General features: G+C 32.8%; 3 protein-coding genes and 1 long non-coding RNA gene across 4 annotated transcripts; 2 read left to right on the forward strand and 2 right to left on the reverse strand.

Annotated features, from left to right (window-relative positions):
* Positions 1–393: 393 nt before the first annotated feature.
* LOC134684800 (uncharacterized) lies at positions 394–43559 on the forward strand. The gene is made up of 5 exons (XM_063544110.1): positions 394–552; positions 5297–5357; positions 10031–15533; positions 15717–18373; positions 42543–43559. Exons 2-5 carry the CDS (start codon positions 5304–5306, stop codon positions 43557–43559), a joined length of 9231 nt encoding a protein of 3076 aa, XP_063400180.1. The 5' UTR covers positions 394–552; positions 5297–5303.
* Positions 43560–47441: 3882 nt separating this feature from the next.
* LOC134684801 (protein SpAN-like) lies at positions 47442–85362 on the reverse strand. Its single transcript, XM_063544112.1, has 13 exons — positions 85273–85362; positions 78992–79091; positions 76626–76764; positions 75752–75821; positions 74602–74811; positions 71880–72006; positions 71008–71133; positions 68563–68714; positions 67798–67946; positions 65886–66007; positions 65327–65436; positions 48176–48297; positions 47442–47840 (listed from the first exon to the last, which is right to left on the reverse strand). The coding sequence occupies exons 1-13, from the start codon at positions 85360–85362 to the stop codon at positions 47561–47563; spliced, it is 1797 nt and encodes a 598-aa protein (XP_063400182.1). The 3' UTR covers positions 47442–47560.
* On the reverse strand, positions 49938–54176 carry LOC134683173 (uncharacterized). Its single transcript, XR_010100971.1, has 3 exons — positions 53992–54176; positions 50865–50952; positions 49938–50178 (listed from the first exon to the last, which is right to left on the reverse strand). It is a non-coding gene; the product is annotated as an uncharacterized LOC134683173 (long non-coding RNA).
* Positions 85363–86967: 1605 nt separating the features above from the next.
* Positions 86968–96116, forward strand: LOC134684060 (uncharacterized). The gene is made up of 6 exons (XM_063543354.1): positions 86968–87180; positions 87937–88071; positions 91119–91198; positions 92614–92711; positions 94322–94371; positions 95599–96116. Exons 1-6 carry the CDS (start codon positions 87061–87063, stop codon positions 95725–95727), a joined length of 612 nt encoding a protein of 203 aa, XP_063399424.1. The 5' UTR covers positions 86968–87060; the 3' UTR covers positions 95728–96116.
* The last annotated feature ends 20858 nt before the right edge of the window (positions 96117–116974 follow it).

Raw genomic sequence — 116974 nt, forward strand, 5'->3', positions numbered from 1 at the left:
AAAACGTCGTATTGTGTCAAATATCGTGTCCTCATGAAGAAACAATATAATTGTGTTTTTTTTTTGGTTCAAAGAAACAAATGTATTTCAATTACATTTAGTGTGCATTTTCTGTTTGTTAATTCAAAACTTTATTCCACAACTCCATGTCAACACTTAACTCTATAAAATAAATTTGCCGTTAAACATACAAACGTGTACCAGATTATCTTTGAACGTTTCATAAGTTTTATTTATAGATATGATAGTACATCAAATTTCGTTATCCCTGTGGTTTTCATCATATTTTATGTTTCATCAAATTGTTATAGGATATATTTATTGTTTCTTTTTTATAACTGTCGATTAAAATCTTCCCGAATAGTGTTTAAATCCATTTTAGTTCGGGATTAATTTGTTACATCTTTGTTTAGGTATTGTTACTATTGTGGATTTCTAATGGATTTTTTTAACCGGAAATTGTTAATAATAATATTTCAATTTGAATATATTTTGTGTCAATAGTTAAGCTGACAGTGACGTCTAATGAACATTAAAAGACAGCTTGACGAGGTGAGTTGTTTTTGTTTTTAAACAAAGTTATTTGTTCATTCTTTGAACTGTCTCAATAGAAATTTGTCAAAGTTTTTTGATGATGTTTATTCTTGTAAATACTGTTGATCAGTGTAAATGATCGGAATGTATACATTTACAGCTATAGAATGCAGGATTAACATTTATATGACCAATTTTTAACTGAAACTATGTAAATTTACTACAGACCATCAATTTCCGCATGTCCGTACTAGATGATTTTATGATTTTTTTTAAATTGTACATAGCCGCATTGAAGTAGGTTCATTATTCATTTTTCATTATTCAAAATTCAATAATGAATAATGAAATAGTTCATTATTCACTATTCAACGTTAATTGATGAACAATGAATAATGAAACAGATTCTATTTCAGTATTCAAGTTGAAAAGTGAATAATGAAATAAAAAAAAAAATGTGACAATATATCCCGTATTTCTGAATTCCTCATGTTGATGTTATCTAACAATTTTTCAAATTAGTATAAGAAAATAAATCAAAACAATCTTTGAAATTTTTTAATTTATTTATTTAATTAGTTTTGGAGGATAAACCAGTGGTTTTCCCGAACTATTTTTAACAGAAATTCCTTTTTTCAAAGTATGGACGACCTCAATACCAAAACATATATATAAAAATTAAATAAACTCTACGTTCTTTTTTTTAATTTTCACTGGAGATTTGCTATTCTTCATTTCTGATTATGGATAAAACTTGCTGATTGTGCCATCCATTCCATTATTCAAAATAAGGTATTTCTTAATGCTCACTCGTATTTCGATATTTATGTCCGTCTTTACTCCTCTAATATGCGTTGCGGACTGTATTGACTATATACCTTTTGTTCCTCTATTTATAAGCTTTCGAATGAGATATAAGATATATCTGTAATTAGGGGCTGAAGGGATTCAAAATATCCATTCAATTATTCAAAATTGGCTATTTCTTAATTTTCACGCGTATTTTGGCATTCACGCCCTCCGTTATTCCTGTAATGGTCATTGCGGCACATATTGTTTATATCCATTTTGTTCCTCTATCAATAAGTTTTCGAATGGTGTAAAAGGTTTTCCTTAATTAGGGGCTGACGAGTCGCAGCAGTTCATTCCATTATTCAAATAAGCTATTTCTAAATGTTCAAGCGTATTTCGATATATAGGTCCTTCTTTACTCAGAATCAGAATCAGAATAATTTATTATAGTGTCATCCTCTAATATGCGTTCAAGTTGTGGAACATATTGACTATATATATATACCTTTTGTTCCTCTATTAATGAGCTTTCAAATGAGATATAAGATATATCTGTAATAAGGGGCTGAAGGGTCGCAGCAGTCCATTCCATTATTCAATAATTCGCATCTAATAGACCGTCTCACACTAAATGAACTTTTTATATAATACATGTATTATAAATTTACAATTGTCTTTTATATTGATAAACTAAAACACGGGAATACATGAAAAATTAGATGACTCATTGTTGTGTAATTGAAAGATTTATTCAAAATTTTAAGTGTATACAGATATTAGGAATACAAACAGTAGCAGAATCTCGTGTAATCAGATTATAGTGACAGATTTATTGTTTTAATTATAAAAACAAAGCAGTTTGTCGCTGGAGTAAATTATAAATATAGAAAGTGAACTCCAACACCACTTACAAAACACAGTATTATCAAATCAAAATGTCAAACTAATTATATTGTATTAGTCGATAGATAGCACTTGTTCCGTTTCTTCATTTACAGGAGCGATAGGTAGTGAGGTTATTTAATACACAATACCTATCAAAGAATTTGTCTTTATCATTCATTATATGATAGATATAGGAAGATGTGGTGTGAGTGCCAATGAGACAACTCTCCATCAAAATAACAATTTAAAAAAAGTAAACCATTATAGGTCCATGTACGGCCTTCAACACGGAGCCTTGGCTCACACCGAACTTGACAACAAGCTATAAAGGGCCCAAAAATTGGTTTAATAAAATTTAAATTTCATTTTTTCAATTAATTGCAAAATTTGAACAGTTTATATACCTTATGTAAATATAATTGGACATTTGAATATATCTTGTCAAGATAATGCAATCAACAATGCATGCAGTATTCTGATCTCAAACTTGCACTTTGGTGTCCTCAAAAACCAGGTGTCCGTCTGTCCGTTCGTCCACCCGTCCGTTCAGTCTCGTACGCGCTCTCGTGTGTACAGCTCTTGCCATATTTTGCTGAAACTTATATCATAGGTTGAAATCAGCCATTTATTTTATGAGTTTGTAAATCAGTACAGATAAATTACTTTTAAAAGGGTCATATCCTTTTGAAACATTAAACATATTGAAAATTGCATTGTTATCGCTCTCTTGTATATAATGCTTGTCAGATTTTTAGGAAATTTATATTATAGGTTTATATCAGCAATATCTTTGACAAGTTTGAAAATCAGTTCAGATCAATTATTAGTCAACTTCAGGTTGGCACATCTTCCGTCTGTCCGTCTGTCCATCCGTCAGTTCGGCAAATCAGTTTTCCACACTTTTTATGCACCCGCCGTATTGGAGGGGCATTAAGTTTTATCCTTTTCCGTCTGTATGGTCCGTCCGTCCGTACGTACTCTCAAAAGATGGTTTCTGTTCTCTAACTTTTAAATTAGTTTGTCTCAACCAAATGTTATGAAACTTATTCACAATGCTATTACCACAAAACACAGATCAAGTTTGAATTTTGGTGGCGTCACTTTTCTGTTCTTGAGTTATGCCCCTTTACAAATGGAAAAAATCATGATTTTTTTTTCGTTTCTGTTCTCTTAGTTTAGTTTGCCTCAACCAAATGCTTTGAAACTTATACATAGTGCATATTACAACACAATTCAGATCAATTGTGAATGTTTGTGGTGTCAACTTATCCATTCAAGAGTAATGCTTCTTTACAACTGAAAAAAATACTATTTTTTTTTTGTTTCCGTTCTCTATCTTAAGTAACCTTCAACAAAATGTTATGAAACTTATACATAATGCCTATTTCCTCAAAATACAGATCAAGTTTTTAATGTTCGGGGTGTCACTTTAATTGTTCTAGAGTTATGCTTCTTTACAAATGTAAAAGTTGATGAATTTTTCGTTTCCGTTTTCGAACTTATTATAACTTTGCCTCAACCAAATGTTATGAAACTTATACACAATTCCTATAACCACAACACTTTAGAAGTTGGAATTTTGGTATCGTCACTTTTATTGTTCTTCAGTTATGTCCCTTTACAAGTTTATATGATATGCAAGCGGGGGCATCATCTGTGCTCTATGGACACTTTCCCCATTTATTTTTCTTCGTGCTTAAAAATGTTGTTCTGATATTTGGTGTATTGTTTTATCATGACAAGTTACAGATTAATTTCGAATTTTGTTTCAGTCTGATGATTTATTGCCGAGTTATGGTCCTTGAACTTTTAAAATTAACTCAATTAATCAGTCTCCTCACTTTTTTTTTCGTTATGCTTGAAGGTATTGACTTGATATTTGCTATGCTTAAACCATGAAAAGTTTTAGATCAAGTATAGCATTTTGTACCAGTAGAATGAAATGACCATGTTTTGCCTGCAATAGAATGCATGTTTGTAATACATTAGGAATCTTTAAAAAAAAGTATAAAACGTTAAAAAATGTATTTGTTTTCCCTTTACATACTTCATTATACTATACACAGGCAAAACCTATATTTACTTCCCAATATAAAGATCAATTTAGTATGGAAATAAGACTTTAACCATTGAACGTTTTAATTATTTTATTGCAAACACTGAATTAAGTGTCATCCGGTGAGACGTTTTAAAAGTGTAACCGTATTTGATACTCAACTTGGCTCGAACTTTATAAACTATTCTAGTGTTCATTAACCTCTATAGATTCTCTATAGTTGAAGCTTCGTGTGAGATACATTCCTACCATAGTGTCATAGCTACGTATACTTGCGCAAAAAGCTGTAAATATGTAGCGCAAATGGATAGTAAGACTTGCCATCATTCGCTCTCATTATTATGTACTATACTAGTATTGTAAAATAAATTGATGTACAGAGATTTGCATTCGAGTCTGTAACCATATTTTGGTTACATTAGTATAAAATGCAATATAATAAATACACTATGTGTCTATTGGTCTCCAACTGACGAAGTCGAAGGAGACTTTATGTGTGCACTCCGCCCGTCTGTCTGTCTGTCTGTCCATAACGTCATTCCGGTAAATCGGTTTCCCACACCTTTTATGCCTAGGCTTAAATATATTATTTTGATCATGACAAGTTTCAGATCAAGTTCGAATTTTGTATCGGTCTGATAATTTTGTGCAGAGCTATGGTCCTTTAACTTAGAAAATTCACTTTAATAATAAGTTTTCAGCACCTTTTTCCGTCATGCTTCAAGAAATTGACATGATGTTTGTTATATATTTTACACCATGACAAGTTATAATAGATCAAGTTAAAATTTTGTTCTAATATAACCGGTTAGGAACTATGTATTGTCATGCAATATTCACATAATGCTTGTTCCAATAAAGTTCCGTCAGGGCTCATTGACACAGCTACAATTATAATTCAGTTATAACACAATACTGTACAAGAGTACAATATATAATATCGTAGTTGTTCATATGTTTATTGGAGACATGTTCTATTACTATTAAGAGAGTTTACTCATGGGAAAGGGATGTTTTTTTTTTTTTTAGATTCATTATGGAACCACCAGGCAGTTTAGATGAGAATACTGGAAAATATGAAAAAATATTGGTAAGGACATCGGAATTATTTTATGAAAAACGAAACCATATTTTTTTTTTATTTCTGTTTATCTGTCATTTTAATTTATGACCAACTAATGATAACATTGTTGAAATGATAAAACTGTATGGAACGCCTTATGTTGATGATCAGCATTATGTATAGTGGTTGCAGCATAATATGCAGTGCTTACAACATTAATTATATGCAGTTGTCACACCATTATATGCAGTGCTCACAACATTATGTAAAGTGCTCACAACATTATACGCAGTGGTCCAAACATTATATGCAGTTGTCGGGACATTATGTGCAGTGGTCACAACAGTATACGTTTTTTGTTGATGAAGGTGATGATCAGTAATGGTAATGATGATGATTGATGTATGTGATGGTCGTGGTTCATTCTGTAAACTTCGGATTTTTTTATCGGAAATTACCGAATACAGTCATAATTGATAGTGCCCCGCACACAAATTGAAAAAGTTGTTGAAGTCATGTTAGTCAAGGCAATTTGTTTGCAACTATATCAGAAAAAAGAACGCATGCGTTTGTCTGCCAATGGGCATTCTAAGGAAAAGACAGTGGCGGATCCAGAACTTTTCATAAGGGGGCCCGCTGTATGACCTTAAAGGGGGCGGGGCACTCCAGTGATTCCTTATATAATCAACCAATTTTTTCCCACGAAAGGGGGGGGGCTTTAGCAAGGTGCCACTTTATAGTCAGTACCCAGTTTTAAAAAGCTTAATAACATTTTAAATAAAGTAGTCGGCTTTCTATAAGACTTAAGTCCCATATTACGCTAGCTTATATATGTCATGATATAATCATTATTTGGCATCGATTTTCAGAATTAGGCATTTTTACATGATTAAGTATCTAACAGATATGGAAAATGCAGTTTAAAGCATTTCATTGTAGGTGTTTAACATAACTTTACATCCATCATTCCAGTTTTTTACAAGCTTTTTAGCACGTCAAGCAGTTTGTCTTCTAAATATGAGCAACAGCCTTATATATTAGAGATATAAACTTTCATAAGAAAAAATTATCCTTTAAAGAACCAGTTTTACATTTTCATTTATAGTTATCATCTCTTAGGAAAACTGAGTTTGTGTGGGTGAATAGAACGTTTACTACGTTTGTTCGTCAGTCTCTCATGCACAGTTAATATATGAAAAAAGTGGTATTCATGCCAATGAAACAACTCTCCACAAAAGACCAAAAGACACAGAAATTAACAGCTATAGGTCACAGTACGGCCTTCAACAATGAGCATAGTCCATACCGCATAGGCAGCTATAGAATGCCCCGAAATGATTAACGTTAAAGATTTCAAACGAGAAAACTAACGGCCTAATTTATGTACAAACAAATGAACGAAAAACAGACATGTAACACATCAACATACGACAACCACTGAAATACAGGCTCCTGACTTGGGACAGATACAAACCTACAAAATGTGTCGGGTTTTAACACGTTAGCGGGATCCCAACCCTCCCTCTTACCTGGGACAGTGAACATAAAAACGAACTATGAAAATCAGTTGAAAAAGGCTTAACTCATCAGATGGATGAAAATATAAATACATCTAACCAACAAACAAAATAAAACAGAGTGGACGTGGACGGGTACTTGTATAGCCCAACAACAAAAAGACACGAAGTACTGATCTGATAGTACTCGCAATTACTGACAGCTAGTACAAAGCCACTAACAACTAATAAAAAAAAAATCATGCATCTAAGTTTTGCATCAAGGTAATGATTGAAACAAACAGTGAGTAAAAAAAGAATGATTTACTATTATTGTATAGTAACGATTTTCCATGAAAAAAGAGTCATCTTGACCTAAATTAATTCTGGTTACGATACATTAAGATAAAAAATCAAATCAACTACAAGTCATAGTAGAATGATATCTTTTAGATCGCACTTCTTTGATAACAATGGACCTTGAAAAAAGTTGGTCGCCTCTACCTATATTTTACACACGATTGGTTCTGATTAAAATTTGTGTTAAGGTCCAGATGATAGCAACATCACATGAAAGAGGAATGCTATTTGTTACTGAGCACTTTAAATTTATTGATTTTATTAAAGGTCTGCACAAAATTTTTGTCACCATAACAGAAACACAAACAAAACGACACTCGTTATTATGTCAATATATAATTGTAATATAATTATATTAATGGAGAACTACTATTATTGTTTTACAGTACTGAGAATTCTTCTCGTTGTTGTTGTTATTGTTATGTTAGGATCTATGTAAAATGTTGAAAAATTCATATCTGAATAGTTTTCGTTATCTGTAAAGTTACTTTTGACGATGCATCTTGATTGTTTTTGTAGAGCTTGCTTTCTCCTGTATATAAATCACTCACGGGGAAAAAATTGGAAAATTGTCGAAACTTATTTGACTTTTATGTATACATGTAGCATAGTCCGAATTATATACTTAAAAGGATTAAATTCACAAAATAGTTATTTTTCACAAAAAAATGATGTGCCATGCCTTTTGAAAATAAGATTGAAAATCGTATATGTTTAAGTAAAATTCTATTTCGAATAACATCGCTGACCAACATAAATTAAAAAAAAAATGCATTGAACAGTATACTTCTGTATATTTGGTTCTCCTTGAAAAATACTGGTTCATAATATATCTAAATTGCAGTCCCGGAAAATTCTGAAGACATTTATTTAGAGTTTAATGATCAACAATGCACAATTATATATGTGTATAATTAAATATATATGTTTTAATACAACCACAAAATAAATAAATAAAATTGATCGTATATTGCAATCACGTTGTCGTCACCGTCGTCCGAAGACAGATTGTTTCCGGATAATAACTTAAGTAAAAGTTAATAGAAATCAATAAAATTTTAACACAATGTTTTTAACCACTAAAGAAAGGTTTGGATTGATTTTGGGGGTTATTGTCTAAACTGTTTAGGAATAAGGGGACAAAAAGGGGGCCCAAATAAACATTTTTGTAGTTTCCAGACATTAACTTGTGTTTAAGTGTATGGATCTCTCCATTATACCACAAGTTTCCATATCACAAAGGGATAGTTAGGATTGGCTTTTTTTTTGGGGGGGGAGGGGGGGGGGGTATGGATCAAACCGTTTAGGAATTAGAGGCAAAAAAAGGAAAAACAAGGGTTTCTTGGTTAATTGCCAATTAAAACAATGTGAAACAAGTGTAAGGAAGATAATCCAAATATATGGAGGTAATCCAAACATAATGTTCGATTACCTTCCTTACACTGCTTTAAAATTATGTGTAAAGAAACTATTTTCTCATTTCAGATTTAAGAAATTAAAAAGAAAATTTCTTCATTTATTTTTTTTGCAAAAAAGTGGGGGATACATTGTCTTTTCTTTTTTCGGGATGGGGTCAATATGCAACAGCATAGAGTATTGCACAAAATGAAAACAACAAAGGGGGCGGGGTGAAAAAAAATATTGAGAGGGGGTCGAGCAATTCGCAACAGCGTAGTGCAAATGCAAAAAAAAAGTATAAATTCAAATTATAACCAATTCTAATTTCTTTGACTACATTTATTCTGTATCAGAAACCTATTATGTGTCAAATATTTAATTACAATCCAAATTCAGACCTGTAACAAGCGTGAATATTGTGTCCTTTTTTGTCCCAACGGTTCAGGGTTGATTCTCTGTGGTCGTATCCAGCTGCGCTTTGTGAAGCAATTTGTTAAATACTTAAAAAATATACTGTAACATATTAAGTTGTGAATATGATGAAAATGATCATCAAAATAAGTTCAAAATGCCCTGGTGTGGAATAAATTTGTGGAAAATTGATCACACTTCTTAATTTCCTTATTTCAATCAGTTTTAAATATTGTATACTGCCTTAATGATAACATAACTTTATTAACTTTCTCAATTTGTTTGCTGAGCATAACCAATTATGGATTCGGTAATTTCCGCAAAAAAAAAATCCAAATGTTAACGAATCTGAACCACCAGCATCACATACATCAATCATAATCATCATCATCACTGACCATCACCTTCATCAACAAAAAAAGTACAATGTTTTGCCCACTGCATATAATGTTGTTACCACTGCATATAATGTCCTGACAACTGCATATAATGTTGTGAGCACTGCATATAATGTTGTGAGCACTGCATATAATAATGTGAGCACTGCATATAATGTTGTGAGCACTGCATATAATTTTGTGTGCACTGTATATTATAATAATGTTGTGAGCACTGCATACAATACTGATCATCAACATAAGGCAGTCATGATGTTCCATAATATTGGGTGTCTATTTTTAGTTGGGCTTTAATTGAGTGAGTCATTAATTGTATTATGTTGCTGATAAGCTGTATAAATGTATACCATTTTCTATTCCTAAGTCATTTAAAAGTGAAATTGTGATTAAAATAACTTTGATCCTATCATATAAATCATTTTGTCTTTTTGCACTTAAAAGATTAACTTGACAAAAAATCTTAATTTTAGGAATGAACTTGAGGCACTATCGTCATTTTTAATTTCAAAATATTTTTTAGCAAAAACCTATAGTTTAAACTTCTTGTTGAATGCGTTTATATAGTTTTACGATTGTCCGTCAGTGTTAATAATCGCCCATACGGTCTCCGTTACATCTAGTTCTCAATATATTTCAGAGAGTGTTAAAGAAAAGAAGGCTTATTGATAAGTCGGGTGAAAAGACGTGTAGCAATGACCACGCATTACCTCACCAAAGCATGCATGAAACACAGTCTAATGCCCTTAGCCTAGATAATGAGAGAAGTCTGTCTATCCAAAGTCGTTTGCATATGCCTAATTGCACTGACTCTCCACCGCCGGAGTTTACTCGACAGAGGGTATCTTGCTATGATAACATAAGTCAAACAGGGCAGTCGAACGATGCTCTGCCTATCCAAGTGATTTCAGATATGTCACCGAACTCTGATTGCAAGCAATCGGTTTGTACTCCACCGAGAGAACCCTCGTCAGATGACATTACAAGGCAGACACCAAAAACACATTATGAAAAGAAATATGAAAAATCAAAATATGATTGGAAAAAAAATGAATATGCAATAGATAAAGAAACAAAATACGAGGAATATGATACAAACCATGATGTTGATAAATTTGTGGTTCCAAAGTTTAGACTGAAAGGGAGTTTTCATCAAGGAGATAATCGATTTGGTATGAATGCAGGAAAACAATGTGTTCCAAATTGTGTTACTGCTGTTATATATAGCAAATTAAAGAATGTAAGAGCTTGGAAAACTTCACATATTAATGATATTCTTAGTGAAGGGAACGATTTATATAATTCTATTCATGGTTCTAAAGACTTTTTGCTAGTATCAGAAATGCCAACTAGCACTAAATTATTTAATTCTTCGTTTTATGTCAATTTTAGAGATTCAATCAATGCAATTGACAGTGAAATTGATGCTGATTTCCCTTTTGCTCTTCCTTTGAAAATTGGGATTGAAAATGCTCTTATTGATTCAGATGGATGTTTTGTAAGTGTAAATGGATATACAAATCTTGTTATTAAACAAGGAATTCGATTGTTTTTGTTTGATTCACATTCCAGAGACTTGCAAGGTAAACCATGTGAGAATGGTTCCAGTATAGTTATTGAGTTAACAGACATTAGCCATCTGTATTATATTTTGAAAGAGTTTGTTAAAGATGACCCACAGTCGTTATTTGAAATAACAAGTGTAAATGTAACTATTTGTTCAAAGGATACAGATAAGAGTTATACAAAGAAGACGTACAATGATGGCAAAACAAAAGTTATTAAAGACCAGGATTTAGAAATATTAAGTTCATATTCATATTCAAACTTTAATTATTTCCCACTTGAATATGAAACTAGAAAAAAAGTTTGTTCTAAATTCAAAATTTCTCATATAAATGTTAAAGAAACAGCAAATAATGGTAAAACTTTCAATATTGGTAAACCTGAAAAATTGAAATCAATAGTATCAGATGGAAATTGTTTATTTAGAGCATTATCATTTGCTATTTCACAGAGACAAGAATATCATATACAAATAAGAAAAAAGATAGTCGATCACATATTGCATATTTCAAAATCTCTCTCATCCTTTGTTCGTGATCCGTACGAAAATGTAGAGGAATATGTCAGAATTCGGAAAATGAACGAATCAAATACTTGGGGAACAGAGCTAGAAATTCTTGCGGCAGCACATTTTATGCAAATTGATATTTACACGTTTACCAACAACAAATGGATAAAATATTCTGCTCATCAAATAGATACCAATATTAATGTTGAAAGTGACGCTATCTATTTGAAACACAATAATGAATCATCTCATTATGAAGTTGTCATGAGCGTTGAAGGGAAAAGGGAATGTGATAAATTAGAAAAGACGAAAAACGTTAAAAGTATAAGCTGTGAATTTGACAAATTACAAAGAAATATTTGCACTGATCATGATATCAAGAAAAGTAATATATTACCGCATGAAATTTTAGAAATGGATGAGCATACTGACATTACAGATCTGTCAAGGGAAAGGAGACTGGAGGTTGAAGTAAATGTTTCAATTGACAATGTTAAATGTCAAAGAAGGAATAACATTGATGGCAACCAAGTTGTTGAAGATGGAGACGTGGAAATGTTTGATACAGCGGTATACTCAGGTTTAAATTATATTCCACTTGGATATAAAACTAAGCGAAAACTTTGTATGAAATTCAAAATTGCACATAAAAATATCAAAGAAACATCAGGTGTAAATGAAAAGTTCGATATGGGTAAACCTGTAAGTTCAAAATCAATAGTATCTGATGGAAATGGTTTATTTAGAGCACTATCATTTGCTATTTCACAGAGACAAGAATATCATATACAAATAAGAAAAAAGATAGTCGATCACATATTGCATATTTCAAAAGACATCGCATCCTTTGTTCCTGATCCATTCGAAAATGCAGCGGAATATGTCAGAATGCGGAAAATGAAAGAACCAAAAACTTTGGGAACAGAAATGGAAATTCTTGCGGCTTCACATTACATGCACGCTGATATTTACACGTTTACCAATAACAAATGGATAAAATATAGTCCTCATCAAATAGATAAAGATATAAACGTTGAACATGAAGCTATCTACTTACAACACGTTGAAAAATCATCTCATTATGAAGTTGTAATGGACGTTGCAGATAATAGTATACGCAATATACTAATGAAGAGTGAGATGATTGAAGACTGTACAAGAGTTAAATATGAATTAGACCAAAAATCAAGAAATAATTGTACTGATACAAAGAATAACAATACATTGTTGAATGAAAAACAAGTGGATTTAACAGATCTTCGAAGAAAAAGAAAACGAGAATTGGAAAAGATGAGATATTGTCAAAATGATACAGTGAGAGACAAGAAAAAGAGACGCTGTAAAGAAACGTACTGGCATAATGAAACATACAGAGCAAACATTATTGAAAAGAGCAAAAAGAAATATATGGACAACGAAACCTACAGGACCAACATGATTGAAAAGGGAAAACAGAAGTATGAAGATGATGAAACATATAGGGCCAACATGATTGAAAAGGGAAAACAAGAGTACCAAGAGGATGAAACATATAGGAACAATAAAATTGAAAAGGGAAAGAAGAAGTATAAAGAGAATGCAACATATAGGGACAACATGATTGTAAATGGAAAAAAGAAGTATGAAAGCAATGAAATATATAGGAACAATATAATTGAAAAAGTTCATGAAAAAAGATCATTATTCAAAGTCGCAAAGTCTCATATTGATGTTGTGGTTCAAACATTTAAAGATGCCATTAAGAAGGGACCAGAGTATGTTTGTGCTTGCTGTTTGAGACTTTTATTTCAAAACCAAGTCTTAGAATGCAAACGTGAAAACTATGATAAACAGCTAATACAGAAATGCGTTACAGAGAAGTATGTTCATGAGTGTTCCAGTGAATGTGAATCAAATTGTTTATTGGCTGTTTCTTGTAGGAACAAACTTTGGATTTGTTATACATGCCACAGAAAATTACATAAAGGTTTAACACCACCTGAATCGTTTTGTAATAACTTACAATTAGAAACTGTTCCTGATGAGTTATGCAATTTGAATAAACTTGAAAGCCATTTGATAGCACTTAATATACCCTTCCAGAAAATAATGAACTTGCCAAAAGGTAATCAAGCAGGGATAATTGGACCAGTTGTTTTGGTCCCGTCAGATGTCAAAGTCGTTACGAATACATTGCCAAGACCAGTGGATGATAATTTGTTAGTAAAAGTAAAGTTAAAGAGGAAATTAGAGTACAAAGGTTATGTTCAGTATGAATTTGTGGATATCAAACATGTGGAGAAAGCCTTCAACTATTTACGGAAGCACAATAAATGGTATGCGAATATAGAATTAAACAGTCAGTGGATGGATACCAATAATGAACAGAATGAATCATTTGATGTAATCAATGATAGTGCAAATAATTTAAAAAATGAATCAAACAAAAAGAACGATACAGATGCTGAGGAAAGTTATCTGAATGAAAGTTTAAGAGGCATTCAGTTAGATACATGTTTACAACCAGCAGATATTGGCCAAGAGGTTTTAGATTGTTACTTTGATGAAGAATTTGACGTTGCACCAGCGGAAGGAAACAACCCCATACGTGTATTAAAAGAGGAAGGCATTGAATCAAAGACTTTCCCCTGTCATTATCCATCCGGTAAAAATACATTGACTGATCAAAGAGATATTAAGTTATCTTCTTCGAGATATTTCAATTTGAGATTGTTGAGTGTTGAAAATCGTTTTGCAAGAGATACGTCGTATATATTTTTTTGTCAGTATCTATCAGAATTGGAGAAGGTTATGTCTAATGTACAGATATCTTTACGGAAAGACTTTTCTAAATCAGGAACAGGAAAACAGGTAACATCTGATATGATTTGTAGAGGTGACGGTTTGAAACAGCTATTTAAAAGTGACGAAGGTATAAAATTTCTAAAGCCGGTAAGAGGGACCCCTCCTTTCTGGCAGAAGACGCAGAAAGATGTTTTAGCGATGATAAGACAAATAGGAATACCTGCTTTTTTCTGTTCATTTTCTTCGGCTGATTTAAGATGGTCAGAAATAGTTGAATCGATAATGATGCAGCAAGGAATTGCTGTCAATGCAAAAGAATTAAGTTGGGATGAAAAATGTAAGATACTCCGAAGTAATCCTGTAACAGCGGCCAGAATGTTCGATCATAGATTTCATCTCTTTTTAAAAACAGTTATTATGTCAGATGCCCATCCTATTGGAAAAGTGAAAGACTATTTCTATCGGGTTGAGTTTCAGCAAAGGGGTTCTCCTCATACACATTGTTTATTTTGGATCGAAGATGCACCTAAATTTGAAGTGGATGAAGATCAACAAGTTATCGATTTTGTAGATAAATATATTACTTGTTCAATGCCGTCTCCTGATGAGGATCCAGAACTTCATAAAATTGTGAATGCTGTACAACAGCATAGTAAAAATCATTCAAAAAGTTGCAAGAAGAAAGGTACGAATTGTAGATTCAATTTTCCAAGACCTCCTTCAGTGCATTCGTTCATATCTCGACCTGTCACTGAAAAAGACTTGACCGAGTCCGACATTAAAATTAGCAAAGACAAATTGGAAACTGTATGGAAAGAAATAAAGGATTCAGAATTAGATGATATTTCTACAGACAAACTATTTGAAAAAGCAGGGATATCACAAGAGGAATTTGTAAAATGCTTTCAATATGTAACTTCCAGAAACACTATTGTATTAAAAAGAAAGAAGACGGAATGTTTTACAAATCAATATAATGCACATTTACTTAGAGCGTGGGATGCCAATATGGATATTCAGTTTGTTTTAGATGTGTTTTCATGCGTTGTGTACATTATCAGTTATATAAGCAAATCTGAAAGGGAATTAGGAATGTTACTTCAACAAACAAAATGTGAAGCAGCTGACGGAAATTTAAGTGCACAACAAACCATGAAAAAAGTTGGATCTGCCTATCTTCACCATAGAGAGATCAGTGCACAAGAAGCAGTGTTTCGTGTAACTGGGTTGAGAATGAAGGAATGTTCTCGAAAAGTTGAATTTATCCCCGTGGGTGAAAATCCTTGTAGGTTATCGATTCCTCTCAAACAACTGAAAAAAAAAGTCGAATCAAAAAACAGACAACCAAAGAATGACGGGGATGAGACTGAAAATCATTCGGATGAAAAAAATGTATGGATGAGAAATAAAAATGACATTTATAAAGCCAAACCTGACATTAATTTGTTTAATGAAATGTGTTTGGCAGATTTCTGTTCAAAGTTTAATGTTTTAACTGAATCGCAAGTTCCTAAAAAGATAAATAAAGACACAACTTTTAAATTGAAAAAAGAATTGGGTTATATTAGGAAATTAACAAGAACATCTCCAGGTATTATCAGATATCCTCGCTTTTCAGTCGACAAGGTGCCAGAAAAATACTATCAAAGTATTTTACAATTGTTTTTACCCTTTAGAAGTGACGACCAATTGAAACCGTCAATGTTTGAACATTATGAAGAATTTTACAAGCGTGGGCATGTAAAATTCTCTAATAGTAAAAGTTTGTCAGCTGTGAAAGTTATTGTAGATCATAATATGTCTTCATATGTGAAAACATCAAGTTCTATAGACAAAGCCATTGAAAAGTTAGAGGAAAATGGATCACATGAAGATGCATGGTCTCAATTATGTTCCGAATCAGAAAGTGAAAGGGTTATGTGTGGTATTGAAGGATCTGCAAACGGAAATGACAGTCCTGATGATGAAATAATTGAAAACAATCTTCCAGATTTAAACCGTGAAGTTGAGAAAGAGTTCAGCTTACCGATTAGGTCTACGGTGTTTACTAATAAGGAGATTATACCGATGTTAAGAAGTATGAATGAAAATCAAAAACACATCTTCTTTGACATTAGACATTGGTGTCTTCAAAAGGCAAATGGAAAACATGTTGATCCATTTTACGTTTTCATTACTGGTGGCGCGGGAACAGGCAAGAGTCAGTTAATCAAGTGTCTGTATTTTGAGATATCCAGAATTCTTGCTCCAATCTTGTGCAACCCAGATGACGTTAGTGTACTTCTGACAGCACCTACAGGTACCGCCGCATTTAATATTAATGGAATGACTATTCATAGTTGTCTGTCAATATTCAAGTCATTATCAAAGGATCATGCTACACTAAGTGAGGACAAATTAAACACATTACGAACTAAATTGGACAACCTACAAGTACTTATCATCGATGAGATATCTATGGTTAATAAACGTCTTTTGTATTTTGTTCATGAAAGATTAAGACAAATCAAGAAAAAACCTGAAAGTTGTTTGTTTGGAGGTGTTTCTATTATAGCAGTTGGTGATTTCTACCAGTTACCCCCTGTAAAATCCAAAAAAAGTGATAAACTCTATGTAAACGATCCTTCTAATCCTTTGAATTACCTGTGGAATGAATTGTTTAAGGTAGCTGTACTGGATGAAATAATGCGACAAAAAGACGATAAAACATTTGCAGAAATGTTGAATAGACTGAGAATAAAGAAGAAACATGAGATGATTGAACCTGATGATATCTTATTGTTAAAACATTGCATGACAGAAGCACCAGATCGCATTTTACACATTTTTGCAACAAATGCTGAAGTTCAACAGTTTAATAATAGTATGATCATGAAATATTTTTCTGACCCTATATTGGTTGAGGCCGAAGATTACGAAAAGGATAAGACTACTGGAACATTGAAAAGAAAGTCTTCATTTTACAGTAGCAGTGATATTCAACTACCATCATCCATTCTTTTAGCGGTCGGTGCCCGTATAATGTTAATCAGAAATCAAGATACTAAAGATGGTTTAGTGAATGGAGTGATGGGAACAGTACATAAAATTATTACTGCTGTCAATCTTCCAGAAATAATATATATTCAGTTTGATGATGACAATGTAGGTAAAAGTGCGAAAGAACAAAAATTTATCAATGGAAATAGATGTGTAGGTTTAGGTCGGTGTTCAGAAGATTTGTCATTTCAGAGTGGTGTAAGAAAACAATATCCGTTAAAGTTAGCATTTGCATGTACAGCTCATAAAGTCCAAGGACTTACTGTGTCTGAAGTAGCAGTTGATTTGAGTAAATGTTTTACATATGGACAAAGCTATGTAGCCCTTAGTAGAGTAACATCAAATAAAGGTTTATTTATATCTGAAATGAACAATGAATCTTTAAGTGCGAAAATATATGCAGACCCTGATATTGAAGCTGGTTTAGCATCAATGCAATTATTTTCAATGAGAACTGCATCTGCGTCTGTTGCTAATATTTTGAAAGATCATCAAATGAGAATTGTTTATCATAATATCCAAGGGTTGTTGTCTCATATTGGTGATTTGAAAGTAAACAATGATATGGTAAGAGCTGACTTTATATGTTTGACTGAAACATGGTTGACATCAAATGATCAGTATGTTAATCTGAATAATTATGACTTTCGTCATGTATGCAGAAGTGAAGCTTTCAATGACGACAATGAAATGTTTCGAACAATAAAACATATGAAAAATGGAGGAGTAGGATATTTTTGTAAAAATCGTATTAATTATCAGCATATTGATTTGCACATAAAAAATATTGAGTGTATTGGTTTTAGAATAATAGAAATAAACACGCTTATTGTAACAGTTTATAGAACACAAAAGTATGATGTTGAGACTTTTATAAAACAGTTTAGATTAGTTTTAAATGAAATTAGTCGTATTTCACACAAATCAGTAATTGTTGGTGATTTCAACCAGAATATCATGAAAGACGAAAGGTCTATTGAAAATTTTATGAAATCTCAAGGGTATGTACAGGTTATTACGGAACCAACAACAGAAAAAGGAACATTAATTGATCATGTATATTTGAAAGGAATTAATCCATGCTGTGTAAGGGTTATACCAACATTTTACAGTTATCATGAAGCAATTGAAATTATAACTGGAAATGTGTAACTAATGGTGTCTATCGTAAATTTCAAACTGACTCAAGGGCAATTGTTGTAAAAGTTTCTTACGTGATTGCTAAAAATTAACATGTGTAAAATAGCAGTTATGTCAAACAGGTATAGCAATGTACAATTTAATGATTTATTTTTTAATCCATTTTTATTTTATGTATATTATTTTTTTAACTTCTCTGTAACCTTTGTACTGGCATGGTTTTATGAAAATAAACTGTCTATCTATTGACTATTAGCTAATTGTTTTTTATATTACGTATTTTTATCTTTTTATTTTTGATTAATTGTCAACTTTTTACATTCAAATTCATGAAAGGTAACCTGTCAGTATATTACTCACTATAATTATCAAACATACTGTTACAATATTTATATATCAATGTTGCATTTCATGAATATATCCATCGTTGTCAGAATCAAAAACAGAACATTTTTCGGCGTTTCATGGAGAGTGAAATTGTTTAACATTGAATAATCACTTTACAAAATCAATTAAATTTATCAAAAAAATAATTTTCAGTTTTATAGTTTCTTTTATTTCAAAACCACAGCAAAAAGAAATAGTGTTTATATTTTGACAACAATTCAGTTGATGGTGTTACTTTTATTTAAAAACCAGAGAAATAAAAGAGTATTTATATTCTGATCTATCAGATAGTCGAGAATGATCATGAATTTTTTTTAATAAACATGCATCTTCTGATCTCGTAAATGTCAAAGAATGGGGTCATTGAGTGTAAAACAAGAAAAGTTTTAGAAGGTATGCTTGATGTATATCAAACGAAAGTTCGTACAAAGTACATTACAAAAACATCAATTTTATAGGAAAGACCTTTCAATTGTTTTACAAACAATTGAGATACTAGTGTTTTTTTTTCTTTTTCTTTTTTTTCTTTTTTTTCTTCCAACATTTGTTTCACAAGGCCTCATCCCCTTTCTGTTGAAGTTATCAAGACCAAATATGGATCATTGATAGACCTCATCATGAACTTTTACCAGATGAACTTTTGTAGGATTTCATCATCCCCTTTAGAAGTTATCTCCCTTTTATTGGTTTTTTTCAACATGGCTCCCCTTAAATGTTTTAAAAGATATCATGACCTTATTTGGACAAAAGTTAGATCTCATCATGATGTGTTACCATATGAGGCTGCTAAGGATTTCATCATTCCCTATGAGAGTTACGTCCCCTTGAAGCAATTTCTTTCTTTTACATTTTTCTCAAAAAGTATTCAAGATAGAATCGATTTGAAAACGGCAACATGTACAAGACCAAATGGCAATGATAATAAACATATACAATCATTTTGTTGTTAACCCTTATAAGGAGTTATTTCCCTTGAAAAAATATACACAATTTTTGAAAAATTGTATCTCGAGAACCGGAAGTCGTAAAGACTTGGGACCTACACCAATAATCTTAAGTTCATGTGACCTTTAATTTGCACCCAAGGTCAAAGGTCACCAAGTGCAAAAAAAAATTACGCTGCAATTTCAAGCTTGCATATTAAGAAAACGATAAGAGTTTGCTGCATACTTACAGTGTATAAAATGTTCCTCTCGACGAGCTCTACATTTTCTACACTGAGCTCAAGAGATTCCGACTGTCTGTTCAAAAGTTACGACGGGATGATTCTTAAAAGTATAGTATTGTGTGTATATCTTTTTAAAGGTAACAGATATCAACCTACTATAAACTGAAAAGATGATCAGTAGTTCAAGACCTTCAATTTGAGGTCAATGTCAGGTCATGATGAAATTTCACCTTGACCTTCACATTATACTATGACCTTGACCTTGTGACATTTGAAAGGTCAAGTGGTCCTGAGTTGAATGGTGATAGTCCCATGTCTCTACGACTTCCGGTTCTCAAGTTTTGTATTGCATCATATATTTGATGATTAATTGTGACCTTGGTGAACTTTGAAATTGTCTACATTCTTTTTCTATAATGTTGTCCTTCAACTGTAGATCATTTATCATTTAACAGATTTGAGATATCTATTGTCGTTTTAGAGATAATGCAGTTTGAAATTTTGCGAGCGGAGGCATGTATTTCTGAATCATCAAGAGCTTACCACGAAAAATGTTTTAGAAATTGAAGAGGTTGACATAGTTATGTGTTTGACCAAATACCAAAAACATTCCATGGAAAAAAACACCAAAAAATCAATTTGAAATTTTCATGTTTTGCATTGACTTTGTAAGTTTCATAACTTCTATTTATATAGTTGATATTGCATCATTATTTGCACTTTGTCAAATGGGGTCATCTGATATATCAAATTGAAGGTCTTAATAAACTCTACTTAAAAAATGAAAATTTTAAACCCCCTTTTCATCCCAGGGGGAAGGGTGGGGTCATTTAGTGCAAACATTCAAATTTCTCAGATGGTAAGGTTGTCGCATATCAAATGAAAGAACATAAAGCGTACATTTCAAATTTCAAATTGACGTCCCCCAAAATTGGTTGGATGGGGTCATTGAGTGCAAAAAATAATTTTTCTTTTACGATAAGGTTGTTGTATATCAAATGAAAGGTCATGATGTATACATTTGAAATATCAAATTCCCAACCTCCAAAAATTGGTTGGATGAGGTTATTAAGTGCAACAATCAAACTTTTTAAAACATGGCGTTGTCGCATATCAAATGAAAGCTCATCTACCCTGTGTTACATATATCATACTTCCGATCTAAAAAATGTAGGCGGATGAGGTCATTAAGTGTAAAAAGCGAAAAGTTACAGAAGGTATTCTTGTCGTATATCGAACGAAAGGTCGTACAAAGAACATTACGAAAACATCACTTTTACAGGAAAGACCTTTCAATTGTTTTACAAACAATTGAGATACTAGTTAAGGTCTTTCCCCTACGTGAGGAAAGACCTTATTGTTTTTCTAATGTTTTTTTTTTAAGGTCTTTCCCCTACATGGGAAAGACCTTATTGTTTTTCTAATGTTTTTTTTTCTTTTTTTTCTTCCAGCATTTTTTTGGCACGCCCTCCTACCGCTTCTATTGGAGTTATCAATCCCAAAATTGAACCATCGATAGACCTCAACATGAACTTTTACCAGATGAACTTTTGTAGGATTTCACCTGCCCCTTAAGAAGTTATCTCCCTTTTATTAATTTTTTTCAACATGGTCCCCCCAAAATGTGTTTAAAGATATCATGACTTTATTTGGACAATAGGTAGATCTCACAATGATGTATTACCATATGAGGCTGCATAGGATTTCATCATCTACTTTGAGAGTTATATCCCCTTGAAGCAATTTCTTTTATTTGCATTTTTTTCAAAAAGTATCAGAGATAGAATTTAATTGAAAATGACAGCATGTATTAGAACAGAAGGCAATGTTTATAAACATAAACAATTAATTTGTTACTAACCCTTATAAGGAGTTATTTCCCTTTAAAAATTAAAAAAAATAATTCAAAAATTTTATTTCGAGAACCGGAAGTTATAGAGACTTTGAACCTTCACCAATAATCTCAAATTCATATGACCTTTAATATGCACTCAAGGTCAAAGTTCACCGAGTGCAAAAAAAAAATACGCTGCAATTTGAAGCTTACATATTAGGAAAACGATAAGACTTTGCTGCATACATACAGCGTATAAAATGTTCTTCTCGACGAGCTCTACATTTTATACATAAACTCAAAAATGTCCGACCGTCTGTTCAAAAGTTACAACGGGATGATTCTTAAAAGTAAAGTATTGTGTGTATATCTTTTTAAATGTAACAGATATCAACCTACTATAAACTGCAAAGATGATCAGTAATTCAAGACCTTCAATTTGAGGTCAATGTCAGGTCATGATGAAATTTCACCTTGACCTTCACATTATACTATGACCTTGACCTTGTGACATTTGAAAGGTCAAGTGGTCTTGAGTTGAATGGTGATAGTCCCATGTCTCTACGACTTCCGGTTCTCAAGTTTTGTATTGCATCATATATTTGATGATTAATTGTGACCTTGGTGAACTTTGAAATTGTCCACATTCTTTTTCTATAATGTTGTCCTTCAACTGTAGATCATTTATCATTTAACAGATTTGAGATATCTATTGTCGTTTTAGAGATAATGCAGTTTGAAGTTTTGCGAGCGGAGGCATGTATTTCTGAATCATCAAGAGCTTACCACGAAAAATGTTTTAGAAATTGAAGAGGTGGACATAGTTATGTGTTTGACCAAATACCAAAAACATTCCATGGAAAAAAACACCAAAAAATCAATTTGAAATTTTCATGTTTTGCATTGACTTTGCAAGTTTCATAACTTCTATTTATATAGTTGATATTGCATCATTATTTGCACTTTGTCAAATGGGGTCATCTGATATATCAAATTGAAGGTCTTAATAAACTCTACTTAAAAAATGAAAATTTTAACCCCCCTTTTCATCCCAGGGGGAAGGGTGGGGTCATTTAGTGCAAACATTCAAATTTCTCAAATGGTAAGGTTGTCGCATATCAAATGAAAGAACATAAAGCGTACATTTCAAATTTCAAATTGACGTCCCCCAAAAATTGGTTGGATGGGGTCATTGAGTGCAAAAAATAAATTTTCTTTTACGATAGGGTTGTTGTATATCAAATGAAAGGTCATAATGTATACATTTGAAATATCAAATTCCCAACCTCCAAAAATTGGTTGGATGAGGTTATTAAGTGCAACAATCAAACTTTTTAAAACATGGCGTTGTCGCATATCAAATGAAAGCTCATCTACCCTGTGTTACATATATCATACTTCCGATCTAAAAAATGTAGGCGGATGAGGTCATTAAGTGTAAAAAGCGAAAAGTTACAGAAGGTATGCTTGTCGTATATCGAACGAAAGGTCGTACAAAGAACATTACGAAAACATCACTTTTACAGGAAAGACCTTTCAATTGTTTTACAAACAATTGAGATACTAGTCTTTTTCTTTTTTTTCTTTTTTTTCTTCCAACATTTGTTTCACAAGGCCTTATCCCCTTTCTGTTGAAGTTGTCAAGACCAAATATGGATCATTGATAGACCTCATCATGAACTTTTACCAGATGAACTTTTGTAGGATTTCATCATCCCCTTTAGAAGTTATCTCCCTTTTATTGATTTTTTTCCACATGGCCCCCCTTAAATGTTTTAAAAGATATCATGACCTTATTTGGACAAAAGTTAGATCTCATCATGATGTGTTACCATATGAGGCTGCTAAGGATTTCATCAGTCCCTATGAGAGTTACGTCCCCTTGAAGCAATTTCTTTCTTTTACATTTTTCTCAAAAAGTATTCAAGATAGAATCGATTTGAAAACAGCAACATGTACAAGACCAAATGGCAATGATAATAAACATATACAATCATTTTGTTGTTAACCCTTATAAGGAGTTATTTCCCTTGAAAAAAATAAACACAATTTTTGAAAAATTGTATCTCGAGAACCGGAAGTCGTAAAGACTTGGGACCTACACCAATAATCTTAAGTTCATGTGAACTTTAATTTGCACCCAAGGTCAAAGGTCACCAAGTGCAAAAAAATATTACGCTGCAATTTCAAGCTTGCATATTAAGAAAACGATAAGAGTTTGCTGCATACTCACAGTGTATAAAATGTTCCTCTCGACGAGCTCTACATTTTATACACTGAGCTCAAAAGATTCCGACTGTCTGTTCAAAAGTTACGACGGGATGATTCTTAAAAGTATAGTATTGGGTGTATATCTTTTTAAAGGTAACAGATATCAACCTACTATAAACTGCAAAGATGATCAGTAGTTCAAGACTTTCAATTTGAGGTCAATGTCAGGTCATGATGAAATTTCACCGTGACCTTCACATTATACTATGACCTTGACCTTGTGACATTTGAAAGGTCAAGTGGTCCTGAGTTGAATGGTGATAGTCCCATGTCTCTACGACTTCCGGTTCTCAAGTTTTGTATTGCATCATATATTTGATGATTAATTGTGACCTTGGTGAACTTTGAAATTGTCCACATTCTTTTTCTATAATGTTGTGCTTCAACTGTAGATCATTTATCATTTAACAGATTTGAGATATCTATTGTCGTTTTAGAGATAATTCAGTTTGAAGTTTTGCGAGCGGAGGCATGTATTTCTGAATCATCAAGAGCTTACCACGAAAAATGTTTTAGAAATTGAAGAGGTTGACATAGTTATGTGTTTGACCAAATACCAAAAACATTCCATGGAAAAAAACACCAAAAAATCAATTTGAAATTTTCATGTTTTGCATTGACTTTGTAAGTTTCATAACTTCTATTTATATAGTTGATATTGCATCATTATTTGTACTTTGTCAAATGGGGTCATCTGATATATCAAATTGAAGGTCTTAATAAACTCTACTTAAAAGATGAAAATTTTAAACCCCCTTTTCATCCCAGGGGGAAGGGTGGGGTCATTTAGTGCAAACATTCAAATTTCTCAGATGGTAAGGTTGTCGCATATCAAATGAAAGAACATAAAGCGCACATTTCAAATTTCAAATCGACGTCCCCCAAAAATTGGTTGGATGGGGTCATTGAGTGCAAAAAAAATAATTTCTTTTACAATAGGGTTGTTGTATATCAAATGAAAGGTCATGATGTATACATTTGAAATATCAAATTCCCAACCTCCAAAAATTGGTTGGATGAGGTTATTAAGTGCAAAAATCAAACTTTTTAAAACATGGCGTTGTCGCATATCAAATGAAAGCTCATCTACCCTGTGTTACATATATCATACTTCCGATCTAAAAAATGTAGGCGGATGAGGTCATTAAGTGTAAAAAGCGAAAAGTTACAGAAGGTATGCTTGTCGTATATCGAACGAAAGGTCGTACAAAGAACATTACGAAAACATCACTTTTACAGGAAAGACCTTTCAATTGTTTTACAAACAATTGAGATACTAGTTTTTTAAGGTCTTTCCCCTACGTGAGGAAAGACCTTATTGTTTTTCTAATGTTTTTTTTTCTTTTTCTTTTTTTTCTTTTTTTTCTTCCAACATTTGTTTGACAAGGCCTCATCCCCTTTCTGTTGAAGTTATCAAGACCAAATATGGATCATTGATAGACCTCATCATGAACTTTTACCAGATGAACTTTTGTAGGATTTCATCATCCCCTTTAGAAGTTATCTCCCTTTTATTGATTTTTTTCAACATGGCCCCCCTTAAATGTTTTAAAAGATATCATGACCTTATTTGGACAAAAGTTAGATCTCATCATGATGTGTTACCATATGAGGCTGCTAAGGATTTCATCATTCCCTATGAGAGTTACGTCCCCTTGAAGCAATTTCTTTCTTTTACATTTTTCTCAAAAAGTATTCAAGATAGAATCTATTTGAAAACGGCAACATGTACAAGACCAAATGGCAATGATAATTAACATATACAATCATTTTGTTGTTAACCCTTATAAGGAGTTATTTCCCTTGAAAAAATATACACAATTTTTGAAAAATTGTATCTCGAGAACCGGAAGTCGTAAAGACTTGGGACCTACACCAATAATCTTAAGTTCATGTGACCTTTAATTTGCACCCAAGGTCAAAGGTCACCAAGTGCAAAAAAAAATTACGCTGCAATTTCAAGCTTGCATATTAAGAAAACGATAAGAGTTTACTGCATACTTACAGTGTATAAAATGTTCCTCTCGACGAGCTCTACATTTTATACACTGAGCTCAAAAGATTCCGACTGTCTGTTCAAAAGGTACGACGGGATGATTCTTAAAAATATAGTATTGTGTGTATATCTTTTTAAAGGTAACAGATATCAACCTACTATAAACTGCAAAGATGATCAGTAGTTCAAGACCTTCAATTTGAGGTCAATGTCAGGTCATGATGAAATTTCACCTTGACCTTCACATTATACTATGACTTTGACCTTGTGACATTTGAAAGGTCAGGTGGTCCTGAGTTGAATGGTGATAGTCCCATGTCTCTACGACTTCCGGTTCTCAAGTTTTGTATTGCATCATATATTTGATGATAAATTGTGACCTTGGTGAACTTTGAAATTGTCCACATTCTTTTTCTATAATGTTGTCCTTCAACTGTAGATCATTTATCATTTAACAGATTTGAGATATCTATTGTCGTTTTAGAGATAATGCAGTTTGAAGTTTTGCGAGCGGAGGCATGTATTTCTGAATCATCAAGAGCTTACCACTTAAAATGTTTTAGAAATTGAAGAGGTTGACATAGTTATATGTTTGACCAAATACCAGAAACATTCCATGGAATAAAACACCAAAAAATCAATTTGAAATTTTCAAGTTTTGCATTGACTTTGTCAGTTTCATAACTTCTATTTATATCGTTGATATTGCATCATTATTTGCACTTTGTCAAATGGGGTCATCTGATATATCAAATTGAAGGTCTTTATAAACTCTACTTAAAAATGAAAATTTTAAACCTCCTTTTCATCCCAGGGGGACGGGTGGGGTCATTTAGTGCATTCAAATTTCTCAGATGGTAAGGTTGTCGCATATCAAATGAAAGAACATAAAGCGTACATTTCAAATTGACGTCTCCCAAAAATGGGTTGGATGGGGTCATTGAGTGCAAAAAATAAATGTTCTTTTAAGGTAGGGTTGTTGTATATCAAATGAAAGGTCATGATGTGTACATTTGAAATATCAAATTCCCGACCTCCATAAATTAGTTGGATAGGGTAATTAAGTGCGAAAATCAAACTTTATAGAATATGGTGTTGTCGCATATCAAATGAAAGCTCATCTACTCTGTTCCATATATCATAATTCCGATCTCACAAATGTAGGCGGATGAGGTCATTAAGTGTAAAAAGCGAAAAGCTTCAGAAGGTATGCTTGTCGTATATCAAACGAAAGGTCGTACAAATTACAATACGAAAACTTCACTTTTACAGGAAAGACCTTTCAATTGTTTTACAAACAATTGAGATACTAGTTAAGGTCTTTCCTCTCCGTGAGGAAAGACCTTATTGTTTTTCTAATGTTTTTTTTTCTTTTTTTTCTTCCAGCATTTGTTTGGCTCGCCCTCCTACCGCTCCTATAGGAGTTATCAATACCAAAATTAAACCATCAATAGACCTCAACATGAACTTTTACCAGATGAACTTTTGTAGGATTTCACCTTCCCCTTAAGAAGTTATCTCCCTTTTGTTGATTTTTTTCAACATGGTCCCCCCAAAATGTGTTAAAAGATATCACGACTTTATTTGGACAAAAGGTAGATCTCATCATAATGTATTACCATATGAGGCTGCATAGGATTTCATCATCTACTTTGAGAGTTATATCCCCTTGAATCAATTTCTTTTATTTGCATTTTTTTCAAAAAGTATTAGAGATAGAATTTAATTGAAAATGACAGCATGTATTAGAACAGATGGCAATGTTTATAAACATAAACAATTTATTTGTTATTAACCCTTATAAGGAGTTATTTCCCTTTAGAAATTAAAAATATATTTTCAAAAATTTATATTCGAGAACCGGAAGTCATAGAGACTTGTAACCTTCACCAATAATCTTAAATTCATATGACCTTTAATATGCACCCAAGGTCAAAGGTCACCGAGTGCAAACAAAAATTACGCTGCAATTTCAAGCTTACATATTAGGAAAACGATAAGACTTTGCTGCATACATACAGCGTATGAAATGTTCTTCTCGACAAGCTCTACATTTTATACAATAAGCCCAAAAATGTCCGACCGTCTGTTCAAAAGTTACAACGGGATGATTCTTAAAAGTATAGTATTGTGTGAATATCTTTTTAAAGGTAACAGATATCAACCTACTATAAACTGCAAAGATGATCAGTAGTTCGAGACCTTCAATTTGAGGTCAATGTCAGGTCATGATGAAATTTCACCTTGACCTTCACAGTATACTATGAACTTGACCTTGTGATAGTTGAAAGGTTAAGTGGTCCTGAGTTGAATGGTGCTAGTCCCATGTTTCTACGACTTCCGGTTCTTAAGTTTAGTATTGCATCATATATTTGATGATAAATTGTGACCTTTATGAACTTTGAAATTGTCCCAATTCTTTTTCTATAATGTTGTTGTTCAACTGTATATCGTTTATCATTTAACATATTTGAAATATCTATAGTCCTTTTAGAGATAATGCAGTTTGAAGTTTTGCGAGCGGAGGCATGTATTTCTGAATCATCAAGAGTTTACCACTTAAAATGTCTTAGAAATTGAAGAGGTTGACATAGTTATATGTTTGACCAAATACCAAAAACATTCCATGGAAAAAAACACCAAAAAATCAATTTGAAATTTTCAAGTTTTGCATTGACTTTGTCAGTTTCATAACTTCTATTTATATAGTTGATATTGCATCATTATTTGCACTTTGTCAAATGGGTCATCTGATATATCAAATTGAAGGTCTCAATAAACTCTACTTAAAAATGAAAATTTTAAACCTCCTTTTCATCCCAGGGGGACGGGTGGGGTCATTTAGTGCAAACATTCAAATTTCTCAGATGGTAAGGTTGTTGCATATCAAATGAAAGAACATAAAGCGTACATTTCAAATTTCAAATTGACGTCTCCAAAAAATTGGTTGGATGGGGTCATTGAGTGCAAAAAATAAATTTTCTTTTAAGGTAGGGTTGTTGTATATCAAATGAAAGGTCATGATGTGTACATTTGATATATCAAATTCCCGACCTCCAAAAATTAGTTGGATAGGGTTATTAAGTGCAAAAATCAAACTTTTTAGAACATGGTGTTGTCGCATATCAAAAGAAAGCTCATCTACTCTGTTCCATGTATCATAATTCCGATCTCAAAAATGTAGGCGGATGAGGTCATTAAGTGTAAAAAGCGAAAAGTTTCAGAAGGTATGCTGTCTTATATCAAACGAAAGGTCGTACAAATTACAATACGAAAACATCACTTTTACAGGAAAGACCTTTCAATTGTTTTACAAACAATTGAGATACTAGTTCTTTTTCTTTTTCTTTTTTTTCTTCCAACATTTGTTTGACAAGGCCTCCTCCCCTTTCTGTTGAAGTTATCAAGACCAAATATGGACCATCGATAGACCTCATCATGAACTTTTACAAGATGAACTTTTGTAGGATTTCATCATCCCCTTTAGAAGTTATCTCCCTTTTATTGATTTTTTTCAACATGGCCCCCCTTAAATGTTTTAAAAGATATCATGACCTTATTTGGACAATAGCTAGATCTTATCATGATATGTTACCATATGAGGCTGCTAAGGATTTCATCATCCCTTATGAGAGTTATGTCCCCTTGAAGCAATTTCTTTCTTTTACATTTTTAGCAAAAAGTATTCAAGACAGAATCGATTTGAAAACGGTAACATGTACAAGAACAGATGGCAATGTTATTGAACATATACAATCATTTTGTTATTAACCCTTATAAGGAGTTATTCCCCTTGAAAAATTGTGAACAGTTTTAGAATTTTTTTATTTTCAGAACCGGAAGTCGTAGAGACTTGGGACCTGCACCAATAATCTGTAATTCATGTGACCTTGAATATGCACCCAAGGTCAAAGGTCACTGAGTGCAAAAAAAATTACGCTGCAATTTCAAGCTTACATATTAGGAAAACGATAAGACTTTGCTGCATACATACAGCGTATAAAATGTTCCTCTCGACGAGCTCTACATTTTATATTATTAACCGAAAAATGTCCGACTGTCTGTTCAAAAGTTACAACGGGATGATTCTTAAAAATCTAGTATTTTGTGTATATCTTTTTTAAGGTAACAGATATCAACCTACTATATACTGCAAAGATGATCAGTAATTCAAGACCTTCAATTTGAGGTCAATGTTACGTCATGATGCAATTTCACCTTGACCTTCACATTATACTATGACCTTGACATTGTGATCTCTGAAAGGTCAAGTGGTCCCGAGTTAAATGGTGATAGTCCCATGTCTCTATGACTTCCGGTTCTCAAGTTTGGTATTGCATCATATATTTGATGATTAATTGTGACCTTGGTGAACTTTGAAATTGTCCCAATTCTTTTTCTATAATGTTGTCCTTCAACTGTAGATCATTTATCATTTAACAGATTTGAGATCTCTATTGTCGTTATAGAGATACTGCAGTTTAAAGTTTTGCGAGCGGAGGCATGTATTTCTGAATCAACAAGAGCTTACCACTTAAAATGTTTAAGAAATTGAAGAGGTTGACATAGTTATATGTTTGACCAAATACCAAAAACATTCCATGGAAAAATACACCAAAAAAACATTTTGAAATTTTCAAGTTTTGCATTGACTTTGTAAGTTTCATAACTTCTATTTATATAGTTGATATTGCATCATTATTTGTACTTTGTCAAATGGGGTCATCTGATATATCAAATTGAAGGTCTAAATAAACTCTACCTAAAAATGAAAATTTTGAACCCCCTTTTCATCCCAGTGGGCAGGGTGGGTTCATTTAGTGCAAACATTCAAATTTCTCAGATGGTAAGGTTGTCGCATATCAAATGAAAGAACATAAAGCGTACATTTCAAATTTCAAATTGACGTCTCCCAAAAATGGGTTGGATGGGGTCATTGAGTGCAAAATATAAATTTTCTTTAAAGATAGGGTTGTTGTATATCAAATGAAAGGTCATGATGTGTACATTTAAAATATCAAATTCCCGACCTCAAAAAATTAGTTGGATAGGGTTATTAAGTGCAAAAATCAAACTTTCTAGAAAATGGCGTTGTCGCATATCAAATGAAAGCTCATCTACTCTGTATTACATATATCATACTTCCGATCTCAAAACTGTAGGCGGATGAGGTCATTAAGTGTTAAAAGCGAAAAGTTTGAAAAGGTATGCTTGTCGTATATCAAACGAAAGGTCGTACAAAGTACATAACGAAAACATCACTTTTACAGGAAAGACCTTTCAATTGTTTTACAAACAATTGAGATACTAGTTTCTTTTTCTTTTTTTTCTTTTTTTTCTTCCAACATTTGTTTGACAAGGCCTCATCCCCTTTCTGTTGAAGTTATCAAAACCAAATATGGATCATTGATAGACCTCATCATGAACTTTTACCAGATGAACTTTTGTAGGATTTCATCATCCCCTTTAGAAGTTATCTCCCTTTTATTGATTTTTTTCAACATGGCCCCCCTTAAATGTTTTAAAAGATATCATGACCTTATTTGGACAAAAGTTAGATCTCATCATGATGTGTTACCATATGAGGCTGCTAAGGATTTCATCATTCCCTATGAGAGTTACGTCCCCTTGAAGCAATTTCTTTCTTTTACATTTTTATCAAAAAGTATTCAAGATAGATTCGATTTGAAAACGGCAACATGTACAAGACCAAATGGCAATGATAATAAACATATACAATCATTTAGTTGTTAACCCTTATAAGGAGATATTTCCCTTGAAAAAATATACACAATTTTTGAAAAATTGTATCTCGAGAACCGGAAGTCGTAAAGACTTGGGACCTACACCAATAATCTTAAGTTCATGTGACCTTTAATTTGCACCCAAGGTCAAAGGTCACCAAGTGCAAAAAAAAATTACGCTGCAATTTCAAGCTTGCATATTAGGAAAACGATAAGAGTTTGCTGCATACTTACAGTGTATAAAATGTTCCTCTCGACAAGCTCTACATTTTTTACACTGAGCTCAAAAGATTCCGACTGTCTGTTCAAAAGTTACGACGGGATGATTCTTAAAAGTATAGTATTGTGTGTATATCTTTTTAAAGGTAACAGATATCAACCTACTATAAACTGCAAAGATGATCAGTAGTTCAAGACCTTCAATTTGAGGTCAATGTCAGGTCATGATGAAATTTCACCTTGACCTTCACATTATACTATGACCTTGACCTTGTGACATTTGAAAGGTCAAGTGGTCTTGAGTTGAATGGTGATAGTCCCATGTCTCTACGACTTCCGGTTCTCAAGTTTTGTATTGCATCATATATTTGATGATTAATTGTGACCTTGGTGAACTTTGAAATTGTCCACATTCTTTTTCTATAATGTTGTCCTTCAACTGTAGATCATTTATCATTTAACAGATTTGAGATATCTATTGTCGTTTTAGAGATAATGCAGTTTGAAGTTTTGCGAGCGGAGGCATGTATTTCTGAATCAACAACAGCTTACCACTTAAAATGTTTTACAAATTGAAGAGGTTGACATAGTTATATGTTTGACCAAATACCAAAAACATTCCATGGAAAAAAACACCAAAAAATCAATTTGAAATTTTTATGTTTTCCATTGAATTTATAAGTTTCATAACTTCTATTTATATAGTTGATATTGCATCATTTTTGGCACTTTGTCAAATGGGGTCATCTGATATATCAAATTGACGGTCTCAATAAACTCTACTTAAAAATGAAAATTTTAAACCCCCTTTTCATCCCAGGGGGACGGGTGGGGTCATTTAGTGCAAAAATTCTAATTTCTCAGATGGTAAGGTTGTCGCATATCAAATGAAAGAACATAAAGCGTACAGTTCAAATTTCAAATTGACGTCCCCCAAAAATTGGTTGAATGGGGTCATTGAGTGCAAAAAATAAATTTTCTTTTACGATAGGGTTGTTGCATATCAAATGAAAGGTCATGATGTGTACATTTGAAATATCAAATTCCCGACTTCCAAAAATTGGTTGGATGGGGTTATTAAGTGCAAAAATCAAACTTTTTAGAACATGGCGTTGTCGCATATCAAATGAAAGCTCATCCACCCTGTGTTACATATATCATACTTCCGATCTAAAAAATGTAGGCGGATGAGGTCATTAAGTGTAAAAAGCTAAAAGTTTCAAAAGGTATGCTTGTCGTATATCAAACGAAAGGTCGTACAAAGAACATTACGAAAACATCACTTTTACAAATGTTTTAAAAGATATCATGACCTTATTTGGACAATAGCTAGATCTAATCATGATATGTTACCATATGAGGCTGCTAAGGATTTCATCATCCCTTATGAGAGTTATGTCCCCTTGAAGCAATTTCTTTCTTTTACATTTTTAGCAAAAAGTATTCAAGACAGAATCGATTTGAAAACGGTAACATGTACAAGAACAGATGGCAATGTTATTGAACATATACAATCATTTTGTTATTAACCCTTATAAGGAGTTATTCCCCTTGAAAAATTGTAAACAGTTTTAGAATTTTTTTATTTTCAGAACCGGAAGTCGTAGAGACTTGGGACCTGCACCAATAATCTGTAATTCATGTGACCTTGAATATGCACCCAAGGTCAAAGGTCACTGAGTGCAAAAAAAAATTACGCTGCAATTTCAAGCTTACATATTAGGAAAACGATAAGACTTTGCTGCATACAAACAGCGTATAAAATGTTCCTCTCCACGAGCTCTACATTTTATATTATTAACCGAAAAATGTCCGACCGTCTGTTCAAAAGTTACAACGGGATGATTCTTAAAAATCTAGTATTTTGTGTATATCTTTTTTAAGGTAACAGATATCAACCTACTATATACTGCAAAGATGATCAGTAATTCAAGACCTTCAATTTGAGGTCAATGTTACGTCATGATGCAATTTCACCTTGACCTTCACATTATACTATGACCTTGACATTGTGATCTCTGAAAGGTCAAGTGGTCCTGAGTTGAATGGTGATAGTCCCATGTCTCTATGACTTCCGGTTCTCAAGTTTGGTATTGCATCATATATTTGATGATTAATTGTGACCTTGGTGAACTTTGAAATTGTCCCAATTCTTTTTCTATAATGTTGTCCTTCAACTGTAGATCATTTATCATTTAACAGATTTGAGATATCTATTGTCGTTATAGAGATACTGCAGTTTAAAGTTTTGCGAGCGGAGGCATGTATTTCTGAATCAACAAGAGCTTACCACTTAAAATGTTTAAGAAATTGAAGAGGTTGACATAGTTATATGTTTGACCAAATACCAAAAACATTCCATGGAAAAATACACCAAAAAATCATTTTGAAATTTTCAAGTTTTGCATTGACTTTGTAAGTTTCATAACTTCTATTTATATAGTTGATATTGCATCATTATTTGTACTTTGTCAAATGGGGTCATCTGATATATCAAATTGAAGGTCTAAATAAACTCTACCTAAAAATGAAAATTTTGAACCCCTTTTTCATCCCAGTGGGCAGGGTGGGTTCATTTAGTGCAAACATTCAAATTTCTCAGATGGTAAGGTTGTCGCATATCAAATGAAAGAACATAAAGCGTACATTTCAAATTTCAAATTGACGTCTCCCAAAAATGGGTTGGATGGGGTCATTGAGTGCAAAATATAAATTTTCTTTAAAGATAGGGTTGTTGTATATCAAATGAAAGGTCATGATGTGTACATTTAAAATATCAAATTCCCGACCTCAAAAAATTAGTTGGATAGGGTTATTAAGTGCAAAAATCAAACTTTCTAGAAAATGGCGTTGTCGCATATCAAATGAAAGCTCATCTACTCTGTATTACATATATCATACTTCCGATCTCAAAACTGTAGGCGGATGAGGTCATTAAGTGTTAAAAGCGAAAAGTTTGAAAAGGTATGCTTGTCGTATATCAAACGAAAGGTCGTACAAAGTACATAACGAAAACATCACTTTTACAGGAAAGACCTTTCAATTGTTTTACAAACAATTGAGATACTAGTTAAGGTCTTTCCCCTACATGGGAAAGACCTTATTGTTTTTCTAATGTTTTTTTTTCTTTTTTTTCTTCCAGCATTTTTTTGGCACGCCCTCCTACCGCTTCTATTGGAGTTATCAATCCCAAAATTGAACCATCGATAGACCTCAACATGAACTTTTACCAGATGAACTTTTGTAGGATTTCACCTGCCCCTTAAGAAGTTATCTCCCTTTTATTAATTTTTTTCAACATGGTCCCCCCAAAATGTGTTTAAAGATATCATGACTTTATTTGGACAATAGGTAGATCTCACAATGATGTATTACCATATGAGGCTGCATAGGATTTCATCATCTACTTTGAGAGTTATATCCCCTTGAAACAATTTCTTTCCTTTGCTCATTTCTCAAAAAATGTTAGAGATAGAATCGATTTGAAAACGGCAACATGTACAGGAACAGATGGCAATGTTAATGAACATATACAATCATTTTGTTATTAACCCTTATAAGGAGTTATTCCCCTTGAAAAATTGTATACAATTTTAGAAAAAATCTATTGCAAGAACTGGAAGTCGTAGAGACTTGGGACCTTCACCAATAATCTTTAATTCATGTGACCTTCAATATGCACCAAAGGTCAAAGGTCACAGAGTGCAAAAAAAAATTACGCTGCAATTTCAAGCTTACATATTAGGAAAACGATAAGACTTTGCTGCCTACATACAGCGTATAAAATGTTCCTCTCGACGAACTATACAATTTATATAATAAGCCCAAAAATGTCCGACCGTCTGTTCAAAAGTTACAACGGGATGATTATTAAAAGTATAGTATTTTGTGTATATCTTTTTAAAGGTAACAGATATCAACCTACTATAAACTTAAAAGATGATCAGTAGTTCAAGACCTTCAATTTGAGGTCAATGTCAGGTCATGATGAAATTTCACCTTGACCTTCACATTATACTATGACCTTGACCTTGTGATATTTAAAAGGTCAAGTGGTCCTGAGTTGAATGGTGGTAGTCCCATGTCTTTACGACTTCCGGTTCTCAAGTTTTGTATTGCATCATATATTTGATGATTAATTGTGACCTTAGTGAACTTTAAAATTGTCTTAATTCTTTTTCTATTATGTTGTCCTTCAACTGTAGATCATTTATCATTTAACAGATTTGAGATATCTATTGTCGTTTTAGAGATAATGCGGTTTTAAGTTTTGCGAGCGGAGGCATGTATTTCTGAATCATCAAGAGCTTACCACTTAAAATGTTTAAGAAATTGAAGAGGTTGACATAGTTATATGTTTGACAAAATACCAAAAACATTCCATTTAAAAAAACACTAAAAAATTCAATTTGAAATTTTCATGTTTTGCATTGACTTTGTAAGTTTCATAATTTCTATTTATATAGTTGATATTGCATCATTATTTGCACTTTGTCAAATGGGGTCATCTGATATATCAAATTGAAGGTCTTAATAAACTCTACTTAAAAATGAAAATTTGAAACCCTCTTTTCATCCAAGGGAGACGGGTGGGGTCATTTAGTGCAAACATTCAAATTTTTCAGATGGTAAGGTTGTCGCATATCAAATGAAAGAACATAAAGCGAACATTTCAAATTTCAAATTGACGTCTCCCAAAAATGAGTTGGATGGGGTCATTGAGTGCAAAAAATAAATGTTCTTTTAAGGTAGGGTTGTTGTATATCAAATGAAAGGTCATGATGTGTACATTTCAAATAGCAAATTCCTGACCTTCAAAAATTAGTAAGATAGGGTTATTGAGTGCAAAAATCAAACTTTCTAGAATATGGCGTTGTCGCATATCAAATGAAAGCTCATCTACTCTATGTTACATATATAATAATTCCGATCTCAAAAATGTAGGCGGATGAGGTCATTAAGTGATAAAAGTAAAAAGTTTCAGAAGGTATGCTTGTCGTATATCAAACGAAAGGTCGTACAAAGTACATTATGAAAGCATCACTTTTACAGGAAAGACCTTTCAATTGTTTTACAAACAATTGAGATACTAGTTTTTTTTTTTTTTTTTTTTTTTTCATCCAGCATTTGTTTGACATGGCCTCCCCTCGTTTCTATTGGAGTTATCAAAACCAAATATGGACCATCGGTAGACCTCATTATGAAGTATTTCCAGATGAGGCTGTGTAGGATTTCATCATCCCCTTTAGAAGTTATCTCCCTTTTATTGATTTTTTTCAACATGGCCCCCCCTCGTTGTTTTTAAAGATATCATGATCTTATTTGGACAATAGGTACATCTCATCATGATGTATTACCATATGAGGCTGCATAGAATTTCATTATCCCGTTTGAGAGTTATTTCCCCTTGAAACAATTTCTTTCCTTTGCTCATTTCTCAAAAAATGTTAGAGATAGAATCGATTTGAAAACGGCAACATGTACAGGAACAGATGGCAATGTTAATGAACATATACAATCATTTTGTTATTAACCCTTATAAGGAGTTATTCCCCTTGAAAAATTGTATACAATTTTAGAAAAAATCTATTTCAAGAACTGGAAGTCGTAGAGACTTGGGACCTTCACCAATAATCTTTAATTAATGTGACCTTCAATATGCACCCAAGGTCAAAGGTCACAGAGTGCAAAAAAAAATTACGCTGCAATGTCAAGCTTACATATTAGGAAAACGATAAGACTTTGCTGCCTACATACAGCGTATAAAGTGTTCCTCTCGACGAACTCTACATTTTATATGATAAACCCAAAAATGTCCGACCGTCTGTTCAAAAGTTACAACGGGATGATTATTAAAAGTATAGTATTTTGTGTATATCTTTTTAAAGGTAACAGATATCAACCTACTATAAACTGAAAAGATGATCAGTAATTCAAGACCTTCAATTTGAGGTCAATGTCAGGTCATGATGAAATTTCACCTTGACCTTCACATTATACTATGACCTTGACCTTGTGATATTTGAAAGGTCAAGTGGTCTTGAGTTGAATGGTGATAGTCCGATGTCTCTACGACTTCCGGTTCTCAAGTTTGGTATTGCATCATATATTTGATGATTAATTGTGACCTTGGTGAACATTGAAATTGTCCCAATTCTTTTTCTATGATGTTGTCCTTCAACTGTAGATCATTTATCATTTAACAGATTTGAGATATCTATTGTCGTTTTAGAGATAATGCAGTTTGAAGTTTTGCGAGCGGAGGCATGTATTTCTGAATCATCAAGAGCTTACCACTTAAAATGTTTTAGAAATTAAAGAGGTTGACATAGTTATATGTTTGACCAAATACCAGAAACATTCCATGGAAAAAAACACCAAAAAATCAATTTGAAATTTTCAAGTTTTGCATTGACTTTGTCAGTTTCATAACTTCTATTTATATCGTTGATATTGCATCATTATTTGCACTTTGTCAAATGGGGTCATCTGAATTATCAAATTGAAGGTCTTAATAAACTCTACTTAAAAATGAAAATTTTAAACCTCCTTTTCATCCCAGGGGGACGGGTGGGGTCATTTAGTGCAAACATTCAAATTTCTCAGATGGTAAGGTTGTCGCATATCAAATGAAAGAACATAAAGCGTACATTTCAAATTTCAAATTGACGTCTCCCAAAAATGGGTTGGATGGGGTCATTGAGTGCAAAAAATAAATATTCTTTTAAGGTAGGGTTGTTGTATATCAAATGAAAGGTCATGATGTGTACATTTGAAATATCAAATTCCCGACCTCCATAGATTAGTTGGATAGGGAAATTAAGTGCGAAAATCAAACTTTATAGAATATGGTGTTGTCGCATATCAAATGGAAGCTCATCTACTCTGTTCCATATATCATAATTCCGATCTCACAAATGTAGGCGGATGAGGTCATTAAGTGTAAAAAGCGAAAAGCTTCAGAAGGTATGCTTGTCGTATATCAAACGAAAGGTCGTACAAAGTACAATACGAAAACATCACTTTTACAGGAAAGACCTTTCAATTGTTTTACAAACAATTGAGATACTAGTTTTGATAATTATTATTAGTTGTCTAAATTTTACAGATTTTTTTTTGTTAAAATTTTTTTAACGTACTTTAATAACCCCTTATCAAGACTCAAAGCAGCATCATTGCCGAACCCATAAGGCAGCAACCAACTGATTTTCGGGGGAGGGGGCTATTATAGTTGAGTATAAAACATAAAGACAAGGGGGTGGGGTGGTGAGCTATGAATTTTGTTTTGGAAACAAAAATGTTTCCAGTTTTTGGCCCTGGAAACAAAATTGTTTGTTTCACCCTCTGCTGCCACTATATATAATGCTAAAATTGATTTCGACTTGTCACCAAAATTTGTCCTGAAAAAAATCAATAGCCCACGCCCCCCTCCCCCTCCACAAAAATTTAGTAAATAGTTGCTGCCTAATTCATTTGAAAAGGTCTTCCCGAATCGACTTGACGTACATAGAAATATTTGCCACTGGTCTTTACTCAAAAAACGATTCACGCATAAATGCATGACTAAGCATGACTAAAAAAAGTGTGAGGAAAATGATATGTTTGTCTAGTATCTGAGATCCGTTAAATAACACGTAAAATAAATTAAAAAAAACGTTACCCTATTCCTTTACCAAATACTCCTTGGAGAAGAAATACCATTTAAAACGAACAGAAAAGATAAAAATGTAGTTATCCCTAATATCTCAATCCTTTTTTTTCGGCTGTAAGCACGCTGCTGCAGCTAACGTTTTCTAATGCGTTATCGAGACATCTCTAGTATATTCAAACTACTGCAAATTATAAAAATGGCTTTCATAAAGTAGCAACCACTTAACTTAAAAAAAGGGGGAGGGTTAATTTTTTTTTATCTGTGTCAGATTTTTTTTTCGCGCGTACGTTTTTATCCCTTTTTTTCGGTGCTGGTGATCAAATACTTTTTTTTCAATATTTAACACTATAATGTATGGGGAAACTCTTGATTCAGAATAATTTTTTTTTCATCTGTATGACCATTTTTTTTTTTTTATCAAATTGGGGATCGGAATATTTCCATTTCCATCCCCCAACCCCATTTTGAAGTCATTGGTTGTTTCCTACCGCTAGAAAAATTTTCCAAAAATTTTGAATTCAGTTCTACGTAATGAACATTTAAATGACATATAGTTTACAAGTTGGAACACATCTTATGTACAGGTAGCTAAACAAGGTGTATAGATGTGAACAAATGTAATGTGAAACCAGTGTACACTACACTAAACTAATTGTGAACATGTTTACTCTACACGGCGTTTGGTGTGAACACGGCCTAAGACTACAGTTGGTATATACATATTTCAGCTTAGTCAATATAGAATGTATTTAATGCATCATGTATGACCAATGTCAAATATTAAGGTTATCTTAAATATAAATGACCACTATTCTTCTTTCGTTTTTGTGATTATGTAATACATTGATGAGACTCTTGTATTCGGAACGCGCGTCTGGCGTAAATACAAAAATTAATCATGGTATCTATGATGAGTTTATTTACAACAACTGGGTCGTTGCCACTGCTGGTGGAGTTTTAATTCCCAGAGAGTATCATAAGCCCAGTAGTCAGCACTTCTTCGCTGGCATGGATTATTATTGGTATGGTTATATTTATAAATTAATTAACTGTTAACAAATCTTTTGAATTTTTGAAATACTAAGGCTTTTCTACATTAGGAATATATTTCCTAAGCTGTATTTGGCAAAACTTTTTGGACTTTTTGTCCTTAATGATCTTCGACAACTTCTTCTTTATTTGGCCTTTTTAAATTGTATGGATTCGAGCATAAACTGATGAATCTTTTGTAGACGAAACCCGCGTCTAACGTAAATACAAAATTCAATCCTGGTATCTATGAAGAGTTTATAAGTCAATTTTTTCTCTTATTCTTTCACGATTTATCTTTTTCCTGACCTGTTGATATTTTTTTTATTTAATCAAAGAATGGTTCTTTTGATTGTAGGACTTCATGTTACTAAATTTATTTTGATGACTGATTAGAGGGGTTCCATTCAGTTTTGAGAGAGGACGCGGGCTTAATAGATTTTGTAACGTTTCTGTGTGTGTTACATTTTAATGTTGTGTCGTTGTTCTCTTATATTTAATGCGTTTCCCTCAGTTTGAGTTTGTTACCCCGATTTTGTTTTTGTCCATGGATTTATGAGTTTTGAACAGCGGTATACTACTGTTGCCTTTTTTTAGTTACGTTTGTTGAAAATATGTGATTCTGACACGGCACAGTGAAAATTAATCACTCTCACATGTTTTTTTTTCAATTAAAGCTTTATATCAGCAACTTTTCCCTTCTGAATATTGTCTTATTTACCTTCTTTGAAACAAGTCGTGCATCATATAAAAATAAGATGATATGGTATATTTGTGAATAAGAAGACCCTCCAAAAAATTCATAATGATATAATGTTTTTAAATAGTCACCATTAATTCATGGTATTATGCAATCTATAAAGGCACTAGTAGTAGTACCGCTGTTCAACACGACAGAAATACATAACAAAATCAAGGTAGCAAACCAAAAAAACAAAACAAACCCAAAGCAACTTTGTAAATTAGGACTCAACAAGGATAGGGAATCGACTACTAAGACCCACAATTGGCAATCCATAATATATAATCAATAGGCAAATCCTCCCCAGCATATTTCAGTCGAAGGTGTATACATTTAGAGTATTGACGGGCGGGGTCGTTTTTGTCACAAAACATTTTGACATAAATGTTATTAAATTAAAAATAATTGTTACATACGGACTTTCAAAAAAAAAGAAAGTACAAAAATGCATTAAACAAATGGATTTGTAGTAAAAGTGCAATATATTGTTAAAACATCCTTTAGTGCATTTTATTTAAAATAGAAACACAAAAACATGTAATTTTGATCACATTAATGTTTTGTTGTAGGGACAAAAAATTCTCCAAACATAACTGGCTTCCTTAAAAGAATGGCGGAAGCCTTAAACATACATATACAGTGGTGTGAGCCATGTTATCGAGATGAAGAAAATCAAAAAGCAGTATCGTGGTGTAGCGATTGCATCGAATATCTGTGTGTCGAGTGCGCGAAATTTCATCGCAAAGGGAAAATAACGGCGAACCACAAGACAATCCCCATTCTTGAAGCTGAAAAAGTTGATTCGTCGATTTTAGACATTCCTGAAACTTGCCATATCCACGAGGATCAGAACTTTCATACTTTTGTGTACAACATGACACAATCTGTTGCGCTTTTTGTCTACGGGAGTTGCATAGCTCATGTAAAGATGTCAGGTCAATTGAAAAGGCATCAAAGGGCGTGAGGACGGGAACTTCGATAGAGGATTTAAAACGACGAACGTCAAATTTTTCGCTTGTAATAGGCAGGATAGTCGAGGCCTACCAGAACAATTTGAAGTTATTAACTGTCCAGAAAGACGGATGTAAAGAAAAGTTAATAAATATTCGAAAGGAACTTGTCGGATTCTTAGAGGAACTGGAACAGGTAATCGATAAAAAAGGAGATGCTCTTGAAAAAGAATGCAAAGACAAAATTGAACAGAATATTAAAGATCTGACAACAAGAAAGAATAAATCAGAGTCCTGGCAAACTGCTATTAAAACGCTTGTAGATCATGCTTCAGAAACTAGAATCCTCGCAGCCGTTAAGACGCTTGATCGTTTACAAGGCAAAGAAGAATCTTTTTTAGATAACTTTCAGGAGAATTTAACAGAATACGAAATTCGGTCGTCTTCATTTGACTTCACAGGGAAGATTAAACCAATTTTAACTAAAATATCTGCAATAAAAATTGAAAAGATAAAAACTAGAGTTCAAGAACCACTAGATAATCAGCAAGTTCAACCTTATCATTTTCAACAAGGAAAAGTCCGTCTTTATCAGAAGATCAGTTGCTCTCAGCATAAAATGACAAGAATTTACTCTGCTTGTTTCACTTTAGATAATCGCATCGTATTTTCAGGCCACTTTTTGCTAAATATTTATGACATTGCCAGCGCTAGTGTCCAATCAATACAAATGAAATATTGCCCTCTAGACATAACTTGTGATTTGAAAAATGATACTTATGCATCTTTTCCCGCCGTAGGCCTCTGCAAATTTAATAAAGAGAACTTCACAGAGGACACTTGGTTTACCCAGACAAGCGGCTGTTTCAATTGTGTCAAGGTGACAAATGACAAGATTTATTCAAATATCAACTCACGGGAAGTTGTTGTCTTCAATGAAGATCAAAGAATCGTTAAGTCTTTGAAAACTAAAATTAAGCTGGAATTCATGTGTCTGGCAGACCATAATGGAATATTTATTTCTGATGGCAAATCAATCAAACATTTGACTGAAAGTGGCGCAATTAGTCGTACTCCTTACACTCTGAAGAGAGACAATGAGATTACAGGACTAGATGCTGATCAGCAAGGGCAATTGTAATTATGTGTTTCCAACAAAGAAGTAGGTTCCATTGTGCGAATAAACACGATAACAGGATACAAGGAACCAGTATTAGAATATATTGTAACTCCTAAGAATATTGCTTTCCATCCGACTAAAAATACTTTTCTAGTTATCACTGATCATGGAAAGGAATGTTCCGTCTATGAAGTCACAAAGTAATATGAACTTAAAACTTGTTCCGGTATAGAACCGTCGCTTGCGATGCCGTGACCTTTTTGTAAAGCTTACTATAAGGTATAGGTGTTGTTTATTGTTGAAGGCAGTACAGTGAATTGTAAGCAATTAAATTACTGAAATCTATTTCATTTTGGAATCTAGTAGGAAGCGTATAAGTCTAAAACAAAACAGAACTGATATTCATCAAATAGAACCATGTGTTCGTACTGATGTAAAAAAAAGTGGTATTATCCTACTGGTAAATAGCTCTGCAAATGCAACTGAACATTTTAATCACATGCTAAGGCAATATTAAGCTTCTCAATTTTCAAATGTGGTGTATGCCACACTGCTATTTATCCAATGGAACTTTAGTGATGAAATAGGTGGTTCAAGTGTCTTGATTATTTTTGTATTTTAGTGACATGTCAAGGTAAATATGTTGTAAAATATTTATGACAACGGAAAATTAAAATAAAAAAAATACTGAACTCCGAGGAAAGTTCAAACCGGATAGTCCCTAATCAAATGGCAAAATAATAAAGCTCAAACACGTGCACATCAAACGAATGGATAACAACTGTCATATTCATGACGTTGTACATGCATTTTATTATGTAGAAAATGGTGGATTGAACCTGTTTTTTTTAGCTAGCTAAACCTCTCACTTGTACGGCAGTCGCATCAAATACCATAAATTGGCAACGACGCATGAACAAAAATAATTAAGACACAAAAGGTAAAAACAAAGCAGTAACGTAGCAGCCAACACTGTGCCATAATCATAATCACTAACAAAACACAGAAACATGTAACGAAGTATATAAGTAAAAATTAAAGACATGAAAAGAGCACAATTAATTGTAGTCGAGTACCACCTTGAGCTTGTCAAAGCCAGTAAGACGTAAATATTAGCTTATCGGGTCATCCGTATTCGGTAGAAATAATTCGACGAGCGACTCAAGCTGTGACAAAAACAGAATGATTGAGTATAAAGATATACATCGATATAACAAAAAAGTTAAATCACAAAAATACTTTACTCCTACGAAAACTAAAAACTGAATATCCCATATCAAATGGCAAAATCAAAAGCCCAAACACATCAAACAAATGGTTACAACTGTCATATTCCTGACTTGGTATCGACATTTTCTTCTGTAGAAAATGGTAGATTGAACCTTGTTGTAGGGAAAACGGTAGTATTTAATTTTCCCAGCATTAGGTTGGCCTTTTGTGTACCCAAGACAGGTGAAGGAAGTCAAATTAGGAGCGCTGTGATTGGATGTAAGGGTACAATATATTTTTTTATTTATCTATGAATAACTGCAGTGTGTAAATTTATAATGTAAATGTTAATACCTATTGAAATATTTTCTAGAGAATTATTCGAAAAGGCTTCCAAAATTTCATAAATTTGGTGCAAAATGACGGTGGGCATGGATAACATAAACCAGCTCCGTTGGAAATTGGTCATGATACTATTTGGCTTCAATTTTTAGAATACAGTAATAAAGTTCTAACACCCCACATAACTGTTTTATCCAGGTTTTTATTATAAAAACTGGTAAATTAAATTTAGAAAATGTTAGTATTGTCGCCTATGGCAGAATAAATACTACCGTTTCCCCTATACTCAAGATAACAAGGGAAATCAAAATCAATCAGACTTCAGTCATATTATACTATTTTGAAGCATTTGATAAGAACATTTGATTTTTATCACAAAGAATAGAAATTTTTATCTGAGAACAGTAATGTGTTGAGAAAAGTGCTGAGTCATCATAATAAGTCAAATTGATGAGTACTGATATAAAACTTTATTCTAGGGTGCCAATATTAACTATATTGTATAAACTGCACCAAACTATTGTTCTTTTGTATTTGTTTTCACCTTTCGCAAAGATTAATTCAATTCAAAAACCCAGAATTCAAGTCGCGACAAATATGTTTAACTGAAATATTTGCCTTTTTTGCTGTGTAATTCCCTAAATGTTTCAATTTGGTATTTCCCTTGACACAATCTATTAAAATTGGATACTGACTGGTTAGGTTTGTACTGTATATATAGTAAGGCAGTATTTGGTCGTACTAGAAACATTTTCACTGTTAGAATTGCTCATCTAAGAAAAAAAGAGGCCCACTTGAGGCTAAATTTAGATAGAATGTATACTCTCCTGTGTAAAGAATTGCTCACATTGTTGGCAATTCATGCAGCAGATATTTCAATAGTGCTTCATTTTGTAGTTTCTATCTTTTATTATATCAGGCACATATAATTTGTCATTTTGTACTGTTTGAAAGGACTTTTGTTGGAATTTAATACTCCCAAGGGACATAATTCAGCTTTTTCATAGATTAATACAGGCAACAAAGGCAACTTTACAGCTGAGTATTTGGCAGATTTAATGTTTTAAGTGTATAATATCCTTGTTTTTATCATCTCAAGACAAAATAAATAATTTTCTAACCAGCTCTAAAATTTTAACAACAACATGGCATATACTAAAGCATGGACTGGAGATTAGTATGACAAATCTTGAATTTGTGCTTATGTTGTAAACTTTGGATAAAATATATACAAATTGAATGAAACTGTCATTTTTATCTGTTTAAATGGAAATGTTTATTATTCTTTTTAGATAAGATAAGATATAGATGGATACAGGTTGTTTGTTAAGCCTTATCTGAAAGAAGTAGAGAAAGAGGTAAATCAGCATTTAGGGGTGGGACATACAATTATCCATGATTCTTTAAGCAATGGGGACGACATACAAGTATTAGTTATAGTCAAGGTTTCCACAATAACCCAGTATTGCATTGATGGTGTCATAAGAATTCTTTATAGCTTTGTGTCGCAGTATAGGGAAAACGGTAGTATTTAATTTTCCCAGCATTAGGTTGGCCTTTTGTGTACCCAAGATAGGTGAAGGAAGTCAAATTAGGAGCGCTGTGATTGGATGTAAGGGTACAATATATTTTTTTATTTATCTATGAATAACTGCAGTGTGTAAATTTATAATGTAAATTTTAAAACCTATTGAAATATTTTCTAGAGAATTATTCGAAAAGGCTTCCAAAATTCATAAATTTGGTGCAAAATGACGGTGGGCATGGATAACATAAACCAGCTCCGTTGGAAATTGGTCATGATACTATTTGGCTTCAATTTTTAGAATACAGTAATAAAGTTCTAACACCACACATAACTGTTTTATCCAGGTTTTTATTATAAAAACTGGTAAATTTAGAAAGTGTTAGTATTGTCGCCTATGGCAGAATAAATACTACCGTTTCCCCTGTATATCTGGCTAAGCTAAACCTCTCACGTGTATGACAGTCACATCAAACTCCATTATATTGACAACGATGCGTGAACAACACATTTAAAACAAATAAATTTGTAAACCACCAACTAAATCCAAAAAAAGCACTGATCTTTCGAATAAATGTGTAGGTCTATATACTTTTAATAAATTGAAACATAAAATAATCTCATAAAGAATACATGGCATCGGTGCACATATTTCAAAAGAGTCAATTTCGAAACTTTGAGATTTGAAATATTGTTTCAAAATTCCATTTTTAAAAGTAATACAAGATCACTTAAATATAAAAAAAAAAGTGAAAACAATGTTAATGCAATTTTAGTATCACAAAGCTTCATCTTTTAAAATATATTTGAAACTTGCATTGAAAATTAACATGAAAATCTGTTTTTTGTTACTCAAGAATAAGTTTTCTGGAAAGAGCTAAATGTTGAAAAAGCATTGCCACAGCAATATTTGTTAAACTGCAACACAAACATATACTTTCTTCTATTATCGAAGAATATTTGATAGGTCCATATTTCTAAATATATTCCATGCACTTTCAAGATATGAATTAGATTGTGTCTGTTCGTTGTTGGAAGAGAAAACCGAGTAGAAAGAACCGAGAAAGTTTGTTGGTTCTCCTCGTCCAGAACCATATCTTGGTCGTATTGCCTTTACTTTTGCTTTGAATCCTATACCAGATGTGCGCATGTCTGATATGAAAGTGAGGATCATAAGATTACCATCTGAGGTCAATGTTTTGTTTCTTAGTCCTTCGCCGCAATATCTACAAAAAAACAAAATTGTTTCAAATAGACAATTGTGACCTATCTTTATACTTAAATTTAAGTTAATTTGAATTGTCAAAAAGTTTATCTGAACGATATTGTAATATATAAAACTTAGTTAAAGATAAAATCACACTCAATGTAAATGATTGAGAAGACACACATTTAAAATGAATTGTTTTGAAATGAAACTGTTTAAAAAAAGGTTTTATCTATTTTAATGTGTGTATGTATCCCCCACGTTATTTAATAACAAGAATATATGATACATAAAAATATGATACAAACGTTGTTAGTAAACATAGAATTTACACCTATAATCAATTTGACTTACTTCTTTCCTGTATCTAATGCACTGTATGAGTTTTGTACCAGAACATAGTCGTCTTGACAACCACTTGTTACATCCAATCCAAAAACCTCAAATGTTACTTCTATTCGCCTGTCTCGTCTTGTCTATAAAAAAATATCAGTCATTAAATTTCTGGAAGATTTAAATTCATATAGCAGAACTATATGTTTCAAGCAGATACCGAACTATATGTTTCAAGCAGATAGCGAATTTATAGAAAAAAAATATTGTGGCAAAATTATTTCAATTGCTTATGACATGTTTGATATTCAGGGAGTTCACCCACTCGCTAGCAAAGCTCGAACTTTTAAACATTGAACATTTATAGTTTTCTGCGAGGCGAGTAAAATTCTTACTTGAAGGTAATTATAATTCAAAATCACAATCTCCATATGCAAGTTGTATCGTGATTATTAAATGATAACTGTAAGAGAACAGGAAACAATCCAAAAATGCGCTCTGGTTTTCAATAATATTCCAGAAAAAAATGTTAGGTACAAGCAAATAACAGTCTCCGGGACAAGTTTGCAATTCCGCTGAGTGCAAAAGTTGTCACCTTAATTTTTAGAGTTAAGTCAAAACAAAGTTGATAACTTGGTTGGTATTGGTTCCCTGATATTTGTCCTAAAAAAAATTGGCTCTGGCACCACTGTTGAAAAAGTTATGCCCCTTTTTTCAACAATTTCCTCAGAGGAAAAGTACTTTTCCTCAAGGGAAATCAAATTTCCCTGAAGGAAAAAGATTTTTCCTCAAGGGAAATTGTTTTTTCCTCAAGGGAAAAAGATTTCCCTTAGGGAATTTGCTGCATAATTATTTCCTTTGAGGAAATTCTATTTCCTTAAAGGAAATTCTTTTTCCTTAGAGGAAATTCTTTTTCCTTAGAGGAAATTCTTTTTCCTTTGAGGAAATTTGCAGCTTCAAATTTTCCTTTGAGGAAATACTTTTTCCTGTGAGGAAATTTGTAGCTTCACATTTTCCTTTGAGGAAATACTTTTTCCTGTGAGGAAATTTTTGACAAACACTTTTCCTTGGAGGAAAATTCAAGACAACAAATTTCCTCTGAGGAAATCATTGTTCTTCAAATTTCCTCTAAGGAAATTTCTGAACATCAAATTTCCCTTTAGGAAATGTTTTTCCTTATTTTTACTTGTTTAACATTTCTTCACTACACCATGTATACAAACAGTATGAATATAATTATTAAAAGACTGTAGAATTGATGCAAATGATATTTAAAAATTTAATAATAAATGTTTGACTCAAAATTTTAATGACATTGAAAATAATACAGTCTGACTGTTTAGATCTAGGTATTGTTTATACTTTTTATATAAATTTAACTTTGATTTATAATTTTTTTGGAGCAAATGCTTCTGTTTTCTTTGTAATTGTTTCAATGCGATACAATAATAAGCAACCAATTTGAATGTCATTATATCATTTGTGGTGTTCTAAAATAAATATTTATATATTTGCAGATTAAATAATAAAATAAACACTTTTCGTGTTATTTTAAATTAGAATTTCTTCTGTTTCAGCTTGTGTACAGTTATTCAATCCACTATGTAAGAATTCAGTGAATACATTATTCCATTCACTAAACAATTCCCTTCAATTCTAAGAGAAATCATTTTTGCAAATTGTTCTTCAATGATCTTCTTCTGTATATTTGATATGAGGGAGCGATGTAAATGAGTGGTGTTCCTTTTTTCAACAACAAAATAGTATTTGTTCTGCATTCTCCTTTCTTTTGATTAAGATATGTTGTTGCTTTTATGCAATAGTGTTTTCGGGTATCTATGATAGAACTCCATTTTGTTTTATATGGTCATTATCACATGTTGAAATTTCCTATTTCTTTTTTGCAGGAAAGCACACATTCCATTTCAAATTAATCCAATTATGCACTATGTAAATAAATTTCAACTTTAAGTTTCCTCTTCAGTAATGACCTATTGATCATGAAAACCGAGATGTCTGATCACCTATAAATACACAAAAAAAGCAAATAAAATGTTATAAATGGAGAGAGAAACAGCAATAAATGTTTTTCATGTGTATCTTTCCTTATTAAAATACATTAAGTAAACTTGAACTCGAGAAAAATAAATAACTGCGATGTAGACTAGAAAGTATAAAATGCAAGATAAAGTATTCACGAAAAATTAGTTGATTTACAGTAGTCAAGTCCATGTTTGCAGGAAATTTACATCATTGGTTGTCTGGTGGAGAGTTGTCTTATTGGTAATCATACCACATCTTATTTTTATATAACCTTGCCATATTCCTATTGTGCCTGTCCAAAGTTCAGATCCTGTAGCTTTTATCAGTTTAGTCTGACACTAAAATTTAGTGGTTGTTGTTGTTGTTGTTTCATACCGGTCATATTTATTTTTTGTAATTTATTTTGTTATAAACTAGGCAATTAGCATGATTAGTTTTACAGTTTGAATTGTTTCAATGTTTCATCTTTAGGTCTTTTATACTTTGACTATAGTATAGGGTATTGATTTTCTCATTATTGAAGGTCGTAACAGGCCTACAATTTCTTTCTCAAAGCCGTGATAGTTTTCATATTTAATATACCACATCTTTGAATTTTTATAGTAATCATGATACTAGTAATCATCTTTCAAGTTCAATAACTTTTTAAAATTAAAAGGTGCCTTACCATTTAGGTTTAGTTGGCTTCTGCAAATTTTACATTGCCTATCATTTCTGCTGTATATTATTTCTCTGTACCTTCTATAGTTCTTGTCCTATACATAAAAGAGTAAAAGTTGAATGACATCTTGCATCAATATTTTTTCTGTTTAATGTACATTTATTTGTATATTAATGTGTGTTTAATAAAAATCTAAACCATGAGTGCTTGATAAGCTTCTTGCCCTTATAGCTGGTCTGTAAGCTTAAATGAATTTTATTGATCGACTAAAAAACTATGAGCACTGCGCAAATAAGACCCCCGCCCTCCAAAAAAAACCAAACATGCACAAACAGTGGTATTCATTGACATAAAACATGTATATAATTTGGCTCAATTTATAGATCTCTCAAGTGACTATAAGTTTAAGGCTGCCATTTTTTTAACAAATACATTTCTAAAACCTTTCAAAGATTTTGAAAATGGACAAATTTTAAATAACTTTGCAACAACTAAAGTTCCTTAACTCTGCATCTTATAAAAAAATATACATGATAAATAGGGAATGATACTCCAGCTTGCATATTATTCAAAGTTTTAAAGGAACATAACTGAAGAACGGTAAAAGTTTTACTACAAAAAATTGAAATTGATCTGATTAAAATTGTGATAAAAAGTATTGTTTTAAAGTTTAATTAAATTTGGTTGAGGGAAACTTAAGTTAGAAGGCTGAAACAATTTTTTCCATTTTTAAAGAACATAACTATAGAATTTAGTAAAAGAGACACTACCAAAATTCAAACTTAATCTGTATTTTGTGGTTATAAGCATTGTGTATTGATTTCATAACATTTGGTTGAGACAAACTAAAGTTTAGAAAACAGGAAACCAAAAATTCAGCATATTTTCCCCATTTCTAAAGGGGCATAACTCTGATACTCTAGTACAGTAACACTGACATCACCAAAATTCAAACTTGATCTGAGTATTGTGATAACAAGCTTTTGTAAAAGTTTAATTGAATTTGTTTGAGGCAAACTAAAGTAATGTAAGAGAACAAAAAACAACTTTGGGATAGACGGACAAACGATCAAGTGTTAAACATTATGCCCCCTCCACTTTGGGTCATAATAATAAAAAGGGTGTTTATGTCAAGATATAAAAACAATTCACCAAAGTTTCATAAAAATTTGTGAAAGCATTCTTGAGACTATCCTAATCCCAAGTCATGATAGTACAATGACATAAATCAGATTTTTTTTTTTAAATTAAAAGGTAAATTATCATGTTTATGTTATACAAAAATAATTCACCAAGTTTCATTAAAATTGCTCAAAGCATTATTAATAGTATACGTACTAGAAAAACCCCCCTTTTATGAATAAAATCCCTAACTTTAAATTAAAAATTTAAAATCCCTAAAAATTAAAAAGGACCTTAATTATCATGATTATATGTGACTTGTTATTTAACATAACAAAAAAACCAAAGGCAATGAAAGAGAAACTGACAATGCCAAGGCAAAACATAAGATGCAGAAAAGAAAAACAAAACAAAACAAAACACTAAGCAACACCAAAAAACTAGTGTTTTTATGCTCTCTCTTTTTGTGCTCAGTCAGTCAGTGAGAGTTGGCAGATCCTGACCTACTATATCTATGCTTAAAAACATAAAAATCATATAGTTCTAAACATATTTTGTAAATTTATACTTTATTAACAAGTGAAACTGCGAGCTACTGCTCACTGATGATACCCCCGCCGCAAGTGGATAATATAAATAGTGTAAAAATATGCAAGTGTTCGGTAAACAGGAAGTTGTCGAGTGATGAATCTGAAAACGCATCACACGGTATAGCTGACTTATATAAATCCTAAAACCAAATTTAAGAAATCCTTGTATTGTAGTTCCTGAGAAAAATGTGACGAAAATTTTCAACTTGGCTCAGTATCATGTGTAAAATCATACAAGTGTTCGGTTAACAGGAAGTTGACAAGTGATCAATCTCAAAACGCATCAAACGGTATAAATGACTTAGATAAACCCTGAAACCAAATTTCAGAAATCCTTGTATTGTAGTTCCTGCGAAAAATGCGAAGAAAAATATTCATGGGATGGACTGACTGACTGACGGACGGACCAATGGACGGACGGACGGACTGACAGACAGAGGTAAAACAGTATACCCCCCTTTTTTGAAAGCGGGGGTATAAAAGTTGTCATAAATAGCATAGACACCTTTGAGTTTTGAGAACCACATGTGTTAATTGTGCGAGTATAATCATTGATAATCATGCACAAGATTGACTTTTTAAAAAAAAGCCTATATATTGAAATTTTCTGAAAATATTGCATGCATTTATTAATATGACCAATTTCAAGAAATGCACAAAGATGCGAGATGATTTATATAATTGTAATTTCAGGAATTTACAGTAAAGGCTTTTATCCCCACTGCATTTTGCACTTTTTCTTATTCAGGAGCCAGAAGTTATGGCCTTTGTGACCTTTGTATGATTTTTATTTTAGTTTCTTTTTCTTTGTATTGAAAAGTTTAGTATGACGTCCATTATCACTCAACTAGTATACATTTTTGTTTAATGGCAAGCTAAAGCATGCCTCACAGGCACAGATCCAGGGGGCTGAGGGTTGGACATGTTGGAACCCCCCCTTTCTTTACTGGACCATCAATGCATTTGAATGGGGACATGTAGTTTAACACCCCCCCCCCCCCCCCCCCCCCCCCCCCCCCCAAATTTGTCCTGGGTTAGGAACCCCTTTATATGACTCAGGATCCACCCAAGTCTCATGTTTTGGGATTTTCTCGATGCAATGAAGACCCATTGGTGACCTATGGCTGTTATCTGCTCTTTGGTCATGTTGTTATCTAGTCCAAATAATTATGACGTCTTGAAAGGCTATTATAATTTTTTTTCTTTGACGCCTTACTTCGACGTGATGTAAGGCGTCAAAGAAAAAAATTATAATAGCCTTTCAAGACGTCATAATTATTTGGACTAGTTGTTATCTCTTTGATACATTCCCCATTTCCATTTCAATTTTCTTTTCAGTTCTATTATAAATATTAGAAACGAGTTTGGCGCGTTTACAAAAATATAATTGTCTGTGCTGACATGGGAGTATGTGTGCATACCAATATTTAAATTTTCTAGGCCTTCTTTTTGAATATTTTGTGCATTTCTAGGTAAAATACTGTCAGACCACGAGTGCTGTTGTTTTACAAAAACGGTCAAGTAATGTAGGGGAAAGAAACGAACTAAAAAGAACCAAAATAAGCCACAACTAATGGGGGTCTCATTGGGGGTTCTGTTCACGGATCCCGCTTAGTTACTTTTTATTTTTTTAGATTCCCGCATGATGCCATTACGCTTACACTATATAAGTGAATAATTCTAATATTTTTGTAATTTCCCATGTCCCGCTAAACTTCATTTCGCTTTTTCACGGCACAACAAAAAATACGCCTCGACAATCCCGAGTCCCGCTCAGACCCCCTTATACATACATAATGAATAGTTTACTATGTCAGTAGTCGGGTCAAATACACATGTATATACTTTTAGACGACCTTAGATTCATTTCACAGCGAAAATACTCATTAATATTGAACATTTTAGATCACTTCACATTTAGATTTTATAACTTTTAAAATGAAGACCTGGCATATAGATTGAAGATCATGTAATCGAAAGATGATAATTTCTCAATGAGCAACTGTAACCAGGTACTGCATTTTTTTTGCATGCGTCAAGAAACAGTTAAAAGTTAAACTTCTCATCTGGACTTTTTAATTAGTCTGTATACCGGACCTCTTCTCTATTTTGGGATTGAAAAAAAATCTAAAGTTAAAAATGCGGTTTTGAGCCTATTTCTTCTTCTTAATTTGGTAACACGTTAAGCCATTAGTGACACTAATATGGTATATTACCAATAATAAGGCCATATATTTCGGTGTGTAGAAATACTGCAAAAGACTTCTTAGTGCACTAAGAAGAAAGTTTTTGCATTAAGGACACTAAAACGATGTTTTAAGATCACAGCGAGCATGAATATAAGAGGGTATGATTAAAAACCTCATATCTATAAAGTTAGGTATCAATAGATTTTGTAATTTTGAGGTTAAATGACTTTTTAATAAACGCGTGCCACTCGCCACGTGACCAACGGTTTATTGCAGATTCCCGAATCATCATGTTCAATCAACCTAATCCAATAAACAATTGTCTTTAAAATTTGATCGTTACTTATTGATTAATCAATGGTTGTTAACCTAACGGTTTAGCGTGGTATAATTTCAAGTTTATGAAAGAAAAATAAAAAATAAATTTTGTGTTTTAAAACTTTGCCTTTGTTATATATATTTAGTTTTTAAGGAAATTGCTAAGCAAGCTTTTTTTTAATTAACAAACTCTATTATTAATATACAAATTGAGAAACAAAGGCTTTTGATATTTTATTTCCTTACTAACAACACAAGAGTTTACATACTATCATTATTCCTTGAAAGACATTTGAGAGTATGTGGTGTCCATGGGGTTCTTCAAAATCCGATTACAGAAGTAATATAGAAAAACTCCAAGAGGTAAAATTATTTGACGTTTTAAAAAGAGAATTATAGAATAAATCATAACTGTCTTCTATGAACGATAACTTTAAACTGGTGTCAATGCTTTTTTTTTAACAATTCAACTTTATTTCAACAATTGAAGACGAATACCATTTTCTTTTATAATGTAATAAGCACTATGGGCAAGCGCGGATCCAGAGCTTGAAGTGGGGGTTTGGAGGGAGGGGTTATGTGAGAAATGTTTAGAACACTAGAGAAGTTTTCTTGTTATACCAAACCATATGTTTTTCAATAAATGGCACACTTTTTGTTCATCCGGCATATGGTTACTCTAAATAAACTTTTAAGTGTATATATATATATATAATTCTATAAGTTTAATTATTTAATCGAAATATTGATAAATGGCATAGTTCCTGACATTAGAAAAATGAATGAAGTATTGGCAACCAAATATCAATCCTCACTTTTCCTTGAAGTGTTCACAATTATTTGTCTTTATAAAATTAAAAGGATGAACAAATCCCAAACTGAAAAGAGTTGAAAATACGGTATTACTTTAGAAGTAAAAAATATAGCAGACAGAATAAATACGACAGAAACAAACAAATGAAAAAAATAGAGAACAATTTGAAATACCATATACTAGTACAAGTTTAATCAGTATACTAGCAGATTATTCATGGTTCAAGGTTGAGCGAACATGAATTTCTACCGATTATACTAAAGGTGACAATCAACTTTTTGAGGTACGTGTCGAGAAAACATTATAGGAAAGATATAATTTAAAATTATGAAAGGAGTAGGTCCGGTTAGGACCGATTTTGGCCTCAAATTTCAGGCTCATCTGACGAAAAATTTTGACCACTTTTGAAACACTTAAGTGTCTATTTTATTTGATTTATTAGTGTATGTGGAAGATTTTCACTGATTTTGTCATTAAAAACGATCCGATTCAAGCTCAAATATGAAAAATCCAGCAAATATGCCGGAAAATGTCACTTTTCAGATGGTTTTTGCCATTTAGCATGACTTTATGGTGCCAGTACCCGATATATGTGCCATGCATGTATTGTCAAAAAAAGCCCATATTTATGAAGCTGAAGCATTTTACTGTCCAAAAAATAACTAAAAGTTTACTTTTAACAATTTTGTTAAGCTGCTATATTTTGGGGCCTAAAAGGTGTCTTACCGGACCTTCTCCTTTTACAAAGTCTATTTCTATATGCCATATCCTTTGTGACAGTTGTATCATTCCATCAGGTCCTTAGTGCACATTTTTGTTCTTAGTGCACGAAGGAGGTCCTTTGCGGTGTTTCTACGGACCCCATATATTTGAAGCTGTTCAAAATTCTGTACATTATAGGTACGTGTATCAGATCGGACAATTATTGTCATATATATAAAAAGAATTACTGTATAAGTTATCTAGTATGAAATATGTCCACTGGACCGACTGTGCAAGGGCTATATATATTATATCATGTATATAACCAGTCAATATTAAAAAAAAGATGTTGTATGATTGCCAATGAGACAACTATCCACAACAGACCAAAATGACACAAACATCAACAACTATAGGTCACACAAGGTCGTTAAAAACTTCCATTTATTGTTGTCCACTGAAAATAAGCTCATAAAAACACGAATCCCCGTTTACTCAATTTCACCTTTATTTGTTAATATTTCTTTATCTTTTTCTTTTGATTTTATCATATCTTTTTTTGTGAAATATTTTGTGTGGTCGGCGAACATGAAATTGCCTCCGATGCTACAAAGAAAATTTGTTTAATGTCATCTGTTGCAATATATGCTAAGTACTACACGTGGACAGGATGTTCCCCAGAAAATAAGTTATACACACCCCGATATAACCCCGAGGGCACACGCTACTGTCATATGGAAAATTACTGGGTCACCTGTAAGATGGTAATCAGCCATGCAACTAATTAGGTTACTGACCATGTCACTTCAATTTAAAAAGTTTATTGTTAGATATCAAAATGATTAATTCATTTTTAATCAAAAATTTAAGAACTAAAAGATTTATCATTATAATGAAGTGAAATAATTCAACCAAACTCGTATACAGATTATATACATATTTTTTTAATCTATGCCGGAAAGAATTGAAAAACTGTATTTATAATTTTTAATTTGTTTTATAGACATCTGTGTAGGTCTCATGAAATGGAACTCACGCATGCCTAATTAAGATTTTTAAATTTATTGAAAAATATAACAAAAATTTAGGTTTGATATTAAATTAAAGTTTATACCTTTCCGCGCTGTAATTTATTTGATATGACATTAATCAAGCAAATTGTTTGAGGGATTTATGGGTTTGTCCATACAACGTATAAAAAAAGAAGTGTATGTTATTATAGTATTTCACATGCCTTGTTTTCGCCTTAAAGCTCCTTATTCAGAGTGTTTCAGACAAGATGATGAAAATAACGTGCAAGATACTTTTTTCGATTATCGCGATCGTGAAGAGACAATTTTAATTCCCATTCCTCCATGCACTCTACCCCTGTTGAATTGTATATTTATAATTCCTCGTGCTTTTAATTAGCCCTCCCCCTTTCGTGGTTACCGTTATGCCAACAAATACCCGAGGCTTGATTTACCTGTAAAAATCATGGGCGGATCTAGTCATGATAAAGGGGGTTCCAACTACATGTCTCCATTAAATAAGGGGTGTCATTGCCGCTGGGTTTCTGTTACCTCACCCTTTTCATATAATTTAGATTTCAAAAGTGTATACCTTATTCATATATTGTGTAGGTTAAAACGTTATCTTTTCACATATTGTTAGCGTTTTGATTGGTGTTCAATGCAACAGTGCACTACCTATGTGTCAAAAGAGAGTTTTTACCGACCTGTTCACATATATTTAAGGTTCTTATATTAAAACTTTTCCTGATGCACAGGTAACCTATTCCAACGGAACGTCCTATCACCTTGTATATAGATATAGGAAGATGTGGTGTGAGTGCCAATGAGACAACTCTCCATCCAAATAACAATTTAAAAATTAAACCATTATAGGTTAAAGTACGGCCTTCAACACGGAGCCTTGGCTCACACCGAACAACAAGCTATAAAGGGCCCCAAAATTACTAGTGTAAAACCATTCAAACGGGAAAACCAACGGTCTAATCTATATAAACAAAACGAGAAACGAGAAACACGTATATATAACATAAACAAACGACAACTACTGTACATCAGATTCCTGACTTAGGACAGGTGCAAACATTTGCAGCGGGATTAAACGTTTTAATGGATCCAAACCTTCTCCCTTTTTCTGTAGGAACTTGAGAGGATTCCCGAGATTATCATTTATGCAATGATTGCTCACAAAAAGCTAGGGGAGTCCAATCCCGGATTCCATCCCCTTCGACCCGCCACAGAATACAGATATAATTGATAATTGTTATTTAAAAGTCATATACTATAGCCACTATATAGTACTAGAACCGAACACCTGTTTTGTGTTATATATACATACACCACATCTTCCTATGTCTATATAGCTGATTTACCGTAAATAACTGCGAGAAAATTAATAAAACACAAGTTGATAATTGTCTCTTCTCTGCTAATTTTAAGGTGCATGCAATATTCACTCTGATTTACTTGTGAGACCACCGACACTAATAATAATTACCTACAAAATAATAGGTGCTCCTTCACTGGGAAGGGCATTTCGGATCTGATCAATTTATTGGTTCCATTCCCCCATTCTACACTTCTCCTCAGAAAAAATGCCTTGCAATGCGTCATATTTATCTGGACTACTAACTTACTTCCATATAACTTCGAAAACAGACAATAATCTATTTCATTGGATGAGATTGGGCTCACGGATTTTTTAATGGATTGGTAATTTTTATTTATAGCACAAGTTTACCAAACAAGATTAATCACATTTTCCACCCTACAAATCAAATGGTTGCCTCCTCTCCTGACTGACTTACACTAGCTAAAAACATATAAACATATTCATATGAATATTTGGTATCATATATTTTGTGTGACAACTCTTCACCAATGACCTGAGTGATTAGGGGGGGGGTGTGGTAGGTAGTCCAAATAATTATGACGTCTTGAAAGGCTATTATATATTTTTTCTTTGACGCCTAACATCGACGTAGAAAAAAAATATAATAGCCTTTCAAGACGTCATAATTATTTGGAGGGGGGGGGGGTTCAGATGGGGATGGTTGCCTCAGTCATGTTTCTGTAATCAACAAAAATTTTCACACAAAAAGGGGGGCAGGGATTTCTCCTTAATAAGAAATCTCTATTTTTAGCATAAGCTCATATAAATTTGCCTTTTGAAGAACTGAAATTAATATGAGACGGCTAATGATTTTTCAGATGCTTTACATTAAAATGCACCCATGTGACATACACAATTATATATAACGTTAGATCCAAATTTAAAAAGCTATTTTTTTTCAATATTCAAATAATGTAGGATCAAATCTTGATACTTGTATGTAGTTGAAATTGTTAGCTTTAAACATTAAAAAATTAACACCCAAAATTTAAACATAAGAGTGACCATGTAGTCTTTATTAATGTATGCTATTGTTATGAAACTAGGTCATTGTAGGTAAACTGGCATCTATTCCCTTAAATCTTTGTTCCCAGTCACCCCAAGTTTGATTTAAATTAGTCAAGTATATCTACTCTATTAGCATGATTAGGTCTCTAGTTTGGATAGTTAATAACTTGCAAATTAAAATCAGACTACTCCCAAATTTATATTTCTTTAAATATTATGGATGAAATAGCAAGTAAGACATGTAAGAGATGAAATTAAATTGGATGAAATGTGGCATTTATTTTTGTTAAAGTAGTATGTCTGATGTTGTCAAACTTAATTATAGACCCTTAAGGGGTGGATCCAGTCATTTTAAAAAGGGGTGGGGTGGGATTCTAACCCAGGACAAAAGGGGAAAGGGGGGGGGTCCAATTACATGTCCCCATTCAAATGCATTGATAATCCAAAAAAAGGGGGGTTCCAATCCCTTGAACCCCCCTCTGGATCTGTGCCTGCCCTTTAAAAATAAAATGATCCTTATTTTGAGTTAAAGCTTATAGATTTTTCTATAATGCTTCTCAGGGGCGGATCCAGCCATTTTCAAAGGGGGGTCCCAACCATGAGTTAAGAGGGGTTCCAACTATATCTCCCATTCAAATGCATTGGTCGGTAAAAGAAAAGGATTCCAACCCTTGAATCTATGGTCAGGTTGTTGTCTCTTTGACACATTCCCTTTTTCCATTCTCAATTTTATCATGTAGTCGTCGTTGTCCCAGGACATTTAGTTTCCGCTTAATTACTTTAGTACAAGTTAATAGAAATCTGTGAAATTCAAACACAAGGTTTGTGACCAGAGTTTTTGTTCAGAGTTTAGGAATAACATGAATTAGGGGCCAAAAGGGGCCAATATTAAACTTTGTTTGATTTTATATAAAATTGAATTATTGGAGTTCTTTCATATGGCAAATCTAACTGTGTATTAAGATTCCTAGTTTTTTTGGTCCTGTTTAAATTGGTCTACCTTAATAATGACCTTAAGGTCCAAAGGGTCCAAAATTAAACTTATTTTGATTTTAACAATATTTAAATTCTTGGTGTTCTGATTAATATGCTGAATCTGAATATTTACTTAGATTTTTTTATTATGGGCCCAAATTTCAAGTTGGTCCAAATCGGGGTCCAAATTTTACTTTGTTTGATTTCAACAAAAATTGATTATATGGGGCTCTTTGATATGCTGAATCTAACCATTCGTTAAGATTTTTTATATTTTGTCCCATTATCAAATTGGTCCACATTGAGTTCTAAAGGGTCCAAAATTTAACTTTATTTGATTTCATCAAAAAATGAATTATTGGGTTTCTTTGATCATGTTGATATGCTGCACCTAACGAGATTTTGAATATTGGACCATTTTGGAGGTTAATTGTCAATTTAATTTTTTTTTAAGTACTTGGACCACATTCATTCTGTGTCAGAAACTTATGCTGCATCAACTATTGAATCACAATAAAAATTTAAAATTCAGAGTTGTATCGAGCTTGAATGTTGTGTCCATACTTGCCCAAACTGTTCTGGGTTCAACCTGTACGTTTGTATCAAGCTGAGCCATGCATAGCATTTTTATTGGTTATTTATATATTAATTTGAAATTTTGACGAGTGAGACACATACTGATTATACTGTTAACAATATTTCAGAGTTTAACGTAGTCAAGCGAAACAAATTATAGAAGAATAGTTGAATCATGTCTTTTTTGTCAAATGAAAAATTAGTACGAACACAAAGAAAAAGTATGGGAATGTTTGTTTTTAAACTATTGACCAGGGTGAAAGTCTGCGAAAGTCATGACTGGCAAAAAGTTTGTGAAATGAAAAAGCACAAATATTCCATTCTTTTTAAATATAACTGCATATAAAGAAAAACACAAACTGATGTTTAATAATAGTTTTTACCCTTTTTATGTTTTATAGGACAAGAAATATAGAAAAATAATGAAAAATATAAACAGTTTCAATAGAAATGAGCGCAAAACAAGATAAACAGAATGCAACAAGGCCTAAATGGTAAGACCACTTCTATATACTGTAAATTCAGATTTTTCAGGGAATGGACAACTTATTGTGATTACAAAAAAAAACTGCATAAAGATATATATCATAACATGATATATATATATATATGTTTCTGTTATCAAAATATGATTTCTTATTTTTGCGATACTCACCCAGTCACATTATTCGCATTACTAAAAAGTTTGGATAATTTCTGAATTACAGTAATAAAAGAAATTGCCTTTGAATGATGAATCATATAAAAATAAGAAAATGTGGTATGGTAAATGAGTGACTTATCCACCAGAGTTCAATGAAGCGGATGCAAGAAATTAAAGGTCAATCATGGGCCTGCCTTCAATAATGAGAAAACACTTCCTTTATAGGTCATTCATTAAAGATCCCAACATATAAAGATTTAAACAATCCAATTTATTTCAACATGTTCTGTTCAAAAGCAATAACAATTAATAAAAAAAAATCATGCCTAATATAAAATATTGTTTGTTTCTCCAATCTCGACCGACCCTGCAAAAATGGTCCTACTCATAAAATTTTATTGTCAAAACTAAGCCAAATATTATTATATTCATTTCTGATTTTTCGGGCTTACCAGATCATCAGATAATATTCAGGCTTTTGGGAAAATTAAATTATTTACCTACCTACCTACCCACACCTGGCTTGTCAGAATAGGGATTAGGGAAACAAACAATATATTAATTTAGGCCTCATGTCTGTGAGCACTCAACCTGACCATAATATAGGACAGTGGTTCAAATATTAACACAACATATGAACATTCTATAACAACTATTGCAAGTGGCTCAACTTTAAATATCCCTGCAAGGCACTAAACAAAGAATATTAAATCTTTTACTCAAAGCACTGAAATAAGAGAACTCATAAGCATGACAAGTAAGAATATCAAATGAAAGTTTCTCAAAATGTTCATTAAAACGTGATAAAATAAGCTTATTTATATTGCTGTTTTTTTCTCAATTTATAACATTTTTTTTTTATTTTGTGTATTTATAGGTCAGATATCATGGTTTTTATGATCATCAACAGGTCCTGCAGGTCTATACTGAAGAGGAATTTTAATTGTTAATACTTTTCTACATAATGTGCTAATTGGATTACTAATGTGAAATGAACTCAACTGTGTGTTTTTCTGGAAAAAGAAATAGAAAAAAATCCTACAAAATTGCTATAAACAAAATGGAGTACTATCAAAGAACACAATTGTGTAAAATGTAACAACCTACATTCATATTCATGTCATGTTTGTTGTCGAAATAAACACCTGCTTTATCCATTCATGTACATGGCTCCATCATATCAAATATACAAAGAAGATGTTTGAAGAACATGTTGCAAAAAATTTATTCAACAAATTGAAGGAAGATGTCTTGTGGATTGAATTATTTATGCACTGAACTGTTATGTAGGGGGTTGAATACACAGCAGCTGTAACAGAAGACAAGTTAATTTGACATGAAAAGTGTTTATTTTATTTAATATTCAAATATGAGCACAATATTAATAACATCACAAATGGTATGCTATTCATAGCGTTTTGCTTATTATTGTATGGTCTTAAACATGCTAAACATTCAGCCTTTTGTTTTTGTATGTTAAATACTCACCATGAAAATTTGTATTACAGTATTAAAGTTTTAATTATCTTTTGTATCAATAATTCAGTCTAGCAGAAAATATATTAATACTGTTTGTACTGTTATGAGATTTCCATAGAGGAAAAACATTTCCTTAAGAAATTTCCCTAGAGGAAATTTGAAATACAATGATTTCCTCAGAGGAAATTTGTTGTCTTGAATTTTCCTCCAAGGAAAAGTGTTTGTCAAAAATTTCCTCACAGGAAAAAGTATTTCCTCCAAGGAAAATTTGAAGCTACAAATTTCCTCACAGGAAAAAGTATTTCCTCAAAGGAAAATTTAAAGCTGCAAATTTCCTCGTAGGAAAATTTGAAGCTGCAAATTTCCTCAAAGGAAAAAGAATTTCCTCTAAGGAAAAAGAATTTCCTCTAAGGAAATAGAATTTCCTCAAAGGAAATAATTATGCAGCAAATTCCCTAAGGGAAATCTTTTTCCCTTGAGGAAAAAACAATTTCCCTTGAGGAAAAATCTTTTTCCTTCAGGGAAATTTGATTTCCCTTGAGGAAAAGTACTTTTCCTCTGAGGAAATTGTTGAAAAAAGGGGCATAACTTTTTCAACAGTGGTGCTAGAGCCAAAATTTTTTAGGACAAATATCAGGGAACCAATACCAACCAAGTTATCAACTTTGTTTTGACTTAACTCCAAAAATTAAGGTGACAACTTTTGCACTCAGCGGAATTGCAAACTTGTCCCGGAGACTGTTATTAATGCTAAAAGATATGCAAGACTTGTATCGGCATTCTATCTTTAAATCTTTTAAATTTCAACATGGTAATTTCTCATTTTCAACTTGACATTTCTCATTAAAATATGTCCAAGTTCAAGATTCTCAGTTTGGAACCGCCAAAAGTGATGCTTGGTGCTGAAAAATGTAAATTCCACCTTAAATTTGAGTTACGCCATTTCAATTGATATTTTATAGTGTGTCTTTCTATGTTGAGATGTTACATTTATAAGATTTCAGGTAAAGGTTAAGGTTGGCGCAAAATTGAAACGGTTTAACCCACTGCATTTTTTTCCATATGTCCTACGTAAGGAATCTGATGTTCAGTGGTTGTTGCTTGTTGATTTGGTTCACAGGTGTTCCCCGTTTCTCGTTTTTATATAGATTAAACCATTGGTTTCCCAGTTTAAATGGTTATATAGCAAGCTATAGAGGGCCACAACATGATTAGCGTGAAACCTACCTATCATGTTGGGGCCCTCTATAGCTTGCTGCTCGGTGTGATCCATGGTTCCTTGTTGAAGACCGTACTTTGGCCTAAAATGGTTAACCTTTACAAATTGTAACGTAGGTGTTCCATTGGCATTGCTAAAACATCTTCTTATACATTTTATCATTCTAGAACTAAGAAATGTCAAGTTGGAAGCAAGACGTGTTAACTTAAAAGTAGGCAATATAATTCTTTATCAAGTAGCCCTAGACTCAAAAGACAAAAATAGAAAAAGTTAGATGAGTATTACTCATTTAACAAACCGGTCCATATAAAAACCTGTTTTTGCATTGTCCCTCTCAATGTACCGGTTATATATAATCGTTGCTACTGCTCGTTTAAAAATCTACTATTAAACCATTATTGTATCAGCATCTAATACAAGAGTTGTCTACCTGTATAACATATTGACATTCCATGCTGTCTGTGTATTCATTGGGATATCCAGGGGAGGTAATATATTGTTCCTTGTTTCGGAGACGAAACCTGCCACCACAAGCTGTGTCTAAAATAAACAGGTAATATGAATTAAACAATCATTAACATATTTTAAAATATTGGCTCTTTCAAAAGAATGAACCTGCACTCTATCATTTATTCGTTGTTGAAAAAAGCAATCAAATGCAAGTTTTTCGTACTATGCTCATTTTGTTAATACGATCGGAGAAAAGGACGCATTTGTTATATCACCCTGAATGTATAAGCATGGAGCAAAGTTCAGTCAGAACAGGACGCTCTATTCTGACAATCAGTCATTTCAAAGCAACAGTCCAAGTCACTGACGTGACAATAAAAATGTCCATTTGAATTTGTTGGTCGAACGCTGGGATTCTTTTTCCATTTACTCCTAAATATTTGACACTGTACTTCAACCTCAAATAACATTCAACTAGAAACATCGAACGTATTAACTATCCTATTAAATTGCTTTTCTTTTACTTTCTAATTTCGTACCAAAATTCTTCATGCAGATAAATCCTCTGTAAGAATTCTTCGAACAGGGTCCTATTGACAGAAACTGACCATCAGTGGATCCACAAGTATCTCCTTCCTCTGTACCGAGATCGTGAATTGACCTAAAATGAAGACGAAAAATATTTTAAAACATTACGAAACGAAAAATACAAATGAATAGAACGTCACAAACGTGTATGTTCACTATAATAATTATAAACAAGAGACTGTCACAACGACAGCAAAGCGGAGTTATTAACATTTTTTGTGTCCTGCCAATTTCACAAGAACCATAACTGATGAACGGTGAAAGTGAAAATCGTCAATATCAAATTTGACCTCCATTTTGTCATCAGTATCAACATATTGAAATTTGAAAAGCTTAGATTGAATGGTTCATGAGCAAATGCAATAACATGAATGGAAACGCCATTTTTCTATCTTTCAAGAACTATAACTCCTGCACGGTAAAAGTCAAAATCGACATTATTGGACTTGACCTCCATTTTGTCATCAGTAACAACATATTAAAATTTGAAAAGCTTTGATTGAACAGTTCATGAGTAAATGCACGGACACGAATGGAAAAGCCATTTTTTAATCTTGCAAGAATCCTAACTCCTGAAGGGTAAAAGTCAAAATCGTCATTATTGAACTTGACCTCTATTTTGTCATCACTAACAACCTATTAAAATTTGGGAAGCTTTAGTTGAATATTTCATGGCTACGTGAATGCACGGACACGACTGGAAATGCAATTTTTCAATCTTTCAAGAACATAACTCCTGAACGGTAAAAGTCAAAATCGTCATTATTGAACCTGATCTTCATTTTGTTGTCAGTAACAACATATCAAAATTTTAAAAGCTTTGGTTGAACGGTTTATAGTAAATGCACTGACAACATTTGGTTGCCGCTCGACCGACCGCCCGACTGCCCGACCGCCCGGCCGCCCACCGTACATCCCCAAATCAATCACCGACATTTTTGTCACAAAAATCCAGTTAAAAGTAGTCAAGGGGTGAGTTTTCATTTCTAGTAGAAGAACAAAAATCTTTACAACCTTATAAAAAAAGTAAACGATTTTTTTAATCGGATCATACAAGCTTTGTTTGTAAAAAGACATTTCTACATGTCTACATGTCTGCGGTTACGTTTGAAGCAATGACAATATATAACACGAATATGTAGAACAGTATGTAATATAGATCTACAAAAAGAACCAAACACCAAAAACTAAACATGAACAGCGGAAAGTCTGTTTTGTATTTTATTTGTCATTTTCGTATTAGATAGACGCAATTCTATTAAAAGTATCATAGCTAATATCATCAGTTTCATAACTTTACTTAGCATGCTTAAGTTTTTTTGAACAAAGATGATTCATTCATTCAAAAAACTAGCATATCAGTCTATTATAATAGGTACTTACATTAAGGAATCATTATATTCTTGTCCGTCAAGGCATTGGTAATAAGGTAGACTGTTTAACAATATATCTATCTATATAACATAATGTTCAATCTAGTAGGTACTTACATTAGTGAATCATCGTATGCTTGTCCGTCAAGCCATTGTTAATAAGGTAGACTGTTTAACAATATATCTATCTATATAACATAATGTTCAATCTAGTAGGTACTTACATTAGTGAATCATCGTATGCTTGTCCGTCAAGCCATTGATAATAAGGGAGACTGTTCAACAACATAACAATCTAACAGGTACTTACATAAGGGAATCATTATACACATGTATGCTTGTCCGTCAAGCCATTGGTAATGAGGTAGACTGTTTAACAACATAACAATATAATAGGTACTTACATAAGGGAATCATTGTATGCTTGTCCGTCAAACCATTGGTAATAAGGTAGACTGTTTAACAATATAACAATAAAATAAGTACTTACATAAGGGAATCATTATATGCTTGTCCGTCAAGCCATTGGTAATAAGGTAGACTATTTAACCATTCACTGGCAGTACGTCTAACTCCTAACCAGATACTTTGGGTGTCGCCAGTAAACTTCATTTCTTCAAGCGTATTTACCACCCAGTCCTACAATGTATGTTTAATATAAAATATGTTTGATCTGTTTTGAATTTTACATTAATCTATTCGGTTCTTATTAAATTATCATCTATTTTATTCGTATACTAGTGTTTTACAGATTCAATATCGAAATTTAAGATGACCACATGTTAACTTATCAACATATCAACAGTGGATGATGTCATAGTTGAACAGAAACCATTGAGCTTAATGTTATAGAACTCTGGAAAACTTCAAGTTGGGAATCTAAAAAAGATAAAATCAAATTGAAAAAATCAATAAAAAAATCAAAAATTTAGCAACAGAAGCTGATCAAATATTATTTTCTAATACTAAGACCGCACGCGATTTTTAAGCTAGATCAACCTTACATACATGTATCTCCTCAAAGCATCCATAACCGATTGATGTAGATGGAAAAGTTCCACCTCATCATGTAAATCAACTTTTGTAAGGTAAGGAGTGTATATTTCGTACCAAAAAGTGCATGTATATACTGCAAAAGCTAAAATTGAATAAGTAGAAAATGGGAACAATTTGAGAGCTCAGTGGTATCGCCGAAACGTTTGGTTTGTTACTATTTAGAAAGATTTCAGTTTGACTTTATTGAATAAGAACTCACCTTGTCGACTCCGGTTTCAAATGTGACATGAGTAGCTCTCTGATTTGTGCAGAAATTTAAAGCTGCGTCGTACGTGATATAAATATTAGGATACAGTCTGTAACAACGACCATTGGCAAATACCCATCCTGCAGGACATCTCCAAGTAATTACTGAAAACAAAAATATCGCATGTTTCAAAAGTAGTTGAAATATAAGTAAATTGATATTCTTTGCATTGTAAACCATGTGGAGTAGAAAAATTTCGTCAATATAAATCATCGCGAAAATGTTCAATTTGGATATTCCGGGTTAAATCCTGGTCAGAATCCAGTCATAGCGTTTGATCAACCTCTGTTTGCAGTTGCTAAGCAAATTCAATGGAATTGGCCAGAAATCTACGGTGAAAACAAGTTCATAGTAATGTTCGGTGGACTTCATATTGAAATGGCAACGTTTAAGACCATTGGAGACTGGTTGGAAGGATCTGGTTGGACATCTGTGCTGACACAAGCCAATGTTGCATCTTCTGGTAAAGCTGAGAGAATACAGTGAAAGTGAGGAATTTGATTATAAACTGGACATGGAGGAGTGGTGCTTGCAAATGTCTACAGAAAGACCTCAGTTCCACTACTGGTTCCTAACTCTGAAACTTGAACTAGATGATGCGTGGGAGACATGGATGGCATTTGAAGATGTTACTTTAGCATTCCGAATAATGATTGATCAACCTACATCACCCGATATGGATTTAATAATGGCATTGATAGAACGATACGTGGTTTAAATGTACGATCGAACGAACACATCAAATGGGGTTAATGAAGCAAGAAAACAACTGTTTGCGCAAAAGGGAAGACTAATTGAGGCTATTCCACCGACTCGGTCTAGTCTTTTCCAACATGTTAAACGTGCAGTATTCCAAGGCGGCTTTGTATGGGGATCGAGCTTGGAATTGGTTCCATTACTACCTACATGTAGTCCAGGCGCTTATGGATGGAAAAGGGACAAAGATAATCAATGGAAACCCTTTTGGACTGCACTTTCTGAGGCATCGTCCTCTTGTCAGGAGCTTGTGCATTGCGGATGTAAAAAAGGCTGCGGTGGTCGTTGTAAATGTGGGAAATCAGGTCTCCCGTGCACTGCTTTGTGTGCTTGTGGTGGTGATTGTGAATAGAAACCAATGTGTTGCCACCATATTATTGATAAATTTCGTCCCTCTTTTAGATAAAGTGAATATTTGGATTGAGGATAACTTAAAGCCAAAATTTAAATGACTAGCACAAAAAAATGTTTTAACATTTCAAAAAAAAAAAAAATCTTCATATTTCTATGTCTGCCATATTGGATTTCACCGGAAGTTGTGATTTTATAGACAAGTGGCCTATATATTGTATCCAAGAGAGGCACCAAAGAAAGGTTCCTGTACAATATGATGATAGTAGCAGTACATTCAAATACACTTCAATTATCCTCCCAAATAAATAGGCTTACATTATAACAATGTCCGCCATATTAATTTTTACCGGAAGTAGGGCTTCCAAAGACTTACAATCTCTAATTGTATTCAAAAGTAGCACATATCATTGTTCGTGCCAAATTTAATTATAGTAGCATGATTTTAACACCTTTTCAAATACCCGCCTTCGATATTGGGCTGATTTAAGTATACTGTCCGCCATTTTGCATCTTACCGGAAGTGAGACATTTTTTTCAAATGCCTCCCTATCTGAAATTAAAGAGTAATACTAGAGGAAGGTTTGTGCCAAGTTTTATGCTTGTAACACGTTGTGCACAATTGTTCATGAAGCCGCCGGACTATTTCGAATACACCAACAAACTTGTTGGAAAATCGCGAACAGTAATCGTCGCAATATAGTCCGTAAATGGTTTAACGCAAAATAGGTGTACGAGAAAATACGTTAGTTTACAAAACTGTCACATGTATGAAAACTGTTGCCGTCAATAAATGTAAATCAAAATAAATAAGAACTTAAACGTAGACAAAGTGATGCCCCGCACTCCATTTTGAAGTGACTGTATTATAACAAAGTCAATGTAGGACTTTCTTTGAGATATTGTATCTCAAAAATACCAAATTTTAATCTCAAAATCAAAATCCTGACCACATGCACATCTTCAATATGTATGTACGAACAGCTAGTAAAGTGGAAATTTCCTCGCATTCAAACTGTAGACACTAAACTGTAGGAGGAATTAAGCTGTATAACTTAATGCCCATAATGATCCATAATGGGACGGAATGGAGGCCAAGAGGACGGAGGGAAGGACGGACAGGGGTAAAACAACTTTCAAATTCGGGGGTCATAAAAAAATCTCAAACTGGAGAATCACTGTGATTCATGAATTTAAAACTGTTCTACACATCTACATCTGCCTAGCGAAAAGTAAAAAGATGTAATCGATAAAGAAGCTCACAGTTTGTTAATTTATAATGATACTTACTTCTTTGGTATCCAGGTATAGGTGCTTCACAATGGTAGCCTATAAAACCATCTGGACATATACACTTGCATGTGCTGCCACCTATATAGCCTCCATTCAGACATCGCTTAGATTTGTCGCATTGCTCTAAAAACATATTTAAATTTTAATTTATTGTCTTTTTACATAGTTTGATGAACCAACGTTTACATATAAATGTTGTGAAAGAAAAATTTAATGCAAATTTTGGAGAGAGAAAAAAACCAACAACGATTTAGTAAATAACATAGCTGTGAAAGACTCATTCTCTAACTGATTTTTTTTTTATAAATGAACCTTATTGTAAATAATAACAAAATGCTTTGCCAAGCGCAGCCTGATAAGACATCAAGGTCGAACCCGGAACAGTCAGGGCAAGTTTTGACACAATATTCAAGCTTGATACTGTCTGAATTAGGATTGTGATCAAAATTTTTGACAAAATATAGGTTTCCGAACAAAATAAATGTGGTGTTAGATCTTAGAAATTTAAAATGGGACATTTAATTTACCTAAACATCCCAAATCTAACAACATAGTAAATTTATGTAGCTATGAATTTTATTTCTTTAAATTATTCATAAATGTGTGGTTTTGATAAACGATATCTTTTTCTAAATGATGAAAAAATTATATCATACTGACTACTATATGTTGAAAAGAACCAATCTATCAAAAGATGCAACACACATGTTGTGCAATTCTTCTACCTTAAAATTTGCAAGATTCTTAACACGACCAAGACATTATTTTATTGTGGTTCTCTCCCTTTTCTTTCACTGAACTTTGCTACGAAGTCGTAGAGGTCTAAACAGATAATGGACAAGACGATCCAGTTAATATTTCTAACTTACCATTACATCTATAAGCTCTGTTTACCCACATTGCATCATAAAAGCTGATTTTTGTTGCTCGACCAATAACAGATTGATATGCTGGGTCTTTAGTTTCCAATACCGCTTGTCCGTTATTTGACCAAGACTGAAACAAAACGATGTATTTTTTTTTGTCCATCTAAATGTTATATTCCATGCATTAAATGATGTTAAAGAATCGACAACTACACTGCACAATACAACAGACCACATCCAATAGCAACACACCATTTCTACGAGAAAAAAACCTTATAAACAAAGATAAAAGAAAAACGAACAACGCAAGAACTAAATATTTCTTGGTACTATATAGGTAAAGCATGTAGTGGGGTATATAAGTGAGCTACAATTTGATTTTTTTTTATTGGAGTGTGGTGGAGAATGAACATTTTTGTCTTGCATTATTTGTGCTACTCTGTTCTGTCTTTTTTAATTTTCACTCTACTCGGTCCAGGTTTTTCTATATTAAATTATCACAAATTTTATTTTACATTCATCCTGATATTTCTTTTACAAAGTTGCTCATCCTGGTTTTTTTCACTTAAAACTCCTGTCCTCCCTTTTTTAAAATTTCATCCTAGCCCTCTTTTCCTCCTTAAAATAAAATGGTAGCTTCCTATACATAGAATACAATTCGGAATTTCAACACTTGTATACTACTTTACACTGTTTTCTGCTAACATAATTGTTTGAGGTTGATATGTTGGATAATGTTTAACGCGTTACTGTTACAGGCATTGCATGTATGTTTCATTATGATACGTTATTTTAATTGGCTAACAGCAATCTCGCGTCTTTCTAAAATTGACATTTATTACGCAATGAAATCTAACATGCATGATGACACGCCCAGGTCCTTCAATACAGTATGCAGGTAAATTAAAGGAAAACATGGTAGAAATCGTGTTTGCATGACCCTAGCTTAAAACATTGTAATAAGGAATAGAACAAAATGTACTTCGGTCAACTCTTTTACACCTCGACAATGAATTTACCAAAAGAAGCATTCAATTCCTAAATATTACACGATTTGAACTCTGTGTTGTACAAGTCTTAAATTCTTATTTTTTTCGTTCATTATCCTTTTTTTATAAACCCCATCATCACCCTAATCTAATCAATTATTAAATCTTACTACAAGTCATATGTAATACCATAATGCACAGAATTTCGCAAGATTGACCTGAAATCGAACAATGGTTTTCATCCTGTCCACGAGGCCAGCACGATGTACCACTAGACCCAGTAAACGGTTCATTGTGGCGAGACACACAAATGATTGGCAAGTAAAGGAAGTACATGTATACTAGATAACATAATTTTATTTGTCGGTCAGAGGCTTAAAAAATGTAAATTTCAATGAATTATGCATAGTATGCTTCCACGTACATTTAAAGGTCAATGTAAACTTACTGACATAATGTAGGTCACTGCACATGAATTGTTTTATATATTATTTCAAATGCAAATTTGTGACATTAGATTAAAGCAATTGACGCATATAATCACGGCAATTGCATATGATTACATTGTATATTCATTTTTATGTTACCTCGAACTTTTTAGATACTTTTGAAGTAATGCATATCATTATTGAAATTCGCCGTCATTGAGTACAACAATTATTAATAATTTAGAATATGGTACTATGTAAAAAGGTAATCAGGTTGATTTTGAGTTTTTGGTCAAAGATTCCGATCACTATTTCTAAAATTACTAATAAGTCATGTTTTTAAACTTTTGTAACAGTTAGGCCAAATAAAAAAGTATGTGTGGTTCCAGTTACATCTGAAAAAGTTCAGGTAGGTATGGATTTTTTTTTATTTTATGTTTTTTTGTTACATTGCGTCTATGGGAGCAACATTCTGACTTTAACAGTGCTTAATGAAAAATGACAATAAAATCTTTAGGGTAGGCTGTTTTAAGCCAAAAAAGTAGGGACGGTAGGGGTACTGGAACCACACATATATTTTTATTTGGCCTTACAGTGTATATATTTTTTAAGTTACATTGTAAGTACAAAAGTTCGTACGAAAAACACAAGGGTGAATTCATAGGTACACGGAGACTATCATTTGTGTGAGTCCTCCCCCTATATATTTCAAATATTTTCGCGTTTTTCTGTATTATACGAACATTCATTATTATACTGCAAGTAAGTTGTATTCGCTATTTACTATCAAATCCAAGTTTATTATCCACAGCGGTCACCTATATACTATATGTTGACCAAAACGGCCTTATCGTAGTCACTTTCCCCTTTCTACGCTAATGACCTGATATGTTGTTTTTGCTTTCACCCTGCAGTTTTCTCTGCTTAGAGGTAACAAAGTTGTTTCATTATCATGTCATTCACAATTTGATTCGAATTTGACAAAGAGCACTGTGAAAATAATTGAGATTAAATCTCGCTGAACGTTGCAGTCAACAGACCGATGTATAATAACAAAAATGGGAGTACATCTCCTGCACAAAAACATAATGTTTTGTTCTTAAACGTATAATAACCAAAAAGTAAGTACCTTCTTACAAACTTAGAAAGTTCAAAGACAAGGTTTAGAATTACGTTCAAATTAAGACAAGATAGTTTCCAAAAGTAGAGGCCGAAAGTTTTTTAATTTTTTTTTTTGGGGGGGGGAGGGTGTATTTACCGGGAGACATATAATACATAGCAAAGGGAATAGTACGATAAGAAACATACCTTTGGTTTATAATGCATAACGCTGGCATAGTCATACACCGTTCCGAATAAATCATAGGGGGTTCCCCGCATCACTGTCGTATCAAACTGGGCGAAGGAAGCCATGTTGATATTATCATAGTGGACTATGACGTAACCATCTCTATCCGCTCGGCGCTGTGTATGGACGAGACCAATAGCATGACCAATTTCATGGACTATAGAAACTGTCTGAAAAAAAAATGTCCTATCAGTTTGATAAAGTATCAAGACTACTTTATAGAACGTACATTATGTTGTTGTTGATGGTTCATATCTGTCATACTAGTTTTTCGTATATTGCATTGTCTAAATAAGGCCTTTTAATTGTTTCACATTTTCAAGTGATGGCATTTTATAGCTGACTATGAAATATGAGTTGTGTGTGTTATAGTAGGCATTACACACACCTATAGTTATTGCTTTTATCTTCGACATTTTATCTCCGATTGATAGTTGGCTCATTGGCAGTCATTCCACATCTACAGTTTATGAAGTCGTTTAAGTACCAAGCCATTGTGACATTTGCTTTTCCCAACAGTTATTTGTTAATTATTGATATTTATTGAATAAATTTGAATTACAAAGTTGCTTCATATAAATTATAAGTAAAAAACAAAAAAAGATATTTTGAAAAGTGATCTTTGTTGAAATTGTTCGAAGAAAATTTATCTCAAAACTGAGTTGTAACTTTTTGTCCTGTGACTTTATGTCCTTCATTTTTATATGATAAGAACAACACTATTTTGTTGCCCTTTATAGCTTGTTGTTCGGTGTGAGCCAAAGCTCCGTGTTGAAGGCCGTACATTGACCTATAATGGTTTACTTTAAAAAAAAAAATGTTGTTTGGATGGAGAGTTGTCTCATTGGCACTCACACCACATCTTCCTATATCTACTAGACCAGTACTGACAGAAGGCTTAAAGAGATAACTGTACATAGTTGTTGTAAAGTATATCATATTTTAAGCATCGCTTTGTTGCTACCTAAGAATAAAGGCACTGCCAGTATGCTTACTGAGATTGACTGAGATTAAGATTGCTTATAATCCAGAGGTAAATACTTTGTATAAAGTCTGCACGACTACATAGTATCTTAATCAACAGTTTTGAAAGTACTAATATATACTTACATCAAGACAACCGGGACTGATGCCAATTGTTTGTGGTTGTCTACTAGCCAGTCCATTCTTAGAGAAACATCTGCAAGTTTATAAAATCTATATGCTATTTAAGAATACTTAGTACTACTTTCATGCATTGAGTGAAGTCTATGTAGTACATTAGTTTTAAAAAAGAGAACTCGGCGAAAACCTGATTTATGATAATATTTAGTTGAAATTGGTTTTGAGCTACATATGTAGCTTTCAATACAACTAAGGTTACTATTAGAATTTGATCGGTGCTTGATGTCTATAAACTTTTTGCAAAGGAGCGACCATTTTTTTCATTTTTTCATATATTTTTTTTATGAAAAAGCATACTCCTCCTCCGTTCCTTTAAGTTAAATGGTCGTTCCCTAATGTGTTTGAGCGCTCGGTGCTTATCAGATGAGTCAAAGCGCCATATTCTGTATGTGCCCATCTTATACCGGGAGTGTATGTAAATGTTACCTTGTTGTGGTCGTCTGCAATGACTGTTCTCTTTGTTATCATAAATTGTTTATGGTTTTTAGTTGGTCCTATATTACTTGTTTAACATTTTGTCATCCCGATGAACTTTTTTAGCTGACTAAGTTTCATTGTTGAAGGTCGTACACAGGTAATCTTGAGTTGTACACATCCTTCTCTTTGCGTCTTTGTTAGACGTATAGTTGTTTTGATTGGACAACATACCACATTTCCTTACTATTGTATTATACTGACTGTCCTGAATATTTATATGTACCTTAGCAAGTTAATGAAAAACAAAGTCAGTCAATCAATATATTATACGAGACGATGATGCCAAGACAAGAAAATCATAAAAGTATAAACTGATCTTAGTCCCATTCTTAACAGTACTTACGTTGACCCAAGATAAAATTCAATAAATCGTTTGGCGCCCATTTGTTTTCGTAATTCTTCCGTATATGGTACAAACTCGATACACGTGACCTCCTCCCATCTGTTCATAGCAACCCGTATCTTTTTCTGTTGCTCTTCAGCTGTTTGCAAGAAAAAATAAATTCACTGATACATATAGATCTCTTTGTAGTTATGTCAAGACTTATAACATTTATTGGTTTAATGTATATTGTTTAGTTGTAGTCATTCGTTTTGTGGACACCATTACGGGTTGGTTGAGAGCCACGGTGCCGAATGCTCTACATTATATCACTAACCTTTCACCACTGAAGTAGTGAGTTGAAAACCCCCATGTGGCATGTGCAATCAATTCCGACCTCAATTGACTAGGATTGAAACTTTTCCTTCTAAATGGTTGGGGTTTGTTCTTTGTGGTTAGGCTTCAGCCATCCTCCCCAATGAAAATTTGCCACGAAAAAGCCTAAGAGTGTTGGAAGCGGCGTAAATTTAACACAATCAATTAATAAACCAGTTGGTTCGTTATTTTTGAATAATTGATGTTTTCATATTGTCATCTCTTCCTGGATCATGACAATCTCGATTTTGCACAAACAATGAGCAACACAACAGGTGCCACTATTGAACCGTTCCGGAAGACCTGTGATTACTTTTGACATTGATTGGATTCGAGTTTAACATTTTAAAGTTAAATAGTATGTAGAGTTTAGTGGCATGTTTTTGTCTTTCCATCGAATCGATTATTAATTGATACCACAAAGACACAACACTTGCAATTTTCATCTTCACCAGTCAACAAGAATATTTGGCCATTATTGAAGCATTGGTGGGGTTAATGCCTTCCGGGGAATTTTCCTCGACAGTTTCATGCTTAATATGCGTAATTATATATAGTGAGAACAGCTGTGAAGTATTTTTTATCGGATTATTGGATAGATCTCAGAAAATGTGAATAATTCACCTTTGATTAACGTCAAGTGGACACTATTTCATGCATTCAAAACAAGACAATCATTTCGTCCCCGTTGGATAGTTTTCTTAATGGCAATCATTCTACATTAAGGAAAGCCTCAGCTGTAATCTTACATGTTCTTTGTGTTTGCCGACCTTGTGAGGGTTCAGAGATAAATGTTTACAGCCGATTCCATTGAGTGTGTAGCGAAAGGTAATAGCTTTGGTTAGCTTGCTTGTTAGCTTAACCGTGAAGTCATTATTAGATCAAGGTTACTACCCTCCTTTCGAAGTAGCATAGTCCAACAGACAGATCGATTAGTTTTTTGTTGGACTAGTCTATTCTTAAAATGGGGTAGTTAACCTAACACGCAAGCTAACCAAAGATATTACCTATGGCTACACACTCACTGGAATCCGCTGTAAAACACACAAGAAGACACTGACTGCCACAAGGATGATTACGTTAAAATAGTTAATGCTAGCTTAAATATTAGTTTCAAAGTAAAAAAGAGTCAATGATGTTTTGTTGTCAAAGATAAATTTATAGATAATATGCCTGGCATACAGATAATTCCACAATCAATGCACAGTTCACAAGTGATAGCATGTAAAACTATAATTTAATACCACATGTTTGTATAAACTAAGTAATTCTGTCTTATCTATGAGTATACAATTGGTCGTTTATATTCATTATTCAAATAATTATTCTTATGATTTATACAGTGTGCCATAACTTCTTTTTTTTAGATGATAGAAACATTGAATCGTACATTAACATTTTGTAATTGGAAAATATTCAGATGCAGTGTAACAGTAGTAGTTTTATATCATTATTAAAATTGCTGTTGCTGCAATTTTCTGTATTTGATAAACGAACCAATTTCCTGCTACTTATATTTTGTTTTTGAAATAAATGAATTTTCACATGCAACTTGAGGATGTCTAAATGCAGCTATATGCAAATAAACTGTTAACGAACTAAAAACATTTTCCAATGAAACATTTATATTCTTACTTTTATTAGTATATCAATGTAAATAAAATAAGACCACCCTCATCATATTTTATTGATACAATGATTTTTTTAAGCAACACAGCAAGTAAAATCTGCAGAAACTACTTTCTATTTTGAGAGGCAGGTATGTTATACGAGATTATTCCTCATTTCATGCATGTTCTCGTGATCGCGGTTGTGGGTTCGAAATTAACTGTGGCCGGGTAAACCCAACCACTTGAAAAATGGTACTTGGTGGTTTTCCGCTAAGCACGCAGCATTTAAGAGTAAGAGTAAGTAAAACGTGGATGGCTCGGATAATTACTCGTTTTTTGGGACAAATGTCTTTTTTTTAGGCAGCAGAAGCCCAGTATGTTAAATCTGCACAATATACTTACTATATTGAGAAGCAGGTATAGTGTATGGGATTATCCCATCAGGCCATAGTGTTATAGTTGTTTCCCGTCGTACACGTCGTACACGTGTGTTACTGTATACCTATAAAAAAAAATATCATTTTCGAGTCAAAATCTCAAATAAACGATAATGATATCTGTTTTATTCTATGGGCTTCAATAGCAACTGAGTTAAATAAAGCATTCTCTTATCTTAAGATAGAACACTTATAAAATTGAGAATGGAAGTTCGGAATGTGCCAAAGAGACAACACAACAACCCGACCATAAGGTAAAAAACAGTCGAAGCCGCCGATGGGTCTTCAACACGAGAAAATCCCGCACCTGGACCAAAACATTCTTTTTTTAAAGACATCATTTCTTATATTTGTATGGGAGCTTTGAATAGTTATATTCCCAGTTTTGTAGTCGTTCATTTGCTAATTATTACTCAGAGATAAAATTGAAAATACACTGCAAAAATCGTGCTTAGAATTTAAACACTTGTGATACATGTTTAGGTCTAAACGTGTTTAGGATTGTGTTTAATTTCTAAACACATTTTTCAGTAAGCACATAATATTTAAACATGACGTGAATTTAAACACGTTTTAAAAAGAAAGTGTATAGAAATTAAACACATTTTTCTAAGCTAAACACGATTCTAAACACAATCCTAAACACATTGTACTGAGACACGTTTAGATCTAAACATGTCAAAAAAAAAGTGCACAAAAGATGTGCTTAGAATTGTGTTTAGGATCTAAACACCATTTTTACAGTGTATGCAAAAACAAATGTAAGCACAGCATAATTAAACTAATTTCATAGCAATTGTTTAAGAACAAGGATATCTGAACAGAAATAGAGATAGAATAGTAAATTAAAGATATTTTTTTCTCTTTTTACTCCGACTTATAACATGTATATTTCTGATAAAAATAAGAACTCGTAGAATTTTAAAAATCTCGTTTTATAGTTTTATAGGGAAATAAACTATTTCAGCTCGGACTCAGAATGAAATTACCCCCACCCCCTCTTTTTTTAAAAGTCAATTGCTTGGTCCCTTTATTGTCGTATAGAAGTATTTGTGAACAAGATACATCACAGAACATGTACTTTAGTTACACTTTTTATTTTTAATTATACAAATATTGAAGTAGTTTTACGTTTTTGTTTGAAATTGAAATTACTTTATCCTCTACAAACAAGTTGTTTTATGTGTTTAAAATTCGAAAATCATTTATACAAATTGCATCAGTTTAATAACTGCACCGTATGGAATGCATATTTACGATGTCATTTTGTAAGCTAATTTTTATACTGTTACAGTCAATGTTGTTATTTGTGGTAGAGATATGTACATGCATCCTGAAACTGAAACAAAAACTACTTCAATCTTCCTTTAAGAAAAGTTTAAAACTGTTTTAATTGCAAATTTAAAGTACATTTTCTAAATAATAAAAGAAGCAAAGCGCTGTTCTATTACATTTTAATTATGTTCAAATGTGGTGTAAGAAATTACATAGAGTCAATGAAATATACTAAATTAATGCTTTTGTTAATCAAAAAGAATCGAATACTTTTATTTTAATAAATAAATGTACTATATTTAAAATATACATGAAGATTAAACTTTCATGCCCTCACCCCCCCCCCCCAAAAAAAAAAAAAAAAAATAAGCAACAAAAAACCACCGCACCGAAGAAAAAATAAATTATGCTTACTGTCTAATCTAATCTAAAACATTATAGATTTTTTTTATAGGTTCTTAAGCATGCAGACAAAGTAATACTTTGCTAACAAGGAAAAAAGGGAAAGGGGTCTTTGCGGATATATATCACATGTGATTGCGTATTTAGTTACAACCTGAATTGCCAAACGATTATACCCTTTCGACCTCTACCCCACCCCCACCCCAACCCCCCTCTTTTTTTGTAAATCGGTCACTACATTCCTTTACTTTACAACTTTACTCATTTATAGTCAAATGTGACTGATATTGTTTTCTGATTATTCATTCATTTAAGCTCGATATATTTTAAAACTTTTGCATCTATTAACTTCTTTAGTAAAATTATGCAAAAGGCATACGCTTCAAACGTAGCAAAGGTGTTCCTAACATCTGTCGTGGCTCGAAAAAACTTGTAAAATGTAAATTAAAAAAATCCTTGTCAAAAACACATGTTAGGGGACGACCATTTGATATTCTGGGGGAGGGGGGCCGCAGGATGATTTTGAAAATAAATAACTCAGCCTTGATAATCACAAAAACAAATGGTTTGTTATTCAGTAGTTTGAAAATAAATTACCTGACTTGAAATGTATTGAAAATAAATAACTCAGCAGGACTATAGCTTCTTGGGCCTTCAGCAGTTCCAAAACCCTTCAAACATTTATTTGCCTCGCTCCGCAAGGCAAAATATGTTCGACAATACTTTTGAAAGAGGATAGGTAAAACCAAACTTTAATACTATGTATGTATGCAATACATGTATATTGGTTGGGAATATACATGATTCATTTCGTGTTGAAAAGTATAAAATACTTAATCTAATTATATACCAATTGTCTTTTATAATATACTATGTATTTGTGTTTCGTTTGTCCTGTCTCGCTATGTATTATCTTAATGTGTTTGTATATATTGTCCTCTTGTACACAAGTATGTGTCTGAGGTTATGAATAAAATCTTGAATCTTAAAATTTCTGCAGGGGATAATGATGAATTTTAATTGAATGCATGGTGCACAATAACTTGACTATACATGTATTATTCAAAATTAACAAATATTTTAAAAATTGTATGTTTTCGAATATCATAAATAAAGTTGTGAAAATGAAAAATCAGTCCCTTGCTTTAATGAAAATGAAAAATCTTGCTTCAATAGTGCAGAAAATGAATATATGTCCTCTCAGTTTACAAAAATAAATAACCGACCAAAAACAAATCCTCCTGCTCCCCTCCCCCCCAGAATATCAAATGGTCGTGCCCTTATAGGAAAGCTGATTTCATTCTTTTCTAGAGTTCTGGGCGGGGGTTAGGGGGTAGGGCACGAGGATTTTAAGATGATTGACTATCAAAGTCATTTTCATCTGTCACATGCCTGCTTATTTCTTTTCAACAAAAATAAATTCGAACTTTTGTTCGCAGCTGCATTTTGGGTTGCAGAATATTCTTGCAAGGTTAATCGATTTTAACTCTTACCTGCCAGAACGAAATCAAGTTTAAAAATCGGCCACCCCTCTTTCCCCCGGACCCTCGAGATTGTGTTTATGTTATGATTAATATTTGGAATATGTAAAATTATTGAAAAGTATATATATTATTCTTTGGTCTCAAAAATATTCTATCGGTTTCAGAAACCTACAATTTTTTAACCCTGTGAGTGAAACAAATAAAGGGGAAAACTGACTACACCTCTTTGCATTTGCCTGGTTTCTCTCTGTATGCTTTATATTTGAATACTTGTAAATAAGGCTTAAATATTTACATGTATTTACTATTATCTTCATTAGGTCATGTACATGTAGTAGTAAGATAAATGATAACTCTCAAATTTTAATTGTTACATAAAATAAACAGAAACATCATTCTAGATAAACAAAAATTTAGTGAATCTGATCTTCTTGTAAGAAAATGTATATAATTGCTTAATAAAACCTTACCTCTGATAGTAAAGAAAATATCACAAAAAAAGACAATAAAAACCGAAAAAAGGCCATCTCCGCATTCATGTACAGTCTATTTACGATGATAACTTGTGTTTATTTACTAAAATTGTATCTAAATCCGTTATCAAGGCGCATGTACAAAGTCTCAGAAAAAAATTGATAACTGTGCCCGATGAAAGAAATGCCGAAAATCAAATGTAAATTAAGTAGCATATATCTGTTTTAATCTCTTTACCATACTTTGTTTTTATCTTTTGATAAGGTTTACGAAATAATACCGTGAAGAGAATGTTTTTATCAATATATTTACACATTTGTCATGCTATTTCTCGGAAGCTTATAAGAGTTCGTGGTCTTGTAGTCGACACTAGCTGGACACGGCTTTATTGACCGAACAAATAATACTATTTAATAACAACTTGTCTCTGTACTTTATCAGTTCTAATCATCGGTTTTATATGACGGAATTTCATTTTCTGCCTGATTAAGTGCTTGACCAAGTTGATGGCTAGCTGAAGGTCATGATTAGACACAATCCTTTTTATATATTGACTATAATTGTCTCTAATTGACCAATCTGTTATAACAGAAAAGATAGTAAAGAATAGTATTGGACTTGTCGAAACAGCATTTTTAAATAAAAGATAAACGAAAAAAGAAAGAAGAAAAATAAACTAGAGGCTCTAAAGAGCCTTTGTCGCTCACCTTGGTCTAAATGAATATTAAACAAAGGGAGTAGATGGATTCATGACAAAATTGCGTTTTGGTGATGGTGATGTGTTTGTACATCTTACTTTACTGAACATTCTTGCTACTTACAATTATCTATATCTATAATGAACTTGGCCCAGTAGTTTCAGTGGAAAATGTTAGTAAAATTTTACAAATTTTATGAAAATTGTTAAAAATTGACTATAAAGGACAATAACTCCTTAGGAGATCAATTGACCATTTCGGTCATATTGACTTATTTGTAAATCTTACTTTGCTGAACATTATTGCTGTTTACAGTTTATCTTTAATAATTTTCAAGATAATAACCAAAAACTGCAAATTTCCTTAAAATTACCAATTCAGAGGCAGCAACCCAACACAGGGTTGTCCGATTCATCTAAAAATTTCAGGACAGATGGATCTTGACTTAATAAAATTATTTTACCCTCGTCAGATTTGCTCTAAATGCTATGGTTTTTGAGTCATAAGCCAAAAACTGCATTTTACCCCTATGTTTTATTTTTAGCCATAGCGGCCATTTTGGTTGGATGGCCGGGTCACCAGACACATTGTTAAACTAGATACCCCAAAGATGATTGTGACTAAGTTTGGATGAATTTTTCTAAGTAGTTTCAGAGGAGAAGATTTTTGTAAAAGATTACTAAGATTTACGAAAAATGGTTAAAAATTGACCTGAAAGGGCAATAACTGCTAAAGGGGTCAACTGACCATTTCGGACATGTTGACTTATTTGTACATCTTACTTTGCTGAACATTATTGCTGTTTACAGTTTATCTCTATCTATAATAATATTAAAGAAAATAACCAAAAATAGTAAAATTTCCTCAAAATTACCAATGTAGGGACAGCAACCCAACAACGGGTTGTCCGATTCATTTGAAAATTTCAGGGCAGATAGATCTTGACCTGATAAACAATTTAATTCCTTGTAAGATTTGCTCTAAATGCTTTGGTTTTTGAGTTATAAGCTAAAACTGCATTTTACCCATATGTTCTATTTTAAGCCATGGCGGCCATCTTGGTTGGTTGGCCGTGTCACCGGACACATTTTTAAACTAGATAGTGGCCAAGTTTGAATGACTTTGGACCAGTAGTTTCATAGGAGAAGATATTTGTAAAAGATTACTAAGATTTACGAAAAATGGTTAAAAATTGATCATAAAGGGCAATAACTGCTAAAGGGGTCAACTGACCATTTCGGTCATGTTGACTTATTTGTAGATCTTACTTTGCTGAACATTATTGCTGATTACAGTTTATCTCTGTCTATAAAAATATTCAAGATAATAACCAAAAACAGTAAAATTTCTTTAAAATTGCCAATTTAGGGGCAGCAACCCAACAAAGGGTTGTCAAATTCATCTAAAAATATCAGGGCATATAGATCTGAAACTTACAAATAATTTAAATCTGTCAGATTTGCTCTAAAGGCTTTGGTTTTTGAGTTATACGCCAAAAACTGCATTTTACCCATATGTTCTATTTTTAGCCATGGCGGCCATCTTGGTTGATTGGCCGGGTCACCGGACACGTTTTTTAAACTAGATACTCCAAAGATGATTGTGGCCAAGTTTGGTTGAATTTGGCCCAGTAGTTTCAGAGGAGAAGATTTTTTGTAAAAGTTAACGACGACGGACGACGGACGCAAAGTGAAGGGAAAAGCTCACTTGGCCCTTCGGGCCAGGTGAGCTAAAAATGTGCCAAAGTATTTTTTGACATTAGGAAGTTACATGTACCATTTGATATTTAAGGGGAGGGGACTAGTAGTTACAATGAAAATTTTGTAGAAGTTGTAAGAAGTTGTAATTTCTGTTCTTTCTTTTTTTTTCTCACTTTTTCACTCTATTCGGTCCGGCCTTTTTAATTAGTTTACCCTGATTTTTTTTAACATAAATTGTAAAGTGTCCTCTCCTCCATTATTTTTACTCAAAGCTCCTGTTCTGTTTTTTTTCCAAATTTCCATCCCTACATTAACTTCCAGTGACAAAATATATTGTTATGTTTGGATTTATATATTTGTTTGCATCTATATAATAAGCAAGTTAAAATGCTATTATGATATCTAAAATATGTGAAAAGGAACAGATTGACCAAGATTGATTAATTACTACGTACCCGAAATTTCGTATCGAATAATTTGCCGTATACGTTAATTAATTCCAATTATTTTAAAACAATCGAAACGTTTACATCCTAACGTCAATTCTTATTCGAATTGCAATGCGCGTCAAATTCGCCTTCTTGTTCTAAGGAAATTAACTTTTAATTCGTATCAACAAAAACGTATTTCCATTGCGAACTGGATAATTCGAATTAGCCAATTTAAAACAAATCAAATTAAAAAAAGAAGAGTGTGAGTGTGTGAACGAAATTAGCATTCGATTCGAATTTAATTCCAATTAAATATACGTGTGAACGAGGCATTAAGGTAATCTTTACCTGGGGTTTATTAATTGAATCATAAAGAAAAGAGAAACTGCAAAAGGTCAGCATAGATTTTTTTTAGAAAGAAATAGTAAATAGAAAGCATACGCAAATACTGATACACTGTATTAGAAAACGCATTTGCGTCATCACATATATATTAGCATACATATAAAAGTGTATAAAGTTGAACCTTTCAGAACAGAATCAAAAAAGAATTTAAAGGAGTAGGTCCAGTAAGGCCCCTTTTTTGGCCCCAAAATATAGCAGTTTTACAAAATTGTTAAAATGTAATCGTTTAGTTATTTATTGGAAAGTAGAATGCTTCTGCTCCATGAATATGGGCTGTTTTTGCCAATATAATACACATATATCGGGTACTACGCATCATTAAGTCATGTTAAATTACTGAAATCTTCACAGTTTTAGCATTTTAATTAAATTTTAGACGGTGTCCGTCTTAAATGAAAGTGGCCGCATTGGTGTTCATTATTAATATTGAAATGTAAGTTGTATTTGATGATAATATATAACATATATAAAGGATGAGTATGAACACGGATGCGGCCATTTTCATTTTTGACAAAAAGTATATGAAAAGTGACATTTTTAGCCATTTTGATAGATTTTTCATATTTAAGCTTGAATCATGAAATTTTAGGCCAAAATCGGCCCTTACCGGACCTAAATTAACATTCATTCATGCTAAAAATTTAGAAACTAACATATGTGTCCGCATCACTGCTTCTTTGTGCTCATATGGTGCATATGTGCAAATGCCACGCACCGAAGAAGAAAAAAATGCATTTTTTTTTTTATAAATAAAATAAAAGCGATATCCGGGCATTACAAATGGGCGTAAATATTTTTTTAATGGGTTCTATAAATCAAAGTCGTAAATGGTCGTCATCTTTCCATTCTTGATTTTTTTTTGCAAATGTGACTATTGACAAAAAACATTTATGTAAAAAATAAAAAAATAAAAAAAATGGAAGAAAATGAAAATACAAGGAAGTTTGTAGAAAAGTTAAATCAATACACAAATTAGCACATTTATTGTTTTCCCAATAGTCAATTTCCGCAGATGTCAATTTCCATGATAAAAACACCTTTATATATATTGATTTTAAATCTCTTCATCACACAGATACTTCATAAAGGTTATCACATTGTGTCAAAACTATAGCTAATATTCTCAAGTTGATGGAATGCTTCGCGTTGGTCCACTGATAAAAACATGGCGGATGGAAGTATTGTAAAAGAAGCTGCTCTGCGATATCAACGAAGGCGCCCTAGGCCGCTAATACCGCTTGTCCGAGATGAGAGTATGGAGCAGTCGGAGGGGAGTACAACACCGGTAAGAATTTAGAAACTATATACTAGTATACTAAATTATATACCGTGAGAGGTACCAGAATACACTGGGCTACGTACGATAAGCTATGAGTTTATATAAGAATAATATCATCTGTAAATAAAATTATCAAATATATGCGCGAATCTACATTTTTTTAAAGATGTCAGAAGGAAGTTACATATAGCTCAATGTTTTCCTCATTTATTGGTCGTTTTTTACACTGATTTTAAAAATTGTAAGAGGAAAAGGGGGAAAGGGGGATGGTTTCCAGCCCAACTGTCTCTAACAGTTTTGATAATTAAGTTTGGCCTTTGTTAATTTCATGATCAAGAACAAACGGTAATAGAACTTGAAAACTATATATATTTTTTATTCAAAAGAATTTTAGGAGATGTGCGTAACACCCCAATGAAAAGGCTATTCAGCACCGCAATTAAACCAGAAAAGACGATTTAGACAAACATTGAATACATCTTAAATTTCAATACCGGACCCTTACGGCATTAACATTTCGACCTTTTCTTGCAAGAATCTGAAAACGTTCAATTCTACTTTCTGTTTTTATAAACCTTTCGGGATCCTCAGGTTTTTATCAGATTAACACACACCTTCTAAAATTTAAAAGATGAAATTTCATTGGGTGATATATTATTAATCAGAACCGAAAGTAATACGGAGTGTTGTCAGATCCTGTGTTCGCTTGGATACGTACATGATCTGTATTTTAATCAGATTGGTTTCAATGTGTTTTTTTAGCTTTCATTGGAACAAAGAACAACGGAGAGCTTTACTACAGTGCCTACCATACAGACACTTAGAAGACCTAAATTTGTTGACAGGCAATTACAGTTTAGGAATACAGCATTCTGTTTACCATTTATTCAATGCAAGGTAACTGGACAGTATACTTGAGATATAAATGAATATTAATAAATGGAATGTATCCATACACGTTGTATACGAGTAGGGAAATACATGTTGTAGTATACTAATTTACAAATCATATAAAATTTGATCTTGATGGTGGCACAAGGTAATAGTAAGCAAAAGCACACCTAACCGAAACCATTACATGTATAACAAGTGAAACTGCGAGCTACTGCTCACTGATGATACCCCCGCCGCAAGTGGATAATATTAATAGTGTAAAAATATGCAAGTGTTCGGTAAACAGGAAGTTGTCGAGTGATGAATCTGAAAACGCTTCACACGGTATAGCTGATTTATATAAATCCTGAAACCAAATTTCAGAAATCCTTGTATTGTAGTTCCTGAGAAAAATGCGACGAAAAATATTCATGGGACGGACGGACTGGCTGACGGACTGACGGACGGACAGACAGAGGTAAAACAGTATACCCCCCCCCCTTTTTTTTTTAAAAGCGGGGGTATAATTATTCCGAGCCAATCTTTATTGTTCTTACTCACAGATGTCACTGGCTAACTATAGACGGAACAACAGATTATTTTCGAGTCTTTGGTTTTGCAGTTGTTTTCCATTTGTTTTATGTCTTTGAGCTTTTGATTTTGCCATTTGATTAGGGACTTTCCGATTAGATTTATCATTGGAGTTCGCATCTTTTTTATACTTTACTTTTTTATTTGAACCGGTATAATTTCTGTGTTATTTTGATCTCTTGTGGACATGTACAGTTGTCTCATTGGCAATTATAACAAAAATTATTTTATATATATATGTTACAGTAAATAGGTGAAATTAGGAATTACACGTAATTACTAAACATTTCAGTAAATACCTGTAATTACTAGTCGATTTAGTAATTACATGTATTTACTAGTTGTTTCAGTGATTACTGGTAATTACTGATTTTTTTTGTCATTTTTACAGCTATTTACTAACTTGATGTTTTTGTTTTAAAATTAAAAACTCAACTCAAGATACAGAATAAGAAAGTAAGGGGTAGGGATTTTAAGGAAGCTTATTTGAGGATGTAAAAATATAAGGCACATCAAAAGTGCATACTCTTTAGTGTTTGTGAATTGAAACTGGAAAATGGTTGTCTTATAGGTCTTGAAACTCCGTAAATATATGCATGCAAGACAATGATATAAATCCAAAATTGATTTTCATAATTTTGTTAAACTAAAATCTCAATCATGCACTGTGGTTTAAAACTTTAAAATAACTTTCTCCAAATATCTTGGATTTCTATCAAACTTGGACAGAAGCTAACTGTTTATGATCATAAGATAATATCCGAAAGTAAAAATTGTAAAACAAATCCTTTTTGTACTATGTATTACTTATAAACATGAGAAATGGACTAGTTTTTTCCCCAGTCAACATTACATACACTCTGCAGTTAAAGTTTTTAAAACATTAGATTTTATAAACCATCCTGGATTTTTACCCAATTTTGACAGAAGCTTCTTATCGTACTAGTCAAAAGATAGTATCTAGAGGAAAATTTTAATATTTTTTCCTATTTTTTGTTGAGCCTGCAATTAACAGCAAAAGTAGGCGACACTATTTGTTCTGCAAAACCCATACAATTTTAATAGATTAATTACTAACAGAAAATTATAATTTCACGTTATCATTTTAATTAATGATTTAACAACAAAAAATATATATATATTTTTTTTTTATATCTCGAGTTAATGCACATCACAGTTCATTCCAGTTCTTAACCTTCAGAACGTTATCTGATCTTTATAAGGTAATAAGTCTAAATATTCTTCAAACTCAAAGTTTTTTTGAAAAAAGTTTAAACATAATGCTTTGGGAGAATTTTCCCATTCTGATTTCCATGTCTGCTAAAATTGGTCAAAAATTATCTGTATAATGCTCAACTTTAACCATTTTGGATTAAAACTAAAGTTACTCTGATTTAACCAAGTATTTGAAAGACAAATCAACCATTCAATAATTTAAGAGTACTAACTGATCTTCTAGTTAATATTACCATAACTTTTGATCATCTGACCATAATACAATATTGTTTTAGCAGTCAGTAAATAGGTGTAAAAACTCATTTTAAAAATTAGTAATTACTGGTAATAACTGGGCCGTTTCAGGAATTACTTGTATTAACTAAGTGCACCGGGAATTACCTGTAATTCCTAAATTTTAGTAATTACATGTAATTCCTAATTTCACCTATTTACTGTAACATATATATATATCCGAATCTGCTAACACAAGAGGCGAACACACTACAACAAAAACCCTTCAAAAAAGGGGGCTGTCGATGCTCCGAAGGCCATCTGACTATAGGGCATTGTAAAGAGGAAAAACGATTTACATACACTTGACTAATTTATAGACATGCACCGAACCAAAATATAGAAAAAAAACAAAAAAATACATTGATAGTTCAAAGGTAAATCCATATTATCCGAAACAGCTGTTAAGACAGATAACACCTATAGTTATTTTATCCACATGTCATACATGTAACGACAGAAATTTACTTAATCAAAGAGAAAACATGATTGGTTAAAATTTGTTGTAAATTAATTTCCAGCCGCGCAAATATTTCATACATATTCAGGAAAAGAATTAAGAATAGCCATATTGATAAGTTTCTGGAAAAAAATGATTAAACTTAAGGTTGGAAATCGCGCGTTAAAATGGGATTATGAAGAATCCATGAATTTGATTTAAAAGGAATTTGTGGGGTTCATAGATACGCAGCCATGTCTGTTGGTGATGCGAATATTTGAAATTCGGTGTGTACACTCTGTGTGCAATGCACGCTGCACGCTGAAGATCTCTTTCAACAATTAATCTTTGTAGTATATCTTATTTGAGCCACTTGTTACAAGGCAAAATTTCAATTAAACACATGTCAACTCTATTATTTTATGTTTCTTTAATCACTCTGTAATGTTTCACAATTTATTAAAAGTTACATTCTTAGATTACAGAAACATGTTTATCAAAATAAGTGATTTTTAATTTACTATCTTCACAGTTCCAAACAAGAGAAGCGAAAGCTTTAATCAACACGTGTGTGTTATCATCTATTATCAACAGAAGACTTTACCAAGATTTGTAAGTATCAAGTTCACCAGAATCTCTTTGGGGGAGTGAACCCATAAATTTTCCTTTTTCCTTAGTGATTTATATTTTTAGTAGAGTATCTTTACTTTTTTCGGTAATCCATTCAGGAGGGCGGTGCGTAGAGGGTGTACAGCTTTTTTGGATGAAAACAATCATCTCCTATCGGTCTTAGTTCGGTCGCCCTATTTCGTAGCTCGGGATGTATCAATATGAATCCACGTCTTGTCAAAGTTCGTCCCATCCTGATCTCCAGGTATTTTTTTTAAATGGTTCTTTGAGGATATACTTCATTTATAAGTTAAATTCTTTCCTTCGTCAGTTTCTTAGAATAAGAAACTAAGGTTTCAATTTCATCATGCAAAGTTGAACAGCATTGAATTTAAGGTCCCTTTAGTCAATATATCTCATAAAGTTTCTACACATTTATTTACACATTCTTGCTTTCAATGATTTAGTTGGATCAATCCTTTAAATTGAATGTAAATCTGGAAAGGCGCTTCGAACGCACGGCATCTATAAAACGTTGTTTCTGCGGCTGGTGAACTGTTAGTTACTTGTGGTATCTAATGACATGATACATATTTTTTTTCAAAATTCCCCATCTATTAATTAAGAAACTACAAAGAAAAAAATTGGTAAGGCTTTAACTCCCTCCCTAGCTGAATGATGCTATTCCTTTTGGTCATATAGATAGTAATGCTTCAACGTAACTAATCATTGACCTGCTTTTTTGGGTTTGCGTTCTTGGTGTAAGTAAATGCGGAACAGTTCATCGGGCGAACTAAATGTTATGATGTACTACTTTCGTTTTCAATCTGATTCCCTTTTTTTTTGCGTAATATACAGTTGCTATATGCACCACTCCCTCTTTAAATTAGATAACTGCGTTTGTCAATCAAAAATCTATTGCAAATAAACCTGCAAAATAAATGATTTGAAACAGTTGATTCAAATCCTCATTTTAGAAATTATGTATAATAATAAAGTGCTTAGAAAAGATTTGTTATGTAATTAATCCTTTGTATTGTCTTATCTAAGAGGTATTTTAATGATTTGAGTAGAAGTGCAGTAATCTAAGTTTAAATACATTGACTGAATTTCTTCGACGGTTTGCAGATACATAAATATAGTTCTTGATGATGGATTTTGTATATGATCATTCAGCTGATTTGTTTGTTCCAAAATCGAATATCAACACATTCAGGTCAACAAACCCGGCGAATTTACAAATTCCACACTGCCTGACGAGAATGGCCGTGTATGTAAACAAATCTCTTTCAGTCAAAACGCACATCCCTCAGTATGAGTACAACGTAATTAATTTTCTAGAGAATGATCAAATATAATACAAAAAGGCAATTAAATGTACCCGGGGCATGACATATATTTTTCTCTCTATTGTACAGGTTTTTCGAAGAAGCGTCATTCCAAGCATACGACATGGCCAGAGGTGTTCCATTTGTAATAAATAACAGACTCATTCATTTTGACTTTATTATTCGCGGCAAGTATTTTTTTTTCTTCTTTTCAATGATTAGTTTGCTATCCAACAGTTATGATAAATATATCGCATTCGAATTTTAGTACTTTTTGAGCCCCACACTCAAATATGTTTGGTGTCCGATCGTTTAGACTCCATTGAAAGCTTCTGATCAAAGAGTTCCGAAAATGAAACAGAAGCTGCTATTCATACATGATCATTGAGTTTTGGTAAGGTTCGTTTTGCTGAATCGTTTTGTTTAAAATTTCTAGATTGTTTATTTGTGGGTTTTTCTTGGCTTCTTTTTCGGCACTGTCTAATCTGTCTTGGCTGAATTACGTTTTCGGTTTGTATATGTATAAACTTTTAACCAGCCATAATCTGTATGTATGTGCCTGTCCCAAGTCAGGAGCTTGTAATGCAGTGGGTGTCGTTTGTTCATGTGTTACATATTATTTGTGATTCGTTCATTTATTGTACATAAATTAGGCCGTTAGTTTTCTTGTTTGAATTGTATTGCATTTGTCATTAGCTGACTATGCGGTATGGGCTTTGTTCATTGTTTAAGGCCGTACAGTGACCTTAAGTTGTTAATTTCTGTGTCATTTTGGTCTCTTGTGAAGAGTTGTCTCATTGCAATTAAACCACATCTTTTTTTTTATTTTTCAACATTTCTGTTGCATTTTTTACACTAAATCGAAGACTTTTACTTTAAATATGCATGTTAACTATCAACATGAATCTCGACTATATTAGTATATATATGGTACAAATAAGTGATATTTATTAAAAAAAATCTGAGATTTATGATAATAAGGGTGGGGGACTAGGGGCGGGGCTCACTACTGGATCCTGTCCTCAAGCACATATGCTCTTGTCATGGTATTTTCAGTCTGTGTTCGACTTTTGAGTTTTATTATCTGTTTGACATTTTCCATCTTTCTTTTGTTAATGCTCGTCGGTGGGTCACTACAGTGTCTTCTTAAATATCCTGGTCGTAATTTTCTCTTTACCTAAAAGTAAATTATTCCTATACATTTTAAATTTCAGTAATATAAGGATTATCTTTCTTAGTTCTTTTCGGTTTAAGGCGGTTATGCATTCATATTTCAGCATTTCTTTTTTTTATAATATATATAGCATTACACACTTTTGATATATATGTAAAGGTTTTATAAAATACCTGATCACGGTAGAACTCATTTTTCATGCGTCAAATTTTGGTCCATGTTTAAAAATGATGCGCATTAATTTCAGGAACACTTCCAATTGATACGAACTACAAAAGGGAACCCCGTCAATTGCATATCATTTTTGTTCTTATTGATCAAACATATTAATACCTTATGTAGTAAGTTAAATACTGTATGACCAAAGGTATTACAAAAAAAATGTCATGACACGAGTTGTTTCTGTGTAATACTCGTCAATGGCGCTCGAATAAAAGTTGTAAAACCAAGTTAAAAGACATGATGGACAACATATATAACTCAAAAGTTGTACATGAACTATAGCAAATATTTCCAATGAAAAAAACAACTTTGAGTTTGGATTACTACACATTTTCCAAGATAAACTCCTTTATAAAATGTTTCGCGCCTGAAACTTTATATTGTCTCATTTTTTCTTTGTAGGAGATGTACCAGACTTGGTTCTTGGACTGGATTTCTTCACACAACTAGAGGTAATTAACTTGTACATGTATCTGTAATAACATGTGAACATACGAAACAAACTGTAATAACATGTAAACATACGAAACAAACTGTAATAACATGTAAACATACGAAACAAACTGTAATAACATGTAAACATACGAAACAAACATTTCGATGAAAATATTAAAACGTCAGTGCCCCCCTCCGTCTAAGGAACATTTGCAGATCCGCCCTTGTTAATGTCGCTACAGTTCTCAAAATCGTCGCGAAAATGTATTCCTGTCAAATCTTTTTTTGATATTAAAAGTACATGTACAACCCATCAAAAATTGTTTGTGAAGTTGGCAGATAACATTTAATTTAACACATTATACATTTTGTAGTCAATTTGACAGAAAATGATGAGGTAGATACACTTTGATTGAGAACATACTTTCTATATATATAAATTAATTTAGAACAATTTAGTGTTGAGGAACTGTAAATATACAGTTTGATTAGTTTTGATGATAAGTTAGCTAATTGAAGAGTAAAGTGCATGGTATCTAGCTAACATAGTGTTCGATTGGTGTATTAAAAGATTATAATAGAGTGTTGTTTATGAATGTGCTGATTTAACGTATCCAAATAAATAAACGAGTACTATTTTTTCCCGCAATTTATTGACTATAACAATATTTTGTACCCAATAATTTTTACTTCTAGCAATATTTCAACTTACAACTTGAAGCCCCCTTCTAAATATGAATGGTTGCTACATTGACTTGACGTCTTTATATGTTGTAATATGTTACATTTAGGTTAGAGGGAGGTTGGCACCTGTTTATTTAAAACGTCTTAAACACGCTGCATTTTTTTTTGCACCTGCCCCAAGTCAGGACCGTGTATAGTTCTTGTCGTTTGTGGATATGGTTGGTAACTGTTTTTCGTAATAGATTAGACCGTTGGTTTTCCTGTTTGCATATTTTTCCACTAGTCATAATTTTTGGTGCCGAATAGCGTTCTTTTCGATGTTATTCAAGGCTTCGTGTTGAAGGTCGAACATTGGCCTTTTAGGTTTACTTTTTACAAATTGTGACTTGGATTGAGAATTGTCCCGTGAAATTGGCACTCTTATCACATTTTCATAGTATACAATGTACATCTATTAACCATTAGTTTATGCATAATTCTTTATCTTTTACATCTGACAAGTTCTCACAACAAGGTTTATTAAAAATATCCGTTTATTTATATTTATTCTCTTTTTTTAGTGTGCTCTGGACTTTGGAACACGCCAATTCATAGTAAGACAAGATCCGCAGGTATCAACGACACTGCTTTGCGAACGAGAACTACCACTGCGATACAGAAACGTGCACAATCTATTAGCCTCGTTTTGAATATATTCACGTTTTACAAAAGTGAAACGAATATGGGAGATTTTAGAAAGAACAGGTAGAATGTGATGTTGCGTCAGACAATTACAACATAAAGGTTTTGTAGATAGAAAACGATTGAGTTTGAAATTGTTTGTAAACATGAATTGAATTTTTATAGCAAATGACTCCGAATAAGTAACACGACGAAGAGTTCAGAGTTACGTACACATATTAAAGGGGGAGGGGGCAATACCTTTTTGTGTTAACCTGTAATGGCCCTTTCCATTGTGTTGTTAACTGTTATCTGAGATCAATTTAAGCTGTTCAGAGAACAACGGGGAAAAAATGCAGATTAATAATAAAAATTTAAAAATAAAAATAAAATAAATGATGTGCTTAAATAAAAAGAATTAAGATATATGGGCAAAATAAAATAAATGTACAGAAAAATAATACAAAATTTAAAAAATGAAATAAAGTGAAGGAATGAAGGACTCCCGTCCAGATTATCTGATATTGTTTCTGCATTATGTTTATTTAAACTGTCAATTCATTTATTGTAAATACTGTGTTTTGCTGTATATCATATTTGTTTATCTTTTATTGTTTTGTACATAAATTTGTCCATAAATTTTCTCGTTTGAGTCTTGTTATTGGCTTTCTCATGCAGTGTTCAAATATTGAAAACTATACCCTACCTCGTATTGCGGATAGCTTTTCAAATGAAACCCTGCCATAAAATCGAATTTTCACGACATGTTTTGCTAAAAGGGTTAGAAAAAAGCAAAAAGGAAAATTAATATTTCTTGAGACAATTTGAAAAACAAACAGCACAGTATTCTGTAAACAAAACAAAATAGTCATCAGAATTACAAGACACTTAGTTTGACATTCAAATAAAATTGAGAATGGAAATGGAGAATGTGTCAAAGAGGCAACCACCCGACCATAAAACAGAAGGTCGCCAATATAGGTCTTCAATGCAGCGAGAAATTCTCGCACCGGAGTCCTCCTTCAGCTGGCCCATAACAAATATACAAACTAATTCAGTGATAATGGATGTCATACTAAACTCCAAATTATACACAAGAGACTAAAAATAGAAATCACTTCAAATAAGTCTTTTTGTCCGAGACATCCCAGTTCATCTGAAACATATAGCGTATTAGGAATGCAAATACACATCTTAAAGAAACTGTATTATCAAAAAAGTTAATTTTATTTCGAAATACAACTATATGAGCAAAGCAAACACAAAAAAATATAAGTGATAACCTACAATATTGAAGTCATTATTTATCATTTACATATAAAATGGGGATAATATAAGAAAAAAATTGTTAAAGCTTTGGAGTGCATTTATACAGTTGACGGCACACGGACGGACGGACAAAGTGATAACTGTACCTAGCCCTGCTAGTAATGAATACGCTTTAGAATGAACAAGCAAATACTGATTACGTACACATTTAGTAAGATATTGTTATATCTCGGGTAACTATCTTTAGAAACTTGCAGGATAACAAGTGGTAAACATATACCACATCAAACTAGAATCATATTCAAAACAGTGTGGTCCTGACCATTGATTGACGACCTAAATTATCCCATTGACTGGGACAGATTAGGTGAACGTTTATCGGTAACAATCACTGCTCACTATGTACTTGTTAAAGACACTGAATCTGTGGGGTCATCAAAGATTCTCAACAACTAAATAAAGCAATTCGAAAAACGAATCCGGAATAATACGATGTGTTGATTTATATCAATAATATAAATCAAAACATAAAGGTTATTCCTGAATAATTTTTCGAATTATTTTATTATTAAAGGCGTTAAAACCTTTTGTGACCCCACAGTTTAATTTCTATAATAAGTAAGAAGTGAGCAATGTCGTTACAGACAAACGTTCACCTAATATGTCCCAGTCAATTGGATAATTTAGGTCGTCAATCAATGGCCAGGACCACACTGTTTTGAATATGATTCTACATGTACAGACACAAACAAGTTCCACAGAAGAAAAGGCGATTTCTGATTTACACTTAGTACACTCATCAAGCTGATCTTTCTTTCTTTCCACAGGTTTGAATCGCCATTCTAGATCGGTGCACTCCTACATAGTAGGATGGCTAATGCGCTAGAACCGAATTCATAACAGTGTGGCTGTGGACATTGATTGGCGCACTTTAATCTCCCATTGACTGGGACAGATTAGGTGAACGTTAGTCTATAACGCCCATAGCTCACGACGTCCTTAGTATAGACATTTAAACTGTGGGGTCACCAAAGGTTCTCAACGACTAAATAAAATAATTCGAAATACTAATCAGATTTTTGTGTTTTGAAAAAAGAATGACTTACTGGCTTTAAAAATTGCAATGCATGTGTTGATTGATTATCTTTTTCGGACGTCAAAGCTATTTAACAATTGCGATTGTCGAATAATGTCATCTTTTAACTTTTTTATCTGGTCAAACAAATTATTTTAGAACGAATGCATAATCCACTTTAAAAAGTTGTGCAAATACATGACATATAGACAAAATATAATTCTGCCCTATCTTTTTCGTACTTGAAAGTTATTGGATAGTAAGAAAGCTATTTGGATTAAACCTTGTAAAATTTGCATGCATTTACGGTATTGTATTCAATTTGGTAAAACTGTTCTGCTATACTGCTACTACTTTGTGAAAAACACTTGGCAACAGAAACGCATTTATCTTATTTATATTCAAATCGACCCAATTTACATAGAAATGGACGACTTCGTGCATTTTGTGATCGCAAATAAAATATGTTCCGGACCATACGCGTATGGTCCAAATACTCATACGGCCCGAACATATACATGATATTCTGTGCGTTAAAGGTAGTATATTCATTTCTTTCTTTCTTTTGTTGATGGATTGGACGTCTTTCTGTGGTGATTATTTGTGTTAAATACTTTAAACTTACTGGCAAATAACTTAAAACCAAGACTTGAATTAATGTCTAAACAAACCATGATTTTTTTAAACATATATCACATTCATTGAAAAGGCTAAAATTCGGTCTTTCATTTCAACTTAGTGAGTTGACTAAAGTAATATTGCGGACCATTTTCCAATTTGTATGCGATATCCTTATTGTTTTTCTCTCGCTCAACTTTCGTGTTTGTTTTTACATGCCAAGACCTCTTGGAGCTTTCATTCTATAAAGTGTGTATTTTGCTAATGGTTGAAGGCCATACGGGGGCCTATAGTTTGCTAATGCCTGTTGGTCCCTGGAAAAAATTTGTATGATTGTCTATCACACCACACATTCTATTTTTTACATGCAGTTATATCTATGATAAGAATGAGAATTGAATTGTCATAGAGACAACAACCCAACAAAAGAGCAAAACAAGCCCAAGACAACATGTATTCGTATCAAGCGAATTGTTATAAAAATATTTATTTCAGGTTAATAGTATAAGGCCATACTCAAGTTGTAAATAGATCTTGTCGTCAACTTTTGCAACCAGCTTCTATGATTCTATAATGCACCGTTCAACTTTTTTTGGCCTCGACCTTTCCATTGGACAGACAATTTTGTTTTCGACAAATTTTAAAAGATGCATTTATTTACAAAATCATACAGGACGCATTTGTTCCTCCTGTCCCAAGTGTTGGACTTAAGAGCCAAGGCAAATTGACAAATATCTGAATGAACGGATCGATTTATGGTTTATAACAACAACAAATAAATGATTTTTTTTGTCATCTGGAACTCTTCACAACCAAAGCCCACATGGTTAGCATTGAATAAATAGAAGGTCACTCTTAAATGATTTTGTTCTCTTAATCAATAAGATATTCTGTGAAATAACGCGGGTCCCCATTACTTAAAAGTTGTTTTTTTTTTACAATAAATAAACATTTTTTTTCCATTATTTATTGATATCTGCTCTGTACATTATCATTCTTAAAAGTGAAACTGTAGTAAGTGATGGTAAAAAAAGTATTTAAAACAAATTCCTTAAATGATTTGTGAAAAGAAAGTTTCATTTTATGTATCAAAATGTGTTAACAAGTGATTATTTAAAACCCTTCTTGAAGGCCTCTGATAGACTGAGTGAGCATAAAATCATCGCCAACGCCAAACAAGTTATAGGTGAATCTTTCAGTATAATTACTAACAAACGTTTTACCGTCGACCACACTGTTATGAATTTAATTCTATTTGCAAATAAAACGATTAAAGTCCGATATTTATAAACCAAGTTAGTCCGGAAACGTTTGCAATCCGAGAAAACTGTCCCTTCAATTCAATGCGTGACTTCATCAGATGGAATTCAATTCAGTACATGATGTCTCGGATTTGAAGAAAACTTTAAAAAAAAATAAGATCTAAATTATGCCAAACATTTGAAGAGTTTTTATAAAGCAACAAACATTGTAGAAAGACAATCTCGAAGAAACCCTTAGATTGTTTTATCACAGCAATCCGTGACCGACCAATATATATATAATAAATCCTTTTTCACTAGAACAGTTGTGAGCGTTGTAGACCAACTATTTTAGAAATAGTATTTGCTCTTTTTTTTACCAGAAATTTCTTGGTTCAATGTATGGACGACATGAATACCAAAACACAATCGAAAATTAAAATACTCTACGTTGCGTGTTTTATACCAAGTTCTTCATCCCTTGCAACATGTCGATTGTGCCGCAATGACCATTAGAGGGGTTACGGAGGACCTAAATGCCAAACTACGGGTGAAAATTAAGAAATAGCCAATTTTGAATAATCATGGAATGGATATTTGAAATATGGAATGGACTGATGCTAGCCATCAGTCCCTTATTACAGATTTACCTTATATCTCATTCGAAAGCTTTTTAATAGAGGAACAAAAGTTATTAGAAAATATTATATATAATAGTCAATATGTCCCGCAACGTATATTACTTAATTTACTTATTAAAGTTATACTAGTATGTTATTTGATATACAAAGACATATTTTTGTCTGTTTTTTATGTATATATTTTTATGTATTTGTAAACAAAATACCAGTCACACTTGTATTGTGTATTATAAAAAAACTTGAAAATATTTACTTAAGATTTTATATCACAAAGTTTTATTGAATGCTGAAATTCTCAAAAGTCACATTAATGCTTATATAGATATAGGAAGATGTGGTGTGAGTGCCAATGAGACAACTCTCCATCCAAATAACAATTTAAAAATTAAACCATTATAGGTTAAAGTACGGCCTTCAACACGGAGCCTTGGCTCACACCGAACAACAAGCTATAAAGGGCCCCAAAATTACTAGTGTAAAACCATTCAAACGGGAAAACCAACGGTCTAATCTATATAAACAAAACGAGAAACGAGAAACACGTATATATTACATTAACAAACGACAACTACTGTACATCAGATTCCTGACTTAGGACAGGTGCAAACATTTATGCCATTCGGGCCCTTAATTGGTTTAAAATATTTTTCTTCTATAGTGAGACGTTGAATCTAAGCCGAAATGGAAAAAAAAGTTAAGTGCTTCAAAAAAGTATCTTCAATGTTTTCATATATTTTTTTGCATTTTGTTTGTTCGATATTTCCTCCCTTTTTAATGGACGGGAGTATATTCTGCTCGACCCTATAGATTCAATCTAAAATGTAATTATAATATTATAATTTTTATTATGATTATTTGTTTTAATTTAATAATTTAGTCACATAATCTTTTCCCCAGACCCTTCAGACGTTGTACGTCTAGTCGTCAACACGCATGCACATCCTCTATAGTTACGTTACAATGCAGTCAACGTCAGCGTGCAGCAACAGCGAGCATTTCGGGATATCGCAAAGTTCTGTTGAATGAGACTAACAACGTGAAACACTAAAGCATAAAAAATGGGAGCTAATTGTGGGAAGAAAAGTAATTCAGGCAGGAAGAAACAAAGAAAAGAGATAAGGTTTGTTGAGAGACTTAGAAACTTATTTCATAAAAACAGAGTAGCACCTTTTATTGAGCCAGGATCACATTCGGTGTCTAGTGTAATAAGTAAGACAACAATTATATCTTAAAAAATTAGGAATAGGAGCAGACCTCTCTCCACGGAAGAAAAGAAGTGTCAAACGATATTGAACAAGCCATGTTTAGATTTAAATCCAACACCACTTCTTGATAAGGTTGAGTTCAACGATGATGATTTGCCTTCCGCCAGAGACAGCCGTAATCCTTTAAACGACCTTCAGGAAAAAGTAAGAGAAACAGAAGAGGTCAACGAAAAGAAGACACTCAGATGTATCAATAAATGTAATGTAAAATTTGAAAGAGACTTTGATGAGATATTGAATGGTACAATTGATACACGGGACATAAGACAGAGACATAAAGCAGCCAAGGGTGTTAGAACAAGACAAAGTATTACTATAATGTTTGCAGCCAACTCCAACATTGATATTAGCTTACCGGGTGAAGTGACACCATCATCAAACACATCCAATGTCGCAAGGCCACAGCTGACAGCCCCTGGGCTACCTACAAAGGAAAAAGTTTATTTGGACAATTGGATAGAATTTCAGATCAAGAAAGATAATTTAAAAAAATAAAATGTTATGCTTTTAAAATAAATTGTTTGTCTAAGTTTGTACTTTAAGATACATTTGTAGAAGAAGATGTGGTATGATTGCGAACGAGACAACTCCCGATCTAAGTCATATGTTGTTAAAGTAAACTATTTTTATTCAAAGTACGGTCTATAAAGGGCTAAAAAATGGCTAAGTGTAAAACCATTCAAACGGGAAAACCAACTATATTAAAAACCTGATCAACAAACGACAATCACTGAACATCAGGTTTATGACTAAGGACAGGTGCAAACAAATGCAGCTGGTTTAAACGTTTTAAATGATAGGTACCAACCTTCATCCTTACCGTGAACTATAGTGTAACATCACAACATAGAAAGACACACTATAAAATATCAATTAAAATGGCTTCACTCAATTCAAAGACATTGGAAAACAAACAAGTTATACACTAAACGAATACATTTAATCTAGGCGCATTACGTTTGCGCGCATTACCATTACATTTGCGCGCAAAAATCATTACGTTTGCGCGCAGCTTTTGATTACATTTGCGCGCATTTTTATGACAGGTAAACTCAGGTAAAATACTGTAACAGGTAATAATACTTATTTATTTATTAATTTGTTCAATTATTTACAAATATCAGTACCCCTTCCGTTCGTATAAATCTCATAAAGCAGGAAAAGAGAGATAAAGCGGCATATTTTTTTCGATTTTCAGATACAATTCAACAGGTCAAAGGTGTTAAGAAAATCTGTGTCATAGCTAATTTATTGTGATTTGACCTTATTATAAGGTCAAATTATGAAAAATGTATAATTTGAATTAGCAAACTATTTTTAAATTTAATAATTGATAGTCATATCATATGACACAATGCAAATATAAAATCAATAAATTGAGGGGTGACAAAATAAACGTTCTTAGAACTCAACCATATCCTTGAACATAATGCCGCCATGTACACGATATAACGATGAAAGCCTTGAACATAATGCCGCCATGTACACGATATAACGATGAAAGCCTTGAACATAATGCCGCCATGTACACGATATAACGATGAAAACCTTGAACATAATGCCGCCATGTACACGATATAACGATGAAAGTCTTGAACATAATGCCGCCATGTACACGATATAACGATGAAAGTCTTAAACATAATGCCGCCATGTACACGATATAACGATGAAAGTATTGAACATAATGCTGCCATGTACATGATATAACGATGAAAACCTTGAACATAATGCCGCCATGTACACGATATAACGATGAAAGTATTGAACATAATGCTGCCATGTACATGATATAACGATGAAAGCCTTGAACATAATGCCGCCATGTACATGATATAACGATGAAAGCCTTGAACATAATGCCGCCATGTACACGATATAACGATGAAAGCCTTGAACATAATGCCGCCATGTACACGATATAACGATGAAAGCCTTGAACATAATGCCGCCATGTACACGATATAACGATGAAAGTCTTGAACATAATGCTGCCATGTACATGATATAACGATGAAAGCCTTGAACATCATGCCGCCATGTACACGATACAACGATGAAAGCCTTGAACATAATGCCGCCATGTACATGATATAACGATGAAAGCCTTGAACATAATGCCGCCATGTACACGATATAACGATGAAAGCCTTGAACATAATGCTGCCATGTACATGATATAACGATGAAAGTCTTGAACATAATGCTGCCATGTACATGATATAACGATGAAAGCCTTAAACATAATGCCGCCATGTACACGATATAACGATGAAAGTCTTGAACATAATGCTGCCATGTACATGATATAACGATGAAAGCCTTGAACATAATGCCGCCATGTACATGATATAACGATGAAAACCTGAACATAATGCCGCCATGTACACGATATAACGATAAAAACCTTGAACATAATGCTGACATGTACATGATATAACGATGAAAGTATTGAACATAATGCTGCCATGCACTTGATATAACGATGAAAGTATTGAACATAATGCTGCCATGCACATGATATAACGATGAAAGCCTTGAACATAATGCCGCCATGTACATGATATAACGATGAAAGCCTTGAACAAAATGGCGCCAAATAAAAAAAAAAATTTGCACAGGAAAAAGAAAATAATTTTGTGGAGGAATGGAGTACGAGTGCAGGAGTGTAGACCTATAGTAATACAAAACAGTTAGGCAGCAACCATTTGATTTTCGGGGGGGGGGGGCTATGGATTTATTTCTGGACAAACTTTTTTTTCGACTTTGGCGAAAGACAATCTATTTTTTGGGCGACAAGTTTAAAATAATTGTTTTCTTTCAATTTTAGCAATTACATATTGTGGCAGCTGAGAGTGAAACAAACATTTTTTTTTTATCAGGGTCAAAAACAAATTATTTTTTCTCCAAAATCTGAAAACAAAATTAGTCACCCCCGCCCCCGTGACGTTTAAAAGATTCAAAAGATTCATTTCATTATTCAAAAATAATTATACTTCTTAATTTTCACGCGTATTTTGGCATTTATGTTCTCCGTGACCCCTCCAATGGTCATTGCTGCACACTCGACGTGTTATATCTATAACTAGAGGACGAAAAATAGCAAAGGTCAAGTGAAAATCAAAAAGGACAATGTAGAGTATTTTAATTTTTAGATCTTATTTACAAATTACAAATACAATTTGGTTCCACAGAAGAATATGCGATTTCTGATTTACTCTTAGACTCTTCAAGCTGATCTTTGAAATTCTTTCTTTCTTTCTTTCTTTCTTTCTTTCTTTCTTTCTTTCTTTCTTTCTTTCTTTCTACGGGAATGAATCGCCGTTTTAGATCGGCGCACCCCTACATACAAATGATGTAGGATGGATAATGCGCTATATACAAAATAAACGATTAAAGTCCGAAAGTTATAAACCAAGTTAGTCCGGAAGCTTTTGCAATATGAGAAAACTGTACATTCAATTCACTGCGTGACTTCATCACATGAAATCCAATTCAGTAGGTGATGTCTAATGTCTTGGCTTTGTTTAAAATCAACATGTTCCGTAACGTATATTACTTAATTTACATATTAAAAAGTTAAATACTAGTATGTAATTTATATACAAATGGTACAATAATTTTTTTCATATGTATATGTATTTTTATATATTTGTAAACCAATTATCAGTCACACTTGCATTGTATTATATAAAACTTGAACTGCTTGAAAATATTTACTTAAGAAATTTCACATCACAAAGTTTTATTGAATGCTGATTGATATCCGATTTTCTCAAAATTCATGTCTAGTATACTTACATGTATGTCTTTCGGGCCCTTAATTGGTATAAAATATTCTTCTTCTATAGTAAAACGTTGTATTTTAGCCTATTTTGAAAAAGAGTTCATATATTTTTTAAATTTTGTCTGTTTGTTTAATATTAGAGTTTTTATGCTCAGCTCGATTCTTTAGTTTCAATCTAAATTGTTTAATCGTATTATGATTGTAGTCATTATAATATTATAAAAAAAATTAATAATTGTTTGTTTTAATTTAACACTATTAATTTAGTCACAGAATCTTTTCCCCTGACCCTTCAGACGTTGTACGTCTAGTCGTCAACACGCATGCACATCCTCTATAGTTACGTTACAATGCAGTCAACGTCAGCATGCAGCAACAGCGAGCATTTCGGGATATCGCAAAGTTCTGTTGAATGAGACTAACAACGTGAAACACTAAAGGATAAGAAATGGGAGCAAATTGTGTGAAGAAAGGTAATTCAGGCAGGAAGCAACAAAGAAAAGAGATAAGGTTTGTTGAGAGAATTAGCAACTTATTTCATAAAAACAGAGTTGCACCTTTTATTGAGCCGGGATCACGTTCGGTGACTAGTGTAATAAGTAAGACAACAGTTATATCTCAAAATGATAAGAATAAAAGCAGACGTCTCTCTTCGGGAGAAAGACAGTGTCAAGCGGCATTGAACAAGCCATGCATAGATTTAAATCCAACACCTCTTCTTGATGTTGAGTTCAACAACAACATTCAGGGAAAAGGAGTAGAAACAAAAGAAGCCAACGAAAAGGAGACAATCAGTCTACGCGACACTCAGGGAAAAGTAGGAGAAACCAAAGATGCCAACGAAAAGGAGACAATGAGCGCTATAAATACACGTGTTGCAAAATTTGAAAGAGACGTAAATGAGATATTGAATGATACAATTGATACACGGGACTTACGACAGAGACCTAAAGCAGCCAAGGGTGTTAGAACAAGACAAAGTATGACTATAATGTTTGCAGCAAACTCAAACATTGATATTAGCTTACCGGGTGAAGTGACATCATCATCAAACACATCCAATGTCGCAAGGCCACAGCTGACAGCCCCTGAGCTACCTACAAAAGAAAAAGTTTATTTGGACAATTGGATAGAATTTCAGATTAAAAAAGATAATTTTAAAAAATAAAATTTTATGCTTTAATAACTTGTTTGTCTAAGTTTGTATATAGATATAAGAAGATGTGGTATGAGTGCGAATGAGACAACTCCCTATCTAAGTCATACTTTGTTAAAGTAAACCATTATAGGTTAAAGTACGGTCTTCCACGCGGAGCCTTGGCTCACATCGAACAGCAAGCTATAAAGGGCTAAAAATAGGCTAGGTGTAAAACCATTCAAACGGGAAAACCAACTATATTAAAAACCTAATCAACAAACAACAATCACTGAACAGGTTTATGACTAAGGACAGGTGCAAACAAATGCAGCGGGTTTAAACGTTTTAAATGATAGGTACCAACCTTCATCCTTACCGTGAACTATAGTGTAACATCACAACATAGAAAGACATACTATAAAATATAAATTGGCTTCACTCAACTAAAAGACATAGGAAAACAAAAACGTTATATACAATGAACGAATAAATTTGATCTATGACACAATGCAAATACAAAAATCTACAAATTGAGTGGTGACAAAATAAACATTTTCAGAACTCAATCATATCCTTGAGCATAATGCCGCCAAATGAAATCATTTGCACAGGCAAGCTTTAGAGAAAACAATTTTGTAGAGCAATGGAGTACGAGTGCAGGAGTGAAAATTTATAGTATTACAAAACAGTTATCAAAGGACTATATATATAGTTATAAATAAAACTGTATAATAAAATTACAAATAGAGAGAAAAGATCTTTTAAACAAGAGGGTCTCCAGAGCCTGAATCGCTCACCTTAATTGTTTTGGTTAAATCTCTCATCAATGATTATTTTGGCTTTTCAATTTATTTAAATGTTCTTTGAATCGTCCAATTTTCTTCAAAAGCAAAAAAAAAATCATTTTCTCCTATGTTCTATTTTAGCCATAGGAGCTATGTTTCTTGACATACAAGGAAATGAAATATAAAATTTATACTAGATATTCTGAAACTCATTTAGCCTAAGTTTGGCTGAAATTGATACAGCAGTTTCAAAGGAGAAGATTTTCAAAGGAGAAGATTTTTTTAAAGTAAGTCAACATGATGAACAAATTGTGAAAAAAGTCTTTAAAGGGCAATAACTCCTTAAGGGATCAATTGGCAATTTTGGTCAAATTGACTTATTTGTAGATCTTACTTTGCTTAACATTTTTGCTATTAACAGTTGATCTGTATCTATAATAGTATTCAAGATAATAACCAAAAACTGCAAAATTTCTTTAAAATCATTAATTCAAGGGCGCATTATACCTGAAAAACCAGTTACCCAATTCGGCTGAAAATTACAGGACAGGTAGACCTTGACCTAATAAATACTTTAACATCTTGTCTTATTTGCTCTAAATGCTGGAGTTTTTGAGATATAAGCCAAAAACTGCATTTTACCCAGTGATCTATTTTTAGCCATGACGGCCATGTTTTATGACGAAATAAAAAATAAAGCACAAACTTTATTTTATACACCCTACTGATCATTCAGTTGAAGTTTGGTTGAATTTAGTTGAGTAGTTTTAGAGGAGAAGATTTTTTAAAGTTAGCAAATATAATGAACAAATTGTGAAAAATTGTCACTAAAGGACAATAACCCCTTAAGGGGTCAATTGATAATTTTGGTCATATAAACTTATTTGTAGATCTTACTTTGCTGATCATTTTTGCGGTTTACAGTTTATCTCTATCTATAATAATATTCAAGATAATGACCAAAAACTGCAAAATTTCCTTAAAATTACCAATTAAGTGGCAGCAACCCAACAATTGGTTGTTTTATTCATCCGAAAATTTCAGGGGGTGATAGATATTGACCTATTGAACATTTTTACCCCATGTCAGATTTGCTCTAAATGCTTTCGTTTTTGAGATATAAGCCAAAAACTGCATTTGACCCCTATGTTCTATTTTAAGTAACGGCGGCCATGTTTTATGACGGATCAAAAATCAAAGCACACATTTTGTGCAGGATAATCTAAGGAACAATCATGCTAAGTTTCATTCAAATCCATTCAGTAGTTTCAGAGGAGAAGATTTTTTAAAGTTAGCAAATATGATGAACAAATTGTGAAAAATTGTCATTAAAGGACAATAACCCCTTAAGGGGTCAATTAACAATTTTGGTCATATAAACTTATTTGTAGATCTTACTTTGCTGATCATTTTTGCTGTTTACAGTTTATCTCTATCTATAATAATATTCAAGATAATGACCAAAAACTGCAAAATTTCCTTAAAATTACCAATTAAGTGGCAGCAACCCAACAAAGGTTTGTTTGATTCATCTAAAAATTTCAGGGCTGATAGATCTTGACCTAATGAACATTTTTACTCCGTCAGATTTGCTCTAAATGCTTTCGTTTTTGAGATATAAGCCAAAAACTGCATTTGACCCCTATGTTCTATTTTAAGTAACGGCGGCCATGTTTTTTGACGGATCAAAAGTCGAAGCGCACATTTTGTGCAGGATAATCTAAGGAACAATCATGCTAAGTTTCATTCAAATCCATTCAGTAGTTTCAGAGGAGAAGATGTTTGAAAAATTGTTAACGACGACAGACGACAGACGACGACGACGTCGACGACGACGACGACGACGGACGCCAAGTGATGAGAAAAGCTCACATGGCCTTTTAGGCCAGGTGAGCTAAAAAGGTAAACAATTAATGACAAAAATAAACCATTACAAATTGTATCACCAGGACAGGAAAACATCACAGTGTAGATACTATTCTGTACGCTATCCGGAAGTCGCGATTTTCGAAGCGAGGATTTCAAACTGGCTTACAGAACGGTTTTGTTTTGGTGCTTTTTCTCATCATTAATTTTGTTTACTCCTATATCTATAAAGTGCTTTGCACATCTTAAATGTATGTATAGCATCCTAAATATGAGTAACTGTAACAAAAATATGCAGTAGAATATAAAATATACGTGTGCATCACACCAACTCCATAGAAAAAAAAACCCGAAATCTATAAATTGACAATTTTGCTCTCGTAGTACAAAGCAAATAATCTTTTACTGCAAATATTTATATCAGTGTACAGTTATTAAAATATATACTGTTTCAATATTCCTACCGTATTTAAGTAGAATGTTCGTATTTCAAATAAAAAATATGCTTTCCTTGAAGATCCCCCCCAAAATTACTGTACGATCAGTCTAAAACTGACTGTATTCCAGAAGCGATTTCAGATTTTTTTTCTGTATGACCAGTCGTGATTTTTTTAGAAAAAAAACCAACGGCAATTTGAAGGTATATACGTGTCTATGTGATAATATGATTATGTCCATGGAATTATAACGTGTAATTTCTTTCATCAGACAATACAAATATATTTCTGATGATTTTTGTAGACGGCAAAATAATTATATTTTTGTTCCGTCAGTCTAAAATCAAATGCCTAAAAAGCAATACATGCTTCGCTTGTGGACTTTGTATTAGTCAGTCGTTGCAGTTATCTGTTTAACTATATATTACATTTTAAAAGACTATTTACACCGTCTGCCGTTGACCAATTGGTGATAACATACATCAAGCCTGTCTCTTTTAAAATGACAAAAAAAAGATAGAGAAAGCTTTGTTTAAAACTTAAGGTATTGAGGAAATAATTAACGAAATTATACCCCGCCACTTCTATAGTCCATGTTTTGGAAAAAAATAAACCACCAGAAAAACTAAATTATAGGTGCACAGGGGCAACATTTAATAACGAATATGAGGAAGTTTTATTAATATATGGTAAGATTTTGAAAGTTGCGTATAGTAAACGGGTACCACCCAATAAGGTAGTGGAAAAGTCCTTATCATGGAAATAGAAAACTGATGAATTTTCGAAAAATCAAAGAGGTGCACAATTGAATTAAATGATAAGGAATCTGAAAAAGATTCATTAAGTTATGACAAGTGTCTGAAGGAAGTTGTGGATATAAAATAGGTACGCCCAATATAAGGTTATGACAAAGTCCGTATTTTAGATATAGAAACATCAAAAATATTTTTACCAAAAATTCGAAATAGAAGGTCCATAATACATTAATTGATTAAAAATGGAGCAATTTTAGAAAAGTTTAACAATTGGTTTTGGAGGTCACGGTTGGAAATACCTGATAGGTGCCCCTATATAATGCAATGTTCAAGTCCTTAACTTATATAAAGAAACACCATAAAAGATTTTCAATAAAATTCGAAATACATTCCTTTTTTGTATATAAATAAGGCCGTTGATTTTTTTCGTTTGAATTGTTTTACATTGTCATTTCGGAGCCTTTTATAGCTGACTTTGTGGTATTGACTTTGCTTATTGTTGAAGGCCATATGGTGGCCTATATTTGTTAATGTCTGTGTCATTTTGATCTCTTGTGGACGGTTGTCTCATTGGCAATCATACCGCATCTTCTTTTTTATATTATCATTTATGATACGGAATCCGAGAAAAAATGATTAATAGTTATACAAGTGATGTATTCAATATATTTGGAATCCTCTTTTCTCCTGGATTGGACAACCTCTCCATTTAAAAATGTCTGGAAACCCCAATGTATTTATATTAAGTGGTTTATGAGGAGATGCGCTTACAAAACCGGCGAAACATATTGTACCGGTCCGACGGACGAACGGCAAGACGGACTTCATTATCACTATAAACCACCGCTTTACAAAGTGGTGTACAATTGAGTGTGAAAGAGACAGATCTACATCCAAAACAAAGTGAAGGAACTGTGATCAATTATAGGCTACAGTACGGCCTCGAATGTTTGTAAATACATGCATTTTTATATAATAATTAAATCTGTGTGTTTGTACAATTTTAAGTATAACGGAGGATATTTCTGAAACTTATATAAACAAACAAACCTTCCTCTAATTTCAGCAACATTCAAACATCCTTATATACTAAATGTAGTAAGTCGAGTACACCCTATCAAGCTAAAACATGTTTGATAAGTTTTCAGGATGTGAATTATTAAAATATATTTATGTTATTTAGAAAAATGCCTTCTTCTAATGTGTCGTAAATAACTTTGAAATCACCACTAGAATACAGTAAAATAAAGACTGATCATACAGTTTCAAAATATACAAGCGAGACTGATCGTACAGTGAGAAATTCAAACAAGTGTAATTTTCTTATTTCTGGCTTCAAAGATCTGGCTGAAACTTTTACCACCACTTAAAATATACTTTATTTAGTAAATTAAGTCTGGTTTTTACGTTAATTTGTACAGTAAGGGTGCAAAACGATTGTTTTTAGGTTCACCGACTGCTTTTCCTTAGTGATGCACTTGAAAATCTCTTGATTAAGGCAAAGATACGAATAATGAATGTGCTAAATTTAATTATATAGATATAGGAAGATGTGGTGTGAGTGCCAATGAGACAACTCTCCATCCAAATAACAATTTAAAATTTAAACCGTTATAGGTTAAAGTACGGCCTTCAACACGGAGCCTTGGCTCACACCGAACAACAAGCTATAAAGGGCCCCAAAATTACTAGTGTAAAACCATTCAAACGGGAAAACTTAAACCATTTGTGAATATCGATGTCAGCTGAATTAATCATTAAGCAATGTACAGATGAACATCTTACCGTTTAATATAGTATATCCAACAAATTTAAAATGTGATCCAAAAAGTTCTCGCTTCGAAAATCGCGACTTCCGGATAGCGTACAGAATAGTATCTACACTGTGAACATGAACATATTACGCCGATACTTGCCGATTTACATTGGGTACCCGTCCAATACAGACCACAATTCAAAATACTTACTTATGTGTACTGCGCTTTGAATATAGTGAGACGTTGTATCTTAGCCAAAATTGAAAAAAAAAGTTAAGTGCTTCAAAAAAGTATCTTCAATGTTTTCATATATTTTTTTGTAGAATCATATTCAAAACAGTGTGGTCCTGGCCGTTGGTTGACGACCTAAATTATCCCATTGACTGGGACAGATTAGGTGAACGTTTGTCGGTAACAATCACTGCTCACTATGTACTTTTTAAAAACACTGAATATGTGGGGTCACCAAAGGTTCTCAACACCTAAATAAAGCAATTCGAAAAACGAATCGGGAATAATACGATGTGTTGATTTATATCTATAATATAAATCAAAACATAAACTTTAAGGTTATTCCTGAATAATTTCTTCGAATTATTTTATTATTAAAGGCATTAAGAACCTTTGGTGACCCCACAGTTTAAATTCTATAATAAGTAAGAAGTGAGCAATGGTCGTTACAGACAAACGTTCACCTAATCTGTCACAGTCAATGGCATAATTTAGGTCGTCAATCAATGGCCAGGACCACACTGTTTTGAATATGATTCTATTTTGTTTGTTCCATATATCCTCCCTTTTTAATGGACGGGAGTATATTCTGCTCGACCCTATAGATTCAATCTAAAATGTAATTATAATATAATAAAAATGATGATTATCTGTTTTAATTTAATAATTTAGTCACAAAATATCCCCTGACCCTAAAGACGTTGTACGTCTAGTCGCCAACACGCATGCACATCCTCTATAGTTACGTTACAATGCAGTCAACGTCAGCGTGCAGCAACAGCGAGCATTTCGGGATATCGCAAAGTTCTGTTGAATGAGACTAACAACGTGAAACACTTAAGGATAAAAAATGGGAGCAAATTGTGGGAAGAAATGTAATTCAGGCAGGCAGCAACAAAGAAAAGAGATAAGGTTTGTTGAGAGACTTAGGAACTTATTTCATAAAAACAGAGTAGCACCTTTTATAGAGCCATCACGTTCGGTGTCTAGTGTAATAAGTAAGACAACAGTTATATCTCAAAATGATAAGAATAGAAGCAGACGTCTCTCTTCGGGAGAAAGACAGTGTCAAGCGGCATTGAACAAGCCATGCATAGATTTAAATCCAAGACCTCTTCTTGATGTTGAGTTCAACAACAACATTCAGGAAAAAGGAGTAGAAACAAAAGAGGACAACGAAAAGGAGACAATCAGTCTACGCGACATTCAGGGAAAAGTAGGAGAAACCTTAGAAGCCAACGAAAAGGAGACAATCATCGCTATAAATACACGTGTTGCAAAATTTGAAAGAGACGTAAATGAGATATTGAATGATACAATTGATACACGGGACATAAGACAGAGACCTAAAGCAGCCAAGGGTGTTAGAACAAGACAAAGTATGACTATAATGTTTGCAGCCAACTCCAACATTGATATTAGCTTACCGGGTGAAGTGACACCATCATCAATTACATCCAATGTCGCAAGGCCACAGCTGACAGCCCCTGAGCTACCTACAAAAGAAAAAGTGTATTTAGACAATTGGATAGAATTTCAGATTAAGAAAGATAATTGTAAAAAATAAAATGTTATGCTTTTAAAATAACTTGTTTGTCTAAGTTTGTATATAGACATAAGAAGGTGTGGTATGAGTGCGAATGAGACAACTCCCTATCTAAGTCATAGTTTGTTAAAGTAAACCATTAAAGGTTAAAGTACAATCTTCCACACGGAGCCTTGGCTCACACCGAACAGCAAGCTATAAAGGGCTAAACAATGGCTAAGTGTAAAACCATTCAAACGGGGAAACCAACTATATTAAAAACCTGAATAACAAACGACAATCACTGAACATCAGGTTCGTGACTTAGGACAGGTGCAAACAAGTGCAGCAGGTTTAAACGTTTTAAATGATAAGTACCAACTTTCATCCTTACCGTGAACAATAGTGTAACATCACAACATAGAAAGACACACTTTATCAATTGAAATGGCTTCACTCAATTAAAAGACATAGGAAAACAAACAAGTTATACACTAAACGAGTACATTTAATCTATGACACTATGCAAGTACAAAATCAATTGCATAAGGGCTGAGAAAATAAAAAAACTTCGGAAACTCAACCATATCATTGAACATAATGCCGCCAGATTTTTTGGGGAAAACAGATGAATTTATGAAGAATCTGGTGCCATCTCATACTTTCGATTAGACCTGCTTAGTTATTTATTTTCAATACATTGCAAGTCAGGTAATTTATTTTCAAACTACCACAGAACAAACCATTTATTTTTGTGATTATCAAGGCTGAGTTAATTATTTTCAAAATCCTCCTGCATGAGAAAAAATACAGTATTTACCCAGATGGCACACATACAGGCAAGTGTAATGAAATTATCCTGATTTCTTGTATAAATTACGACTGTGTATGTCCATAGAAATAACCGAGATACTATATATTACTAATCTAGCTGTGCAAATCGCCAAACAATCAAAGACTAGTGTTTTTGCTGGCAACAACTTTGTATATATTAATAATCAATTAATAATCAATTATATATCAATAAACATAAAGAAACATAGTTCCTATGTTTATCATATATAAAAACGAATGTTCTATCTTGTCTAATCTTTTTTTTTAGTCATGCATTAATAGTTTATAGGGTTAAACGTATGGTTTGGAAACGTATATGTTATACGTTACCAATTTTATGATTTGAAAAATAAACTTTACTTTTTTTTCTTTTACTCTTTGAAAAGAAAATCATACTTACAGTGTAAATATAAACATCTCAATGAAATGCACATTGATTATTGTATGCAATTGATTTTGGTATACCATCTACGAGCACCTCTTAATATTATTTTGGTATACCATCTTCGAGCACCTCTTAATATTATGATACGTTTGGTTGGAGCATGTCGTAATGTTAAAAAACTTGCATGGAAAGAAGAAAATTAAAAACTGTCAATTGTCCAAGATCAATGTAAGTATGCGAAATTTGAAATTATTTTTTTGTTGAAATTTAGTTTTTATTTTTTTCTGCTGGTTGTGCTATTACAGAAATTATGTGTCATGTACATGCAGAATGACTATATTCATTCCGGGAGATTTTGGACAGTCCGGACATATGGTGTTAACACTTTCCTGAAATACATACCAATGTTATAACATATTGAAGGGGCCTCGGTGTCACAGTGGTCTTAGAACAGTAGTTCTACTACTGTAATCACTATTCAGGCAACACTGATCAATATTGTGAGTTCCAACCTCGCTCGTGCAGATGCACTCAACTCCAATCAAAATTGACTAGTCTAGGATTGTCAGTTTTCCTAGCGAAGGTCGGTTGTTTTCTCCGGGCACTCCGGCATTCTCTACCTGTACAAAATGACTACCACGAAATAGCCAAATAGTTGCGATTAAAACTGTTGTTAAAACACCAACACTCAATCAATATATCAATATAACATATTGATTGATCGATTGAGTAGGACTTAATACTCCATATAATAATAATATAAGATAAGGACTAGACAAATAGGATGAAATCTAAGTTTTAAGATTTAGAAAACTATTAAGAGTACATAGTATTACTATAACATGTGTTCTTGATAGGTTATAATGTTTCAATGAGCAGCGATTGGAACCAAAAAGTAAGAAACTTTGAATAAATAACGAGGAAAATAACTCGATTAAAAACAAATCCATGTTGGCAAATATATTCTCTAGTACACCAGTATGATTCTTTTTAAAACGTATATTTAATATACTAGATTTATATATATATATAGACTGTTCTTCATTTGTTTGAAAGATACATTTGTATGTTGAATAAGGGAAAACGTTTTTCTTAACCATGATCATAATGATAGTTCACACCCAAAAGCCTTAAAGAACTGTTATAATAGTCCAACAACGTATAAACAAAGCAAGACAATCTCCTCCTTACAACGTATAAACAAAGCAAGACAATCTCCTCCTTACAACGTATAAACAAAGCAAGACAGTCTCCTCCCTACAACGTATAAACAAAGCAAGATAATCTCCTCCCTACAACGTATAAACAAAGCAAGACGTACAATCTTCTCCCTACAACGTATAAACAAAGCAAGACAATCTCCTCCCTACAACGTATAAGCAAAGCAAGACAATCTCCTCCCTACAACATATAAACAAAGCAAGTCAATCTCCGCCCTACGATGTAGAAACAAAGCAAGACAATCTCCTCTCTACACATGCTACAACATATAAACAAAGCAAGACAATCTCCTCCCTACAACGTATAAACAAAGCAAGACAATATCCTCCCTACACGATGCTGTGGATTTGACATCCCGTGTACGCGTTATCTATTTCTATACACATATAATCAGTTTCATGTCTAGTTGATAATCTCTTTCATAAGATGCATACTATTTCTTTCAT

This window comes from Mytilus trossulus, chromosome 9, assembly GCF_036588685.1.
Source record: "Mytilus trossulus isolate FHL-02 chromosome 9, PNRI_Mtr1.1.1.hap1, whole genome shotgun sequence".
NCBI lineage: Eukaryota > Metazoa > Mollusca > Bivalvia > Mytilida > Mytilidae > Mytilus > Mytilus trossulus.

Excerpts from the sequence above, each read along its gene's own strand:
- LOC134684801 (XM_063544112.1), bottom strand. The coding sequence starts at position 85,362 with ATGGAAATTTGGAAAAAAAACAGAACAGGAGCTTTGAGTAAAAATAAT. Across the intron at positions 75,822-76,625 it reads GAATTTTATCTTGGGTCAAC|ATGTTTCTCTAAGAATGGAC; the intron begins GTAAGTACTGTT and ends ATAAACTTGCAG. Across the intron at positions 72,007-74,601 it reads TTATGCATTATAAACCAAAG|TCTTGGTCAAATAACGGACA; the intron begins GTATGTTTCTTA and ends GTTTTGTTTCAG.
- LOC134684800 (XM_063544110.1), top strand. The coding sequence starts at position 5,304 with ATGGAACCACCAGGCAGTTTAGATGAGAATACTGGAAAATATGAAAAA. Across the intron at positions 5,358-10,030 it reads GAAAATATGAAAAAATATTG|AGAGTGTTAAAGAAAAGAAG; the intron begins GTAAGGACATCG and ends AATATATTTCAG. Across the intron at positions 15,534-15,716 it reads CCCCGTGGGTGAAAATCCTT|ATTTCTGTTCAAAGTTTAAT; the intron begins GTAGGTTATCGA and ends TGTGTTTGGCAG.
- LOC134684060 (XM_063543354.1), top strand. The coding sequence starts at position 87,061 with ATGGCGGATGGAAGTATTGTAAAAGAAGCTGCTCTGCGATATCAACGA. Across the intron at positions 91,199-92,613 it reads AGAAGACTTTACCAAGATTT|GTTTTTCGAAGAAGCGTCAT; the intron begins GTAAGTATCAAG and ends TCTATTGTACAG. Across the intron at positions 94,372-95,598 it reads ATTTCTTCACACAACTAGAG|TGTGCTCTGGACTTTGGAAC; the intron begins GTAATTAACTTG and ends CTCTTTTTTTAG.